Raw genomic sequence first — 108,831 nt, 5'->3', positions numbered from 1 at the left:
TCAGTTCCTTAGCCTTTCTTTGTCTGTCATGATGTTGATATTTTTGGATAGGCAAGGTCATCTGTTTCACAGAACATCCCTTAGTGAACTGGGCTGCAGTTTCCTCGTGACCAGGTTCAGGCTCTGTATCTTTGGCAAGAACTGCCAAAGAAGTGATGCTGGTACTCTTCCGTGGGTTGTATCAGGAGGCACCTGATATGAGTCCTCAACACTGGTCTTGTTAGATTTTGATCGCTTGAATGAAGCTGGTCCAGTTTCTCTACTGTAAATGTACCATTCTCTTCCCATCCCCTCTTGTAATGAGTAAATATCAATATCATGTGGGGAGATATATTGAGCTGTGTGACTATCCCGATGCCTGTCAAACTATCACCACTATTTGGAGCATTTATTGGTGATTGCCTCTGATGATTTTTTTTAATTGAGATAAAATTCCCTTACATAAAATTACTTACCATTTTAAAGTGTACAGTTCAGTGGCATTTAGTGCAACCACCAGCTCTACCTAGTCTCATCACATTTTCATCAACCCTAAAGAAAATGTTGTCCCCGTCAGCAGTCACTCTTCATCTGTCCCTGGCAGCCATTAATGTGTTTCTGTCTCCATGGATGTACCTTGTTCTGAATGTTTCACATCTATGGAATCATACAGCATGTGGTCTTTTATGTCTGACTTTTTCCACTGGGTATAATATTTTAGAGGTTCATCCATTTTGTAGCATGTGTCAGTTCTTCATTCCTTTTTATGGCTGAGTAACATCCCATTGAAGAAGGCAATGGCACCCCACTCCAGTATTCTTGCCTGGAAAATCCTATGGATGGAGGAGCCTGGTGGGCTGCAGTCCATGGAGTCGCTAAGAGTCGGACACGACTGAGCGACTTCACTTTCACTTTTTACTTTCATGCATTGGAGGGGGGAATGGCAACCCACTCCAGCGTTCTTGCCTGGAGAATCCCAGGGACAGAGGAGCCTAATGGGCTGCGGTCTATGGGGTTGCACAGAGTCGGACACGACTTAAGTGACTTAGCAGCAACATTCCATTGGAGATATAAAAAATGCAGCTTCCATCCCTGGGTTGGGAAGATCCCCTGGAGAAGGGAATGGCAACCCACTCCAGAATTCTTGCCTGGAGAGTCCCAGGGACAGAGGAGCCTCTTGGGCTACGGTCCAAAGGGTTGCAAAGAGTCGGACACGACTGAAGCGACTTAGCACGCAGGCACGACATTCCATTGATTGGCTACACCACATTTTACTGATCCATTCCTCTGTTTATCTGGGATGATTTTCATAATTATTTATTTTTGGCTGCACCGAGTTTTCATTGCTGCGTGAAGGCTCTCTCTTGTTGGAGCAAGCAGGGGCTTCTCTTCGTTGCCGTGCGTGGGCTTCTCCTGTTGGTGGCTTCTCTTGTTGCAGAGCATGGGCTCTAGGTGGGTGAGCTTCAGTAACTGCAGCACATGGGCTCAGTAGTTGCAGCTCTTGGGCTTAGTTGCTCCATGGCATGTGGAATTTTCCCAGACCAGGGATCGAATGTGAGTCCCCTGCCTTGGCAGGTGGATTCCTATCCACTGTACCACTGTGGAAGTCCCCTTGGATGATATTAAAACACTGGAAGAGGAAGAGGTGGTAGAGGCAGAGAAGTACCATTAGAGAGAAAGAAGAATGAAAAGCCAAGGGTGAAAGTTGAACAATTGACCAGGGCCCAACACAGGAGATGATCTCCAGCCCTGCTGAGGGTGGCAGAGAGTCAAGCACCAGGGGACAGGAACTGAGGGTGTCCCAGCCTCTCAGCTTATGAGTGCAACCTCCATCTGGGAGGGGAGCTATTCACCCATCTTACGGGGTCAACCCTCATGGGGGTGGGTCTCTGCCCATCTTATGATGATTTGCTGGAGGCTTTCTAGAGGAAGAGCTGAGATTTGAACCCAGTAACTCCGGGCCACATGGAATGAGAGGGAGGGGTGGGGTGGGGTTGGGGTGGGGACTGGGAAGAGAAAAAGACAAAAGTTGCATAATCAGAAGGGGCACAGCTGACTCACTGTGAGTGTGCTGAGTCAACAGGCCCATGGGGATGAGGGAAGGCACAGCTTAAGTCCTTCTCATACCCATCACCCTGGGAGGAAATCCAAGCCCCTCAGCCCTGCTTTCAGAGCCTTCAGACACTCCCCAGCCCCTCCTGTTCCCTTCATCATCACACTGAGTCACCCAGTAGGCTCTGCACTCTCACAGCCTTTGCTCAGGTTCTTCTTTCTGCCTGGGACATCCAGCTAGTTAGAAGGACCCTTTTGCTTCCTCCCCAAGCATGAACTCATAGTAGATGTGTTCTTTTTAAAAATGCATTTCCTGGGGCTTCCCTGGTGGTCCAGTGGTTAAGAATCTGCCTTGTAATTCAGGGGACACAGTTTGATCTCTGGTCCCGGAAGATTCTACATGCCACAGGGCAACTGAGCCCATGTGCCGCAACTACCAAAGCCTGCTGGCTCTAGAGCCTGTGCAATGCAACAAGAGAAGCCACCACAAGAAGAAATCTGTGCATCATGATGAAGAGTAGTCCCCTCTCGCTGCAACCAGAGGAAGCCAGTGCACAGTGATGAAGACCCAGCACAGCCAAAAATAAAGATAAATAAATGTATTTCCTGGGAGTTCCCTGGTGGCCTAGGGCTAAGGATTCCAGGCTTTCACTTCTGCGGCCCTGGGTTCAGTCCCTGGTTAGGGAACTGAGATCCTACAAGCTGCACGGTGCAGCCAAAGTACATAAATAAATAAAAATTTTAAAATGCATTTCCTTCTAGCTATAGGGAATGCTGTACTATTTCCTGCACATGTCGTGGCTTTGCGCGTGCTGGTCCCTCCTTCTAGCATGCCTATTCACCTCCATTCCTGTACCCGGTAAATTCCTATTCTTTAAGATTTCAGCTCCAGGAAGTCCTCTCTGCTCCCCACCCCTGGCTTTCCTAGCATACTTTCACCCTACCACTTGGCTTGTCCTCAAGGGGCTGGGAGTGTCTGTATCCTGCCTTTATCCCCTCTTCTATAATGGGGGCTCACCAGTGGCCAGACATCACACAACATGAGGTGGGCACTGAGGGGGTAACGTGGGAGGGAACTGGCTGAAGGAGTTGGCATGCTCAGTCCAAAGGAGCCACCACTGGGGGCCCAGACGACTATCCTCAGTAACTTCTAGGTATCTGGGGGTCCTGAAAAGGGTCAAGTGGCCCAGGGGACAAAGGTAGAGACTTCAGTGCCTCCCCTGACCCCCCTGAGAAAGGATTTTCTGCTGCAATAGATGCCCTAATGGGTGCTGAGCTCCCCATCACAAGGAGCAACCAAGAACCTGGACACACATTTTGCTAGGCAGGAAGTCCAAAGTCTCCTACTCTGTTGACCCAATGATCCCTGGCCTGTGGCAGACAGAGACAGAGAGGAAGCAGTAATGATGAAAAAACAGGCTGAGTATAGCACAAGGGGAGTGAGAACAAAAAGAAGATACGTTTACAGAGCCCCTACTGTGCATCCTTCTCTTTTTCCCTTCCAATTATTTATTTACTTTCTTTTTGGCCGCCCTGGGTCTTCATTGCTGCATGCAGGCTTTCTCTAGTTGCGGTGCTCAGACTTCTCATTGTGGTGGCATCTCTCGCTGTGGAGCACGGGCTTTACAGCATGCAGGCTTCAGTAGTTTCAGCACACAGGCTCAGTAATTGCAGCTCATGGACTCTAGAGCTCAGGCTCAGTCGTGGTGGTGCACAAGCTTAGCTGCCCCGCGGCACGTGGGATCTTTCCAGACCATGGATCGAACCAGCGTCCCCTGCGTTGCAAACAGGATTCTTAAGCACTGAGCCACCAGGGAAGCCCTGTCAGTCCCTTTCTGAAGCCCCCAAATTCTGAGGACACCAACTCAGCAAGGCAGAAAGTGAGGGTCCCCGCTCCGGTTTTCCTCTGCCCTCCAGTCACAGTGGCAGGAATAGCCCAAGGTGTCCAGATCCCTGGGGGTCAGGACAGTCAGAGCAATTATTCCCATGGCTTTGCAGCAGGCAGACACCCAGTTCCCAACATGGTGGGGGTAGGGGTGGGTTTGAGCCGTCTCCCTTGCCCCTGCTGGTTGCCTTGGCCAGGGACTGCATTTCTCCTCAATGAGCTCAGTCCCCAGGGATGCAGGACCTGGGGCCAGGCCAAGACACAGCTGCTGGGCCCCGGCCCGCTGACTGGGAACCTGAGAATGTGCCCTTCGCTTATCCTCTTGGGACCACAGTCCTGTCCTCTGCATATGAAAACTGGGGCTAGGCCCTTACACCCAGGCTGTGGGAGCCTAACAAGAACCAGCAGGAGTGAGGGCCGCTGGGTTATGGGGCCTGGGCAATGGGGGGAAGGGATGGACCCCAGGGGTTGTGGGCTGCAGACCCAGCCAGCGATCCTGACCACTGCCTCCCTGGAGCCCTCTCATGCTCAAACCCTTCATGGCTTCCCATTGCCCAGAACGACATCTTCCTCACCAGTTTCTCTTCCCTGTTTCCCAGTCCTAGCTTTTTTTCTGGCTGTGTGCTGGGGCCTTGGCTGCTGTGCAGGGTTTTCTCTAGTTGCAGCGTGCTGGCTTCTCATTGCAGTGGCTTCTCTTGTTGCGGAGCACACGCTCTAGGGCACTCGGGCTTCAGTTGTTGTGGTCCGTGTGCTTAGCAGTCGTGGCTCCCGGGCTCCAGAGCACAGGCTCTGCAGTTGTGGTGCACAGGCTTAGTTGCCCAGTGGCACATGAGATCTTTTGGTACCAGGGATTGAACCCATCTCCGTTGTATTAGCTGGTGGATTCTTTACCATGGAGCCACCAGGGAAGCCCTCAGCCTTTCCAGTTTTCACAATGGCTGTACCCACTGCCTGGAACACCTTACTCCAACTTGGGAGACTCCTGTCACCTGACAGCTCACTCTGGCCCTCCAGCTCTCCTCACCTTCGTTCAGTCATTTGACAAACACACACTGAGCAACTACTTCATGCCTGACCCTATTACAGGTAGAGGTGATGAAGACCGAGCAGGTTCCTGCCCTGATAGGGGAGACAGATAAGAAACAAGGAGGTAAACAAATAAGAAGCCTAGAATGGGACATGAGAGGTGAAGAGATTTCAGTGTAGGTGATGGAGATGGGAGTTGCTAACAAGGGAACATTAGAACTAAGACATGGGACTTCTCTTGTGGTCCAGTGGCTAACACCCCAAGCTCCCGATGCAGGGGGCCTGGATTCCATCCCTGATCAGGGAACTATGAATAGATCCCACATGCCACAGCTAAGGAGTTTGCATGCCACAACTAAGAGTTCGAATGCCACGATGAAGATCGAAGATCCTATGTACCGCAACTAAGACCAGCCAAATAAATAAATAAATAAAAATATTTAGGGACTTCCCTGGAGGTCCAGTGGTAGAAACACTGTGCTTCCACTGCAGGGGGTGCGGATTCCATCCCTGGTCGGGCAAATAAGATCCCATGTGTTGCAGTGAGGCCAAAAAAATAAATGAATAAATATATTTATGTTATGTTCAGTTGCTCAGTCGTATCCAACTCTGCAACCCCATGGACTGCAGCATGCCAGGCTTCCCTGTCTTTCACCATCTCCTGGAGTTTGCTCAAACTCATTGAGTTGGTGATTCCATCCAACCATCTCATCCTCTGTCACCCCCTTCTCCTCCTGCCCTCAATCTTTCCCAGCATCAGGGTCTTTTCCAATGAGTCGGCTTTTCACATCACGTGGCCTAAGTACTGGAGCTTCAGCTCCAGCATTAGTCCTTCCAATGACTATTCAGGGTTGATTTCCTTTAGGATAGACTGGTTTGAGCTAAAAGAACTGTGATCTGAAAGGAGGAGCTTTTCAGACTGTAAGCTGTAAGCCAGAGAGGCAAACAGTCTGGTAGCATGTTCCAGGTGGAAGGAAAAGAAAGTGCAAAGGCCCAGAGGAGAGAGGGGTGGGTGGCTAAGAGGAACAGCAAGGAGGCCAGGGTACTGGGTGCAGAGTGAGCAAGGGGTAGGTGCTCAGGGAAACTGATGGGGGCCGAGTTCCAAGGGGCCAAAGATCTGGGTTTAAATGAAAAGCACAGTGGACACCACTGGAGGGGTTAGGCCGAGGGAAGCTGACCTGATCAAGGTTGGAAACGAAAAAAAAAAAGAAGAAAAAAAAAAGGTTGGAAACAATAACACCACCATTTCCTTTTTTTTTTTTAAATTTTTTTATTTGGCTGTGCTGGGTCTTGGTTGCGTCAGGTGGCATCTTCATTTCTGCGTGTGGGATCTTCAGTTGCGTCATGATGGATCTAGTTCCCTGACCAGGGATTGAATCCAGGCCCCCTGCATTGGGAGCGTGGGGTCTTTAAGCACTGGATCACCAGGGAAGTTCCAACACTGCTATTTCTTCTCCCAGGGATCCTTCCTTGCAGTTTCCCATGGGCTCTGCTGGCTCCCATGGCCTCTCTCAGTTCCACTCTGACCCTTCCCTGTGATCCTACCTGGCTCTCACAGCATTCTGAGCTCTGTGGGCCTCTGGCTTGCTCACTGCTGAATCCCTGATGTCTAGTATAGAGCCTGACACACAGTAGGTGAAATAACGGTCAGCTGAATGAATGAATGAATATACCCAGCACGTGTCAGAGGAACAGCAGGACCCAGGTGCTGGGACTTGAACCTGCTCGAAACCAGTCCCTATCTGGACATGGACATGTCTGGCCTCAGTTAGACCAGGGCTCAGTCAGAGGAGGGCTGATAGGGCCTCCTGAAGGAGGAGTGGGTGGGAAGGCTTAAAGTGGAAGAAAGGGGAGTGAAAAGAAAGGAACTCACTTCCATCAAGCACCTACTGGCTCAACAGCTCTGGGCAGGGGAAGAAGGGAAGCCATACTCCCACCCTTGGTGGGGGATGGGCAGGCAGTGGTTTCCCTGCCTTAAGACCCTCCACTGGGTAGGACATCCCAATGGATGTCTTGGCCTCACAGGCTGTGTGGTCAGACCACTCCAACCTTCCTTGCCCAGGGCCTCACCCAGGACCCCATCTTTTCCAGCTCACCTCTGAACTAAGACACTCTGTGTGTGTGCGTGCGTGCATTTTTTAAGTTGCTTCAGTCATGTAAGACTTTGTGCGACCCTAGGGATCCTAGCCTGCCAGGCTCCTCTGTTCATGGGATTCTCCAGGCAAAGAATACTGGAGTGGGTTGCCATGCCCTCCTCCGGGAGATCTTCCCCACCCAGGGATCAAACCCGTGTCTATTATGCCTCCTACATTGACAAGCAGGTTCTTTATGACTAGCATCACCTGGGAAGCCCCAAACACTCTGACACCCTTTATTACTTCCTTGCTGCCCCAGCTCCTGAAACTTGTCTTCCTTCTCCCCTGCAGGTGTGGCACTTGTCCCCCACCCATGCACTTTTCCTCTTGCTTCAGAGAAGGGGAGCATTCCCCCCACCTTGGCTTTTCATTACCTCTTTCTTTGGCCATAGGCTGAGGTCTCTTCTGTGACAAAGTGAAGTGTTAGTTGCTCAGTCGTACCCGAATCCTTGAGACCCTATGGACTGTAGCCCACCAGGCTCTTTTGTCCATGGGATTCTCCAGGCAAGGATACTAGAGGGGGTTGCCATTTCCTACTCCAGGGGATCAAACTCGCATCTCCCGAGTCTCATCATCGAAGGCAGATTCTTTACCATCTGAGCCACCAGGGATTCTATGATAAAGTGAAACCTGCAGCAAACGCTCATTTCACATGCACACCCCTTCCCTGAGCTCATCTCTCTCCCCTGCATCTCTCCCCACTGCTTGCTCCATTCTTCCCCTTCTCCATTCTGCTCTACGCCCCAAGAGGCTGACCTCTACAGACTGTATCAATGGACATCCTTGTCCTCTGGCTTCCAAGTGGGTTTGGCCAATAGGAGGCACTGGCGGAGGATGAAGCGGTGGGGCAGGGGTTAGGGGGAGGGAGGAGGAGAAAACAGGATATTAATTCACTTGTATCTTTCCTGGTAGGGTCACCACTTCAGCTGACTGTATCACTGGACCAAAGGTCCTGTCCATACAATCCACAGGGTATTAAAGAGCAGAGAAATCATTTGGCCAACAAAGGTCTGTATAGTCAAAGCTATGGTTTTTCCAGTAGTCGTGTATGGATGTGAGAGTTGGTCCATAAGGACGGCTAAGTGCTGAAGAATTGATGCTTTTGAACTGTGGTGTGGAGAAGACTCTTGAGAGTCCCTTGGACAGCAAGGAGATCAAACCAGTCAGTCCTAAAGGAAATCAATCCTGAATATTCATTGGAAGGACTGATGCTGAAGCTGAATCTCCAATACTTTGGCCACCTGATGTGAAAAGCTGACTCACTGGAAAAGACCCTGATGCTGGGAAAGACCCTGTCCCCTGGGAAACAAGGGGGCAACAGAGGGTGAGATGGTTAGATAGCATCACCAACTCAATGGACATGAATCTGAGCAAACACCAGGAGATAGTGAAGAACAGAGAGCCAGATGTGCTGCAGTCCATGGGGTCGCAAATAGTCAGACACAACTTAGCGACTGAACGACAAACAACACTGAAACAACAAACCTCTCTCTGGGCTCTGCTAACATCCTTCCTTCCCCCTTCCTAGGCAGGGGGATCCGGAAGTGGTCATGCCTCTTCAGGGGTGCTCACTGGGGTTTGCTGCACTAACCCCTGTTGGTTTCCTCAAACCCTGCCCACTGTATATGGTCCCTATAGCAAATCTGTCTCAAATTGCTCCATTTGAATGTCAGTTGTTCCCTCCAGGCTCCCGACTGGGGTCCCCACTCTTCCCTCCCATCTCCACTTAACTGCATTCAGAGCATCCAAGTCTACTGTCCTCAGCCTGAATTCTCAGGTTTTCTCCCTCACAATCTGCATGGCTCAATCCTCCAAATCTCTCAGTAGCTTTTGATACCATGGGCTGTGCATGCCTCTCTTCCTTGACCTCCTCCCCCACCATTTCTGGGGCATCACCCTTGCCTACTTCCTCTGCTGCCTAACCCTAACCCCTCCTCCTTTGCCTGTCTCTTAGATGCTGGGGGCTCCCAAGTCTTGTTTGTTCTCCACTCTGTTCTGGGGAGGCTTCATTCTCTCTCCCAGCTTCAGTGCCCTTTTGCCTCACCAAACATGGATGCTTGCTGGATTATCTTTGAGTGAGTTATGTCGCTCAGTCATGTCCAACTCTTTGCAACCCCGTGGACTGTAGCCCACCAGGCTCCTCCGCCCATGGGATTCTCCAGGCAAGAATACTGGAGTGGGTTGCCATTCCCTTCTCCAGGGGATCTTCCCGACCCAGGGATCGAACCCAGGTCTCCCACATTGCAGGCAGATGCTTTAACTTCTGAGCCACCAGGGAAGCCCATTATCTTTAAGGATAAGCCCAGGGATTATCTTTATCTTTAACCTATTAGATGCTTCCAGGTTCCTGCCTCAGGGGTCCCGCTCCCTCAGGTTGAATATGCCGCAAACGTGCTTCTGGTCTTCTCTGGGATTCTACTCCTCCTTCGAGTGCCTGGACTTCATCCTCTATTGCCTGGACCACACCCATTCTCCTTCCAGGCCTCCCCACCTTCAGTCTTCCCCCTCTGGTCCTGCCCCCTTACCAGCTCCCAAGTAATATTCCAGACATGCAGATCTGTCTGGGACCCTTCCCTGTGGCCCTGGTCGTACTGGAGATGTGGCTCCTGGCCTCGTGTTGGAATCATTTTGCATTCCCACGTCTTCCCATCCCAAACCTTCCTCCCAGTCCCACAGAAATGCTAAATGACTTGTGCACGGGAGGTTTCTGTGGACTGGAGCACATTCCAGCAGGATTCAGCTCTAAGGCCGCCTCCTCCAGGTAGGTGCCCATCCCATCCCCTCGCCCCTAGTCCCTCATTCCACTGGGGTCTGACCACATAGGGCTGGGAGAGTCTGCCCGGCTGTATCTCCCCTGTCCGTCCACTGGTGCAGGACCACGTATTACAGTTGGTAGCAAGGACATGTTGGAGAAGGCAATGGCACCCCACTCTAGTACTCTTGCCTGGCAAATCCCATGGACGGAGGAGCCTGGTGGGCTGCAGTCCATGAGGTCGCGAAGAGTCGGACACGACTGAGCGACTTCACTTTCACTTTCATGCATTGGAGAAGGAAATGGCAACACACTCCAGTGTTCTTGCCTGGAGAATCCCAGGGATGGGGGAGCCTGGTGGGCTGCCATCTATGGGGTCACACAGAGTCGGACACGACTTAAGTGACTTAGCAGCAGCAGCAGCAACGACATGTACACGAGTGGGTGAGCGAATGAATGAGTGAATGATAAGTGAGTAAACGATGGAAGGTGATCTGGAGACGGGAGTCCGGAGCAGGAAGAGGGTGACTCGGTGTCTGGGAGGGGCCTCAGTCAGAGTCCAAAACCTCAGGGTGTCGGCTCCTCCTCAGCTCTAAGAAAGACGCTCCCGGATTGGCTCAGGCTGAGAGAGGCGGGTTTTGGCCAAGCCTCTAGTTGCTATTGGCTCACTTGCCAGGACTCTGCCCAATCAACCCGATCGCCTCTCCCCTCTGCCCACCACACCGCCTTTCGCCCGCCAGCAGCCGCGGAGGCGTAAGACGGCGCCTTCTCGTTACCCTGACAACCGTCTGCGGACCCCCCTCCCCCGTCGCCCTGGCAACTGTTCCAGGCCTCTCGTCAGCCTTCTCCTGGGCCCCTCTGGTCACCCAGACAACCTCTACCCGTTCCGGTTAACCATCAGCCCTTTCCCCGTCACCCTAGCAACGGTCACCAGACCCACGGCCAACCCTGCCCACCCCCCGCCCCCGCGACACACCGTCTTCATCCTGCACACAGGCTTCCTCGACCTAAACCTTAACTAAGGTCCCGGGCTCCCTCTTCCTCTCGTTCATCTTCCTGGCCCCTCGATTGCGGCGAGGAAGAGTAGAGGGAGGAGGTGGAATGGGTGGGGTCTGGGGGTCCCGGCTCAGATGGGGCTAACAGACCATCTGGTTCTGAGGCTGTGCGCGGCTCTGGGCCTATCTCCTCGCTCTCACTCTTGCGTGAGAAGTTCAGCCGCCACAGGGAGCTTCTCAAAATGCAAACCATGTCCCTCCCCTGCTGAAAACCCTCCCTGGCTCCCCTTGAGAATCAGATCCGAACTCTTTGAAGCCCCTGGCGGTGTGGCTGTGGCCTCTTCCTCGAGCCTGCCCCCTCGCTCCACCCTAGCAGGCACTAATCTCCACACTGTTTGCTACTCCAGTAGCCCAAGCATACCCCAGCCTCTGACCTTCCTGTTACTGCTTCCCACTCCCTGAAACGAAAACCTTTCCTGGGACCGGTCACACACCCACGTTGCTCTTTCTGCCTCTTCTCTGTTAACTCCAGAAGGGGGCCTGTGTCCTTGAATACACTCTATCCTCAGGGCCTAGAACAGCTCCTGACACATATGATGAGTGAAAGGATTTTTATGCAGGGGACAAAGGAGGACAGAGCGGATAACCAGCAGGCAGGCTTTGGCTAGGCAGGCCCATCCCGGAGATAAAAGTGAAAAAGTAAAAAGTGTTAGTCGCTCAGTCATGTCCAAGTCTTTGTGACCCCATAGACTGTAACCCACTAGGCTCTCTGTCCAGGAGATTCTCCAGGTAAAAACACTGGAGTGGGTTGCCATGCCCTTCTCCAGGGGATCATCCCCAACCAGGGATCAAATCCGGGTCTCCTGCATTGCAGGCAGATTCTTTACCATCTGAGCCACCAGAGAAACCCCTGGAGATAAGAGAAAGGTATTAATATTTCTGAGACCCTCAGACTGATTCATCACACTGCTGCAAGTCCTGACAGTGTTCCCAGAGGCCAGGACAAGGCCTAGGGAGATAAAAGTTAATGCTGTGACCGGCTTGGGGCTGGATAGTTCACCTTTGATGTGTATGATCTTCACTTGGAGGCTGGAGCCAAGAGTCCCCAGGAAGAATCAGCAGAAACTCTGGTTAATTTGGAGCAGAAGAGTCCAGGAACTGGGGAGGCAGGCCAGACACCCCAGATGGCTATTTAGGGAGCTGGTCCCTTCCTGTGCTGAGTCCACAATCTTACTTATCCTAACAGAGCCAAGAGCTGTTTTCCCATAGATCTGAGACAGAGATCCCAGGGATCTTTCCCAGGCTGGGGCGGGAGAATTTGACCTCATAAGGCCAGGAGTCATGACCGGGAGGGAGATCATAGGAGTTTACCCAGGGCCTGGCTGGAGAGGAGGACCTCCACCTGCCTGTGTGAGTGAGGAACTAAATTTTTCATCTTTATTTAATTTTAATTAACTTGCATTAAAATGGAAGTAGCCAGACGTGGCTACAAGTACTGTATTGGACAGAGCAGCATTTAGCTGAGGACTCCAGACTGGCGGTGGAAGCCAGGGACAGAAAGGTCATAGTTCATGGTCAACGCAGCTCTGGGCTTTGACTTTGGCAAGATGGGTGGGGCCTCATGGAAAGGAGAAGTAGGACACTCGTATCTAGCTCCCCAGAGAGGCACACCTGGTTCCCAGGGGTCAAAGTGCTTGCTCACACGTGCATACATGCCTGCCTGTATGTGAGCATATGAGGGTGGTGTGCCTGAGGGTATCCACAGAAGCACTTGTGTGCAGTCTAGGAATTCCATCCGTGTGCATCAAGAGTCCATCCGTATATATACAACCTGGGACCATGCAAGCCAGTGTGAGAACTCCTGGGTGCATGCAAGCCAGTGAGCTAGGGCCATCAGTCCAGCAGATCTTGCAAGAAGGCCCACATATACTGGTGCATTTCCACAGGGTTGGTCTGGGGGATCCAGTGCCCCATGCCTGGCAGGATGTGGGCTTCGAGCCGGCCTGGCACAAAACGGCTGCTGATGGCCTCTACTAGCCCTTGCTCAAAATAGGGGTCCTTCTCCCCCCATAGCAGCAGTGTGGGTGTGGCCAGCTCCTGGGGCTCCAGGGGGAAGGTCCTATGATCAAGACAGACAGACAGACAGGCAGAAGGATGGCTGCCCCACCCCAACCCCCATGCCCACAACTTTCCTGAGCCTGTCAGGCCCTGGGTCCTCACCTGAAGATGTTTCGATAGTAGTTGAGGGGCCCGGTGAGGCCACCAGGCTGTGAGAAGTCATAAAGGAAGGCTTCAAGTTCACTGGGGGTCAACTGTGGAATGCCCCTCTTGCGGTGGGTGAGGGTGGTCTTCAGGATCTGGGCATAACAACAGGACGCCGGCTTCAGTCCCAGCCCACGACCTTCCACCCAGCCCTGGGCCTTCACCCTACTGCACCTGGAAGTCAGACATGGATAGCAGCTTCTCGGGCAGCCAGGGAAGCTGGAATAGGAACACGTAGTTGGAACGGAAGAACTGGCCGATGTGGTGCAAAGAGTAGTCTAGGGTAGGGAGAGGGAGGCAGGTGTGAGGCCTGGGTTTCTGCGGGCCCCACACCTCTGCACTTGACACACACCCAGATCGTGCACACAGATATGCCAAGACTCAGGAATACCATGGCTGCCTGCCTGAGCCTGTGGGGACACTCAATGGTTCTCTTGGCCAGGGAATAAGCTTGTCTCTCTCCTAAGTGGCCACTGTACCCACAGAATGGGGGCACTTTCCTCCACAGTCCCCAGGAGCTCCCTGAGCCACTGGCGTGCTCCCCCTGCCATGTCTGAATGCGTTTCTCCTGCCTCATTCAGCTAACATTTATTGACCACCTACTGGCCCTGTTCTAGACTCTGGAGATATAGCAGTGAATGGAACAGACAAAACCCTCTTGCCCTCAGGAAGCTGGAGATGGAGACAGATAAGAAACAACAAAAAAAGAAAGAGAGATAATACAGCTCTGACTACAATTCTGGGATTTAAAATTAGGTGATGTGATGGACACTTGGTGGCCAGAGAAATGACATCTCAAATGTTATTGTAGTTGCTTCTGTTTCCCCAACTGGACCATGGGATAATAACATTTTCATAAGCCCAGGAGGCTTGTGTAGGTTACTCTATGCAGGCTCCTTGTCAAAGCAATTGTAGGGCCTTTCCTGGTGGTCCAGTGGTTAAGAATGCACCCTGCAATGCAGGGGGACATGGGTTCAATTCCTGGTCTGGGAAGATCTCACATGCTGTGGAATAACAAAGCCCGTGTACCACAGCTATTGAGCCTGTGCTCCAGAGCCTGGGAGCCACAACTCCCAGGTGCTACCAGGGCAGCACCTCTGCATGACGCCCACATGTGACAACTACTGAAGCCCACACACCTAGAACCCATGCTCTGCAACAAGAAAAGCCACCACAATGGGGAGCCTATGCACCACAACAAAGAGCAGTCCTTGCTCATGGCAACTAGAGAAAGCCCACGTGCAGAAACGATGACCCATCACAGCCAAAAATAAAATAAATAAATAGTAGATCTTGGGGGGAAAAAAAGCAATTGTAACCTGTAAGTGCTCACAAAAATGTGGATTACTCCTTGGTGTACTGTCATGGATTATAGATTGACAGCACCATGGGGGAAGGAAGCCAGGTTTACCGTTGTGCCCCCAGCCCCTGGAGTGGTGACTAGGATGGATGGACATAGAAGTGCTGACACAGACATACACACCCCTTCACACAAGCACACTCCAGCATCCAGGACTCCCCGACACACCTTGGTACACTGACATGGGGGCAGCACTGACCACTACCATTCGCTCCACCAGGGATGGGTAGTAGATGGAGAAATTCCAGGCTAGGAGTGCACCCCAGTCATGGGCCACGAGGATACACTTGGAATAACCTGGCAGGGAAGTCAGAGGAAACTGTGTAAGTGAGATGTCAGGTAGAGGTGAAGCAGGGGTGAGGGGGGCCAGGGCTGGGACGGGGGCACCTCCCTACCCAGGCCCAGAATGACATCCTGGATATCTGCCATCAGTAGGTCTATGGTGTAACAATCCACATCCTTTGGCGCATCGGAGGGGCCGTATCCCCGCAGGTCCACAGCCACCACGTGGAAGCGGCTCTGAAACTCCCGGAGCTGGTAGCGCCAGGAGAACCTGTTAGGCGGGCCAGGGAGGGAGGGTGAGTCAGGGTACCAGGGCAGCACCTCTGCATGATGCCCAGCAGGGACCCTGGGGTGACCCCCACTTTCCTGCCCAGGACTTCGCAGAAGGGAGGATGGGGAACCACAGCAGGTCAGCTGCGCCCTGGATTCTGGACAGCCTCAACATGGATATTTCTTCGTCCCATCCCTTCAGGGCCTTCTGTCTCCATCTATCTCCGTTTGGACTCCTGTCCTCCAGTCTAGGCCCGATATACTTTGCCTTAGGGGCTCCCAGTCTACCCAGCCCTTGTCTCCGTCTCCTCAGTGCTCTAGTGGTCCAAGCTCCACACCTCCCGCCCCACCCCACCCCTCCCGCCCGCCCGACCCCACCCCTTCCTCGCGCATCCGGTCCTGTGCGTCCCAGGACCCTGGGCCTCCGACATACCAGTTCTCAGGGAAGCCATGCAGAAACAGCATGAGGGGCCCTTTGCCGCGTCCAGCGGAGACATAGTGCAGGCGCAAGCCCGAGCTCTGGGGGAGGGCACAGTCTGAGACCTGGGAAACCCCTCTTCCCCGGGCTTGAACACCTCCCTTCTCCCAGGTCACATGCGTACTCAGACTTGGATTCAACCATTTGCCATTCCGCACCAATCCAACACGGGCCGGCCTTCCAGGATCCTTGAACCTCGAAAGCCCGGTGACGGCGCCCCCTTCCGCACCCCCGTCATGCTCACCCTGAGAATAAGGAAGCAGTGCTCTCCCAGCGTGGGGTCGCTCAAGCAGACCGGTGGGGTGTGCCGGGGGCGCCCCAAAAAACCGCGTCGCGGCCGGCACATCACGTGTGTGAGCGCGATGCAGCCATAGACAGCTGCAGCCACCAGCGCCGCCGAGAACACGAGGCTCCACATAAAGGCACGAAGCAGCTTCAGAGTGAGGCGCGAGGGCGCCAGTAGCGCCGTCACCACCAGCTCGGGCATGGCTCCGCGTCCCGGGACTACCGCGTTGCCGTCTGGGGTATGGGCGAGGGGTGCGGGCTGCAGCAGCGAGGCGGGATCTGGGCTGGCGAGCCCGCCGCCTTTGGTTTGGAGCCCCTCCGTGTCGTCGGGCTTTGCTGAACGCACCGAGAGAAGAGGCGGGCGGCTCAGACCGAAACTGCCATGGCTTACAACTCAACCAAGTGCTAGATAAACACCTGGGCGCGACAGTGGCAGGGAGCAAGGCTCGAGGTGCGGGGGAGGAGGCTGCGAGGACGAGACTCAGGTGGTTGGGGTGGAACCTTGGGGAGAAGGGATGCTAAAGACTCGGGCTGTGGGAGGGATCTAGAAAGGCTTAGGCGAGTCTTAAGGGGCGGGGGTCTAGTAGGACGACGGAGTTGGCTGGGTGATCGGGTGAGGGGGGCCCGATCTAGAGGGAGACTGGGGTCTGGCCTGAACAGAAGACAGCAGGCGCTGTGGGTGAAATGGGCGGGGTCTGGGGCAAAGGAGCGGGGCAATGCAGGGTAAGTGCAACCTACTAGCTGGAAATGTGGGCCCCAACTAGGCCTAAGAACCTTATATGGGCTAGGGGCGCGGCTTAGGAGGCCGGGAATGAGGATGGAGCCTAGAGAAGGCGGGCCCTAAGTTGGGCGGAGAAGCCCCGAGGCAGGGTCTGGATGGTTTCGGTGAGAGGGATGGACCAATGAGCTGGGAGTCGGCCTGGTTACGGGCCAATGAGGCGGGCCGGGATCGGAACCTAATATGGCGGGTCAGGCGGGCCCGGAAGCGGAAGAAGGGGGATAGGCAGTGCCATGGCGAAGGTTAGGAGGGAATCGCGGGCTGTCGCCGCGGCCCAAGGAGGCCTCGGGAGCTCCTGCCGCTACCCTCATCTCCCAGGAGCTCCCCTCCCTGGAGCGCGCGATCCTCCCCTCAGTCTGACTCCAAGGGACCTGGCAGTACCTACACTAAGCTCTGGTTCCAACGGTGGTCCAGCCGCCCAGACCCCGCGCCGGCTCCAGTTGGTCCAGCGGATCCGTTGGCCCTCCCTGCACGCCTGTGATTGGATAGCGGCGGTTATTGACGTGCAGGCTACAGGTCCAGCCCCGGAGCCAATCCGCAGTTGTTGAGACCGGGACTCAGCCAGTGAAGACCAGAGCTTAACTCCTAGAGGGCAGGCCCGGCCCGGGCCCTGGAGAACCGGACTGGTCGAATCACTGGGACTCTGGTCAAAAGAGGAAACAGAGCAGGGAGGGTTGGACGAGAAGCCCGGCAGGGTAGCTTCTTCCTCCTCCAGTTTTGCAATCTTCCTCCCAAGATCCTAAACATTTCAAAGTTACTCATTACTTAACCGTGATAATAATCCTATTAAGTGTAGATACTATCACCTTCCCATATTATAAACCAAGAGCCTGAAATTCGAGTATTAAGTCATTTGCCTGAAGCCTAACAGCTGACTCAACAGCAATCAAGGACTTGAGAAAAACAGCAGTCTTGGGCTCCACCTCTTCCTCCAACCAGAGGCAGCCTTTGGGATGACTTTCGATATTTATTAATAGCTCTCTCTAAATGTGTTTATGTGGTTTTATCTTTTGATTACCAGTTTGGGGCATTGACTATCATTGTCACCACCACTGCAGGAGCTGTATCCATGTTTAGTTTTCCTACTGGTTTCCTCTAACTTTACCCCATTTTGTCACCTCTCATCTTTCCTCACAAGGACTTTTGTGGTGACTTAGTGGCAAAATCTGCCTGCCAATGCAGGAGATGCAGGTTTGACTCCTGGGTCGGGAAGATGCCCTGGAGAAGGAAATGGCAACCCACTCCAATGTTCTTGCCTGGGAAATCCCATGGGCAGAGGAGCCTGTTGGGCTACAGTACCCAGGATCACAAGAGTCAGACACGACTTAGCTACTGAACACCATCATCAAATCTCCCATCTACCAGTTAACCTTGCCTTTGTATTGTCAAAGCTGCTCAACATTATATTTGTCCTGGCACCATATTAAGTTCATAGGTCCCTATTTTTTTTAATCAAATACTGCAGTAGTGATTTAATCAGTATAAAATTTTAAGAGCTTTAGATCTGTAATAAAAAATCCAAATTTGGGGAAGGAAGGGCAAACTTTAAAACAGCAGCCAGTAGAGAAGGGCTGGGGATGGTGTGGGCGAGTGAACAGGCACCTCAGAGCTGTGGGGACGTGTTATCGACCACTGTCAAACTAGTTTCCTGGTTTCTCATGGAAAACATTTTATACACCTGGTTTTTTCCTTTTATACTTAAGGTCAATCAGTGTTCAGATAGGCCCATTCCTTGTTTTTCTTGCTGATATTACCACACAGGTGCCTATTTAAGGGAAATCTGGTTTATGTGGTTCTGCAGAGGAGCCTGGTAGGTTGCAGTCCATGGGGTCGCTAAGAGTCGGACTCGACTGAGGGACTTCACTTTCACGCATTGGAGAAGGAAATGGCAACCCACTCCAGTGTTCTTGCCTGGAGAATCCCAGGGACGGGGGAGCCTGGTGGGCTGCCGTCTATGGGGTCACACAGAGTCGGACACAACTGAAGTGACTTAGCAGCAGCAGCTTCAGTAAACAGTTCATTTCAGGGCCCAACAGAGATCTATGATTACATTGCGTATCAATGTACAAACAGTTGTTCACCTCACATTTATCACCTACCTTTTCTTGCACAGTTAGCCTGTATCATGGCTTTGGTTTCACTTACATTTCCCATCAAATCAATTTTCCAACCACTTGATCCAGGAATCCCTCCTCCTGAGGCCTCTAACCTGGCTGCTGCACACACCAACCAGTCATGGCTGGGGGGTGTTTGTGGATCTCCCTTCTGCAGAACACTGACTCCTACATTCCCCCTACCCACACCCATCCCCAAGCTCTACCCTTAGACAAAAAGACAGCAGTAGTCACAGGATGATAATTTTATATTCAGTACAAATGTTTATTTTTGCAATGAGAACTGCACAAAAAAAAAAAAAAAAAAAACTTTTAGTATATAAGTGAAAAGTCTACGAATTCCCTTCTACAAATGTCTAAAGTGTTTAATACAAGTCTCAGATTCACTGACATAATTATTGGCCAAGCGATCCGTGCATACAGTACAGTATGGGCTCGTACACACCTCTTACTCTTGTATAGAACTAAGATTTCTAGTACTGTGGGAGGGGTTGGGAAGTGGCCAGAGAAATTAAATAGTAGATCCAAGTTCTAATAACAACCCAGTTAGAGAAACACCCTTCAGGGAGGTGTGGAGAGGGCCATGGCAGAGTTAAATCTTTAGAAGGAAGGTGCAGACAAACCGTTTCTCCAGCTAAACAGACTTGGCCTGGGGAAGTTTCTGAACAAAACACCGAACAAAAAATGAGAGTGGGATGAGAAGGAAGAAACCCCATGGAACCAAAATATAAGTCACACTTGAACCAGCACAGTGGTTTGTTTATAAGGAAGTGCTGTGGGAGGGGGAAGAGGGTAGGGAGGAGTGTGGAGCAGGAGTGGGGCAGGTCTCTGGCTAAATGCCTGAACTACATATACCATCAATTGGGATGTTTGGCAGATCCCAAACCCAAGATACAGGGCCTTTCTGCTTGAAAAAAAGGAGAGTGTGGGTTAATAAACAGTGCTGGAAATGTTTCAACCACTGTGTCTTTGCATACGTGTAAGTGATAAACTTTCATCTCACATACTGGGGGCTGCTCTTGAGTACTGCCCTTGCCCTGTGGCTGGGGCATGTGTGTACAGATGGGTGCACAGGCAGGCCCAGCAGGGTGTCCACCCAGCAGGCTTGGGGGTGGAGTGGGGTGAGGATCCTATCTGGGGAGATGTACATTATCTAAGTATCTTGTTAACCCTGAGCTTAAATGAAAGGAGTTCGGCAGAGGCAGGCAAGGTGGGAGACGTGGCTCAAGTCCTTTGGGCGAGTGGGAGATCAGGATGGAGGAAGGGCAAAGGGAAAGAATACTGTCTGGACTTTGGCCAGGTTCTGCTGGAGCATGTCACCAACTTCGAGTCCACAGGGAGAAGGGATACCTGGGCTCCCAGTTAACAGCTTCAGTCTAGAGGGGGCAGCTCCTGCCCAGGGACAGGCCAGGTGGTCCCAGGCGGTAGTTCTTGTACCAAGGTGGTGCGTGCGTGCGTGTGTGTGTGTGTATGTTGGGCGGGGGGGGGGGGGGGGGGGGAGACTTAGCCTAGGCAACAACAGGTGGTTCACAAAGAAATATCAGGGAGACGCCAGCATTAAAAAAGAGAGATGTGTTTATTCCATGATCAGTACAGACCAAATGCATATTCACCGTATGAAAGTCAAACCAGTCAATGACTCCAGAGTTTGGCCAACACTGAGGCGCCAGCGTCATGGTGTAGAGTGGGTTCTCATGGCACGCGTAACCTCACCAAGGGCTCCAATTATAAAATTAAAAAAAAAAGTCGGGAAGGGGCAGCCGGTTGGTAGGGCCAAGCGCCAGGCAGGGAGTCTCTGCCTCAGTCTGTGGCTAATGGCCCCTTGTGCCCACCTCACCCCCTGGCCCTTCCTCTCCTGGTTTAAAAAAAAAAAAAAAACTCAAAAAACTCAAAAACAAACAAAAAAAAAAACCCCAACAGATTTTACATTAAAAATAAAAAGAAGCCAACAAATGGGGGGAGGAAAAAAGAATAAGAAAACGCAGTTTTCTGGTTTTATAATTAAAAACAGACTAGTAAAAGTTTGAAACTGAGTAAAATGTAGGCAGTTTTTTTTGTGTGTTTTGTATTTTGTGTGTGTGTGGGTTTTTCTTTTTTTTTTTTTGAGTTTTTTTTACACCAGTTTGGTGGAGTCACCAACAAACTTCAAACAAAGATATGCCAACTATGTTTCACTACACAGTACAGCCACGGTCACACACTACCCACAGCGCGGTGGCAGCCGCCGCTCAATGAGGAGACGATCACACCATTTCAGAGATAAGCAGTGCCATTGTGTCTGGAGGAGAAGAGAGAATTAAAAATAAAATAGAATTCAACAAAAAATATATATATAGAAAAAAACAAAACAAAACAAAACCAGAAACACAGGTGGGAAGGAACTGACTTTGGTTGGTGGCCTCACTCGCCAGGCGAGGCCGGCCCACACACACGCGTGTGACAGTCACCTCGCTCCAGATTGCCATGGACACACACACACCTCCACGGCACTATTCCCTTTTGCACAAGCGAACACTTACAGAGAGCGGCTCTCAATTAAAGGCTTGTGGGGGGAGGGGAAGGGAGGGGTGGGGTCTGTTCAAGGCAAAGTCAGTGCCAGCAAGGGGGTGGGCCAGCGCCCTTGCCACCTCCAGCTCTTGCAAGCCTGCCCTGGTCTCCTGGGTGTGGGCAGCGGCAGCTGGGGTGTGGGAAAGGACTCCCGGTGGGCAGGACGTCACGAACGTCACGCTCTTGGGGACAGTAAACCAGTCACGGTGGCGGCAGCAACGATGTCCTGTGTATACTGTGTAGACATTTGGCAGAGAGAAGGGCCTCTGCCCCACACGCGGGGACTCGGGGCTTGGGTCTAGCCGGCACTTGCTCATGGCGAGGCGTGCCCTGTGCCGATGTCCTGTGGGGGTGGCAGGACGTGCGGCTGGCTGTAAGGCAGACAGGCTCTGCGATCCTCAGCTGCCCACCAGGCCTGCCCCAGGCATAGCATGCAGGAGAGCCAGGCCTGAAGACACCCCCTCGCCGCTGCTACTGCCTCCGTTGCTGCCCCTAACACTATGGAGAGTCAACGTTTTGCCAGGAAATCAAAGTCAGAAGTCACCCAGGTGCTCTCAGAAAAGATTTTCTTCAAATATTGACAACAGATCACTCTGAAAATTCATGTCAATGGTAGCTGCCATCTGGAGGAGAGAGGAGGGTAAGAGGAAGTGAAATTTCATGCTCTGCCCTTGCTCCCAGAATCCCCGCCCTGCCCTCCATCGACGGCTCTCCCCACAAGCCCACACTGTAGTACTTCCTGAATCAGGCCTGAGCACCCTGGAGGCCCAGAGGGCCAGCACAGCACAAACAAGGAGAGCTCGGCCCCCGCCACCTCCTGGACCTCAGGGTCCCCTTTCTCAACTCCCCCAGGGGTGGATCTCTTCCCAGCAGTGCCCAAAGCCCCCCGGCTCACCGCTTCCCGGCGCCTTCGCTCCTGCTCCTGCTTCCGGGCCAGCTCTCGCTGCTGGTCCAGCATGGACTGGGGCTGGGAGCTCCGGGCCTGGGGGGCGGCGGCGGCAGCTACAGCAGCTGCCTGTTGCTGCTGCTGCTGCTGTTCCTGGCGCTGCTGCTGCTGCTGCTCCTGGCGCCGCCGTGCCTCCTCATGGGCTCGCCGGGCCTGCTCCAGCGCATCCTCATCCTCCCGGCTCCTGAGCAGGGCAGGGCTCTGTGTCAGCATCCACATGGGGACAGGTTTGAGCCCAGGGAGCCCCACGCCCCACCCAGATCCCACGCCCACCTCATGCGCTCCTGCCGCAGCCGCTCCTTCTCCTTCTCTGCGTGCTCAGCCTGCGCCTTCAAGGCCTTCTCGCGCTCCTCCTTCTCTCGGGCTGCGCGGCGGAACTGCTCGAAGCTGTCGCTTGAGGACTTTGCTGTGGAGGATGGGGTGGTGGGATGCTTCTGCACCAGGCTAGCCCAGGAGCCCATGTTCTTGATTTTTAGGTCCTGTGAGACAGATAGACCACGGGGCTGGTGAGGCACTCTGCTGTGCCTGGACTCCTCAAGAGGCCTGAAGTCTGAGGATGCACCCACCCAGGCAGCTCCCTGAGTGCCCTGGGTGGGGTGGGAGTGAAGGGCATTCATGGCTCCAACTGCTCCTACCTTTTTGGGTGCAACTGGCGTCTTCGGCTCCTGTTTCTGTTTGTCCTTGTCTGGGGCCCCTGGTGGGGGTGCATTCTGCTCAGGGGGCCGAATGACAGGCCTCCCGACATCCACAGGCTTCATCTCAGGCCCTGGAACACAAACAGCCCATGGGCCTGGGCCCTACCCACCTCAGCAGGGCATGGCTGACCGGCCCACAGAAAGTTCACACCCAGTGCAGGCTCCCGGAGACCCTCAACCTCTGCAGGGGTTGGAGAGGGCACTCACGCTGGGGCAAGTGGACAGGGGCCTTGATGCTCTCCGGGTGCTTGGGGGGCTCCGGCCGCAGTGAGGGGCTGAAAGGCTCACTGCGGATGATGGGTGAGTGGATCTTCTCCTCCTTCACCACCACCAGAGGCTGGGGCTGGACCACAGAGGCCGCTCGGAGCTCCTGGGACAGCACAGGCATGGCAGCTGGTGAGGCAGACAGCCACCTCTGGTCCCGCCTGTCCCCACCCCTGGGGGCTGATGCCCAGCCCTGTCCTTTACCTGCTTCTTAGGCTGGACATTTTGCTGGGGTGGCGACTGGTGGGTCAGGCTCTGGAACTGTGGTATCTGGGGGGAATGTATCATAAGCGGGGAGGGGGCTTCACGGAGGTGACCTAAGAGAAGGAACAAGGAGCTTATCAGCCAATCTGGTGTGGTAGTCACAGGCCCTGAGCCCAGCCAGGGAAGCCCCACAACAGCTCAGCCCCTGGCACCTCGGGCCCTCTGCTCACTGTGCTGTGCTTAGTGGCTCAGTTGTGTCTGACTCTGCAACCCCATGGACTATAGCCCACCAAGCTTCTCTGTCCATAAGAATTCTCCAAGCAAGAATACTGGAATGGGTAAATTCCTTCTCCAGGGGAACTTCCCAACCCAGGAATCAAACCAGGGTCTCCTGCATTGCAGGCGGATTCCTCACCAGCTGAGCTCATTATGTTCACTGCGCTCACTGTAAAACAGGGCTCTACGGAGCCATGAACTCAATTCTGGTTGTTGATAGCACTGTGTGTCAGGAAAAACAGCCTTCATTAAGAAACTTTAAGAAGTACAGATACATCTGGGCCTACGTGGGGTCTGGACTTATGTCCTTTTTAAAAGTTCTTCCGGTGGTCCGATGGTACGATCTGGGTCAAACACGACGGATGTCAGTAACCCCACAGAGCAGGCAGCCTCGGTGCCCAGCTGTCCCCATGTGACTAGGCCAGTCTGCCTGGACAGCTGCTTCGGGTCTAAGGCCGGACCCCCAGGAACCTCCCCAACACAACTCAACCTGCAAGGCCCACAGAGTAGGGAGAAGGGCCCGGCACACCCACCTTCATCCAAGCCAATGCTGGGGGTACCCAAGCAGCCTTGGCCCAGGCCTGCCAGAAATCCACAAACACACAAGTACAACAAGCCCCCCCCCCGGGGGGGGGTCGCTCCCTTGGGAGCCCCTTCTGAGGAGGATCTAGCTGATGGCTCCCAGGCCTGTGACATGGAGGCATCTCCTGCCTCCTGGTGGCTCACTGAGCAGGACCTAAAGGGGAGCCGAGCAGCCTGGGGCAATGCCTGCAAGTTGGCCTTCCCCAGAGTTGCTTGCCAAGCCTCCTTGGCCTCCAAAAACTTGGCCTTTGACCCAGAGCCCCCAGCTGGACTCCAACACACATCACTCCCTGTGACCCAGTCTAGGCCACAGAACTCAAGCGGAAATGGGCCCAGGGACTGTAAGCACAGGCAGCCAGAGGGAACCTGCCCTGCTCCAGATGCTGACTCTTCCAAAGGTATCTCATCACCAGACGAGCCCTGGTCTCAGACTCGAGGAAACCCCCAGCCATCTGCAAGCTGCTGGGACCGTTACTGGTCTTCCCGAGAAACGACGGCCAGCTGCTCTCAGCTCAGGGTGCACAGCGAGCCACTTGGCACCTACAACTTTTACCAGGTTTAGGAAAAATCACAGCCTTAAGCCAACAGCTTTATTCAATTTGTTGGCAGCACCCACAGCACCCCTCAGGTCAGGCTGCACAGTCTATGTGCCAAGCCCAGGACCCTCAGCTCTGACCCTCACATGTCACCACACCATGAGGCATCAACAAGAATACTGCCAGACTGTTTTGGTCAGAGACACCTAGAAAACAAGTATTCAGGAAAGGCAGGAGGGCTTGGCCTGCCCGATGCTGTTGACTGAAAATGGGCAGCGGAGGTCAGGCTAGAGACTGGGAGCAGAAGACACGAGTGGTTTCCCAGAAAGTTGTGCGCTACCTTTGGGCTTCAGCCCAATTCTCCCTGACATGTTTCCAGCTCCACCAGGGGGGCCTCCTGACACCAAAAGCAGAGCACCTTTTCAGGCAGGTATCCAGAGAGCCACTGCTGCCCAGATTTGCTCCTGGCTCAGCCTGGACCTTATACCCCACTGTTTGTTAAACCAGCTCCTGCTCATTCTAGTCACCTCCAGGAAGCCTGCCCCAACCCCCAGAGGCAGAGGAGGTACCTTCCTTGGGCTCTCAGCTCCCCTTCCTACAGGAATCACCATGCACTGTAATGCTATCTTGACTGTGAGTTCCAAAAAACTGACCAACTGAGGGCTTAATCTGTCACCTTGGCTTGAAAGCAAGATGCACACCTGATTAAAACACTGTATCACTGCCTCTTTTCAGCTGTGTCTCTCCAACCAACCCAGAGCCTCCGAGACTTAGCTCTGAGCTCACGTCAGCCTGCTGTGCCCAACTGACCCACCTGGCTCCTCGGGGATGAGATTCTGGGCCTGGAGCCAGCCTCCCCAAAGCCCGGGGGCAGGGTGGGGACACTTACCAGTGGAGTAGGGGTCTGACTTGTGGTGCCGGGGTGAAGGGTGGTGCTGGATGACTTGTTGAGGCTTGGCAGGCTGCGGCGGGGGTGGCTGCTGGCCTGTGGGTGGGTGGGGTGGCTGCTGGCCAGGGGGCGGCGGGGGCTGCTGGATGTGAGCGGGGAACTGCATGGGCTGCATGTGCACAGGCCGTGGGGGGGCTGGTGCTGCTGCTGGGGTGGGGGCTGGGGTTGGGGTGGGGGTGGGGGTGGCGGCTGCTGCTGCTGCTGCTGCAGCTGCTGCACGGAGGGATGGGGAGGCGGGGGCAGGGGGGGCGGGGGCTGCGACTGCACCTTCACGGAAGGGAGTAGTGGCGTGGGGGGCTGCACCTTCTGCAGCTGCTGCAGGTAGAGCTGCATCTGCATGGAGGTGAGGGGCGGGGCAGGCGGCTCTTCGTCCTCCTGCAGCAGCACTTGGGGGGGCTGAGCCATGGGGGGCTGCGGGAGGAGGGGTGGCTGGGCCAGGGCGGGCGACACAGTGGGGGGACGGGAAGCCTTGGGGGGCAAGGCGGCAGCTCGGTTACTGGGCCGTGATGGCTGCTGAGGCAGCGCGTTGTGCAAAGCTGCAAGGACGGGAGCCAGGTGGTGAGGCTCACACACTGTGCGGCCCCCGGCCCAGCCTTTCTCCTCCATCCCGCCCTCTGACTTGTCTCCCTTCAACTGGCAACCTCTCCCCACCCTCCTTGGCTTCCCCAGAACTCGAGAGTCAGGATGGCATCCAGGGAGGGCTACAGGAAGAAGCCCCCCCCCGCCCCACCCCCCCACCAGCATCATCCTGCCCTGTGCTCTGTGCCCCTAACTTTCCTCCCTCCCCTCCAACCGTTCCACTCACCCTCCAGGTCTTTCGTCATCCCCACATCCCTTGCAGGATGAGAGTTCATGCCCTCCCACCCCTGACTGGGAGCCACAGAGTAGTCCCATCCTTTCCCACCTCGCACTGCGAGGCCTGGCCCACCAGACCTGGATCAGTATCTTCTGCACCAAAGCACGGTCTCTCCTCGCAAGGCCTGTCCTGTCCACACTTCTGGCATCATTTCCAGAATGGGCCCAAGGAGCGGCTAATCGACCCCGAGCAACCAGACAGCTGAGGCTAAGAGGGATTCTACCCGTGGCTCAGAGGAGCCCGTCACCGTACTAAGACCCGAGTGGGCACGGTCACCGCTCACCTGGAGGAGAGACCACCGAGTGCTGGTTGAGATGAGGCGGAGTGCTGTGCTCAGGAGGCTGGGGCAGGTGAGGGGGTAGCTCGGGCTGTGGCAGGTGCAGGATGGGCTGGGTGAAGTGGCCGATGGGGTCGAAGACACTGCCTGGAAGCTGGGGCTCCAGCACAGGCACCTGGGCGGCGATGAAGGGTGGAGGCGAGGACTTCATCGCGGGGGCCGCCTGCTGTGGCATGGAGGGGGGCGGGGGCGGGGCCGGGGGCTGCTGCGGAGGCTGCTGCTGGGGTGGCGGCGGCGGCGGCGGGGGCTGCTGGGGCGGCGGCGGCGGCGGGGGCTGGGGCATGGGGGCCGGGGCCTGCTGCATCTGCTGATGGTGGTGGTGGTGGTGCTGCAGACAGACAGGACAGGCTGACATGAGGTAGGCCACAGTGTCTGGGCCAAGCACAGGACCCCTCCCCGCCAGGGCCCACACAAGCAGGCAGCCACTGCCCACCTGCTCAAAGACACCCCTGAAACCACCTACCTTCTTCTGCTCCCTCCCAGGGTGCCCCTTCTTTTTTGACTTCGGAGCCATCTCTGTGGAGGTAAAGAGAAGGCGGTGAGGCTCTAAGGGAGAAGACTGGGAGCGGGCCTTCCACGCAGAGTGAGGAGAAAACAGAGGGTGAGTTCAGGAGAAGGGCCAAGTGACAGTGAGAGGGAGGGTGGCCGGGTTCCGTCTGGGAGGGGTCACAGGGGAGGGAAAGATGTGTGGGTGTCACCTACCCATTTGCCTGCGGCTTTTTTTCCTAGCAGGGACCATGCCTAGCTTCCCCACCAAACTCCAGACCATCAGCTTCATGACAAGAGCACACCCGAACGTGTGGGGGACTGAACTACGAGGGACCTCCTGGCTCAACCGTCTCCCCTTCTTGGCTAATCAGAGGCCTCCACAGGGATCTGAGCATCTGCACCCCAACCTGCTTCACCCTGGGACCACCACGGTGCTTGAAATGATCTTATCCATTTAAGAAACTAGTAAAGTAAGGCTCAGAGAAGTTGAGGGACTTGCCCCAGCCACACAGCCCAAAAGTAACAACTCAGCGGCCTCCAGCTGCACTGCCCTCTGACACTTGCGCCTTCCCATTGTCCCAGGAGAAGCAGAAATGTACAGGTGGTGACAGGGACCACTGGTGCCAGCACGGGCCAAGGCCCTGGCCACAGAGCCGTGGGACAGGCGAGGAGAGCGCTGCCAAGCGGGAAGTGCTGACAAGCTTGTGCATTTTGTGGAGGGAGAGAAGCCAGCCAGCCAGCCTCTCTGGACGACCCAGGAACCAATGAGGGAGGCACTCGATGCTGTGGCCAGCAGAGGCGGCGGCCACTGGCCAGACTCCTCTTCCTCTCAGGAGACCAGCCTCAGAGAAGTCCCTGTGTTGGGACATGGTTCATGTGCTGTAGGGAGACAAAGTATGTGTCCTGGCTTCTCAGGAGCCCATGGCTTGTTGCTGCCACTGTGTGGGCACATCTGGGGTGTGCCCGTCTCTGTGAGGAGTGTGCAAGAGCCACCCTGAGCCCCTCTACCCCGCCTCTATAGAGCTTCATGCTAAGGAACTTTGGCCCACAGGATTCCCCTCGCCAAACACCGCTGGGTGCACATCCTGGAGCGGGAGACAGGGAGGGTAAGCCTGGCCAGGGCTCGAAGGCTGGGAAGGGAAGCCACCGACCACCAGGTGGGAGCTGGGATCTCGTCGCTTCGCGTGGCCTCCCCTGCGCTCCTCACCAGGGTACCGGCTCTTGCCGCTGGTGCTGGAGGACACATGCTTTTTGCCCAAAGTGGGGCTAGCTCCGCTGGTAGCTGCTTCACGGAGGGCAGTGCTAAGGAAGCTTTGGAGAGGCGTACGGCCTTGGTGTAGTGTGCCACTTAGAGGGGTGAGGGAGACCTCGTGCCCTGCCAGAACTCACCATTCCATGCAAGAGGTAAGACAGTGACACAGAACTCTGCGGCTACAGACACGTTTTTACCTGAGTGGCAGTGACTAGGGACACCTGGGGTGGGGGAACTGCAGGCCCAGCCCCAAACCCAGATACTAGAGATGCCAGGATACAGGGCTCAGGACTCTACAGGTCACGTATGAGACCTGGTAGAAAGGACACTCGAGTCACAACGTATGAAGGGAGCAGTTTGGGTAATTTGCAGGATTGGGCCACGAGCCGGGTGTCTGGGACCTCGGGGTGAAGGAACGCTGGGCCACACAGAAGATGGAAGCCCAGGGCTGAGGGGACCCTACACACACAAGGCTGGAGCATGGCACACAGGAGGAAGAGGACGGGGCGTTCTCCCAGGCCGGGCTCCCCTCCCAGGGTAGATGCCAGCAACAGAAATTGCAGCTCAAGGGAGGCTGGGGGCAGGAAGGCGGTCAGTGCATTAAGTATGACCTGGATAGGACACTGTGTCGCAGGGAAAAGGTTGGATGGGGTTGAGATGGCCTTTCATCTCATGGCCTTGGTGGGGAAAACACTTTTTTCCAACACAGAAGAGGGACAAGTGGCTTTGAGCCCTCACCACCTCCCTGCAGCCATGAGCAAGAGAGGCCCACTGGGGGAACTAGAGGGGACAAAGTGCAATGGGGCCCTTAAGGATCCAGGGAGTGGGTATCAGCTGCCTTAGAAAGGTCACCAGGAGTATCACCCCCAAGCTGCACAGAAGTGCGGGGTAGGGCTGGCCTAGAGCGGGAGAGAAGGTGGGAGGCACCCAGCAGACCACCAGGACCAGAGGACTCAAGGCGCTGGCGGCAGGGACCAAGGGGTGCTGGAGCCTATTTGGGGCTGTCACAGCTGGCTCACATGCACCACTCGCCTCGTGGTAGGAAGACAAGACAGGAAGTGTACAACTTCACCACACACCAGCCCCAAGACACCCCCCACACAAAACTCTCTAGAAAGGGTTACATGAAGATGGCCTCAAGTACTGTGTGATCTTTATTCCATGAACATCTTGAACTCAACACAAATTTCAGCTTTACATAAGATGGTAATTGTACAAAGAATTAAAACGTTTTTGTAAAATCTGATTAAAACACTGATTCCTCCCCACTCCCCCACAACTCAAGGGAAGGAGACAGGACGGAAGGCAAGGGCAGAGGTGCAGAGCCCCTCAACTGAACAGACTGGAAGCCTCCGCACCAGCAGACACCCGGCCTCCCACCCTTCCCTAGAGCAACTTCTCAGGCCCGGCTGGCACCAGCCAGCGCCCGCACACTGGAGGCTGCCGAAAGGGTGGGCAGGCTTCTGCTCGCTCTGCTCTTCCTGGGGCATCGGTGCCAGCCCGAATCGAACGATCAAGTTCTCTGTCAGACGGAAGCACCATGGGCAAGGACAGGACCCCTGAACAGAGAAGATGCAAGGATCACATAGGAAGAGCTGGCCTGGGGCTACAGCCTCTGTGCCCACGAGCGGGAAGGGGTGGGGTGGCACACAGGCTGACGCCATGGGAATCTAGCCTGCCATTTGCTCCAAGACGGCAGAATCTTCCCAGAAAGACAATGCCAGCAGCTTCCCAACTGTCCTGTGGGAATCTCTGGGCATGAAGCCCCCGGACCCAAGCCAGGCCAAGCAGTACTGGAAACATCAGGAACAGGCCAAAGGGCAGCTCAAAATAGTCTGTTTGGCAAACGAGCTCAACTGGAAGCTGACCGGCTGGAGGATCCGGGAGCAGCTGAGGAACTCCCAAGTATCACTGCAGGGCCCGAGGGGCTCCGGGGAGGCTGAGAGCAGAACCCAAGGCCAAGAGCAGCCTGGGGCTGTTACAACTGCTTGGGCTCAAGGTCCCAAGGAGCTGGGGAGGGGGCCAGGGCTTCCACACAGGCGCTGGCCAACTGCACCTCCTCAAGCCCACTCCAAGGTGCAGGAGGAGGCTGATCCCAAAATGCCAGGAGACGGTCAGGCCTCGAAGTACACACCAACTACATTTAAAACAAACGCTATTCCTTAGGGGACTTTACACGCCAGGCAGTTTTCTGCTGAGATGCTGGATTCATGACTAAAAAAGGGCTGATGTTTATTTTTAGAGCCAAAAAAAAAAAAAGCCTATCCAGTGCCTCTCAGAGGGCTTGGATGATGTGGCCCACCCGGCGGCTCCCATCACTCTTGGGGGCTGAACTGGGGGGAGTACCTGCATGGGCACGAAGAGGGCCCAAAGGCTCCAATGCCCTCACCACTGATTGGTCCAGCCCTCTCGTGCTACTAGCCCAGGTCTCGACCCCCAGCGGGGGCAAGGACTGTGGGCTGCAGGAGTCAGGTCAGCCGGCGGCACGGCCACGTTTCCCCAGATGTCCCTCACTCCCGGCCTGCCCGGCAGCTCCTGCGGTCTGCGTCTATGTACCTGGGAAGAGAGGGGCAAGGAGGCCGCCTAGGAGGTACTTTCCCTGTGCGACTTTAGGAGAAGAGGCCAAAGAAATTGGGAAGATGCCCAACAGACAACAGTGGGAACGATGAAAACAGAGAGAGGACTCCAGGGGGCTGTGGGTCAGCTGTGGCTGGTGGGCGCCTCTGGCCAACAGAGCAGCGTGGGCCACCAGAGAAGGCAGGCTGAGGGACAGCCCCAGGGAGCCGTGGGCCCAGCTGGCCTCGCCTCTAAAGCCTCGCTCCTCACTTGGGGAAACTCTAGATGTCACAATGTTCTTCCTGAGGCTGAGTTGAGTGAGATCTTTCCTGGGCTAACATCATTGGAAGGTCCAGGAGGGAAGCAGTTAGGATCCAGAGTCCCCCCAAAAGAGGGAGGGGTGGAGACAGAAAACGCATCTGTGACGGGCGGGGCCTTGCACACGGAGCAGCACCGCATGAATGTGTGTGCAGGGGGATTGTCATCACCCTCTGGGAGATGCCACCCACTCAGAGGACCCCAGACGACCAGGGAGGCTGGGCAGAACAGCCAGGCAGTCTTTACACAGGAGGCCCGGGCGGGCGGGCAGCCAGGCAGGCAGCCTTCCCGGAGGCGGGACTAGGTGTGAGCTGCTGGACATGACTAATCCACCCCGGGGGACAGGCCCAGGGCTCTGAGGAATTCCATAACTTGATGGAGTCCTGTCCCTTTCACGGAAGAAAATGGACTTAAGCTATAGCTTGCTGGGAAGGAATCTGGAACTGAAGACCGTTTTATTAAGAGTCCGTGTCCAATGATTAGGCAGGACCTACGTAGAGGGAGAGAGAAACCAGTGTGAGAGAAATGGTGTGGAATGTACCGTTCAAGTCATAAAGAACAGAAGAACTGCAGACCAAGCCAGCCTCCGGTGCCCCGCCTGCTGTCAGGGCACGAGAAGACAGCGCCGCAACTGGGAGTTCCACCCCTGCCTGGCCAGCTGCGGGTGGGGACAGGCCCACCTTCCCCTGAAAAGGGCCTCAGATCAGGCACGCACAGATATCTCCAGAACCGCCTGAGCCCGCTCATGCCTCTAGACAGAATGGCTTCCAGTAACGAGCTCCATGTGTGTGCACTGCGTGCTGGGGTCTCCTTTGCTGGGCTCTGCGGCTGAGAGATTACCCCGCCTGTCCTCTCCTTGCCTCACTTCTGAAGTCCCGCGTGGTGTGCCACACCCACTGGGCACCCACGGATTCTGTCCTTACCCTCCAGGGTCCACTTTTCTGCACCCTATCTCAGCAAGGTAATGCTGACCCTGCCTTGGGGCTCAGCTGGAAGGAGGGAATGCCCCTAAGAAAGGAGCTCTGGAGTGCAGGACCTCTAGCTAACAGCCTCTGCATTCCTCTGAACTCCAAGAAACAAGCAAAACTATAAAAAAGAGGAGCCAGTGACATACACTGTTAAGGAAGAGAACAAATTAAAAATAAAAACAAGTTGAGGAAGAAAGTTGTCCTTTCTTTTTTCCCAGGCATCGAATGCAGCTTCCTTTGACTGGGGAGAGGGGCTGGGGCTCTTTCCCACCCACAGAGCAGAGCAGATGCTTCTGTTAGAATCACGGATGCAACCAACACTGCACTCCCATGGTCCCCAAGTGTGTGTGTGTGTGTGTGTGGGAAAAACCCGCCCACCGGCTGCTCTCTCATTCAAGGCACATTCCACAAGGCGCGCCCTCGCCCGGGAAGCCCTTGCATCCCTCCCTGCATGTGTGTGGGTGTGAGGGGTCGCCTGGCACTGCAGGCAGATTGGCTATAGCCCCATCCTCCAGATCTCTTCCTACCCCCACCCCCGCCAGGGACTCAGCCCTTCCCCAAGAGCAAGCATCACACCCTTGGAGTGGGCAGCAGCAGGCCTCAAGACGGGACAGGAACCGAGTCATTCCAAGACCCAGGGTCGCGGAAGTTGAGGTTGGTTGTCTAGGAAGAATGCCCCACGGCCTCTGTCTGCACTTTCCAGCTCAAATCTTTCCAAAACATAAAGCATTCCTTTTCCCCCTGGAGCTATTAAGAAACACCCACATGCTCCAATCCTGGGAAAAGGAAACCAGGAGACTAAAATAGCTGGTGCATGCTCTCTCTGCAACTAGAAGACCAAAACCAAGTCCAGGAGAATGCTCTGAACTCCTATCCTAGCCTAGGCTAGGGATGCTCCTGAGAGGGACAGGAGGTGGTGTCCAGCCCTGTGTGCCCATAAAACCTGTGGGTAGCACTGGGGAGGAGCCAGACATCAATCAGCAATGGGATGGGGTGAAAGTTTACGCTGGCTCAGGGGTAGTGGGAGGGTGGCCCTTGTACCACTGTCTTTGTCCCAATACTAAACCTCTCAAGCAAATTCAGAGTTTAAGCACAATCAAAGCTCAATGGAAGACTATGACTCAGGTAACAGTTGGGTTCTAAAGATGTGGTGGGTCTGGCCAACAGTGCTGCCTGCTGCTCACGGGAGGAGGAGCACATGGTGCCTGGGGCGCAAAGACCCCCCTCCTTCTGACCCCAGTCTGTGGATGCACTGCATCCCTGAACAGTAGCCCTGTCCCAACAGCCAGCCCCCCTGTCCTGAGCAGTTGGCAGCATCCTTGTCTATGGACAGTGGCCAGAGATGAGACCACGTACCACTGCCCTAGCCCCAATTTAGTGCCTCTGGTCAGTTTCTTTTGGTGATTTGAGTCCTGGGGCTGTGTTGGCAGAACTGACAAATACAGGCCCTTCAGGAATTTCGGCTCTAATCCAAATGGAAACACAAGAACAAGAAGGGCGAAACAGTTAAGCCCCCAGAGACCAAGAGAAATCCCCCCAGTGCCCCCCACCAGGCCCCCACACCCCTCCCTGCCAAGGCAGAACCACCTGTACCTAGTCACAGCAATCTACCCAGCTCCATGGACCCCACACGAGGAACCACCCAGCAAGTAAGCAGTTTCCTGTGCGGGAGGGTGGTGGCAGACAGCCCATCCCCTGGAACCAGGACACGGGCTCCCACTTGGAGCCTGGAACACCTGAGGTGCAGGGCACAAACCTACAGGGTTGGTCCCTCCCGAGAGCAGAAGCTCTCAGTCGGTCCCCGGAGCACACAGATGGCAAAGGAAAAGGCAGAACCACAAAGACAAAGAACGGCCTCGCAAAACTCAAGGTGGGGAGGGCGCCTGGGGAGAAGAAGGAGCTGAGGCAGCCGAGGGAGCCGCCAGGGCTGGACTGCTGGAGCCTGGGAGCCTGCAGGCTGGCGGCTCCAAGACTGTAAATCTTGCCCTCTTTCCCGCCAGGACAGCTGTTCCCAGGACTCTCAGATTACTTGTTGCACAATCTTTCCACTTTCTTTAAAGGAGGGAAAAATGTGAAGGAAAAAAAAAAATCTCGGCAGCAGCAGAGAGCTGCTGGAAATGCCGTCATGGTTACTCCACAGGAGGCGGCATCAGGCGGGGTGCAGGGCACTCAGAAGCTCAGGAGTCAGGGACAAAGGCCACAGTCCGAACTCAGGACTGGGACACCAGGGTGTGATGGTCACGATGCCGTAAGGCGCCACGCTGGGTGGGGCCTGGTCGCGCGGGTTTTAGCCCTCAGGTCCTCTGCCAATTTGAATCTCTGGGGTTTTCTCTGGTTGCTCAGATCCTTAGGGGAAAAGGCTGCAAAACCCCTAGTAGGAGAAGCCTGCTAGAAAACACAGGAGGTACAAAACCCCAGAAGCAAAGGCAAACCTGAGGTTTGGCTGGAACTGAGAGTGAGAGGTCAGCAGCCACCTGGAATGCTAATTAGGCCCAAGAATACAGCCATTCACCCTGGCCAGTGCACTGGGCCCTGACCCAAGGCCCCACTCTGCCTCAGCAAGCACGGGGTGTGGCTCCCCCTACTGGCCAGCAGATTTTAAAAACACACTGGAAGAGGGAGCTGGTTAGGAAGAAAGGAAAAAGGGTAAAGGATAGAGACATGACCAGCAAACTACCCACAGCAGTCTCTGCATACAACAGGAGCTCAATAAATACAGAATATCCTCAATGGATTTCACATCACTTGGGCCCACTGAAAGGAGGTAGTCCAGAGCACTGGTGTCCTAGAGAAGGCTCCCCTCCCCCCTCCCCTGGGAAACCTAGAGTCCTTACAAGGGGAAAGGAACAGTGACAAGGTCCAGGGGACCCCTGCCCCACAAGACCCACACACCTCAGAGCAGCACCACTCTTCAACTACTGCAAATAATCCTCATACCTCCTCGGCACCACCGGATCACATTATCTATCTATGTGAACTAAGTGGAGCTTGTCATTTCCCTCCAGTTACAGTAAAGTACCAGAGACAGGATTAGGCATACGGAAGAATACGCCAGGAGCCTTGCTGCCCACTGTGAGGTGCACACTGCAGCCTGCCTGGAGGGACCGGCCCAAGGCAGGCTCGTGGGCGGTCTGCAGACTGCCGACTCAGCCGATGAAGACACCTGCCTGCCCACCAACAACCCTATTCACCCAGACACAGAAGTCAGCTCCACCTCAGAGGAGCCTAGTCACCAGGCTTCTTCTCAGCCTCTCCTCTGGGCCAGTCTGAGCATCAGCTCCCAAGAATAACCAGAAATGCTTGTGTCTGGAGGAAAGGTCCCCTGCCCCACCACCGGCACAGCTCTCAGCATCTCCACCGGCCCCCGCCTCCCACGTCAAGGCTGCTGCTTAGCCGCACCAGGGGGCACACGTGCACGCCCGTGGAGCATGGAGAGAACGAACTGTTAAGAAATACAGGACACGCATGTCCAAGTGCGTGCAGTTAGGAGCAGCCAATGCAGCAGCGAGCAAACTCCGGGGAGAATGGCAGTGCTCTAAGCCCCGGGAACAGCGGGGCCAAAAGCAGGCTGCTCCACCCCTGCCGAAGCACATCACTGGAAAGGGCCGAGCTGCATGCAACAGTGCTGCCGGGGGACTCTGAGGCTGGGCAGGGTCACGCCAAGATCAATTCCATCATCTGCCCCTATTCCTCCTTTCCCAGGGCTCTGCAGTGTTAATACCACTGGCCACTGGTCTCCGCCCCCAGCCCAGGTCAGGGGTGGGGTGGAGGTAGGTGCTGGGATACCCACCACCCCAGGTAGAGGTCAACATGGTGACCAGGAAGATGGACAGACGGGAGGGCCCAGCAGGTTCTTATGACTGCCGTCTCTGCTCTCTGGTAGCCTGGACACAGGGTGGAACACAGGCAGGAGTGTGGTGAGACAACATCAAAGACACCTAACCTGTTTCAGAGTCTTCGCTGTCAGAGGAGCTGGACTCGCTGGTGCTCTCCGACTCTGAGGATGAGAAGCCCTTCATCTTGGAGGAGCCAGCAATGACATCAACTTTCTCAGCTGCAATAAAGCAACGGGGACAACAGAGTCAGGCAGGGCCCAGAGCCCCATGAGCCAGAGGGCTGCTCCCAAAGACCGGCTGCTGTCCTTCCAGACCCCGGCCCAACCCACACTTCCCAAGGGTGCAGCTAGCCTGGCACCACCCATGCCAGCCAAAATCCTGGCTTATACTCAACTTTCAAGGCCCCTTCAATCTCTCAAAATTCCCTCTCACAGGATTCACTGAGGATCAGGAGACCAGGACAGGAGGGGACTCCCTAACAAGGCACTGCTGGGAGTATGCTCCCTCAGCTACTTTTCTGGCAGTGGGGAGAAGACCTAAAGGGGACACAACAACCAGAGACACAGCAAGACAAGGAAAAGGCCCCAGGGGACCTCCCAGCACCTCAGTGTGCAGAGTGAGGTTCGGTGTCACTGTGTGACACCCTGAACAGAGGGGAGGGAGTACCAAGGACCCCAAGTCAGTCTGGGCTGGAATGAAGGCTGTGTGCAAAACCCTGACTCAGATCCTAAATTCTACTGGTCCTGAGACAAAACTATGAGCCAAGACAAGGCACTGATAACACCAAAGAGCCACTTCAAAGACTCGCAGAGTGGGTCACAAGGAACTAGAGAAGACAGCAGGCAGGTGCAGTGCCAATCTAATGCTTTTCTCCTAGCCATGTCCCCCACCCCAGAGACCCCAAAGAGGTGTGTGTGGGGGGGTGCCTTCTGGGGAAGACTCAGAAGTGGCAACTGAGGATGAAGGCTGCTGCTGGTCAGAGCAAGGCTTAAGACCCCAAGGGCCATCTGCCAGAGAGGTCAAGAAAGGTGCCCCACAGCCTAGGGTCGAGTTTGATGTCACAACCCTCCAGAGGCTTCTATGTCGAGGACACAGACTTCATAATCAGAAATTTAAATAGCCTGCAGAGGGAGAGGGCCGGGATTGCAAGGCCAAGTTAACTAAAGGTACCAATGGGGTCTGGCTAATAGGGGTGCAAGGGCAGCGCCTGGCCCCACCTGCCAGCCCTCTCCCTCACCCGGGACTGGGAACGCCCCAGCCCCACCCCAGAGGGCCAAAGGGCACCTTGAGGTTTCCTCTTCTTCCGCAAACAGGAGGTGACGTAGCGCTCCAGTTCACGCAGGGTGGATGGCTTCAGGGTCTCGAAGTCAATCTCGATCTCGTCGGGGTTGGAGTTCTTGAGGGAGGGCTCCCTCGACTGAATGATGTGCACCACGCGGCCCAGCTTCTCGCCAGGCAGTTTGTTGATGTCCAGGCTCAGCTGCCGCTTTTCCTCATATGACATGGGCTTGCATTTGTCCTCTTCCTCCGACTCATAGGCGGGAGGGGGCTTGCTCTTCAAGGGTGCTGGCTCCTTCTTGCTACGAAGGGGTGATGCAGATACCGTTAGGAATGGGTCTCTGCAGGAAAGTGGGGCACCCATCCCTTCGTTTAGGGCTTGGGGAGGCTTCTACACCCCCTCCCAGTGGTCTTCACAGGGGACAGGGGACGCTGGCAACACCCTTCTGTGAGTGCGGAGCTGTGGCTGAGACCAAGACCGGTGAGCTGGGGGCATCTCGCTGCCCACCACGCCCTACCATCCTCCCCTCAAGGCCCGTCCCAGGGAGGGGGCATTTGTCAGGCGGGGCGGCCACAGACCTCGTGCTGCTGTTACTGCTGTTATTTTTCTTGGTCTTTTTGGGAGGAAGTTCCTTGGCTTTGCTTTTCTTATTCTCCTCCACTTCCTCTTTCTTTTTGTGCTTTTCTTTTTTCTTTTCCTTTTTGTCTTTCTCCTTTTTCTTTGGTTTGTTCTGCTGGGGCTGTGAAAGCGCTGCAAGCTGCTCGTGCACGGCTTTGAGCTGTGGTGCAGACAAGCAAGACACACACTTGTCATGACCTGCCATCTCACCAGCTATCCGCGGGGCACAGGCCCACCCAGACCCTTGAACCCCCAAGGCAGACCAGTGTCCTCCTTGTCAGAGGAGCTGACACTCAAGCCCCATGACCATCCTTGGTCCCAGGAAGAGGATCCCTAAAGTGGCTCGGCAAGTGTATAGACACGTGTGGGCTCTAAAGGCCAAATTGTAGGGAGATGACCATCCAGAAGGCCCCAGGAGACGGACAAACTGGCTCAACCACCTCCTTCCAGACACCAGAAGTTCCAGAAGCCTGACTTCTGCCCAGAGAACGGCCACATCAGCCCACATCCATACCCACAGTGTACATATAAGTATGAACAATATGCACTTGACTAGGCACAAGGGGACCTGCTGGCATGCAAAGCCAAGGGCATCATGCGGACACCTCCCTCTAGCAGGGCTGCCCGGGCCATGGACTGGCAAGGCCAGAGGTGGGAGCTGGATGGAGAACGGGGCTGCCTCTGCCCTCACCTGCTCCTGGAGCTCGGCCAGCCGCTGGGCTCGCTCCTCCTCGGAGTCGTCAGTGGAGCTGTCACTGTCTGAGGAGCTGTCGCTGCTGCTGTCACTGGAGGAGGGCGGGGCAGCAACCTTGGTGGGAGGCGGCACCACTGGGGAGGACACGGCCACTGCAGGCTCCTCGGGCTCATCTGGCATCTTGGCAAAGCGCATCTCGAACACATCCTGGAGGTGGGGGAGGGAGGGGAAGCCGTGCCCATGAGGGCTGCTAGGTGCCCGGGGCGGGCACCTGGACTGTGGCCCCACACCAAGCCATTCCTGGCTGGGAGAGCTGACTCGACAGGAAGCAGAGGGCTGGGTCAGCGGTGACCCCCTTCTTGCCACTAAGCTGAAGCGTGTGCAAGGGCTCCCAGTAGTTCTTCCAAAACTCCTCTCTCAAATCTCACTTGGAGGTGAAAGGCACTCCCAACATGGCCTGATGCCCACTCCCTGAGAGATGTGGCCTAAGGACCCACCTCACAGTAGATGGCTGGCCCAATGAGGACATCAGGCTGGGCACCCCTGACAGCTGCAGACCTGGACAGACTCACAGAGAAAGTGCTCTGAGGCTCCTGACAGCTTGGTGCTCAGTGAGGACCCCCCAGGGGAGCCTGCCAGATGCTGGGCTGGGCAGCAGGACACAATACTGAACAGAACAGGAGGCTCTCTCACGGGTCACATCCCCACAGGCAGCAGACACGGCCTGCAGGTTTAGAGTTCCAGAGGGAGTGAAGGCCCCAAGGTGGGAGTGTGCCCCACATAGAGCCCACAGCCTGCAGTGATCGGGTCCTCACTGGCGATGGCATCTCCAGGACACAATAGAAATACGAGAAAAGTACAGAAAAGGTGTGGAGCACTGCAGACCGGCTATGGGAGAGGACTGGCTTTGTGAGGCGAAAGCTACCTGAGCAGAGACCCTGGGTGGACTGAGCACCAGATCCTACCCCAGGAGATCCCAAGACCTTTCAACTCTGAGATTCAGAAATCTGATGGAATTGCATGGGTCACAGAACCCAGCGGGGCAGCAATCCTTCCTGGGCTCCAGGGGTTCAACTGTGTGTTGCCTCGCCTGCCAGCTGGCCATTCCCTCTCTACCCAAGGGACTTTGTCACCAGAAATCCAATGACGACTCAGAACTGATAGTGGTGGAAGGAACAGAGCTGTTTCCCTAGCAGGATGTTGAGACCTGTTTTAAGCCCAGTTTAATACAGCAACTCACACAACAGAAGCAGGGGGACCTTTCTCAAGCGCGACCTGATACTTGAGAGAACAGCAGGGCCCAGAAGGGCCACAGGGTCAAACTCCAAGGCTGCTATTTCAAACTGGGGTGTGTTTGACAGGGCGCAACCTAGGAGACTCTCTCGATGCTCTAGAGACACATCTTCAGGTTTCCCCATCCAGAGAGCTGGGGAAGCATGATCTGGGCAGCAGACTGTGGGACTGTTCCCTCTGCTCCAGATTACTCAGTTTGACCTCCTCCAAGGCAGTTTCTCCTCTCAAACAAGGTGCCTGCCTGAACTCTGCTGAGTGGGTTTGAGGTTAAGAAGGGCAATATCTTTCTGTATTTATTCAGAAATAAATCCTGGAGCATATCCAAGGGCAATGAAGAAGAAAAACAGGAGAGATGACCAGACACTATCATTGTTCAGATTGCCAGGTGCAAGACCTGTGGGCAAGCCCATCTCTGCCCACAGGGCCCTGAATGTGGGCAGGGGCCCACGACTGCCCCCCACAAGCATCTAGAAGAACCGGGCCCACACTTGGAGAAGTGTGTTTAAGAAGGCGGTGGAGCAGCTGGACCCCAAGACAGGACAGTTGCAAGCACCTGGTGCTGCTGGGAGGTGATCCTTTACCAAGTAGAAGCTACGTGTGTCACTAGTTTGTGAACCAGCCCCCATGCCAGCCGTCAGAGAGCTCTACCTTACCACAAGGGCACCCCTGTTCTTGCCCCACAGGTTACAGCTGCTGTGGAAATGAAGCCCCCTTCCACTCCCTGGCTGCTTCTGGCCCTTGACCTACCAAGGCCCCAAAACCAAACAGCAAGGAGCATGGAACAGAAGGCCAAATGGGCCGCCAGCCTCCTGGGCTGTGCCCAGCTGAACGATCCATCATCCCCGTGTCTGCTCCAGCCCTAGGGGGGACACCCCGGGAACACACTTGGGCCTGTGTGCCAGTGAGCTAAGGGCTGCTGCAGAAAACCTTCCCAAGTGACCCAGACAAACATGCACCTGCTGCTGCTGCTGCTGCTAAGTCGCTTCACTCGTGTCCGACTCTGTGCGACCCCATAGACGGCAGCCCACCAGGCTTCCCCATCCCTGGGATTCTCCAAGCAAGAACACTGGAGTGGGGTGCCATTTCCTTCTCCAATGCATGAAAGTAAAAAGTGAAAGTGAAGTCGCTCAGTCGTTCCCGACTCTTAGCGACCCCATGGACTGCAGCCTACCAGGCTCCTCTGTCCATGGATTTTCCAGGCAAGAGTACTGGAGTAGGGTGACATTGCCTTCTCCGAACATGCACCTGCTCTGTGGTAAACAAGACAGATGTGCTCCTTGTCCTCAAGGGGCAAACACAGATTGTTATAATGTGTCCTAAGCGCTAAGGCAGAAACAGCAAGAGTTGGCCAAGAGCCTGTGGAGGAACCTGAGACCTAAGAATGAGAAGAGGGTAACAAAGGCTGCAGACACACAGGATGGTACAAATGAGAGAAAGGTCCAAGTGGCGTGGGGTCAGGCAAGAGACAGTAAAACCCAATGAGCTGCACCCAGGGCAAGTGTCTCAGAAGGGGGGAGTGACAGGAAGGAGCAGTGATCAGCAGCACACACCAGGGGAGCAGGGCTCAGGCCTTCTGTGCTAGGACGCTAGTGTCTTGAGGTGTACCCATCTACTCTGCCTAGTATGACATGACCTCCACCCCACTCCAAGGACCTGGGCCACATCGCAATTCTCAACATCAGAGAGAACCCTGGCTTCCGAGAGCAAGCATCTCTTCTCACTATAGTGTTGACCAGGGCCATCTACTCTGGACTGTATCAGACTCATGGAGGAAGCTCCCTACCCTCTTTAGTGACAGAGATGCTCAGGTGCTGGGAGGCGGTGGTGTCCAAAGACTCCCGGCAAACCAGCCTTCAGCTGAGCACAGCTGGAGACCAAAGGGGAGGTGCTGTCCAGTCAGCCCGTCTTTGCCCCACCTGGATACTGCTTTCGGGCTTAGCCATACCTGGGCATACCAGGCTCAGGGGCTGGGGACATGCAAGTGAGAAGTAGAATTCAGGCCATGGAGGCCCACTTGGCCCCAGGTGCTGGAGACGCAGCCATGAGGGGACACTCAAGACACACACACGCACACACACAACCATACATACACTGGAGGTACATTGGGGCCTTGGCTATGTATGTACCTTCCTCAGTTTAATGTTTTTCCCTTGCTGTAAAACAACTGTGTACCACCATGAATTTGCACTTTCTGCTAAAATAAAACTCTGGTAATCCACGTAAGCACAAAACTTCCTAAATTACCCCTCCCTTCACAGCAGAACAGAGAGCAATGAACAGTACCAGCAGCAGCTCTGGGCCCAGAAGCTAGGCTAGCAACCCTCAGCTCAAGTCAACTGCAGGTTCCCAAGGACACTGTGAACCCAAGGGTTCCTAGCTATCTTTGTGACCATAGCTGCCAGGAGGTGGGATGTGGGCTTTCTAAAGATCCAGCATTTGGAGGCTGGACAAAAAACATAAAGTGGATCCTTTCCAGTAAAACTTTCTGGGTCAACCTCAGCCCCTGGGCACAGCAGGTCTCAACTCTTCTTACTGACACACACAAGGGCCAGAATTTTTTTGCTCCTCTTCCCCAGTAGGCAATCTAGCCCCCTAAACCATGCTGATCCTGGAGAACTTTGAAAGAAAGAAGAAAAACAAACCTCTAAATGCTACAAAATATAGGAAGTGCGTTCTAGAAATGCCCACAAGGGACCTGCCACGTCAACTCTGCCGAAGCAGACACCCCAACCTGCTTCCAGGCGTTTTACTTTCAGTAGCATGGAGACCCACCCTGTGAAGGGCAAAGCAAGCTGGGGGCAGAGGCAGCCCTGCACTGAGTCGCCCACTGGGCACTGCCCTCTGCCTCCCACCTAAGTGGACCCTCCTCGAGGGCAAGGACCTTGTCCCATTCCAGCCTTGTATCTGGAACCAACATTTAGAAAAGAGCTGCCATGTGGCAAACACCTCGGTGTCCGTGCTATGAGTAGATCCCATGTTTGGGCATGCTCATGGCACCTCCAGAACAAGAAAAATGCTGTGTGTGTGTGGCTCTGAGGGAACCACTGCCACCTGGTGGTGATGTCTGAGAACTGCAGTACAGGTATGACGCCTGAGCAGCTAGGATGGCAAATGTTAAAAGTAAATAGTAGAAAAGGCAACCTTGTGAGGAAAGCAGACAACACAGCACCAAACTGAAGAGAGTGCCCCTTCCAAAAACAGAAAACCTCAAATAAAGTAGTACACAGTCAGCAGAAATCAGAACCTTCAAGTCTGAGTGCATGTTTAATTAACAATAACCAGGTTCATACCAGTCAGGTGTTCTTTTCTTTTTAAATACCTAGAGTTTCAGGACACCAAAGGCTGACCCAGACAAGCCCAAGTGAAAGAACATCTTGGCTCCAAGACGATGACACAGGAGACAACATGCTGGTGAGTGTGGGACAGTGTGTGAAGCTAGCGGAGCCAGGAGACAGGTGGACAGCAGAGCCGGAGTGGTCTCCGACAGACACCGACTCAAGGCCATCAAAGGCCCTGTGCAAGTCCTCGCTTCTGGAAGCATTCCACAGCTGACAGAGAAAAGCCTGGGGTGAGGAAGCCCCACCAGGACCCCAGGAGAGCCTGTCGCAGGATGTGTGACTTGGACCGTGTGACAACGGGTGGTCCAGGCTGCTCTGACCCTGAAAGCAGAAGTGCAACCTGGGGTCTTGGGGAGAAGAGGCTGGGAATTTTCATTATATGTGATTTCAAAAAATTATAATAATGAAAACAGGTAACAGTACTAAATGTTGACTTTATTCTCCATAATTTTTAACTCCTGATCTTTTTACTCAAAAGACATGTCTCTGCTGAAATTTGGGCATAGTTGTTCCTTGTTTCTTTTTAAAAACAAAAAAACAAAAAAAGAAAAGTGGAGCTAGTTCACGCGTTTCTTTTGTAATCTGCCCCCTCGCCCCCACCCACGTGTGCACTCCACAGCACACACCACCTAGAATCAACCTGAAGGGGCCAGAATCCCACCCCACTAGGGCTCCGTAGCCACACAGAACGTCTAGAGGCAGCCGCGCTGCAGCGGGAAGGCACGCATCATGGCTCTCAAGGCTCCAGTGAATGCCCGCAAATGAGCAGCTACTTCAGCTCACAGCTGGGACAAAGTGTCTACCTGGCAAGAGTGTCCCTCGCCGACTTGAGACAGGTCTGTTTTGGAGAAGAGTTGGGCCATGCACAGGATGCGCACTCTTCCGGCCAAGGGGAATCGAATGCAGGGGGGTGGGGGTGGGGGGTTGGGGGGGCTTTCAGTGGAACACCCCAAAACCCAAAATGCCCAAGACCAAAACCAACCACCCTACCTTAATCAAAAGGAAATAATCCCAATGTAAAATATATGTATTATTCTGACTTTAGTCCACTCTTCCAAAGCAACATGGCATTATACCAAAGCAAGCGACAAAAGTAAAACCTGCTGAGGCCCACAGAGGCCTGGCCCACCCAGGACCCCAGCCTGCTCTGCTGCAGGACGCCACACCCGGAGCTGCCCCAGAGCCTCACCTGGAGCTTGCGGGCCATGGCCACCACCTCATGGTCAGGAGGGTTATACTTGTAGCAGTTAGAGAACATCAATCGGACATCGGCACCAAATTCCTGAGCATCACGGTACTCACGGGCCTCCAGTTTAGACTAAAAAGACAGGACGGGTCCTGGTTAGTCATGGCTGCCTATGCTCCAAGAAGGGCTGTCTGCAGGAGCAAGTCAACTTCTCAATGGCTCGGAGTTTAACCCAGACCTCAATGGGGAGAAGTTATTACCTCAGTCCTCAGCATCAAGCGGACACAGAGATACTCTAACAGCAAGTCTCAAGGCCAGGAGATGCCCTGCTAGTGTCTAACCCACTGTGCCTGGCAAGAGTACACAGGATCCAGAGAGACGAAGCTTAAGCTACAACTAACTGTAAAGAGAGGGCTGGCTCTAGTTCTGGCCTGGCCTGTATTTGTCCTGTTGACGTCAGACAGGACACCAATCAAAAGGAACACAGCAATGTCCTCTGCTCTGCCCAAGTTTGGACAGGTTTATTCCACTCCCACATGGAAAAAATGCCAAAGGCTTAAAATAAACAAAATCAAAAATGCCAAGAAAATGCCAGCACTTGGGACTTCCCCTGGTGGTCTAGTGGCTCAGATTCAGAGCTCCCAATGTAGGGGGCCCTGGTTCAACCCCTGGTCAAGGAACTGGCTCCTGCATGCTGCAACTAAAGACCCCATGTGCTGCAACTAAGACCCAGCACAGCCAAAGAAAAAAACATATATGTATATATATATTTAAAATGCCAGCACTCACGTGCCTCTCAAGAGCCTGTCAAAGTCACCACTGTCCAAACCCTCCTGTGCCTGCCACGCAAAGGTGTCTATGGGCACTGGGCCTCGGGACCACAGATGGCTGGCCTCAGATGGGGGCAGGGGCAGCACTGCTGTCCGCGACCAGCAGGGTCCCAGGATCTCGGGGGCTGCACGCCTCCACAACCCCCAGCAGGGGGCACTAGGCCACTCTGGGTTGGTGAGGAGATTTAGACAGCTCCTGAGACTGTCTCCTCCTGGACAGGCCTCAGAGGTGCTGGCCTTTCCTGTCCTGAACGCATCCACTCACCTTGATTGTGCTCATGTCCATGGGGTGCTTGATGATGTCACAGTAGTCATGCAGACCCAGCGCCTCCACGTCCACGGGCTTGTAGAAGGGCCAGGCGTAGGCCGCGTGCTTCTTGGCGAACATCTCCTTAAGGATGCCATTGCAGCACTTGAGCTGCTCTGAGACCTTGCTGCTCTTATCTGGCGCCGGGTGCTGCTGCGAGTCAGGCACGTCCTTCTTCGGGGGTTTAACAGGCCGGCTGCTCTCCCGCCGGGGGCCCAGCTTGGCAGTCTTAGGCTCCGGGGGCAGTGAGGGCGGCTCATGAATGGGGTCAATGGTGGTAGGGGTGGTGGTATCTGCTTTCCTCTTAACCCCCTTCTTTGTCTGCCAAGAGCACAGGCGCAACAGGCATGGTCAGAGGCAGTGGCTGGCACAGCGGGCCCTCAGGGTCACTCCTGAAGCCAAGTCCTTTCTAGGGTCTCAATTCTCAACAGGGAACAGGGCCCAAAGGTGAAGGACTGAAAACAGGGAGACCCTGTCCCACCACTCTGTTCTGCAGCTGGGACAGGACCCTGCCAGTGGCAGGAGAAAGCACATAACCGAGTGTGGGATCTGCTCACCAGAGGCCAAAGAGACTTCTGAGAGCAATTTCCCACAGGCCAGGGACCTCTCCCAGAGCCCACCCCTGTCACTGGCCACCCACGGAAGGCACACTCAGAGACTATTTAGACGGCATCTGCAAACACACAGTCTACATTAGAACCGGGAAGGGGGCAGCAACCACCTGGAAGGTGTTACTCAATTATGGGATCTCTGGGTCAACAGCTTTCGGGGTGTGCTGATTTAAACACAGCTTGATGCCCCCTTGAAATACCCACAAGTGCCCTGGGAGCCAGAAGCATTGGTAAGGATGGGTGACTGTCTCCTGTAAGCCTCACTGCAACGGGGGGGGGGTGGGAAAGGGGTTCTTTTAGCTGACGTGGCGGGACCTACAGAGTGGCCAGGCTGGGCCACACATACACAGGAGGCTCACCTTCACAGGCTGTGGGGTGGCTGCAATGATGGGCGGGTGGCTCTGCACGGGCTGGGGGGCTGGCGCAGGTGGGGGCAGTGGCTGGGGGGGCACTGGCGGGGGCGTCTGCAGCGGCTGGGCAGGTACCACTGTCATGACAGGGGTCTGGACGATGAGGTCTGGGGTGACGGCAGGGAAGGGGTGAGGTGTGGCCTGCACAGATGGAGGATTCTGCTGAGGGGTCTGGGTCTGCGGAGGAGTCGACGCTTGCGTTGTGTTTGGTACCGTAGAGACGCCAGGTTTTGCTGTCCCTATCAATCATAAAAGGGACAGGTGGTTAGATGCCAGGCCTGCACGCTGGCTGACCTTGTGGGGACACTGCCATACGTGGTGAGCACACAGTGCCATGGGCATGGCACACACAGTCACCAGAACAATTTGTCTAAGAGACGGAACAGCCCAAACACCCTGGCCCTCAGACAGATCTGTCCACCTGTCCTAGGAGGCTCCAAGAGCAGTGGCACACCACATGCCACACTTCCTGGGGTGTCCTGGCTGCAAGTCCTCACTCAGGCACAGAGACCCCTTCATGAGCATGAAGGCATGAGCCAAAGGAACAGGAAACTCATGCTGAGACTTAGCACCATGACAGTGATAGCAAAAAAATATTCCTTGGCACTTTCAGGCAGAGCTGTCCTCATTCCCAGAAACGCTGCCTTCTGAGTAAGCATTTCTGGCAGGAGGCCAGGATCAGCAGCCCGAGCCAAGGTTTCTGGAAACTGGCAGCCCACTATCCCTCTGAATCACAGGGGCAGGATGGACAGCTGCTGCCCTTCAGGACTGGCTCACACTGCCTCCCTGCAGCAGTGTGGGTGAGCCAAAACACACAAGGTCCCACAACTACCCAGGTGAATGAAGCCCAAACCCCTCCCAGCAGGGAGGCTGCGGCTCCTTGGTTCTGAGTATACTGGACACCTGTGGGCAGGTTCCACAGCCAAGGGGTGACCCTCAAGACCAGCTCTCCTTGGCTACCCCTCAGCACTGCAACGGAGATAGCCAACCCCCTTCACTCCCATGAAATTACCCCTTCCAAGCAAGACAGGAAGTCAGGTGAAAGCTTGCTCCTTAGAGCAAACAACTCACAGCACAGGCCACCTTGCAAGCATCATCTTTCTGCAACTTGGGTGCTGCAGATGGCAAGATGCAGAAGGCAGCTGTGAAAACTTCCTGTACAGAAACATTTCACGAGTAGGCTACTCCCTACCAACTGGCCTTCAGAATGGTATGTCAGGCTGGGGGGCAGGGGCGGGGTGGGAGCTAAGACAGAGAGAGTTTGACTTCAGAAGACTATCCAGTAGCAGGTATGACTCGGACACAAGTGGATTAAGATAACTCAAGTGACAAACCTTAAGGCTCTAGGATTAATTAAGACTAAGACTGCCCTTGATCAGATCAATTTTACCCAAAATGAAAAAGACGGTCTATGGCATCGGTGGGATGAAGAACTCAAATTGTGAAATACTTAAAAAAAAAAAAAAAAGTTACACTTTCTTTTTAACTGAAGTCCATCGAGAAAGGCAAGGCCCAATGTTTTCTACTCTGCTGGAGGGTCAAATGACCCTCTGAGCTGGCTCCCCTGATGAACCTGGCTCCACCATATCCAAAACAGCAACAACACAGGTAGCAAATAATATAGCCGTCTTCCCACCACTCTAGTCTCCCAATGAACTCGGAGAAGGCTAGCCAACTGGGGAGAGAGAAAGCCAATTTTCTTGCTGTTTCAATGTGAAGCTAAGAGTGCCAGGGCCACTGAAGGTACCCTACCTGCTTCTTTCCTCCCACGTCCTCTTCCTTTTGCCTGGACTATCACGATCTCAGTTTCTTCAGTGGGCAGTTCGTTGATTTTTTGCAAGAAGAGCTTCTCCAGAGCTTCTGCCATTAAGACTATGTCATCTCCAGGCTAAAAGAGGAGACACACACAGTGAGGGTTGGCAAGCCCTCCCCACCTTTCTAGACAGAACAAGAGCTCCCCATCCTAGGTCCCAAAGTGTGGAGCATCGTATTCAGAGTCCTCCAATCTGAACTCCAAAGGGCCACAACACAGCTATACTACCTGGCACTGCAGAGGCTGCCTAGGCCTGCAGGTCTGCTGCCTCTCCAGCCTTTTAACTTCTGGCCTGAGAAATCATCCTAATGCCTGCAGTATTTATCGAGCACTGCCAACCACAGACTGGGGTCCCTCCCTTGACACGATGCAACTTCACCAGAATTACTTGGATTGCACAGGATACATGAGCAGGGCTCCAATAACGTTCCCCAGGGTGTTGCCAAAGCAGCTCACTGAGGCCTGGGGAAATGTCCATTCCTTACTGCCTCATGGGTTCCACTCTGTCACCTCACCTGTAACATCCCTCAACCCACTCAGCTCTAAATGGAGAACTCTAACTGTACATATTTCCCTTAAACCTAGCGATGAGAGCTGAGACTTTAAACAAATGATCTGGCTTCATGGCATAGCAAAGATGAATGGCTTGGCTATTGGGTTAAGATGTGATCTTTAGGCCTACAGGTAAGACCCTACAAGGGGATACTTGATTCTCCGGCCACAGGCTATTATTGATGGTCATGTCCACAGTTGCAAATGCAGCAGGCCCCACACTGTACCCTCTCTCACATGTAGGTTTCTGTCTGAGCACATCTTTCTTTACAACTGGGCTTCCCTGGTGGCTCAGCTGGTAAACAATCCGCCTGCAATGCAGGAGATATGTTTTGTTTAATCCCTGGGTTGGGAAGATCCCCTGGAGAACTGAACGGCTACCCACGCCAGTATATTGGCCTGGACAATTTCATGGACTGTATAGCCCATGGGGTCGAAAAGAGTCGGACACAACTAAGCAGCTTTCACTTTCTTTACATTTTCTCTACATTTCAGTAGATTCCTTCCTGACAATTTGAGTCTCCTAACAAACTTTTTAGTGATTCACTACTGTCCTTTTCACATCTTCTCTACTAGACATGCTCAAGAACCAAAGTCCCAAGGGCATCAGAAGCACATGCTTCCAGAAGCACATGCTAACGAGGACGGCTGAGAAACACAGCCAGAAGGCTACTGGCCTCAAAAGACACATACCCAGTTCACACGCAAAACCAACGGCCCCACCTACCTCTGCTGCCAGCGGTCTCCTCTGGCCAGACCCCACTCTACCTGCACCCCGCACCCCTGCCCATGGGTTCCAGACGTGCCCACCACCTCCTCTACCTTCTGCTTCTCCACCAGCCCCCACGTCTCACCTTGTTGTAGATGTAACAATTTGTAAACATAGTGTTGAAGTCCTGGATACATTCCTGAGCATTCCAGTAATAGTTGTTTTCCAAGCGCTTCTTTATTGTTCCCATATCCATAGGTGTTTTAATGATCTTATAGTAATCCTGCAGAGGAGAGAGAGCAAAAAGGCCAATGTCACCTCCGCAGCCAGGCAGCACTCACGGGTGGGGCGCGGATCTCACCCAGCCTCACGCCACAGACATGCAGACCTAAGCTCTGCCACCGCATCAGTGAGCCATCTCATGGATGGACTCCAAGATAAAGTGGTTCACAGAAGAGTTGCTAAAAGCTGAGTGGCAATTTAGAATAAGTAACAGGCAAAGTCACTCAACCTTTAAAAAAGTGGTTCTTATCTGGTAAAATAACCCACGGGAGTTTCTACTTTCTCCCCACCATGTGAAATTATCCACATCCATAAAATATATTCAAGCCTCAACAACTGGACCCCTTGCTTCCTGTCACACTGAAGCACCATGGACCAAAAGCCTCTATCTTCAGTTCATCTCACTTCCATTCCTTTTACCTACATATAGTCTATCACTAAGGATCCAGTAGTATCTGGAAACAGTTCAACAACTAACCAGGTTAAGTGCCAGATGAGGAATCAAATGGAGAGTCCTCACTATTCTTAGTTTAAAAAAAAAAAAAAATTCCAAAATTCCAGCAGACCCACTCCTCAAACCTCTGGATCTTATTCTACAAGTGCTGAACAGAAGACATCAGACAGCAGGTGTAGATGTGGCAAAAGCCCTTCCAATCAAACTCTCTTCTACCATTATACCTTTCCCAAAATCTAAACCTATCTTACAAGCAAATGCTTATGATCAGACAGGGCCTGGGTTTCCAGGAGGAAGGACCACAGAGGGGCAGGCGAGAAGGTGCACCTGCACACAGCTCGCCGCCCCATTAAGGTCCACTCTCTCCAAGGCTCCCACAGTCAGGCCCAGGTGAAGTACCAGAACCGCATCACATCCCAGGGGCAGCCTGACGGCAGCGGGGCAAGTCGGTGCTCTGGCAAGCATCGAGGTCCTGCCCAAGAACAGAGGCGAGCAATGCTGAAAAAGTAAGCCAAGGGTGTGAGGTTCTGAGTTGCTCTGACACCCACGAGAAAGGAACAGAAGTCGCTGGCATACACCTGAGAGCTGGCACAGCTCACACCCCTGCCCCAAATGGGGCTGCGGCACAGGCCTAGGTACCCTGGCGAACAGGCCTCAAGAGGAGACTGAACCAGACTTTCTACACTGTATTTGCTCTGACCACCTTTCCCAAGAGAACGAAGTCCAAATATATCTGCCCTGGGGGAAACTCAGATTTTATTCCATGGCCCAAGATCGTGGGGTCACCACCTCAGACTGGTGTCAGGCGCTTGAACCGGCCGTGGGGTGCCGACAGTGGTATGAGGCCCAACAAGACAGTAGCTGAGGACAGAGCAGGAGGAGGAGGTGAGACAGCGACAGGTGAGGGTGGGGGGACTGAAAGGGAGGCAGGGGCTTAAGGGGCAAGACGACCACCCATCTGCATACATGTATGGAATGACAGAAGCAGGCATTCCAATAAGGCCAGCAGGGACCAGAGGCCGAGACACAGGTAAAGATCTGGAAGGGATCAGAAAATAGAAAAAGAATAAACTCTTTCCTGAGATGGCCCTATTCCCATTTCCTGGGGAGGGGGCTGTCCCTGGAAACTGGGCTTCAGTATGACACTGTTCCCAGTCAAAGAGCCCTGCCCCAGCCCTCTGGGTTAGCCCCTAGCTCGGCCACCTCTGTGAAGGCACCAGATCAGTGCCACCACCCCCAGCTTCTTCTTCCTCCATTGGAGCTGCTGAGGGTGACACCAAGTCACACTGGGACCCCAGAGGAGCTTGGCCTCCACTTCAGAGAATGACCTCAAACTCCCAAACCCCTTAGCCTGCCAGCCCATGCACACCCTTGTCTGTCCCACTGGCTGGCAGGCCGCCTTCTCAGGATCTCCGGTCCCCCGACCCCCTTTCTGCTCAGTCTTCACCGTCTTAGCTCTCCGTGCCTCTGCTCCCTCCGCATTCACCTGAACAAACCAACCCCTCCCTCCTCCACCTGGCCCTGCCACAGTTTCCCTTCAAAGCCAAATTTCTTGAACCGGTGGCTTCACATCCTCACCTTCTTGTCCACACTGCTGGGAATCTGGTTTCTACTTCTGCGCCACAGCTTCCTAAGGTCACCAATGCCCTCCTAAAGGCCAACAGGAGGGTCAGGGTGGAATCCTCAGCTCTCTGACCTTCCTGTAGTCTCTGATGTGGACACCTGAGAGGCTGCTCTCTGTTGGTGACCCTCCTAGCCTCCTGCTCCCTCCAGTGCTATAAAAGCTGTGGGCCCCATTGGATTCCAACTACAGTGCCTTCTCTCCCCATTCTTTGCATGTGCTCTAGGAAGGTCACCTCACCTGTGGATCCTGCACAGCCCACTCTTTAGTCTAGCTAGAAGCTGGTACCGCAAGCTCTCCCAAGAGCCTCCTTCCTTCCAGTGATGGGCTCAATGCCTCTGTGGTCAATGAGGAGAGCGACCTTTGGAGCCCAGATTCCATGAGGACCCTTCTTTTGTTCCCATCGGCTTTCCTCCACCAGTTCATGACCTGAGCCTGCAGCACCCCCACCTGACTCTCCTCCTGAGTGCACACGATGGGTATTCAACGGACAGACAGTACTGGACAGCTGTCAGAGATACAGCGACCGTCAAGCAAGGAAGGTCGCACTGATGGGTCCCTCCTCCTTGAGACCAAGTGCCTGGCAGAGGCTGGGGTCCTGCACCAGTGCAGTTCTGCCTCGCAGATTCACATCTGGGTCAGCTGCAACAATCATCTAATTCCAACGCCCTTGTCCAGGTGTGTGTGGGATTTGGCAAACAACAGAAGACAATTTAAAGACAATTAGTCCTTGATGCTTTGAAGAAAGAAAAAATTAACACGTTATCCTGTTTCCTCCCCGAGGTTCAGTTAAAGGCAGAAGTTGAGTTTCCAGAGCCATTTGCTAGCAATGTGGGCAAACAGAGAACTCACAAAGCAAAAAGGAGAGGAACAGGGGCACAAAAGAATAACAGCAGATGTAACATGGCCACAACACACCCCTCTTCAATCCAGGCCACCTCCGTGTACCTGGCTCCATCCTGCCACCTTTCCCTGCCCATGCTCTGGGTGACAACGAGGATGCCAGTACCAGAACAGGTACTGCAGCAAGCCAATTCTTCTCAGAATCTGACCAACCACGTCTGCTGAACCTACTGGGTCGGTCTGGCCAACCAAGTCTGTGGAGGGAGGGCCTGGACCACCAAGTGACCCCACTTCAAGTCCCCCGAAGCAAGGGCAAACTGCAAGCAACCCTCCACTTCTATTTCAATCTCGTCACACAACATGTCCCAGAATCGTAGCATCAAAGAAACCAGTTACTATTTAATTCAGTCAGCACTTCTCTCTTTCCCCACTTCCATTCATCAGGACTGCTAAAACCCCTCACTCAAGGATACTGGAGTTTGGCTCCACCCTCCCATCAATCCATCCTTACAGGAGCAACACAGGAGGAGACCTGGAGGAAGGCAGCCCTGGACCCTGCCCAGATTACTCACAGGGAGGTTTAGCTTGACGGCATCCACAGGCTGCTGGAAAGGCCACGCAAACTGGTGTTTCCATAGTGTCTTGAGCACCACTTTGAGCAGATATTGCAGTTGGTTGGTCTGCCTCTTGGGCTTGTTGGGGTTGGAAGTCTCCGGAGGAGGGGGGTTGGTGCTGGCTGTGTTGGCTTGCTGGGGTTGGGCCTGGGCCTGCGTTGTAGACATCTGGGTAGTTTCTAGTCCATCCCCCATTACTGGCAGATTTCTCAATCTCGTCCCAGGGCCACTCTCCGCAGACATGCTACTGATCCCATCACATTCTTCACTGGGCAATCTACAAAGGAAAAGCCACTGTCAGAGATGAGGCAGTAGAGCGGAGCCATTCACAATGACACAGCCCCGAGGGCTGTGGCCTACAAAGGCCGAGCCCCTCTGATGAAGACCGACTGGGTCGGCTGGAGAGACACTCCAGGCACTGACTAAAAGGGCCCCACTGTCTGCTCCCCTCAAAGATTCATCATCCAGTAGGAAAGAGAACCAGGAATCAACTTTGAGGGCCAGGCCATGGAGTCTCAAGTCAGCCAGGGGCTGAAAGGGGCTGTGGGAGCTAAGGAGTTCAGGGGAAGGTGGATATAATAAACAACAAACCAAGTTTTCACCTCTGAGTTTTTAGTGGACACTGTGAGAGAGGATGATTTGCAAGCCTCAAATTATCTCTTCATTAATATTTTTGTTTATATTTGTGGCTCATGAAACATTTAGCCACGTCGGTAATTGTACTTGGTGAGTGGGGGCCAAGCAGGAAGGCCAGACTGCCTGAACCTTTTTTAGCCCACACAGTCCGCTGCTGAGTGCTCACACTTACGAAAAATATTTTCTTGGTAACTTACATAATGTAGGTTTGGAGATTAAAGAGATACCACACGGTAACTGCTGATAACATAAAAATGAATCCATACTTGACCTACTGTTTTATTAACCAGCTTTTCAAAGTTTGTTTATAAAGGGATAGAGGGGCACTTCCTGTGATTCTTTGGGGGCTTGGGGTGGGGGACAGTACATGTGACCTGCCCCCACCCCAATCAGTGCCTTATTAGCACTCTGTCCATGCACTGCCCCCAACAACCCCTGCTTCAAGCCATACTATGGACATTCTTGCAACGGTGGCTTTGTGCACCTGTCCAGTTATTCTATAGGACAACCACAGGGAAGTGGGTTCATGTTTTTAATGTCAAACGGCCCCTCAGAAAACACACTAACCCACCCCTTACTTTTCATTCTTTTAATGAGAAGAAACATCTGCTTAAAAGCGTACTGATCATTTGCACTCTTGTGCAGTACTTTTCTGACACTTTACTACTAGCAAGAAGGAACAATCAGAAAGTGAGGCAGGAGCTGCTTCCATGTAACGAGCAACTCCAGTAATAAATCCAGGAGTTCAGTGAGGGTAAGAAAACCTCCGTAGCTGAGGAAGTCAGGCAAGGGCTTAGGCAAAGAGGGACGACAGGACTCTGGCAGGCAGAGGGGACAAGAAAAAATGGGGCAAGCTGGCTCGCTTTGTCCCAGCTTTCTTTCTGGAAGACGCTCAGCACATACTAGGCATTCTGGTTCAGTCCAAGTGTAATTTAAAACAAGGTTTTCACAATGGTTTCCATAAATGCAGTTCTGGCAAAATGTTACTGTTGTTGTTCTGTCACTAAGTCATGTCTCTCTGTGACCCCACGGACTACAGCAAGCCAGGCTCCTCTGTCCTCCAGTATCTCCCGAATTTGCTCAAATTCAAGTTTACTGAGTCGGTGATGCTATCTAACCATCTCATCCTCTGCTGCCCCCTTCTCATTTTGCCTTCACTCTTTCCCAGCAAGAAGGTATTTTCCAATAAGTCAGCTTTTCACATCAGATGGCCAAAGTATTGCAGCTTTAGCTTCAGCATCAGTCCTTCCAAGGAAGGACTGGAAAATCACTGAATTTTTAAATGCACAAGGTGAGAACTCACTACATAAAAGCAACTCAGTAGTGAAGTCCGTCATGGCGTGGAGGGGGTGGAGAGCTGAACCTCTTGGTCTGAGGCCTGACAAAGCCAACACGGCCAGGGAGACCGCTTTCCTTCCAGGGTGCTCTGGCTGACTACAGACCTAGCTATCAAGTGGCTAGACAACCCAAGAAGAGAGCGCTGCTCCGAAGAAAAGGCTGATGCGGGGGCAGGAACACACATGGGGAGCCCATGGCCATCACATGGCAGACTGTGGATCCTAGGGATCTGAATCCTTGTTTGCTTTAAGAGGAAGCATTGTTCTCTACCCCCTTTCACCATATAGATATAAAACTTAAGAGTGAAAGTGAATGTGAAGTCGCTCAGTCGTGTCCGACTCTTCGTGACCCCATGGACTGTAGCCCACCAGGCTCCTCCGTCCATGGGATTCTCCAGGCAAGAGTACTGGAGTGGGTTGCCATTTCCTTTTCCGGGTGAATCTTCTCGATCCAGGGATCAAACCCAGGTCTCCCGCACTGCAGGCAGATGCTTTAACCTCTGAACCACCAGGAAAGAGTGCCATTTGCCTATTCTGAGATGGGATACCAATCACTCAAACAAACAAAAACCCATCACTCTGAATAAGTGATTCATCATTTAACTCACAGGAAAGGTCAATACTGTCAATGCTAGAGAAAGGGTGTGTTACAGCAGTGCCAGTTAGGTGTCTAGAGGTGGTCATGCATCTATTCAATGATGTCCAGCTGCTCCCAATATGCTAGTAAGACTTTAAGGTTTATGCCCTCCAGGTAACTCCCAAGACCCAAGAAGGAAGGGACAGCTCCTACAGCAACCTCTAAGCTCTCTACAAGGAGAACACCAACCCAGTTCTAACAATGCCTACAGGAAAAGGGGTTTTGCACGTGCAAAGCTGATTCCTGGTACCTCTCCTGCACATATGGTGCTGGAGATGAAGAAGGGGCACCCAGAGTTAAAACCAGACAGGTGTCCGGCATAAAAGTGTGATGGAGACTGATGGGCCAGCAACCTGCGGAAAGCATCCTCCAAGCCATGACAGCAGTGTGCTAGGAGCTGAGGACCACGAACGGGCATTTCCAGAAGCAACTTAATCTGCTGGTGGGCCAGTGAATATTGCAATAGCACAACAAGCTCTCAGGACCACAACTACTGAAATACAATAGTTTTCAAAGGCAGACGTGACAGGATAGGTCTGCCTCAGGCTCTGAGGATACAAGGCACTTTCCTTTCTCCACCAAGGGGACTTCTGGTACAAGTATGGCCAGAACTAAGGGCCATGTGGTCCTGAAAACGTGTCATGCAATGAGCTGTGGTGGGACAGTGGGGATGGAGGTGCTCCTAATGGGAGGGAGGTACATAAAGCACACCGGGCTGGGAGCCTGGAGAGGACGGGGTGGACACTGGAGCCTTAAGGTGAGTAAACACACCCCAGTGAAAGGAGGAAGGAGGTCACATACAGATTCAGGGAGGGGAAGCCTCCAAAGGCTGGGTGGGATAAGGTGTGGAGTCATCAGAAAGAGTGCTCAGAGAACAGAGGTGGAGAGGACGAGGGCTTAAGCTGAATCACCCAACACTGAGTGTGACTCAGGAGGAAGGGAGGAATCTGGCTGAGAGCATGTCACTGCTGACCTCAGGTGAAGCAGGATGTGGAGGGCGGCCCCCTGGAAGCTGCATTTGGCCGCACGTGGAACCTTGCACACAAAAAGCATGCCTTCACTCCTGAAGTGAGTGACAAGGAAGAGAAGAAATTTCTCTAGTTCTGAGGTTTAGCTGATAAAAGAACGGGACCTCAATCTCACAGAAGCTAGGTCTTACAGCCACCCGCAGAGTAATAAGGCATGGCAAAGTTCAGGCAGGCGAGTTCACAGAACTGCGTCCCTGACGGCAGCAGGCGAGTGCAGACCACCTTTAGGTAGCTGCCATTTAATTACTTATTCCCCTCTTCATTTCTTTTTATTCTTACCCCAGCATTGATTGCTAAGAAAAGCTCCTGTTTGTACCAGTGTTAAAGGTTGTACTTAGAGGTGTCAGCAGGCAATAATACTATTTTCTGGATGAAATTTAACAACACTGTTTTGCTCTCATGGTTTCTAATGTAACTGAATATCCACGCGTGACTCCTGATTTAGTTTCCTTTCAAAATAAAGGTACTATAAACAAAACAGTAAACTGATTAAAAAAACAACACAGTAAAGGATACAAGTATCAAGATAGGACATGACAAAAATAAAGTAGGAGTTGTAAGGGCAACCTGGTCTTGCCCTGTGATCCTCTTCAGAGGGGAGCCAGGCGAGACCTACTGCCAGGTTGCCGGTGGGGAAGCCAGTGAAAGTCGCTCAGTCGTATCCGACTCTTTGCGACCCAATGGACTATACAGTCCATGGAGTTCTCCAGGCCAGAATACTGGAATGTGTACATGTTCCCTTTTCCAGGGGATCTTCCCAACCCAGGGATCAAACTCAGGTCTCTGGCATTGCAGGTGGATTCTCTACCAGCTGAACCACCTGGGAAGCTCAAGAACACTGGAGTGGGTAGCCCATCCATTCTCCAGCGGATATCTTCCCAATCCAGGAATTGAATTGGGGGTCTCCTGCATTGCAGGCAGATTCTTTACCAGCTGAGCTACTAGGGAAGCCCAGGGAAGCCAGTAGGCTAGGAAAATGTGCAGGAAACTGCTGGAAGAGGGAGGGAAGATGGAGAGGCATCCCCAAGACGGCGGAGACTATGCAGCGTTCCCTTGAAGCCCTCCACAGGTAAGTGAATGGAGGTAATCACTTACTGGGCAGAAACAGAAACTGGGGTTTTGGGCCAATACGAGGGAGACAGAAGGACAAATGACACAGGCAACACACCAGCTGGCCAGGAGCCTTGAGTTTGGTGGCCATGAGCAAGATACACAGAGATATAAGATATGCTGAGTGCGGGACATAAGCGTTGACAGAGGGGCAGCACACAGAGAAGGAAATATGTCAGTGGGATCTAAGAACACATGGAGAATAAATTTATTTAAAAAAAAAAAAGAGCACGTGGAGTTGGCTGGGGGAGGGTTTCTATGCAGCAGGACCAACATGTCCAGAGGAGCACAAGGGGACTAATGTTAACTGTGACCCATGATGAAGGGAGGAATTAAGCTATGAGGATACAGATTGATGCACAGTCTGGTTTCTCCTTAGATCTCTCCCAGAAAGAAGCTCTAGAATTACACAGCCAAGCCCGAGCCAGGTGAGTTACAGCAAGCAAGGGACAGGAGCCACCCCACCCTGAAGGAGACAGTCTGGCTCTAGGGCAGTGGAGCTCTATGGGCTACAAGAATGCAAGCCGCCAGAGGGTGGAGCCAAGCACATCCCACCAGGAGGAATCAGCCCCATGTTTTCCATTAAGTAATGACATTCTGGAAATCTTCAAGCAGTGTCCCCAAGGCAAGAGGGAGTCAAAGTAAATGACTTCTAAAGCTTCAGGGCTGGGCTGTGCCTTTTCTCTTTTCAAGTGGACTCTCAGCAAAGTCAAAGGACGGTGGACTCTGGACACAACCATTTTCCTTCACCTTCAAGGCAGGCCCACAGGGGCCTTTGGGCCAAGGAAGTTAAATTTTCTGCTCAAAAAAATGAATACTTTTTCTACAGAAAATCTGACCCTTTAACTTTGCTTCATCTCTATTTTAAACCAGTACGTCTATGACAGAAACCAAAACATCCTTTCAAGCCTGTAAGAACTGGGCAAGTAAACTCCTTAGAAAACTTTGAGAAGCCATTCATTCATACTGTGGCAAGAACACCAGGGAAACCAAGAATCTCTAATCTGTTATGGGCCAAGAAAGAGAGGCACTGGTGAGCAGCGCTGTGTGAGAGCCAGGATGCCTTTTCTAAGGTACAGATCCAACTGGGTTGCCATCTCAAGTACATTGGTCCCACAGTAGTCACCCCTAGCCTGCACTGTCCCAGCGCCTAGGATCAATACTCCGAACAACACGGTGGCCACAACGGGCCCCTTCTCTTGTCACCTTCACGACCTTCATTTGCTGTATCTGGTGCTTCCCTGATCTGTCTCATGGTTTTGATGGTCAGCCTCCCCTATACATGCAGCTGGGAGCCCTAGGGCCATCTTTACTTCACTCTTGTCCTCCTAACACACAGGTGTTTACTGAATGACTCAAGTACCGAAGTCACCCTACACTGACCACACACAATGGTCAGTTACTCTGGGGCTTCTAGTTCAATTTCAAAACTCTGGAAAAGGAAACCAGCTAGCATTCTCACAAGGAAAATGTGACTCCTATAGTCTCACTTGCTCAGCCAATGCATCCCATCTGAGTTACAAGCCACGCTTGGGGACTCTGTAGTCCACATGATGTCCTCCAAGTGATTAAGCAACACTTGGGCGAGTACTGTGAAAAAGAATGGCAGGGTTGCTGTGACCACTGACACTGAGGAAGGGCACGCCTGTGGTGGGGAATGTGGAGACAGACAAGACTTGTGATGGCCTGGGGAAGGTGCCACTGACGCAGTAACACAGGCACGGGCCTGGAGGCAGGAGAGACACCAGTGCACGTGCAGAGCCGAGAGGAGGACACACAGGAGCATGTGGCCACGCTGGCCTCGTGTCCTCCCTAAGTCCCTGACTGCGGGGCAGGGAAGACAGTGAAAGGGGCAAGGGGGGTGGAAGAGGCACTGAGGTCTGATTCTAGGGACACCAGGAGGTAAAGACTATAAAGAATCTCATTCCTGCCTGGAATATAGTTTCATCCTCAACTATACCTGCACACCACAGCATGCTGTTTACAGATGCAGAAGATGGGATGCGCAGGGACACGGTAAATCACGAGTGTGAACACAGGGTGGCTCTCTGTCTGCCCCTGAGTCCTACAGGAAATGAACAGCTCTCAGCACCAGAGCTCTCTTTAGAGAGAGGAGGCTGAAAAGTCAAACTTATCAATCTGCAGATATGGAGGAATTTATTAATTCTCATGACAAAGTATAAATGGCCTTCAACTAATTCAACCAAAGTTTTACAGCTGAAAGATTCAAAAATGCTGTCCCCTGTTTCCACACTCACCTGTGGCTGAGAGGCAGGAGCCACCAGGTATTGAGCTGAGACAGGGGAAGGTCAAGGGACAGGAAGAGGATTTCACTTATTGTTTTCAACCCAAAGAAGGCTCAAAGACCCCACAGGGTGTCCAATTCTGGATCTACTCCCAACAGTTATCTTACAGCATGTTCCCAGTTTAGAGGAAGAAGAAAAAGATGAAGAAAACCTGGATGGTCAGTGTCCTGGTTCAAAGACTGACTGTTGAGGCACCACAGAGTGTCACAGTGGGAACTATCAGTGCAAGGTAATTGATAATGTTACACCCTACTATATTCAACAATGTCCCATCTTCCAAAGCCTGCATTCAGCAGTTACTGTCATAAAAAGCAAATACAGCTGGTCCTTCTTATCTGCAGATTCCACCAACAGCAGATCAACAATATGGGGGGGGGGATATTCTAGAAAGTTCTAAAAAGCAAAATTTGAACTGGTATGCACTGGCAACACAGAATTTACACTGTCTAAATTACTTTCATAATGTTTACTTGCATTAGCTATAAATAACCTAGAGATGATTTAAAGTATAGGACAGGACGCGCAGTTGGTTATATGCAAACACTATGCCATCAAATTTTGTTTCTTTATTGGAGTCTAGCTAATTTACAATGTTGTGTTAGTTTCTGTTGTACAACAAAGTGAATCAGTTCCATTTATACGTATACCAACTCTTTCTTAATACTGATTTCTTGGCTGTGTTGGGTCTTAGTTGCAGGACACAGATCTTCCATCTTCACTGCAGCATGTGGGATCTTTAGTTGCAACATGCAAACTCCCAGCTGAGGCATGTGGGATCTAGTCCCCTGATTAGGGAACGAACCTGAGCTCCCTGCATTGGCAGTGCAGAGTCCAAGCCACTGGACCACCAGGAAGTCCCTGACGCTGCTTTAGACTCTTTGCCTGTAAAGGTCATTACAGAGTACTGAGTAGAGCTCTGTGTGTTGCACAGTGGGTCCTTAAAAGTTCTCTATCTTATATAGACCAGTGCGTATGTCATTCCAAATCTTCCAATCTAACCCTCCCCCCTCTGCTAACAGTGTTTTCTACATCTATGATTTGATTTGTTTTATAACTAAGTTCACTTGTATCAATTTTTTTGGATTGCACATACAAGAGAAATGATATGTGCAATGATCATATGATATTCGTTTTTTTTCTGACTTACTTCACTCAGCATGATAATCTCTAATCTATCCATGTTGCTGCAATGTAAGAGACTCGAGCACCTCTGGATGTGGGTGCCTGGCAGTGGGTGTGATTGTGTGGCCGTGTGTCCTAAAACGGAATCCTCAACGGATACCAAGGGACGGCTGTACCATGTAAAATTCAACACAGGATACAAAACGTGGGTGACAGATGTCTTAAGGTTGTAGTTCTAAGGTTTAAGGAGTTGTGCTGTAGCCAACAGGCACACATATTCCATAAGCAACTGGCTGTAGTAATGCAAGAATATAATATTTTTTCCTTTCAATTCATGTGTTTTCTTCAAACAGGTGTAAACTGTTGTTGGGATATTAGTACTTACTTTGTTGTTTGTACCTAACTATCCATTAAACAAGCTTGTTAGGTATTCCCTGTGGCCTAATATCATTATTAAAAAAAGTGATATGCTACTTTTGCCGTGAACTAAAGTATGGGAACCTCTGGGTTGACTAATAGAAGTTAAAATGTCACTTCTATTTATTTTTGTCTGCACTGGGTCTTCATTGCTGCTCGCAGGCTTTCTCTAGTGGCGAGAGGGGGCTAACTCTCGAGTTCTGGTGTGCAGGCTTTGCGCTGCAGTGGCTTCTCTCACTGCAGAGCGCAGGCTCTAGGGCACACAGGCTTAGCTGCCTGGCAGCATGTGGAATCTTCTGGACCAGTGACTGAACCCTTGTCCCCTACACAGTGGCAGCTGTATTCTTAACCAGTAAACCACCAGGGAAGTCCAAAATGCCAGTTCTTTTCCTATGTTTACAGTCCCCTGATTAATTACTCCTGCTGTGAAGAATATTGCTTGCTATCATTCCAACTCATCTAAGGACACTGTTTAGCAGACAATACAACTGTAATGTTTTTCAAATTTCAACAGAAATATTTTCTTTCCTGGAGATTAGTAGGAGGCGAGACAGACACGGGAGAGGCTTGGGTCTAGGCTTCTGTAAGTAACTGAGAGAGGACAAGAGAAAGACTTGATTCCTGGAGATTTAGTCCCAGCTCTGTCTCTGGAGAGAGGCTGACAGTTACACTTTGTATTTGCAGTTCCACCTTAACTCCTGACCTCCCAGAGGGCCCACAAACCCAGTGACCCCACCTTGACTCCTTCCCGTCCATTCACTCGCCTCTGAATTAAAGTGACAAAGCACATAGGCAGTAAGATGCCAGAGAAGGTAGGAGCAGTGCAGGTTAACTGGGAAGCCTTACAAACTCTCCTGTGAGATACAGTGACAATACTCAACATCTGTGCTGGGACCTAGAAAAGCCTGTCAGCAGATAACTGCTGCTTCCTGGGCTGATGCCCTGTACTGAACACTCACTTAATCCTCAAGGCAAGCATACAAGGGAGGTGGTGGCATTACCACTTTCATCGTCCTGGCAACAAAGCAGCATAATGGGTGGTGGTCTGGTCAGCAGGAGGTCAGCCAGGGCTGTGTGTCTCTTGAGTGCTCTGTTTCACAGCTGCTTCTGTTCATGAAGCCCAGGGGCAAAGGCCCAGTCAACTGCTGGGCCCAGAGCGTGTGGTTTGGCTGAGGGCACCCCACTTCCATATCCTGGTATGTTATTTCTTAAAAAATTTATTTGAGCTGTGCTGGCCCTTCGTTGCTGCATGGGCTTTCTCTAGCTGAGGCAAGCAGGGGCTCCTCTCCGGCTGTGCTGTGCGGGCCTCTCACTGCAGCGGCTTCTCGTTGCAGCTCCCAGGCTCTAGAGCACTGGCTCTATAGTGGTGCCACAGGGGCTTGGTTGCTCTGCAGCATGTGGCATCTTTCCAGATCAGCGATTGAACCTGTGTCTCTTGCACTGGAAGGTGAATTCTTTAGCACTGAGCCACCAAGGAAGCCCTTGGCATGTATCTTAATCAACAGACTTGCTCTCTCTGCAGAAGCAGCTGAATGTCACATGACCCTCAAGTAAATGAGGTTAGCTTCTGAAGAATTAAACCCCTGCAAATGTACCAAAGTCAAGGTAACTCTCACAGCACCTGGCCATCTGTGACTTGGACAACATCATAGGTGAAATCAGCAGCACACTCCCCTGCTGATGCCATGGGGAGCAGGGTCAAGGGGAGCGGAGACCAAATTATTTATGCTTCCCAAGCAGTAAAGGGCTGGAGGGGCTGTGGCTTTAACTGGTTTCATGCCAAGAAAAAAAGCTGGCCAATGCCAGATGACCCCAGCATCTCTTGAAAGTATAAGCTGACAGGAGCATGCACCCTTCAGACAAAGGAGATCCCCTCCTCACTACTACAAGGTTCTTCTATAAGAAGGAGACACAGAAGGCGATAGGGGACCTTGATTCTGGTTAAAAAAAAAAACAAAACAAAAAAACCTGGCAATTTTTCAATACTAGTTAATGTGCAGCAAATCGTAGCCTGTCCTAGGAACATCTTTGTTGAAATGTTAGTTACAATGGTTACGGAACACCAATATCAGAAAGCATGTTCCTCCTGGTCCCAGAGGAGAAGCTGCTTCCCGTTCACAGTGAAGGCCCATTTCACTGTGCAATCTGTGTCGGTGGGGAAGCACAAACAGGATTACTCTTCCATCTGACCGGCTCAGACGGCTGGTGAGAACAGCAATCATGTCATCAGCCAGACTGAGGTGTCTGGAGGCTGGCCAGTGCTTGTGCACTGAGGAAGCTCTCAGAAGCCTTAATCCTCCTCCCTGCAGCTTGAACATGCCCTGACCCCTGGACTTGCCAAACAGGGCCCCATCACCTCAGAATCAAGCTGGCAGCTGCCTTGAGCCCAGCAGCTCCAGGTGGAAATGAGTCAGCCATGCTGCTAAGCATGCACAGACTCACTCATGCTCTCTGTCTCCCAATGGAGGGAACCAGGCCCATGAGGACCCTGCAGCCGGAAGACCAGGACCCAGAAGGCTGGGCAGGCCACAACCCCGCCAATCAGAAATCCACTCGCTCTGCTTTAGAAACCAATCAGCAGGAACATTACATTAGGGGCAGTGAAAAATGTGTACCATCTTTAGCTTCCCTATGAAAGCTGCCAGCAGCTGGAGGTCCAATAAAAGGCTCCATTGTTACATACGGCTTACATCATGGTGTTGATGGTTAAATCTGGACAGATGATTTGTGAATTTAAAGTGTTCCTGAGATGGGCAGGCAGTTAAAAAGAAAACAAAACTTTGATGTGGACAAGACTAAAACTACTAAAACATACATCAGCAGGGGGAGGCTAATTTTTCCCAGAGAGTAAATACAGTCAGCTATGCAGGATAAACAGTCTTTGTAACACTTCATTCTGCTGTTGCTGTATCATGAAAGCAGCCTGCTGACAATCCTGGGACGAGGAACGGTGGCTGTGTGTCAGTAAAATTCAGGCTAGTCGGCAGGCCTTAGTTTGCAACCCGTTTCATAGATTTCTAGACTTTGTGTCAAAATGAAGGAACTCTTAAGTAACATGAGTGCTATGTTAGAAAAGCAGAATACACAATTACAGATGAAATTAGGTAAAGACAGACAACTGGGTGCGTACATGAAACCATAAAATGGAAGTGAGACATGGTGGCAGCTCTGTGGGTGACTATACCTACTGCTGCTGCTAAGTCGCTTCAGTCGTGTCCGACTCTGTGTGACCCCACAGACGACGGCAGCCCACCAGGCTCCTCTGTCCCTGGGATTCTCCAGGCAAGAACACTGGAGTGGGTTGCCATTTCCTTCTCCAATGCATGAAAGTGAAAAGTGAAAGTGAAGTCACTCAGTCGTGTCCGACTCTTAGCGACCCCATGGACTGCAGCCCACCAGGCTCCTCCATCCATGGGATTTTCCAGGCTAGAGTACTGGAGTGGGGTGCCATTGCCTTCTCCATGACTATACCTACTTACATTTAAAAACCAACCAACCAACAATATGCCCCCCCCCACAAATCCCCACTGACCTCTGCTGAGGTGGTTTTTTGATCTGTCTACCTCTTTACCTGGTGAGCTGGCCTCCAGACACTGCTTCTCAAAGCAGCCTTGACCTGCCCAAGTCTGTAAATCAGAGGCTGGAAGACTGACAGAAACACAATCTGCCATTAATTCAAACTCTCCATTCCCACAGACCTAGGTCTAAGGTTGTGCCCTTCATAGGTTAAGGTAAGAGTGATACTTTCTTCTGGTTGCCTCTTTTAAAGTTATTACTACTACTATTCTATCTGCCTTTACTTTTAAACCTTTTATTTTTAGTGATTTTATTTTCCAAAAGAGCTGTTCTGATGTATGTAACACTAAGATTAACCCACTCTACAACACGTAATGCCAACAGAACAGACTGTTGTTTCATGCAGAAAATTCCTGCTCGCTTTGAGAGGTGGACTCCAATATGGCCAGAGACATGCAGATCGCAAAGCCAAGGCAGGCAGAGAGGCCAGGCACTTCCTCTGCCTAGATGAGAGTTTCCCAGTAGAAAGGAAGCATAGGGAACAATGCAGAATTGAATAATCTGCAAGGCAGCAAGAATGAGAGATGGTGTTCATTTCACAACACCGAGAAAGTACTGAAATGAGGAAAATGTCTGAGAAGTGAGAAACTAGGATTAGCCAAACGAGGCTGACGTAGTGTTACGGGTGACCTGCATGTAGACCATAAAGCTTCTGAGGGTGATGCTACACTGGTTCTCTGTAACTGTCACACTGATTCTCTATAACCCTCCCATTTCCAACAAAAAGATAAAACGTAAGTTCATGATCCTCATGAACAAAATTTAAAACTAAAACTAGTACAAGAAAGACAACTGTGGTATTTCTAGAACACCAAACACCAGGAAAACACGTTAGTGTTAACCTTCAAGCTAGTGGTCAAAGTCGAGCTGTTTGGGAATTTGGGAGGCCAAGAGGAAGGTATGAAGTGCAGATGATGAACCACCTGCAACAGGCAACAGGAAGCACCACACGGGGGAGAGGCAGTCTACTGTCTGTGGCTGAAATGTTCCAGAACATGCCAGCTCACAGGCACACAGGTCTGCTTTGTTTAAGTGGCAACAGCAACATCCCAACCAACTTTCCCATAAAGTCATTCCCTGAAATGAGAAGCAGCCTCCGCAAGAAGGCCAAGCTAACAAGGTGGGAGATATCCCACAAAAGCCTATCATGGCTCTAAGCTTCTCTCCAAAGCAGCAGAATGGAAGCTGAGAGGGAGACTCAAAACCACACTTAACTCGGACTTCCCTAGTGGTCCAGTTATGACGATGCTCCCAACACAGAGGACCCAGGTCTGATCCCTAGTCAGGGAGCTAGATCCCACATGCCACAACTAAAGAGTTCACATGCTACAGCTAGAGACCCTGAGTGCTGCTAAATAAATATTTTTTAAAACTACACTTACTGGGGACAAATGGGGCTCAGGAAGAGGGCTAACACAAGAGCTTCCCAAGACACCATGACCCCAACATCTTCAGCCATGACCACCAAGGAGGCAGGAACAGATGTATCAATCAAGGACAAGGGCACACACTGACTTGGGCTTTAGCGAAGCAGGAGAGCCTGTTTACCTTGATGAAGAGCCAACGCTTATGGGTGACCTCTTCTTTAATGATACTACCCTTTGACCTTCACTGTGAAGCTGAACTTTAAAAGAAAAATCTCAGAAAAAGGAATTATCTGTCATTAGCAGGCACTCTCAAGAAGAGGATCCAGCTAGGATGACCTGTTCCCCTCACCTTTCACCAGGTACAGAACTCAAATAATAGCGAGAGCTGACAGTGTCTGAACTAGACATCCACTGCCAAGGCTACAGGAAAAGGCTGGTGCTCTGAGAGTCAAGCTGCCCCAGGCAAATAGGCCGAGGGGCCCTGGCCTCCAAAATGCACTGATTTTCAGACAGGTGCTTCTCTCAGGCAAGGGCAAGCCACCTCCATGCACTGCAAGGAGGTCTCTACCCTCAGGAAACATTCAGTGTTGACTTTTGCCCTCACAATCTCACCACGTCAGCTTGAGAAGGACGTGTGGATTTAAACAACCAACCTCCTCTAGATCTCAGTAACTTTCGGAGTACAAAGCCAATCAAGGACAAAACTCAACACTGCTTCAGATGAGAACAGCAAGGGAAGCAAAAAAAATAAAAGGTGACAGGGATGTTTCTTTGTAAAAACTGATGTTTTTGTTTGTCATTAATTCCACCTAACTTCCACCAAAAGCTGATTCACAGAAGTCAAGTACCCCAACTCTGACAGACAGGAAGGTGGATACAGGTGCTGGAGAGAAAAAGGTCAAACCTCACCAGGCACATATGATCTCTTCAGCCACTGTGCTTTGGGCAGGGGGGTCTTGTCACAGGCAGTGCTCTGCCCTGGGGAACCTCAGCTGCAGCAGAATCTCACAGGCTCAGATCTTGTTGCACAACCCAAGTTTACTCCCTGCTAGACACAATCAGGTCAGCTTGTCCCCAGTGTCCACTTGGGAAAGTAAGGGTTGCTCACTGGTGAGGAGCTCTCAGCCCATCAGAAGCCAAAACCCCTGCCCCAGTGCATAGACTACCACACTCCCAACGAACCCACGGTATTTCCTGGAACTCTCTGCCACTTTTCTATTAATATCAGGAAAAATATTTAAGGATGTGGAACTAACATACACCCCACATGAAGCTTCAAACCAAGGTCCAGTGCACAGAATGACTGAATAAAAAAAATGTGTGCACACACGTCTCTGGCTGGGAATGCCAACTGCCTTCACTGGATTTAGTAACTGGTTTTCCCAGTGCATGGGGAAAGCTGGAGACCCACATGCTGGGCAGATTGAGGCCCGTGGCCCTTCCCCATCTCTCCACATAACTCTCTGGAATTCTGAGTTCTTCTAGACTCCATGCCAGGTACATCTCACCCAGAAGAGAGCAAAGCTGAACAGGGCCAGTGACCCCACTATCTTCTCCGGGGTCTCAGTGCGCTCCCATCAACGATCCCCAAACTTTGTGCAGCTTCAGACCTGGGGCCAAGAGCTAGACAGAAGAGGAGCAAAGAAGTGTTCTCCACCCGTTTAACCAGGAACACAGATGGGCTGCCATGTAATTCCCATCCCCCACACGCCTTACACAGATGAGATGTGGCTGGGCCCCTTCCCTCCACCAGTCTAACACTCAGTGGAGAAGCAAAGGCTTCAAGAGGTGTGCCCAGGGCTTAGGTGCTCCCAGGCCTTATTAAGACAGGACAGAAGTGAGAAAGAGAATCCAGCTGAGAATTCACCAAAAAAAAAAACAGCAGGGCCCAAAAGTTTTCAGGAGTCTTCAGAAGTCAGAGAAGGACCTGGTAGAAGATGGTAGTGCAGGCTGCCGCACAGAGGAAAAGATTCTTCACTCCTACATCCTATCTACATGTGTCTGACAGAAATACCTGTGACCATTCAAGCACCTTCATTTTCTTGTAGCCAGATTATAATGCTAAAAGGTGAAGTTAACAGTATATTTCGTGGAACCCAATATACTCAAAATTCCATTTCAATGTGTAACCATAAGAGAAACTGAGACATTTTACATTTTTCATACTAAATGTCTTAAATTGGTGTGTACTCCACACCTTCAGCACATCTCAATTCAGGAGCTAAATTTTCATTCAAAATATTTGATCTGTGTGTACATTTTATAAAGTTTGATGTTTAAAGCAGATTCACGGACTTCCCTGGAGGTCCAGTGGTTAGGGCTCCAACCTTTTCATTGCACAGGGCATGGGTTCGATCCCTGGTCGGGGAACTAAGATCTTGCATACCATGCTGCATGGCCAAAGAAAGAAAAAAATAGATGCACGTGCCCAAGATGTTCCAAACATACTTAAAAAGTTCTCCAAAACTAAATGGTGGCACCAGTTTTAAATTTTTAATTAGAATTCATTAAAAATTTAAAATTCAGTTCCTCAGTCGCAGTACCACATTTTGATGAGGCCTAAAAGCCTGATGAGGTTAGTACTGACCTTGACTGTAAAGATGTAGAAGATTCCTCCTGTAGAAGCTAGGCAGGCTGGGGCAGTCATGTTAGAAACTCAGCTCTGGGGCCAAAGAGCCCAGATCACTATACACATTTGACCCTAGCGATTTCAAACCCATTCACCTGCACATTACATCAACTTGCTTTTTATAAATTTAAATATATTTATTTAAAATAAAATGCTAACATATCACATGTGATGTGTCAACCTATTTGAATGGGAGACAGACATTTTTTGAGACAACATGGGAATTCTTAATATGGAATGCCAATTATTGTTGATTTTCCATAATATTTACTGTGGTTTAATAGGACAATGCCCTTATTTTAAAAAAAATAATAAAAACTTCAGTAGCCTTTTATATTATTTATCCTTTTATTGTGGCAAAATACACATAACATGAAATTTACCATTACAACCATTTGCAAGGTGGCTCAGTGGGTAAGGAATCCACCTGCAACGCGGGAGACACAGGAGACACTGGTTCAATCCCTGGGCTGGGAAGCTCCCCTGGAGGAGGGCATGGCAGCCCACCCCAGGATTCCTGCCTGGAGAATCCCAGGGACAGAGGAGCCTGGCGGGCTGCAGCCCGTGGGGGTCACAAACAGCCGGCCATGACTGGAGCGTCTGAGCACGCACGCAAGCACACAGGTGAGTGGCCCTAAGCACAACCACACAGTTGGCCAACTATAGCCACTGTCCAACTCAAGAACGCTTTTCATCTTGCAAAATCGAAACTCCACGCCCATTAAACACTAACTCTCCATTTCCTCCACCCTCCAGCTCCTAGTAATCACCATTCTACTTTCCGTCTCTATGAAACCAACTACTCTCACTACCTAATGTAAGTGGAATCACAAAGCATTTGTCCTTCTGTAACTGGCTTCTTTTTCTTAACATAATGTCCTCAAGGTTCATACATGTAGCATGTATCAGAATTTCCTTCCTTTTATGGCTGAATAATATTCCATCATGTGGATAGACTGTATTTTTCATTCATCCCTCCATGGAAACTTGGGTTGCTTCCATCTTTTGGCCATTATTTTGGCCATTATGACCAATACGTCTATGAACACGGATACACAAATATCTGCTGGGAGTCCCTGCTTTCACGAAAACACCTTTATTCTGAAAGAGATGCTTGCTGAAGTACATGAGGTAAAATATCACATCTGCAACCTACTTTCAACGACTGGGGTGGGAGGAAACCTGTGCACTGAAAAATAAAACAAACGTGGCAAAATATTAACTGGTGAATCTACTTTTTGAAGCTATGAAAATTTTCAAAAATAAAAGAAAAAGTCATTAACTTAAAAACAAGCACCAGCTGCTATGAAGAGAAAGTCCGTGTAAAAAGAAGGACAATGAAAGCAATGTTGGCATGACTACTGGCCCAAGATTCTCACTGGCATTGGAAGTGCACCAAGGGAGATTAACAACAGCTGACACTTTTTCCTCAAAGTGAACAGAAGCACTGTGGGAGACTGAAAATGTAACTGCGCCCCTCTCTCATGAGGACTGCTAGCCCTGGCACTCGCCAAAGTCATTCCACTTAGGGGTTAGGCATCCCACAATTTGGGAACACTACCGAGGGGTTGGAGAGCAAATTTATCATGGAGGCTACTGCAGGAACAAAGCACCAAGGCGGGGCAGGGCAGGGCAGATGCATGCGGAGGATGGGGTCAGACCCAAAGATAATTTAAGGGGACAAATGCCAGCCATTGAGGCCCAAAGGAAGACCAGAATTAACTGATGAGCCATCATACGACAAACTTGCATCTGGCTATAGGAGCAGAGCACAGCACAGCAGAGTAGCCAGGCTGAGTGAGGCCATTCAGGACACTGTGCCCAGAGATGCTGCTGCTGCTAAGTCGCTTCAGTCGTGTCCGACTCTGTGCGACCCCACAGACGGCAGCCCACCAGGCTCCCCCATCCCTGGGATTCTCCAGGCAAGAACACTGCAGTGGGGTGCCATTGCCTTCTCCGGCCCAGAGATGAGAGTGCCCCAAATTGAAATCCCTGCCAGGGAGGTAGACAGAGGCACTGGAATCAGCAGCCTCCTGAATGGCGACACCACAGAAACAGGTTAGAGGCAGTAGGTTTGGGTCACGGTCTCAGGCATCACAGCTGCTCCTGGGTTTTCAATGAGGCGGTTGGCAACCTGGGGTGAGGGTAGGGGGACTCAAACCATACAATTTTGTCCTCCCAAAGTTGAATAATGGGTGTGAAAGGGGAGGGAGTAGAAAATACGTCAGAAAACATTAAATGTGAGATACACAAAGGCTTTTAAAGCATCAAGACACCAAAGGAGAGTTTTAGATCAAGGCAAAAAACCCAGAAGAAAATAAATTTCAAAGAAGATTCCAGAGCCTGGGCTATGATCCTGCAGGGCCCCCACGGTCCTCATAACTAGAGGGAGGGGACTAGAACACAAGTTTTAGTTATAAACTCAGCTCCTTCCCAGAGGCTGTTTTGTGAGACACAGGCAGAATTCAGCCAGAACTACTGACCCTGCCCTGAGCCCTCCACAAACTCGGGTGGCTCCTCCCACTAATATAAAGGAGCGCGGAGCCATTCTGTATTTCCCTTGTTCTGGCCTCAGCAGCTGGTGCTACGCAGGATCGTGTGCTGCAGCAGGCGGATGTGAGGAAGTCAGCCCGTGAGGGTGGCTTCAGAATAGGGTGGAGGGCACCGACCCAGGCAGATGGAGGAAGGCAGAGCTCCGAGTCCACCCTCAACGAATGGCATGAATGAGCTCTTTCACTGGGAAAGGAGAGCGTGCAGCAGTGCCATCTGCTATGAGGAGAGAAAGGTCAGAGAACAGGCACTGCGTCCTCAGCCCTCCAGAGTCGGGTGAAAATCACCACCTGGCTCTCCACCCTGCCAAGGCTGCTGGAGCAGGCAAGGCCTGAACATGAGAAGCTGCAACATGTGAGCTACAGTCTCTGCAACAAGTGGGGGAAACCAAAGTGCAGAACCATCTCAGGATAGCTTCATAACTTCCACCTCTGGCTGCCCTGTTCAACTCCACGTCCCCAACTCACCCTCCACCCCACCCCCATTTCTCAGCTTAGACATTAGCACCCAGAGCCAGCGAGGGTAGAGATGCTTCACCAAGATGCCTCCAGCAGAGAGCTAGGCTTCTTACCAACTTAAAATCAGAAAATAGGCGAGCATTTCCCCAATCCCAAACTGCTAACAGGATAGCTCAAGCTGATGAAATCAAGAGAATGGAAGCTGGGAAAGGTGTGGTTTGTGGAGGCCACTGCTCTCTCCATATGCCACCACCACCTCAGCAAGGGGTTCAGGTCAAGGAAGGCTTCCTGAGGAAGGTATTCACATTTTTATTTTGTCTCTTGAAGAGGCAAGATAAGTTAAAATCACCTATCTCCAGGCTCAGGCTGGGGTAGAGAGTTACATGCTTGAACACAAGAATCCCCAATGACAGAAGCCTCTAAACAAAGTTTTGAAACCCAGAGAATGGACATTTTACCGAAGACCCATTTTGGATTAAAAATAAGCTTCCATCAACACCCCCACCACCCACCCAAATGACATTTAAAACCAGACTAACTTGACTGCCATGCAGATGGATTATTGGAAGTGGACTCAAATGAAGTCAATGTTGAAAATTTGGTGCTGGACCATTTAAATTCTCTTCAAACTGCAACAAACTTATAATGGTATTTTCGATGTGCCTTCACTAATCCTGTTACCATGTTAAAGCACAAAAATAGAATCTGTTCCCTTGGAGTTCACTGGTTGCCATAGGAATGGCATCAAAATGTATTATACTTTCAGGTGTAGAAATGCACCATAGGTGCTTAAGAAGAAAAACCCTTATCAAACCCAGTTCAAACTCAAATCCCTTTAAAAATAAATGGGTACAAGTATACCAAGAACATGACTCAAACCGATGTGCTCCAGGTCTGGGGAAGAAAGGGAAATTTCACTCAACACAAACATAGAACACCAGGCCTGTGAAAGACCCTCCCATGAAATACAGCCAATCTGGCCCGACTATCCTCCTGACCAGGACCCTCCACACCCTGCCCCCAGCCTGGGCACACGTACCAGAGACAACAGAGCTCATGCACACACATTCCCACTCCAAGCCCAGTCTTCTATTATTCCTGATTTATTCCATTTTTATATGGACCCATATTTGAAAGCATAAGCTTTAACTCCCAGTGGATTCAACTTCCCTAGTGAGTTAGGCTCACTTCCTCTAGTGAGTAAGGACAGAAATATAAGCTATTATGGATCTGACTTCAACCCAAGGTATGATTTGAAACATTTTAAAAAGTGTTCTTTAAAAAGAGAAAAGCCTACTGCATTACAGAGGTTAACGGTCCCCAGCAAACCTAGATGAAGAGACAGGCACAATGGTACTCCAGACCCCGCAGAACCCCAAATCAAGGGGTTCCAAAAAGAGCTGAGCTTGCTCCTCTTTCTTGTTAACTTGCTCCTGTGATCCAACTACTGCTCTCCTCACTAACCAGTATCTATCTGTCCTGTCCTGCTTCTTACTTTTGCTTCCTTCACTACACAGATATATGCTAATATAACACGTATTTGTGTTGTGTGAGTATGTAAGGAGATGATGTTGAAGATTAAGAACAAGCTGAAAACCAACTGGTCCAGTCTGGCCAAGCAGCAGAGGCCTGGGGATGACTGGGTATGACACTGTCATTTGAGGTGTTCCTAGTTTAGGTGAAAACTTTGGATTTGCTATAGTTTTCAACAAACACCTTACTGTGTATCTCTTAATTCTACAGGCTCTTAGGATTCAGTATGAAGACACCTACCCTCATGGGCTTACATTCTGGCCGAGAGGTGGGGCAATGGAGACAGACAGGCAACCAAGAACTAAAATAACAACTAAAATTATGTGATGTATATCGAAAAAAGGAATGATAGGGGGCATATGGCATTGGAGCTTTTAAAAGTAACTACTCCTTGGGACTTTCACAAAAAGCAAGACAGTGGTTTCTGAGCTCTCCCCATTTCATCTATATGATGTATTCAAGGAATCTAGCTGACAAATTTTCTCCATTAAAATATCTAATTCATGTGCAAATTACTCTAAAGATGGTTTCCCAGGTCTATCTACTTTGAACTCAGGGGCTTGTGGCTTACTTAAAACCGCAGCTTTCATCCCATGACAGGCTCACCTTTAAAGATACTGAAAAAGGACAGAATTCATTTACCTTACAGAATTTACATATAAGACAAAAGAACTCATTAAGCCAGTTCATACTACAAATTCACTTTCTGCCTACACATTTATTGCATGCACGCACGCTGAACCACTTCAGTTGTGTCCAACTCTTTGTGATCCTATGTACTGCAGCCTGCTAGGCTCCTCTGTCCATGGAATTCTCCAGGCAGAAACACTGCAGTGGGTCGCCATGCCCTCCTCCAGGGGATCTTTCCAACCCAGGGATTGAACCCGAGTGTCTCTAATGTCTCCTGCATTGGCAAGCAGGATCTTTACCACTAAGGCCACCTGGGAAGCCCATTCACATTTATTACACAGCATATTTTCCTGCAAAGAGTCATGTCTGAGAGGCAAGTCATCCTTGATTCCACCCCTCAGGCAGGATACAAAGACAGCAAATCCTAGGTTTACCTTGTTACAGCCAGAAGAATACAGTTCCTTCTGGTACACCAGTTACTTGGGTGGCAATAACAAAATTATGGGTTTCCCTGGTGGCTCAGCAGTAAAGAAACCGTTTGCAATGCAGGAGACGCAGGTTCAATCCCTGGGTCAGGAAAATCCCCAGCAGAAGGAAATGGCAACCCACTCCAGTATTCTTTCCTGGGAAATCCCATGGATAGAGGAGCCTGGCAGGCCACAGACTATGCAGTGCAACAGGACTTAGTAACTAAAAACAAAATGATTCCCTAAATAAATGTCACAGTTGTAAGCCTTGCCGAATGACAACTTCTCAGTTGATCAAAGCCTGATTTTTCATTTCACAAACATATTCCACCTTTAATTAGGAAAGCAGGTCAAAGAGAGTACCCTAGTAATAACTGGGGTATTACTGTTACACATTCCCTATCCTAATCACCTACTCAGAATCCTCAGAAGTTTCACAGCTCCCATGTGCCAAAGGCAAAGTGTGCCTTCACCTGGAGAGGTGCCTTCACAACCCCTATCCATGACTGCTGACTCGGGGAATTTAATCTACACCCTAAGGGTCTCCTCTTTGCTGCTGGAAAGTCCTTGTCATTATTTGGACTGAGCAATGGGCTGTGAAGAAACCTGCCAAATACAGCACTGTGAGCACATGAGAAAAGCACAAAGACCCCAACCTAAAGCGGCCCAGGCCTTGGGTTTCAGTCTTCAGGCCGCAGAGGATCCCAGCAAAGGAAGGCGAGCACATCTGTCCTCCTCACCAGGCAGGGCGGAGGGTGAGCACCTCCTTTTGGATTTCAGTGCCCCTGCAAGGGCTGGTTCATGCAAGACCACCATGCCAGTGCACACCCGGGGGTCCTGACAACAGCCATCTACCATCGATGCCAGCAGCTCAAGGGGGCCAAGAGAAGCAGCACTCGAGTCAGTAACACCCAGATGGAAAAAAATCCATGAATAATAAAGTCACCTTTAACTCAAAACAAGATTAGCTGAACCTCAGATAACAGTGTAAAACCTAAGCTGGGAAAACCGTGAAACCCAACAACCACAGCGGCTATTTGGAAGAGGGGGGTGGTTCTGGCCACTTGAAGGCCCAGAAGGGTGTCATCGGGTAAGGCTACCACAAAGCCCAACACCACTAAGAAGACAAGCTTATCTCCATTCCCAGGACACCAGATTAGAAGCAGCCCACTGAAAGCAGAGAGGAGCAGTTGAAGGCACAGGAGGAAGCAACAGCTGGCAATGCGATAGCAGACAAGGAGACAATTACGCCGGTTTACTAAATGAAAAAAGAGCCAACGATTTAACTGCCACCATGGCAGAGAAGAACAGCCTTAGGCAACCCGTGCAGACCAGAAGCCATTAGTCTGCAGTGAATATGATCAATATACAGCTAGTCACCTGGAAGAGGTAAGGTACACGCATTTTTTTTTTAATTGTGGTAAAATATACATAAGGTTTACAATTTTAAAGTGTAAAGTTCCATAGCATGAGGTACATTCACACTGTTATTCAACCACCACTACCATCCATTTCCAGAACTTTTTCATCTTTCTAAACATGAACTCTGTCCCCATTAAACAAGAACTCCCCCTCCCCTCCCTCCCCCAACTCCTGGCAACCAGTGTTCCGTTTCCTGTCTCTACGAATAAGGCTGCCGCAGGTATCTCACCTAAGTGAGATCACACAGCGTCTGTCCTGGGCCTGGCTTCTCCAACTTGGCAGGGTCTTTAAGGTTTGTCCGTGTTGTAACCAAATGTCCGAACTTCCTTCCTTCCGCAGTTGACTAATGCTCCATTGTATGGAGATGCCACACTTTGTTCAACCATTCATCAAGTGGACATTTGCATTGCTCCTAGCTTTTTACTACTGTGAGGAGTGGCGGTATGAGCACTGGTGAGGGCCCAGCTCTCTGCCTCAGGACAGAGATGCTGGTAATTCTGTTCAGAGCGTGGTCCATCTCCAACTGACTGGCAGAAATGGCTTCAACACTTCAGTCAGTCAGGGGCCTGCATTCCAGATTTTAACAAGGCCCAAATATAGCCCAAATAGTTAACTGGGCTTTAATAATAAACCAGACCACCATTCCCTCTGTCCTCACACTAAGAAGGTGCTCTACAACGAAGATAGCAAGGGAAAAATCCAGTGCCAGATTTAAACCAGTGACTTTAAGCCAAGCATGCCCAGAAGAGTCTGTGACTTGCCCAGTGTACGTCTCTCTTCACAAGACTGTGCAGCTTCCAGATTCTCAATACTCAGTACTCGACTTGGGGTGATATCTGGGTAAACAATAATTTACAGACCTGTACAGTTGGCAGCATCTGGAAAATATTTTTAAAAAGGAAAGAAAATAAAGACGCCTGGGCCCCTCCTCAGAGAGCCCAGTGACAAGTCTTGGGTAAGGGCCAAGTATTAGGAGTCTCACGTGCTCCCAAGGGGATTCTGAACAGTCAAGGCGAGACTGACCCACTGTACAAACCAAGAGCTGGGGTGCCAACGCTAGGACACACCAGTGGTCTGGAGTGCTCACAAATGTACTTCACAACAACTTTCTCAAACTATATGCTGAGTAAAACACAAATGAAAACACCAAAATCTAAGGTTCTCCTTCCCCCTGCATTTCTTCAGCTGTAACTGATAAAATAAAGGTCTGAAGGTGCAAGTTCACAGAGGAAGAGAAAGACATGCTGGCCTCTACAAATACATCTATCAGACCATCTGTGATCTCCGCCAACTAGGAGGAAAACCACCTTGTGCAGATTTCCTGGGTCCTCGTTTCCTTTCCAATCCAGAAGCCAAGGGGACAGGAAGAGGAATAAGATTCCACTGCCAGCACTGAATACAACTGAAACTTGACTATAATTCCAGGGCCAGTTTCTGGGTGTGGAACTTCCCTCTTTCCACTGTTTTTTCCCAGAAAAGTTTTCTCAGTATACCCCAGCAACCTAGGGCAGGCTCCTGTTCCAAAGGTTCATCAAGTCAGCTCTTGGGATGTCTCTGCTGGGTTCCCAGGGAAAAGTGCTGTAAAAGATGGCTGGATGCCAGGACTAATCCAAAGTGAACAGGCTGATTTCCTTGGAGCCTAGGGCTCTAATATCTGGCTGACATCCAAGATTCATTCCCAGGATGCAGCGAGTCAGTGTGACGCAAAGCCTGGAGTTTAGGCCCTGTGTGGTGAAGTGGCAAAGCAGTCATGGATACAGTTAAGGCTAATGAATGGTGGGGCAGGCTGTCCCAGACCCGAGGCCAGAGAACAAAGAACTAACACATCTGTTTTTAAAAAGAGAAAAGATAAGATTATTCTTCAGTTATGATCGTTTCCCCAATTGTCTCAACACTTAATACCATACTACTTCATCTTGTTTAGAATTTCAGAATCAGGTCCCGACTGGAGGTGCCACGAATAGGGCCAGTGGCCCAGGGAACAAGCCACAGAGTTGAAGCCGAACCTTGGTAGAGTCTGCCCACACTAGAGAACCAGCATGCTGAAGGAAGCTGCACCACAACTAAACTCCTCCTGCAGTCTGCAGGTATTGTCCCTGGCATCTCCATGACAGAAGCCCAAGGATTCTCGCCAAAATCCTCCTCCTAGTCCCCATCTTTCTCAAAAAGATGCTTGCTGCTACTCACATATGTACCATTCTAACACATCTGACTTCTTCTTTTCACTATACTAGGCCTTCCCTGTCTAAAAACACCCTGCTCTCCACAGCTCCCCATCCTAGCACACCACTCTCCTTCAAGAAGCCTTTGCTGAGTCCCCACCCGCTGCCCACCCCAAGTGTGCCTCAGGGGGCTTTCCCAAGAGTTCCTGTGGCCAGATTTTGTCTTATCACAATCACAGGATCTACTTCCTACTGAGAAACTAGACACTTTCTCCTTAAGATCTTGGACCAAGGCAAGGATGTCCTTTTTTTTCTTTCAGTATTTATTATTATTTATTTATTGACTGCACTGGGTCTTAGTTGTGGCACTCAACACCTTCGATCTTTGTTGTGGTATGTAGGATCTTTAGTTGAAACATGAGAACTCTTAGTTGTGACATGTGGAATCTAGTTCCCTGACCAGGGATAGAACCTGGGCCCTCTGCACTGGAAGGGCAGAGTCCTAGCCACTGAACCACCAGGAAGTCCAAGGATGTCCTTTCTCACCAATCCTTCAACACTGTACTGTAAGTCCTAACAAATGCATTAAGAAAAGGAAATAAAAAGAATACAGACTGGGAAGAAACAAGACTGTCTTTATTTGAAAACGGCATGATTGCATCTACAGAGAATCTGAAAGAACCAAAAAAACCACCTGGAACTAAGAAGCAATTAGAGCAAAGTTGTAGGATATAGGGTTAATGTACAAAAGCCAACCACTTTCCTATATATCAGCAATGAACAATCGGAAATATAACCACAGCACACACAGATCTGCGATCATGTTTGTTCTCCTTCTCCAAGTTCATATTGCCACAGACAACATCAAGTCAGTGTCTGACAGGTTGAAAGGTCTCAATAAAAGTTCGAAGAAAGCTAGAAACCAACCACAGTTGCCAGTTATGCAAAGCCCAAAGCCTGGGACAGAGGCCTCCCAACCCCAGAGAGAGAGGGCAGGATGTCTGCAGACAAGTCAGTGTGTCTTCAGACCGTCGTAATGCAGAGTATGACATGTCAGCCAAGGTGAACAGGGAACCTAGAGGATCAGTGTCGGGGGTGGATCATCAACAATGATAATCACTGATCATCAAGGTGGCCCCACAATATGCAGTGTGAGTGCGTGCATGCTAAGTCACTTCAGTTGTGTCCAACTCTTTTCAACCCTGTACACTGCAGCCTGCCAGGCTCCTCTGTCCATGGGATTCCCCAGGCAAGAATACTGGAGTGGGTTGCCATGACTCCTCCAAGGGATCTTCCTGACCCAGGGATCAAACCTTTTGTCTCCTGGATTGGGAGGCAGTTTCTTTACCACTAGCGCCACCTGGCAAGCCCAATGTGCAGTGTACTGACCTCCTAAACACACTGAGCTTCTGAAGCAGCACTTCACCCAAGGACAGAGCTTTAAATTTGAGTTTGGGAAATCCAGACGCCTAATGCTTTTGAACTATGGTGTTGGAGAAAACTCTTGAGAGTCCCTTGGACTGCAAGGAGATCAAACCAGTCAATCCTGAAGGAAATCAATCCTGAATATTCAATGCAAGGACTGATGCTGAAGCTCCAATACTCTGGCCACGTGATACGAAGAGCCGATTCATTAGAAAAGACCCTAATTCTGGGAAAGATTGAAGGCAGGAGGAGAAAGGGACGACAGAAGACAAGATGGTTGGACAGCATCACCGACTCAATGGACGTGAGTTTGAGCAAGCTCTGGGAGATGGTGATGGACAGGGAGGCCTGAGCGACTAAACAACAAAGGGGAGACAAACCAACTGACTCTCAATCTTCTGAAAATCCACTTAACAAATGAGATGTGTGGAAAAGGCACCTCTAATTTGGTTCTCTAAGCACATAACTCCCTTTGCCTCCCTTTCCTGGGGGATTGGTCTCTGATGGTGGTGATTCCCCCAGGTGAAAGACTTATCAGTACTTCAAAGCCAGGAAGACCTTGGTTCAGATACTGCCTTCGTGACCCTAGGCAGGCACCTTAGCCAGGGGCCTTCTTCTGCTGGGATTTTGTCTTATCTTCTTGTGTTCTTCTGAAAACTAAAAAGGATAAGAAGTTAGTACAGCTCCCAGCAAAAGATTAAAGAAAAAAAAAAGTTCCTTCCCCTCTCACACACAAATAGGTAATAACAAGTTGTGAAACACTAGTAGCCCTCAGTTACAAGTGTCATAATCCTCAGGAAAAACATAGCATGGAATTCCCCTGGTGCTACAGTGAATAGGAGACTGATTGCCAATGCAGGGGATATAGGTTCAATCCCTGATCCAGGAAGATTCCACATGCCAGGAACATTCCACGACTGCTGAGCCTGTGCACCTAGAGCCTGTGCTCTGCAACAAAAGAAACCACTGCAACGAGAAACCCACGCACCTCAATGAAGAGTAGCTCCCACTTGCTGCAACTAGAGAAAGCCCTTACACAGCATGAAGCCCCAGTGCAACCAAAAATTAATTTAAAAAAGAAGAATGGTTGCTTCTTTTTTAAAAAAAAAGGGAGGGGGACACAGCATGGCAACCAGGTCTGGCATCACTGCATTACGTCACTTTCAAATGTCAGAAAGGCCAGGGTATCCTGCCACCCTCCTGCTGACCAGGCCACACAAACTGGAGGACTTTCCAAACTGTTCTTCACAGTTCTAAATTTAATGAGAGCTTTTTCTCTTTTCGGTCTCTAAGAAAAGGTCGGGTAGAATATGTTACCCCCTTATTGTCACAAACAAGCAATGCACAAACAAGACAGAGAAATATTTAGAGCCCCAGACCTATCTTCACTAAGTGTGTAAATCTCTGGATGGCTTCAGCTGCTTCTCAAATCTTCTACTTACCAAAGCCTGACACCCTCCCATACCCTCCTTTGTTCTATTGGACAAGTGCAAGAAACTTTCTATTTGCATAGTTAATAAGCCTCCTTCAGGCTTCCCTGGTGGCTCAGACGGTGAAGAATTTGCCTGCAACGTGGGAGACCTGGGTTCAATCCCTGGGTCAGGAAGATCCCCTGGAGGAGTCATAGCAACGCACTCCAGTATTCTTGCCTGGGAAAGTCCATGAACTGAGGAGCCTGGCAGGTTCCTGGCTACAGTCCATAGGGGTGGCAAAGAGTCAGACATGACTGAGAGACTAACAATTTCACTTTTAACCCTCCTTCAGGGGCTTGTTGACATTTCATCAGCTTTTGTTGCTGTTGCTCAGTCACCCAGTCGTGTCCGACTCTTTGCGACCCCATGGACGGCAGCATGCCAGGGCTCCCTGTCCCTCACAATTTCCCAGAGTTTGCCCAACTTCGTGTCCATTGCATCGGTGATGCCATTCACACATCTCATCCTCTGATGCCCTCTTCTCCTTCTGCCCTCAATCTTTCCCAGCATCAGGGACTTCCCCAATCAAGTCAGCTGTTCACATCAGATGACCGAAACACTGGAACTTCAGCTTCAGCATTATTCCTTCAAACCCTGAGTATTCAGGGTTAATTTCCCTTAAGACTGACTGGTTTGATCTCCTTGCTGTCCAAGGGACCTTCAGAAATCTCCTCCAGCACCACAGTTCAAAGGCATCAGTTCTTTGGCACTCTGCCTTCTTTACAGTACAGCTCTCACAACCATACATGACCACTGGGAAGACCACAGTCTTGACTATACGGATCTTTGTGGACAGAGTAATGTTAACTTTTCTGCTTTTCAACCTGCAGAGTCTAGGTTTGTCATAGTTTTCCTGCTAAGGAACAATAGTCATCTGATTTCAAGGCTTCAGTCATCAGGTTTTAGATTTATCTTTATAAGGGGCTCAGGTCTAGTGGGAGATGCCCGACTTGCTGATAAAGGGAAAACAGAGGTAGGCTCCATCTAGGAGAGTCCTCATTTTCTCTTATCTGAGGTGGCAAAAGGCAGAAAGCAGCTGGTTCACTTGGAAATTGAAAATGGAAACAGCAGCATAGATGGGCCAAGCCCATAAAGCAAACACCCTCACAGCAGGAAGGAAGAGGTGATGTCTGCACGTCCTCGTTCCCAATCTCGGGCATTTTTGCAATTTCATCTTCGAGGTGAAGGTATTAACAACAGGGAGTTGTTACAACCAGCAATGTCCCCAGATGGGAGAACCACTATGAGCCACAGCACAACAGGCGGCCAGACACCAGGTATGCAGCAGCTAACTGTGATAAAGGTTCCTCTGAGCCTATTCTACAAAGGCAATGGGGCACACAGCAGGCGCAAAGACTCACAACCCAACTGGGACTTGATTCTTAAACTGGTTTTTTTCGTGGGCTCTGCAAAAACACACAAACATGGATAAAATTCCACAAACAGAAATATTTACTGTAAGTACTGCTGGGATATTTGGTTTCTTTTCGCCCAAATCTTGCCTAAGTCTATACAAGACGGTGGTTAACTCCAATGGTAGTTGAGAAAAGAATCACAAAATGCTTTCCTTGCATACTTAATATAAAAGCTTGCAGTCACATCATTCCTCTCCTCACTCCATCCCTGAAAAAGGGATGAAACTACACTTCTCTACAGCCTCCCTAACACTTGTGAACTAGACCAAATTACAACAATCTATTTCCTACAATCAGAAAATTGGCGTAAAAAAAAGAAAGCCAAATTGTTTATCCCGACTAGAATACAAAGTCAATCCAACTCTACCCGAGGCCTCGAGAAAGAAGATCAGTGCCACATTGAGAGCTCCCAAAGCAGTCCAGGCTACCTCCTGGGACTCCAGCACTTGGGTTACCGCTGACACTTCATGCCGTCACTTCTGTATGTTGTGCCTCTGGCACCGTCGCCAACAGCCCTCTTCTGCTGGGACAGAGCCGGGCACTATAAACACCTGCGGATACAGACGCTCCTTGGGGAGCAGACATGCTTAGCTACCTCCAACTGCCCACCTGAATGCCTTAGGCTTTACACTGGCTCCGCTCACACTTGTGACCCATGTGACTATCTCACAGCAGAAGGACCCAGCATTTCACTAGAAGGGGACCATCATGCATGGAATGGGTAGAGCAGCCCTTCTTGCCATTAAAAAATAAAATCCTCTCCTTAGAATTTTGCTATTTTCACACAATTCTTTCTTTGTGCTCCATAGGCACAGTAACCAACTCAAGAGTCCCTGGGTGTGGGGGAGAGGGGTGGGGGCAAGGATGAAGGGACAGGATAGGACCTGGGGCATCCAAACCATGGCCAATATCAGCTAAGAAGCAGTTTACTCTGTGATTCCAGGCAAGAGAGGCCTTCGCCTCAGGCAGAACTCCCAATATGGACAAATGCAGAGAGGCACACAAGAGGGACACACTTTTACAGCTTTCAGCACGAGTGCACGCTGTGGCATCATGTTCAAGCTTCCTCCTCCCTCCCCAGGTAAGGCAGCGACAACAGCAGGCAGGCAGCCACCACTCAGAACAAGGCCCGATATTCCAGGGCTCTCTCTTCTTACAGCAACTGGTCACCTCCTTCTGCATCTTACCCACCAGGCTCACAGGCAAAATCATGACATAACTGCCGCTCCGGAGAGAGCTCATAAGGTGGTGGTACTCATCTCTGGCTGCACAGAGAATTGTTTAGGGATCTTGCTTTAAACCCTCATGTGTACAGCTGGGGACAGGAGGAAGGGCTGACTGCAAAGAAGCACAAAAGGAGTTTGGGGGAATGCTGGAAACACTCTATCTTGACTGCAGTGGTGTATTTGTCAGAGTGAATTTTATAGCATATATTTCTATACCCATATAGAAAATGGATAAACAAACAAATCATGTCTGTGCCCCCACCTACTTCAGATTTGACGCTGTGCAGGGAACGTGGAGACAGACCTGCAGATGAAGAACAAAAGCAGGCTGGCCTGAGCCTTGTCAACCTCCAGAGCTAATCTCTGAAACTTTTAGCCACAGACACTGTCATTAGACCTGTGACTCCTCATCTGTGAATCAGAGTGGCTAACAGGGCCCATCCTTAGGACCGTCTCAAGTTTCAAAGGCTTACAAACAGTGCCTGCCTTATGTGCAGTGCCCAGTGCTGTTCAATCACAGCTTTTGGAGGGCGGCGGGGCTGAGAAAGACCCAAACTGCTCTACTTTCTGGGAATGATCCATCCACCTTGTGCAAACTGGAAACACCTCCAAGATGAGAGTAGCTACTGAAGCACTGCTTAACAACTGTTATGAAGTGCTTTTCTGAAAGGAAAGTTTAAGATAAAGAATAGGTTCTATGACTTGTGGTTTACATTTAAGACAGCAAAACAGCGAGACTAACAATCTTAAAGGAGTAACAAAAAAATCCTTGTGGGCTGCACAACCACAACATTTCCTGCACTCACATCAGTGCAGACATGAGGCTACTCCTAGCTCAGAAAGTTGATACCCAGCTGTTCAAGAGGTTTAATGTACAAGAAAGTTTATTAATCTTTTGAGAAAATTAACTTACCCTTATAGAACAAAGCTATTCTGCAGAGCAATTTTTCATAGTAAATATTTCCTTGAGGACCTTAGTCCAATTTTACAATTTTGGTTAAATCTCAAAACTAGTAAAGATTTGCTGCTGCAGGGCTGAGAGTGGGACTCCCAGACAGCAAGTGCCAGAGAACCAAGCAACGGCCTACTAGCCCTGACAAAAGAATACCTTCCAGTTCAGCGGGAACAAGCAATGTTAAAACAAACAGGGTAATTCTGCCCTATATTTTTAGAGCTCTTGATTAAAACATTTAGCTGTTATTATAACAAAATGTAACAAAGCCACAAGTAGGGGAAAGGTCACCCTAAAGCATGAACACCTATTTTCACATTGGTAAACTCACAGGGTCACTTACAATCAATGCTCTGGCATTGATGGGACACGTGTACAGACCCTGCCTATCACCTTTACACGGGACCTGAGAGCCACTCCAAAGGGCAAAGTTTACTACTCCTCAGCACTTTTACACTGGGACATCTCCAGTTTTTCAAGTGTGGACATTATATGATTGGGAAGGCTCAACAAATGTTTGATGGCTTAATATTAGCTGCTCAGCTCAGTGGTCTCCTCCGTGAAAGGTGTTATGACAAGCCCCTGATCAAAATGGCAGCAGGAACGCTGAAGAGTGAAACCAGAAACGGCTCAAGAGAGACCAGTAACCACCATAATAGACTCCATGAGCAATGCTTGAAATCCATGCCTTCAGTCTCCTCTGACAGCTGATCTCCCAGAACACATGGAAAAATGTCCACCCATCCTTCACTGTCATTACTCTCCTCCAGAGGAAAAAGCAAAGCCTCTTTGATCACAGGGATCTCTAACTGTACTTCACACAATCCCAGCCCATTCTCTCCACGAGTCAGAGAAAGCATACTGTGACACAAATGCCAAACATCACCAGATCCCCAGCCTTCCGTTTGCTCACAGGACCTGCTCACTGGATGTCTGCACATGTGGTCACCGGCAGTCACTTAAGCTCCTTTCAAGGACCACAGCTCCTGGTTAGAATGTCCAAACTCAACTCTGTAACTGTATGGGGGAGTTAGGAAGCAGTCACTTCTACAATGCATCAGATCTACACCAATAAGCTCTAAGATCGCGCACCTGCCCGCACCAGGCACGTCTGCAAGCTGCTAAACATTCTGCAAGCCACCAGTGCCCTGCCGGGGGATTTGCTGAGCAGTCAAACCCAGCCTGGCTGCGATGGCTGTAGCAGTTGGCAGGCAATGTACTAGCAACAACTTTCCCAGTTAAGTGCCAACTTTCCCTGAGTGTCCACATGCTTAGAGAATGCAGCTGGACTCAGAACAAGGAGCAATTACTGAATGCTTACTGAGGCTTGCTGTCTGACCTCACAAGAACCCTGCACACAGTAGGGATTAGAATCTCACTGTGTAGCCAAGGACACTGATGTAGAAGAAATCAGTCATTTACATGAGGCCACCAAGCCAGCAAGGAATTCAGAGGCTGCATGATTCTTCACCCTATACCTCCAAATCATTTCCTGATGGACGAAAGGCAAAACCCGATCAATTTTAGAAGATGGTGGCCCAGTGGCTAAGAATCTACCTTGCAATGCAGGGTATGTGGGTTTAATCCCTGGTCAAGGAAATAAGATCCCACCTGCCTGGAACAATTAAGCCTGTATCCCGCAAGTACACTGGACAGACTGAGCGCCCCAGCAAAAGATTCTGTGTGGCACAACTAAACACTGATACAGTCAAATAGTAAATATTTTTTTTTAAAAGATACTAAAAAGTGTGTGTACGTGGTGGTGGTGGTAGAGATACCAAACTACGAGGAAATATTTGTAAAATGTACTATCCACAAAGATCTGGTACTCAAATATAAAGAACTGCTGCAAATCAATTTTAAAAGATAAACAAGCTAAAGGAAAATGAGCAAAAGTCAGAAACAGGTATTTCAAACAGGTACAATAAACAAACATGAGAAGATACTCAGAGCTGAGTTAACTTGCAAATATAAGAAGTCTGTTAATGTCAAAATGTTGGTGAAAACACGGTTCAACATTTTCCGATGTGGGAAGGTAAACAGATGCAACTGCTTCTTTTTTTTTTAAGTAACCTGGCATTAAGGTATCCCCCATGGCCTAGCAATCCCACTCCCGGGGCACTTACTTGAGACACCTGCACACCCCTTGGATGCACGCAAGCACGCAGAAGAATGCTAGAGCAAGAATGCTTATTAACAGCGCCTCTTCCACCCTCCTTTCCCTGTTCAATAAAAGCAAATCTACTGACCTAAACGTCCACCAACAGGAATAAATTTTGATACACTCAAACTTAGGTGAAAATAAATAAGGTAACCATAGACAGCTACCACAACATGGATGAACTTTAAATGAAGAAGTGGCAGAAGTCTGCAAATGGTATGCAGCATTGATAACAAAGCTGCAAAACAAGACTGAACAACATACCGTTCAGCAAATACACTCAAACTTAGGTGAAAATAAATAAGGTAACCATAGACAGCTACCACAACATGGATGAACTTTAAATGAAGAAGTGGCAGAAGTCTGCAAATGGTATGCAGCATTGATAACAAAGCTGCAAAACAAGACTGAACAACATACCGTTCAGCAATACAAGCAACTGAGACAAAAGTATCAGATGGTCTCCTCAAAATTCAGGATGGGGCAAGAAAATGTGTAGGAAAAGGAACACACGCAAACCAGAAATGAATGAGGTAGTCCCAGGTCCCCTCGAGTTGGGAAACAAATTAGAATCATTCAAATTTAAAGTGGAAAAAAAAAAAAAAAAAAAAAAATTTAAAGTGAAAACCATTGCAGCTTTAATCAGAATGACTACAGTATCTTCTGTGCAATCAGACCACCCCAGAGTAGGCAGAAGCAATGCTCTGCTGCCCCCGATTCTCCTAACAGTAGGGCTACTTGACCCCAGACAAATCTTCACCATCTCCAGGCAGGTGGAGTGCTTCTATCATCCTATTTTACTGATAGGGGAACAGAGGTTAAGCAGTCTTTGCCAGATCACTGCCAAAAGCCGTTGAGTCCATTTTCGGCATCAATACCATCAGTCACAGCTCATCTGCTCACCTCCTCAGGTAGTACATTCCATTTTCAGCATGCTCTAATGGTCAGCATAAAACACACTGGAGGTACAGAGAACTTCAGCTAAGCATAAACACTTAGTGACTAGCTCACTCCCTTCCCAGGACAAGAAAATGACACTGGCAGTTTAACAGTTAAAAAAAGTGACTTCAAAGTTACAGCTGGCTTCAAAACTTGATGCACAGTCTGCATAAGATCCTTATGAATCAAGTCTGCATCCTCTGGCTTCAACTAGAAGCTGTTTGGCAACACGTACGACAGGATGGATTCTGAAACACATCTTTATATTTAGATGCACATGTGTGCCTAGGACTAAAAACCGGGAAGGAGAGTGTGGATTGGAACGCTCACCCCAAGATTCCAACACTGTATTATCTAAAAAACAAATCAAGACACTACTAGACTAAAAGTTTACAGAAAGTGAGTCCATTAAACACTTAAAATTCAACCTCTCTAAAACATCCCGCATCTAGGTGCTTCACATGCATTCCCAGTCACCTTGTAACTTGTGTGTCACATGACACAAGGCTCATCTGGGTGGAAGCAGCCTTCAAGAACACTGAGAAAACAAAGAATCCTGCAATCCCTGGTCAACTCACAGAACAGAAGGAAGTTTCAAAAAAAAAAAAAAGGACAAAAGCTGAAAACTACTTAACTTCTGCTAGGTTTAAAAAGCTACAAACAAAAAATTATTCTTAAGTGCCAGAAAGGATATGGGGTTTTGCAGTCCTCATACAGTGTTGATGGAAATGTAAAATGGGGCAGCAACTTCCGACAACAGTCCAGCAGCTCCTCAAAAGTACATATGATGCAGAAATACTACTGTAGATATAAAGCCAAGAGAAAGAAAAACACAAAACTTGCAAATGAATGTTCACAGCAGCATTATTCCCAAAAGCCAAAAGGTAGAAACTGAAATGTTCATGAACTGATGAATGGATCGTCCTATTCATAAGGATACAATAGATTTTCTGAAAATGGGGGGGGGGGATCTAAGCTGCTTCCTTTTGGGGGAGCAAACTGTCTAGCTTATTGCACTCCCCTTTGAAGGAGATGCCTGGTACTCAGGAGGCACAGGGATGCAGGATGAAGCAATTAAAGTTACCCAGGCTTGGGATTTCCCTGGTGGTCCAGTGGTCCATCTTCCAAAACAGGGGAAATGGGTTCCATCCCTGTAAGATCCCACATGCCATCGGGTAACTGAGCCCCCAGGTCACAACTACTGAGCCACATGCCATAAGAAGAGAGAAGCCTATGAGCCGCAAGGAAGATCCTGTGTGCTTCAACTAAGACCCAACACAGTCAAAAATAAATTTAAAAATTACTAAAGTTGTCCAGGCTTAAGACACAGAACACTGAATGCAGAGACGTGGTCTGCTGAGACTGGTGCTATAGGCTCCTCTCAACTCTGATATGTCTGCTCATGAGTTGGTAAGGGCCCTCCCACTTACAGGATTTAAAAAGTAAGCTGCTCTGGTCACATTTTGAGGCAATGCATGGAGAAATGTTCAATTACAATAATTCTGTGAGTCTTTTTAGGGTTCGACTGGTTGAAATCAAGACACAAGTCACGAAGAATATAGCCAATATTTTATAAGAACTATAAATGGAATATAACCTTTTGAAAGTGTGAATTATGTTGTACACCTGAAACATATAATAATGTGTATCAACTATACCACAATTGAAAAAAAGACATGTCAAACCAATTGCTACGGAAAAGGCTGTCTTGGTACTTTGGGGGTTGAGAAGCCAGGGCTGTGGGGTAACTGACAGACCCTGAGAAACCAAGACGGGGTGGGATCCATTTCAATTTTAACCAGTCACTTCTTTTAGGATGCCCTGAAAGACAGCTGGCTGAATACCACAGTGCCACCGCTTGAACCATATCCTATACCTTTTGACCATCTTTCATAGCTGCCTGATAAAAATCCCCTAACCACAAATCAGTTTCAGAGCAAAATTAGAACATGAAAAGTTTACAGTCCTCTGCAAGCTTGTTTCAAGTTCTTATTTTCAAAATTGCCAGGACTTCCCTCGTGGTCTAGTGGTTAAGAATACACCTTGCAATGCAGGGGACACAGGCTGGATCCCTGGATGGGGAACTAAACCCAGGCACCACAACCAGCCAGAGACCGTATGCCTCAAGCATGGAGCCCGCCAGCCGCAATGAAGATCCCACGTGATGCAACAAATACGCAACAGATAAATAAATAGCCAAGTATTTAAAATAGCCAAGAGGTGAAAGCAATTTAAATGTCCATCAACAAACGGATGGATGGATAAAGAAAATAGGTATGTGTATATACAATGGATTAGTAATCAGCCTTTTAAAAAGTAAGGAAATGCTGGCATTTATGACATGGATGAACCTGTATGACATTATGCACAGTCAAACAAGTCAGTCATAAAAAGACAAATACTGCATAACTCCACTGTACGAAGTATCTGAAACAGTCAAACTCTTAAAAACAGAAAGTAGAATGTAGTTGCCAATGGCTAGGTAGAGAGGAAAGGGGAGAGTTTTCAGTGGCTATAGTTTCAGTTTTGCAAGATGAAAAAGTTCTCAGGATCTACTGCACAACAATGTACACATAGTTAACACTATCGTACACTTGAATGTTAAGATGGCAAAATTGTCTTATGCATTTTTGACCAGAAAACATAGGTAGATGGTGTCACTGCAGCTTCCTCAACTCTAAAATAGAAATATGGCCCTTACAATGCCTGTGTAAGAGCCAAATGAGATGCAACAGAAATTGCTCGATAAACACTATTAACTCTGAAAATATTCACATTTCATGAGCTGTAAACCACGAAACATGTAAAACCAAAGGCAGCCCACTAGCAACAGCTCAGTGGGCAGGTTTCTGCCCACCTTGCTCAGTTGATTCACTCCAGGTGGACTCACCACCGGCACCTTCTAGTCAGCTCAGTCTTCAGTCTCTGCTTGAACCTTAGTTCACATTCTCCACACAGGTAATGGGGCCAAATGACCCAGCCCTGCCCCTAAAGGTCACAAAAATGAGAGTGGAAGGGAAGATGACAGATAAAGCAAATTCCAAAGAGGGGTGGGGGATTTTCTAGGCTATAAAGACAGGCAGAGACTAGAGATCATCTTTTCCAGATAACTCCAGGATGAATAGTTTCCGAAGTCAAAGACCTCACCCTGCTGCTGCTGCTAAGTCACTTCAGTCGTGTCCAACTCTGTGCGACCCCAAAGACAGCAGCCCACCAGGCTCCCCCGTCCCTGGGATTCTCCAGGCAAGAACACTGGAGTGGGTTGCCATTTCCTTCTCCAATGCAGGAAAGTGAAGTCGCTCAGTCGTGCCCGACCCTCCGAGACCCCATGGACTGCAAACTTCCAGGCTCCTCCATCCATGGGAGTTTCCGATGAGGGCTAATTCTCTGAGTTCTCATTCGGCACAGGCTTGGCTCTCAAGTCCAGGTCCTTTCTGTGATTCCTCTTCCAACCTCCTAGGGGTGGGAGAGAGGAATAGAGGAGAAACCTGCCTATCCATAAATCAGGATTCAGTCCCCACTATCTTCTCATCTAAATGCTGGCCCCAGGTCCCTCATTTCTACCCCCACAGCCCCAGGGAGACTTCTCTCACCTTCCTGACAATTGCCCAAAGTCTCCAAGTCTGGCAAACCCTCCCCTGAATTCTAGAACTGCACAGCCACCTGCCCACAGGCCAATGTTAACATAGATACCTGAAAGTACCATGGGACGAAAATGAGTCCAGCTTCTCTAAAATCTGTCAAACCGAGCAGTGTTAGTCTTCCAGCCACTTTCAAGGCCTTATGTGCCACATGAGTGTAGTGTTAACACACTAAATAACCCAGAAAACAAATGTTTCTATGACTGTAGAAAGCTCCACTGGAGACCACTGCTTTGAGTGGGTAACCTTTCCCTTCTCCAGGAGATCCTCCCAACCCAGGATGGAACCCAGGTCTCCCGTATTGTAGGTGGATTCTTTACCAGCTGAGCCACAAGGGAAACCCTAGGAACTGGGCAGATCACTGTAAAATAAGAATGCTCCAAACTGGACCCTAAAATATGGAGGGAGTACAGAAGCAGCAAAGAATCAAGACATGGAATTGGGCGATGGTCTTGTGACAAAAGCCAGGAGCTCACAGTACCACAGGATGGGAATTTCAATTTTATCCTATATGCAATTTTAGAATTTTAGAGCAACAGAATTATGCAGCAATAAATCTATTATATTTTGATAATGTACTGAGTTGGGAAAAAAATTCCTTCGGTTTTTAAAGTAAAACTAAAAGACATTATCCATTTTCACTAAGAACTTTATTGAACAATGTATTTGCCATTTTGTTCTACTACCTTTTCCCACTTTCCAGGCAACTTTGTAATTCCATCTTCCCAAAACTTACCTTTTTTGAGCAAAGAACTGTTTCAGGTGTCTTTTACAGTCTATCAGGGAATTAATTTTTTTCCATTAAGAGAATTTATAAAGACCAAAATAAATGGACATCCAAAGGTCCAATGTGTGGTGAATACAGCAGACAAACCAGAACTTCCCAGACACGCTGTAACAATTTTTGCCTAATCACCAAAGAAACATGTGGTCTTGCATTATCCTGATGGAAGATTATGCATTTTCTGTTGACTAACTCCAGATGCTTTTCATCAAGTGCTGCCTTCAGCTAGTCTAACTGGGGGCAGTACTGGTTAGAAATAATTGTTTCATTTTCCAGAAGGAGATTGTAATAAAATGACTTCCTTCCAATCCTACCATAGACACATCACCTTCTTTGGATGAAGACTGGCCTTTGGTGTGGTTGGTAGTGGTTCATTTCGTTTGCTCCACAATCTTTCATTTCATATTACTGTACAGTATCCACTTTTCATCGTCTATCACAATTTGTTTTAAAAAACAGAACATTTTTGTTACATTTCAGTAGAGAAATCGTAGGCGGAAATACTGTCAGGAAGGTTTTTTTCTGCTTCAGTTATGTGGAACCCAAACATCAAAGTGATCAACATAACCAAGGTGGTACAAAAGATTTTCAATGCTTGATTTGGATATTTTGAGTATATCAGCTATCTCCCAAGTGGTGTAACATTGATTGTTATTCTCCACTAATGTTTCAATTTGACTGCCAGCAACTTCAACTGGTCTACCCAACTATGGTACACGGTGCAGTGAGAAATTTCCATCGCAAAGCTTCGAAAAACACTTCTGACACATTCAATCAGTCACAGCACCTTCTCCATACACTGCACAAATCTTTTTGCTTTTCAGTTGCATTTTTGCCTTTCTTGAAACAATAAAGAATATGCTGAAAATGTTGCTTTTTATTTCATCTTCTTTTTAAAGACGACTACACAAAAATTCACCAATTTCGTTAAGTTTTTTTTTAAATGCATGCTGATATGACCGCCATCACCATACAATCTAACAAAGTTGTTTCGGATGACATTAAAGACAGCTAACCACTACCACAGCTATCTTATGGAAAAAAAACAAATGAACCTTTTGGCCAACCCAATACTTTCCAACTAGCTTACTAGTCAAGTTTTGCAGGGAATTTGTTTAACATCTACCATTTTCTCTTGACTGGATATTTTTTTCACATATACTCGAACCAAACCTTTAATGAGATCATTTGTCATTTTACAAATTGAAAGAAAAGTTTTAAAAGTAAAATGAAACATCTATTTCTTCAAGGCACACTTCTTAAATGAATTACCACCGTTCTAACACTGGGTTGCTGCTCACCACTGAAGATAGAAAGATCTCTGAAACACCTGTCTCACTCCCCCAAGCCCCAATCACGTTTTAAATGTACTAGGCATACAAACATGGGAGACACTTTTACTCATCACTGAATCCTCACTGCACACAAAGAATACTGAACACAGTATCTGATTACGTAAAAGTCCCACGCGCACACGATGAAGGAATCATCCAAGTCGACAAGTTTGCTTCCGGCAGGAAATTCCTTGTAAATAAGAGTCCCTAAGTGGGAAATAAGCGCCCAAGAGCTGGAATTCAATTTCACCCTACAAAAAGCAGAGCTTAGAGACTGTGCGGCTCACAGTAATCGTAAGAGATCATCCAGCTCACACCAATTTAACAAGCCCGGGTGGAGTTGCCTGGGCAAAAGATGACACTCCAGCTTACTACTCCCCCAAAATTCTTCTTCTGTACTCATAATACTTCCACTGGAGTATCAAGGGGAAAATGGAGGTGAAACCAAATCAAAGCACTGGTGGAAACCTTTTCAGGGTGCAGCTTAATTCCACTTGTTTGAATTTCCTCATAAGACTCTTCAGGAGAGTGGCACAGAATTCTGGATGAAAAGATCTATCCAGTGAAAGCAATGACTCTCCTCTGATAATTCTCTGCCATGCGGACTACCTCCAAAGGACAGGTGTTTGCTTGCAGCACTATCCAGGTCTCCTCCAAGCCTCAGCTATCCTCACTGACAGACCAGCCTAAACATCAGTTCTTTTCCAATGTTCACAGCTGGATGGACTCTTCCTTCCAGGAGTGCCTGGCCTGCACCTCTCAGAGAGTACTTCCAAGATCTACCTTATGCTATTAGGTACCATTCCAACCATCTGCATGCATTACATTCCTTCCTCCCTAGTCATGAACACTTGGGGTCTAGAGCCAGGCCTTGACACTTAACAGCAACCCTGTCCAAGTGACTGAGCTCTCCAGACATCAAATTTCTTATCCTTAAGACAGAAATGATACCAGTACCTATCTTCAGAGGACTTTAGGAATACAGAAGGTCTTAGAAGTTCAACAAACAGTACACCTGGCACCCAGTAATCACTCAAATATTCACTAAAATGGAGTGATCATAAATGGATGCACAAGCTCCATCTGTGCAGGGGAATAGAGTGGAGAAAGGGAAGTGATTCACACTGCAGCTCCATACATGAAGGCTGACTCAGACAGCAAGCAGAGTGACTTCTGTGCAAATCTACCACTTCAGAATAGGCCAGCAGTAAGAAACAGACTGCAACCATGAAATTAAAAGACGCTTGATCCTTGGAAGGAAAGCTATGATCAACCTAGACAGCATTTTAAAAAGCAGAGACATTACTTTGCCAACAAAGGTCCGTCTAGTCAAAGCTATGCTATGGTTTTTCCAGTAGTCATGTGGTTTTTCCAGTAGTCATTTTTCCAGTATGGATGTGAGAGTTGGACTATGATGAAAGCTGAGCGCCGAAGAACTGATGCTTTTGAACTGTAGTGTTGGAAAAGACTCTTGAGAGTCGCTTGGACCGCAAGAAGATCCAACCACTGTATCCTAAAGGAAACTAGTCCTGAATGTTCATTGGAAGGACTGATGCTGAAGTTGAAACTCCAATACTTTGGCCACCTGATGCGAAGAATGGACTCGCTAGAAAAGACTCTGATGCTGGAAAAGATTGAAGGCAGGAGGAGAAGGGGCCAACAGAGGATGAGATGGTTGGATGGCATCACTGACTCGATGGACACGAGTTTGAGTACGATCTGGGAGTTGGTGATGGACAAGGAAGCCTGGCATGCTGCCGTCCATGGGGTCGCAAAGAGTCAGACATGACTGAACTGAAGAAACAAAAAAAAGGCAACCCACTCCATTATTTTTGCCTGGAAAACCCCACGGACAGAGGAGCCTGGTGGGCTACAGTCTATTGGGTCGCAAGAGTTGGACACGACTTGGTAACTAAACAACAAGAAACAAAAAAGGACCTATTCAGAAAAGGTATTTCTACCCTTTGAAGGGAAATCTGTTCATAGGCAACTACTTGCTAGAAATCCTTTTCACAAAGAGTCAATGATCAAAGACAAGCAACTGTCTCAAGGTGAACAATTGGGGGGCGGGGGTGTTTAAAGAGGCACAGGCCAAAGGAGGAACCCAGCTCTCCCAAGTGTAAGGGAAGGGTACTCAGATGGGCTCCCAGAGCAAAGAGGCCCACAGGCGTCCTGAGAAATGACACTGAGGACAGGCAAGCTAAGATGCAGGCTATCAGCTCCAATGTGAAGAACTCAAAACTGCACTCCTGGGATTACAAATATATGCGAGCTATTATCTTGAAACAGACGAACATGAAGGTGGACGAACATGAAGGTGGTGTTATTTCCAAACAACTCATCTGTGAGCTCAATAGTTTCCTGGAATCAAAAGGAAAATGAAGACACAAATATGCAAACTTCACTACTTAGCCATTTTTTTTTAATATATATAACTGAAAGCATTTCAAAGCTAAATAACTTTAAATGAAGATTATGAATGAAAACAACCTACACATGGATGATACTACCTCTTATAAAACTCCTTCATATAAGTTATGTTTATTTCTTTTATTTACAGAATAAAAAGAGCAACCTGTTTAAGCAACAAAGCCATGTGTGTACAATACATAAGACTGTAACTCAACTGGGCAGAGCAAAGGAATGCATTATAGCCAAAGACCAGCAGAAAATGAACGGGGGAAATATCCATTAGCACATATAAATTTAATTCAAACTTTAGAGATTAGGGGAGAGCAAAGAGGTTTTGATATTGTTAAAAATAGGACAACAGGCCCAAAATGAGCCCCATGTCAACAAACCACAGGTTAATTCATTTCAGCTCTCCCAGAAATGGAATCTTAAAACCAGTCAATCAGGAATCACCTGGTCAGCACTAGTGAGGTAATCTGCCTGACAGACCCCTGCCATCCCTAAAAAGAAAGTGACCTTGCCACAAGCAATCTGTTTTTTGACAGCTTAGTTTCCCCCACCGCACTCTGTCTTTCCTCTGTACAGCTCCGTGTATCTGCTAGATAGAATGCTGTTCCATTCACAAATCACTGAAGAAAGTCACTAAGATCTTAAAATTTACTCCACTGAATTTTTAAAACAACATGCACTATTCCTAGAAGTAATACAAGTTATTTTCCATCCTTTGACAACTCTGCCCCAATTACAAAGCATGAATTATTCAAGTTAATAACACTGAGTTTCCCCTTCCTTGTACCAGACAAAGGATTTGGAAGAGAGAAGAATGGTATCATGCACACCACCTGTGCAGCATGCTTCAATCCCTAAGCACAAACATATCACGCTGAAGAATGGTTATTTTCTCATCCCACAAGTTCTCCCTCAGTCTGAAGGTTCAAATGCAAGCATGGAAAAAAGGTCTCACAGCTAAGAGCAAGCACTAAGACACAGAAGGGACCACAGCCACGAGTCTTTCTAAGTCTATCCATACGCAGCACGACCAAATGATCAGGCTAGCTAGCAGGCCACTGGATTCCCTTCTGCAGCAAAGCCTCCAAGCCAACACCAAATCCTGGAAAACAGTTTTATGAACAGCAGAAGTTGCTTCAGCGAAGAGCCCTAGAACAAAAACCTTCCTTCATCTGCAGCCACTGCAATAGGCCCAGTCTGGCATTTTGAGACATTCCTCATACCCAACAAAGAGAGCAAGTTGAAAAAGAGGGGTGTAGAAGGCTCCTGGGCAGATCTGCACCAAAGCTGACACAGGTTGACAGCTCTGAGAAAGTCTCTGGAGGGTTTTCCACAAGGATAAACCAAAATGGGTGCTCCACATTGTTTCCTAGGGTCATAAAAATTGCAAATGTTTGGAAAAGCAGGATACATGCAAAAACAAAAGTCTTCAAAATCATCAAGGGTCATTTAATAACATAATAATTTCTCATTCTCAAAGTAAACTCCAGGAAATTCATTTTAGTACATGCTTCTTGGATGGGCTCTAGGGTTCTAAGAAATGCCTCTACCCCTAACTATTCAATGTTCACACATACGCATTTTTCTGGAGAAAGGATCCACAGCTTTGTCACCTTTTCAAAGGGACCTCCAACCTCCCCTTAAGTTAAGAACTGATGCTCTAATGAGAAGCAGAGCTGATCTATCTTTGGCCACTGGATCCTCAATTATTTTGAGTTCCTTAAAGAACTGAATAAATCCAACAGAAAGAACTGTAGGAAGATGATTACTCTAGCAATGTTTAACACTTGTTTTTGATTATGGAAATCTGAGTAAGCTTTCTGTAATACTAGAGGAATGCCAAGCAGCAGACTTTACAAGAATTTAAGTATAGAAACAGCTTAACAAATGGCAAAATTACAAATGTAGTTTTTGTGTGGACAAAGATGATCCAGTCTACTGAAATATTCTCCATTACAATTTCATTCATGAATGCATATGCTGATGTTTACCTACCTGGTCTATTAACCCAGTCTTCCCCTGCACTTCCTTCCATGTTATAAGCCTATCTCACCCCTGTGCTTTCTGAGGGCTGTTTACTGATCAAATTAGGCTCTATCACCAGCGGCTGGAGTCTTCTTGCCCACCCAAGAGACTACTGAGACTTGGCTTGACTCCTCCCTGAGTCCCCATAGCAAATTCCTCTGTACCTGAACCTGGTATAAATCATGTCTTTCATTTAATTCTGGACCAAGGATTTGGAATACCCACATCCTTAACTATCTTCACTTTATCCTTTTTCTTGAGTAACTCGTTATAAGCTAATTGCAGCTAATTCTGGTTTTTTATTACCAAGTATGGAAAATTAACTTCCCTTCAGCCAACCAAAATTTATTGCTTCAAAATAGGGGATACACTCTACTTCAAACATAAAATGTAGACTGTTCAAGAAAAATATCCCATCTAGCATGGCTCACAATGAGGAGCAAGATGCTGCTGGGGTCACCACTGGAGGTAAGCAAGTGGAGGGCAGAGATGAATCAATGTGTTATGTTAGAGTGAGGTGGCTTGGCATTCCCACTCTGAACATGGTCAGGGATGGGCAATGATCCAAGCCAGTGTCTTCTGTCATCAGAGCACTACTGGGGAAGAATCATTCTTGACCTTGAAGTCAGGATATTAGAGATAAAAAACAGCTCTGATGTCCCTATTTGAGTCCCTGATTTCAGCTGTGCCTGAGGTCCACTCTAGACCTACTACATCAACCAGCAAATTCCATTTTGTTTCAACAAATCCCCTTTTGTTTCATGTTTGTTATTGATACCATAAGTAAGTAACCAATATAGCCATTTCCTTTAGAACTAACATCTTTCTTGATTAAAAAGTTGGGAGGACACTATCTCAAGAGCAAAAATAACTTGCCCCCCCCAACACATACACAAAATACTCTTTACATACTTACTGTTTTGCTTGTTGCAATCTGCTGACAGCCTTCCCCACATGCTTCCTCCTCAACTTCCCCATCCCACTCTACCCTCCAAAGAGCTTCTAGCAGGCACAGCACAAGGAAGAAAAGAAACTAAAGATCAATGCAGTTCACATGCTACTAGAAAGCATATCCAGAATAATCACCTTGGGCAAATGATAAAGAAATAGATTGTAAAATAACCACCAAAAAAAGAAAGAAAAAAAAATTCAAGGTACCCACAGTTAACAATAAGTGGTATCTAAAACAAGGCTATTTCATACTAGTCTGAAAAGATTCACAATAGGAAACAGATTTCGCCGTGTACACAATACACAGAATCACAGCAAATGTTTTATGAAATACCCTTGAATGTGTAACACCCTTTGACATTTCCTTTTTCTCCCCCCTTAAACAATGATTGCAACCTACTAAATTCATTTCATAATCCAGAGTTTGAAAAACAAGACCCGAAACAAGAATTACTTTCTCTTAAAACCTAGACTGTGGTCAAAGTTCACTGGAGCCCAAATCTATTACCTCATTTTACATATGAGGTATTGTTTTTACATTGTGAGCTATGGTTTTTCCAGTGGTCATGTATGGATGTGAGAGTTGGACAATAAAGAAAGCTGAGCACCAAAGAATTGATGCTTTTGAACTGTGGTGTTGGAGAAAACTCGAGTGTCCCTTGGACTGCAAGGAGATCCAACCAGTCCATCCTAAAGGAAATGAGTCCTGAATATTCATTGGAAGGACTGATGCTGAAGTTGAAACTCAATACTTTGGCCACCTGATGCAAAGAACTGATTCATCTGAAAAGACCGTCTTGCCAGGAAAGACTGAAGATGAGAGAAGGGGACGACAGAGGATGAGATGGCTGGATGGCATCACTGACTCAATGGACATGGGTTTGAGTGAGCTCTGGGAGTTGGTGATGGACAGGGAGGCCTGGCGTGCTGCAGTCCATGGGGTCGCAAAGAGGTGGACACAACTGAGCTGAACTGAACATATGAGAAACTGAGGCCTGGAAGGATATGCAACTTGTCCAAGGGAGGCACACAGCAGATCCAGAGTCCAGGCCAGCTCCTTCCTTCTCTCCCTCTTGTGCGCGGAAGCGCCGGCACATGCTCGCACAACGTGCACTGGCAGGTTCACACTCTATGCAGTCCTCTGGTTTCAACCTTCAGAATTTGCTCACCTGAAATGTATGTCTCCTCAAACATAGTGGGAAATGTTTTAAGTGTAAAATCCCCCAATTTATCTTACTCTCTCTCTTTTACACAAAATAATCTCAAAGGCCAACTCGCCTGTAGGCATGTATGTGTTACTGCCTGGGGTATGACAACTGGGGATGTTAGCCACACACAAAGACACAGAAACTACTAATTCCTGTTTCTAGAAATTGCATAATACCAAACCCAACACCTCTTCCTGGCAGTGCTTCCACAATGTGCCAGTGTCTCTTGGCATGACAGCAACTAGAAACAAATAGTTTCAGCCTTAAGCGCACACCAAGACAAGAGAAGTGACCACAGGCACAGTGAGGCCTGCTCAGCTATTCTTGAACCCCTTCGGCAAAGCAAAAGCAGCACTCTCCCCCACCCCAAACAAATATAGTACAAGTCAGAGACCCCCTTCCCTTCCCCATCTTAATACAACCCAGATGCCAGGCACCCCCATCTTTTGTCTACCCAGTCAATGCTTAAACATACACACCCCATTTTACCAGTAAGGAAACTGAGGTGTAGGGAGATTATGTAACTTGCCTGAGGCTGAGGTCAAGGTCAGAAGGAGGTGGGGCTGATCCCCCGACATGGACTCCTCAGTTCTCCCTTTTCAGTACGCAGCTCCACCCAAGCCCAACTCTGCTAGCCATAGCCCAAAGTCCTGAAACTTCCTACATTGAGAACAGGCCAACACTTGTCAAGGAACAGATCACAGAATAACCTATACCTAGGATGACCTTTAAAAAGCCTTTATTTGTAAGTATGTCACAGATCAAAAAGAAGAAATGCATATTCACTTAGGTGCTCTGAATTTTCAGTTAAATGCTCATATCTGATCAATATCTGAAAAAAACAGACTCTTCAATTGGGTTTCACAGACATACACAAAACGCATTCCACATGGAACTGGATCCTGACAGCCCCTAGTAAAAGTGACTGGCATTGACTGGTTTTCTTCTGGTCAATAGGCCCAGAGTCCATCAGCAGGGATTTAGCCTCCCAGCCAGGAACTCCACTTTCCTGGCCCACCATACAACTGCCTGCCTCCTTTCCAAGGAGTCCCTGACTTGTGATACAAACCTTCCTGGAGACAAGAATCCTTTCACCGAGTCCAAATGTCAACATACTTTAGAGTCAAAATAGGCAGGGAAGATATAGAAAGATGCTGTGCTTGTGCTTTGGAAAAACTTCCTCGACCAGCAACTTTGGACGACTGTTGCCATTGTTCACATAACCAGGTTTTAAGGAAATGGTTAAGTTTCATCTTAGGACTGAGAATACACTGGACCACCTTCCCCAGCTGGATCATTTCTCCAAAACTATGCAGCCACCAATAGCCCAAGGTGGGCACCCCCAGAGCTTGCTGAATTTCCATTAATCCCATTACCCTCCACTTTTAATCTCATTATCAGCTAAAGACAAATTCTCACTTAAAAAACCCAATCCACACTTTAAATCACCTCCCCCACTGAGCTCTACTCAAGAGTTCACTCGAAGGAAGACACAGCACAAAGGGGGATCTGAAAGGCACCTCGCTGATCTTGGTGTCACCTGATGACACAGTGTCCAGGCATGTCAGCTGGCACATCTTCCGAACCCTCAGCTGCTCCACTTTCTAATACCTGGCTGCCTCTCCCCACTTCTGTTCTTCACCCTGGGTAATGACAGCAAATAACCTTGAGAGAGCACCACCTCACTTTACCCTTAACTGAAAGATGGACAAGTGAAGTTTGGGGAAGGTTGAGTGACAGGCTGAAGGTCACACAGCAGGCAAGAGGGCCAGGATTCAAACTGGGGTCTAACAGTGCCACCCTGGCAGTATCAGTCCTTGGAGAAGGTCAGCAAAAATGAGACAGGACTGGATGCCAAGAGGCTGTTCAAGCCTTTCCCAGAGCATTCATATTACACTGGACTTCTATCACGGAGTCAGGAATTCTGAGACCTGATTTCAGGAAGCAAAGTCCAACTCTGGGCAGGAGAGAAGAAAGGTCAAAGGGCAAGATCTCGGAGACACTTCTGCTTCTCAGAACGCTTCACAGAACACAAAGACCACACTTGGGTTTTACCTAATTGCTATTTGTTGGGGGTTGGGGAACTGTTAAAAGCCTCATCCTTATAAACAAGACACTGTAAAGTTTGACTGGATAAAAGGAGAGTCATAGAACTTTTCCAGAAAACTAAATTGTACCAAGTTTCCAAAAACACACCCCCTCTGGTCTGGTAATTTCATTTCTAGATATGAAAAAAGGGGAAAACTTGAAAATCATGACCAGAAACAGCAGAATTATGGTATGTTCACATAATAGAATTTTAGACACCGACTTAAAATAGAGCATTTTGGAAATGTTCACAGTGCAATATTTTTTGAAAAGTTAAGCACAAAATACCCTTACAATCTCTTTTGCAGATGATGTGGACCAACCAGTGCTATTACAGGACAGATGGACAGATGGCTACTTTGCCCTAACTTTGAGACTGAACTCACTCTTCATCTATTTCTTTAGAATGGAATACATCCCATGATTTACACTGGGAGACGTGCATGCAGTTTAATCAAGTTTAATCAGTTGTAGCCTGTTTGGACTGGGGGAAAAAAACAACCCTAAGTGTTTTTAAACACTTTACAGCAACGGCACAAGTCTGGAGTGCATCTTCCTGACTGTTCTCTATGCCTCATCAGCACTTCGCGCTGTTCTCTAACAATTACAATTAAGAAATCAAATGGGGATCAAACCATACAGACTGTACCACATGTCAACACGCTGACATCCTTGTACTTCCATTCCCCATTCTTTTAGATGGCTACACCACATTCTATTAAGGTTTTTCTTTTTTAACCCCTCCATGAAAGTACTAGAAAAATCACTGCAATAAAGTCATTGAGCACGGTTAAGTACCATGACCTAACAATTCCACTCCTAGCTATCCACCCAACAGAAATTAATACAAAATGTCCACACAAAAATTTGTACGTGAATGTTTGGAGCAGCACCATTCACCATAGTTCAAAAAAGTGGAAACCCAAATACCCATCAACTGAAGAACAGAGAAATAAAATGTGACATATGCATATAAGGAAACAGTATTCACTCATAAAAGAAATGAAGTACTGATTCCTGCTGCACCATGTAAAACCTTGAAAACATTACACCAAGTAACAGAAGCCAGACACAAAAGGTTGTATATATTGTACAATTTCTGGAATATCCAGAATAGGCAAATTTATAGACACACAGAGTACATTAGTAGTTGCCATGGATTGAAGGGATGGAGAGTGCCTGCTAATGAATAGGGATCTCTTTTTGGAGGGATGAAAATGTTCTAAAATTGGTTGTGGTGGTGGCTGCACCATTCTGAATATACTAAAAAACCACTGAATTGTACACTGTAAATTGGTGAACTATCATTTGTGAATTATATCTCAATAAAGCTATTACAAAATGACTAAAAACAAAACAGGAAGATTTTACAATAGTATAATGCTCAAAATATACATAATTTATATTCAATAAATGTTTGGGGGTAGATACATTAAAATTATATAAGCCATAAAAAAATCATCGTACAAATATCTTTTTGTCTTCCTTTATACATAGTAGAAGCTCAAAAAATCATTGATGAAATAGATTGGTCAATCACATGAAATCAGGGCTCGATGTTTTTTTTAAATTTTTTTACTGACAAAATGAGATTCACATTAAGAAATGCTACCCATACTTAACATTACCCACTTCATCTCCCTCTTAAAATACTTTTCCCAGGTCAGGACTGAACCACAACCCAAACCCACTCACCACATTTCAAAGTGCAAAGCGGGAAATGTACCGTAGACAGGGCACAGAGGCAACTGCATGCCATGCTGCTTTGACTATTAATAAGTTTACCATAATTAGAGACCTTAACGTTACCTTAGTTAAAATTCACATTCCCTGAAAGTCACTACTAATTATGCCCACTGTTACTATTTTATTGATTTAAGAAAAATTATTTGCATGTTATTATGGGCATACCAAATTCTTCTTCAATTATCTCTCCAGTTTATTCACTCAAAGAATATTACAGCTGCTCTTCAAAGGTGCTGAGGATACACTAAAGAATAAAAATAGGCAAAGACTGGCAAACAAAACCCTACCCTCATAGAACTCACATTCCAGTTTTGTTTTTAAAGTATGACTTAAAGAAATTTTATTTATTTTTAACAAACTCATGTCTTATGAAATAAATGTCAGCATCAGCAAAGAATCCCAATTCTCACCTTGCAAATGTTCAGTCTTTTCTAAACACTAAAAATCACGAAGATTAAACATCAGCAGCAGTTTTCAATGACAAGCCCTTTTTCCCCCGTTTTACAGATGTGCCTGGAACATAAAGACAAACGTGTCTAACTTACAATTTTATTCAAAATCAGAATCTGAAACGTTGATATAGACAACGTCTATTGATACAGACGACAGTGGGCTCTCAGAGCAGATTTAACAGCCCAAGGTTTTCAAATCATGGATACCAAATGGTTTTTACTGAAAATTTAAATAAAAAGACTCCAATCTCCCTCTAAAATTCATAACCTCAAGTCATTCAATAACCTGAATTGTGTAACACGAAAATATTGCATCCCCTCCAGCTCCAAAAGCAAAAGTGCAATTTAGCTCCAAGATCACAACAACTGGCTCCAAAGGGTAACTTTTGGAAACAAAGTCTAAATTCCATTAAACAATTCAATAATTTAGTGGAAATTTTACAAAGTGGCCAATGATTCTCTTGCACTTCTTAAGTAATATTTTTTCTCATCACCCTCTCAACCAGGAAGAGTAGCCTTAAAGACACCTCAAACAGCCAACCCATCCTTAAAATGCAGTCACTTTTGCGTTCTAACTTTTCATCTGTTGGCAAAATTTCTTATCTTCAGCAATTTGGTTGGGGCTGAATTCTAGCAAGATGCACACATGTGGGTTCACGTCCTCAGATAAGACAAACTAAAACCACCTTAAGAGACTCACTCCACAGCTTGAGCCCTTAAACACTGTTTCCTACTAAGGTTAAGTGGGTATGGCAGGTAACAGGGAGCAATGCATTTGTTTCAGATCACACTTTTCTCGATTTGGTTGAGGGAAATCATCGGAGAAGTTTATCTTTCCCAGGTTGAAGACTGGGGGGAGAACAGGTCAGTTACCTAAAACCTTGGTGGAAAGATAAACCCCATCCAAATTCAACAGAAAGTAATGTTTTATCATATTACTGGCAAGGTCATAAAACAGACTGTGCCATCCAAAAACTTCTTGAAACTGGTAACATACTCATAAATCCTATTGGGAATTCCTTTCTTTACAACCTCCAAGAACTAAATCCCAAGAACCAACAATTTAAGGAACCTGACAGCCCCATTCATAGAAATCTCCCAAACATTAGTACAGCACCTAAGAGCCACTGGCTTAGAGGTACTCTGATGGTCTTTGTAAACAACGGGCAGGGAAAACCCTCTTGAAGGTAAGCAAAGGCACTTTAATTCTCATGAGGCGCAGACTCCAAGAGCTTACTTCTTGCATCCAGCACACACATAAAAAGTAACCCAAGGGCCAAGACCATACATAGGACCAGGTTGCACAAAACGTTAAATGAGTAAACAAAAATAACACTTCAAAATACAGTGCGTGATCCTGAGTAAAAGAGAGGTCAGCCACACAGTAAAAGCACATGACTCATCCACAGGCCTAAACACAAGTATCTGTACAGTCCACTACACCAGAGTGGGATTTCCCATCCTCATCCAAGCCTGGGCCTTACGGGTATCTCAGTCGGGAGAAGTTGTGCTATTTCCGTTTTGGAGGGGAGGGTCATTTTATTTCGCTGAATCACAACTCCCCCATATCCCCACCCCAAACCACCACCACGCACAATACTGCAAATAGACGAGACGGTGGCAAGGACGCCAGCGAGCACCGACCGAACAAAACAAAGCACCCAGTGAGGGGCTGCCGGGCCGGGAGTGGGTGGGTAAAGGGGGCCAGGCTCGCCCCTCGGAGCACGGCTCCCGCCCCCAACGGCCTCTCTCCGGGTAGGTGTACGGCGGCAGCCTCCTCCCTCCACCTGGGGACCAGCTCCGTTCTCCGCAGAGCTCCGAGGGACAGTCCGGAAGGTGAGGAAATGAGGGCGGGGGCGCGCTGCCCCGGCCTGAGCCAGAGGACCAAAGCTCCAGAGGGAGGGCGCGTCGGGCCGCCCCACGTGAACACCGGGGCCGAGGCCGCCCCGGGGACCGCGGCCGGAAACAGCGGCGCTCGTGACCACCACGCCGGGCCCGGACTTACCCGGGCCTGGCGCACCGCGGACTCCGCGGCGGCCGCTTCCTCCTCCCTCCTCCTCCTCCTCCTCCTCACTTGACAAAATGGCGGCGACAGGAAGTGCCGGGCGCCTCGGCCCGCCCCCTGCCCGCCCCCGGCCACCCGCCCCGCCGCTGCGCCCGCGCCCCCCGCCCGCGCCCCTGCCCGGCCGCCCAGCCAGAGCCGGGGCGCGCTGGCGCCAACGGCGGGGCGCTCGCGAGCCGCCCTGCCGCCCCGACGCCAACGGCGCAAGCGGCCCTAGCCCGGCGCGAGCGGCGCGGGGACGCGGGAGGCCCGCAGGCCGGAGCCCGCGTCGCCCCGGCCTCCCCGCCCCCGCGCCGCGCCGATGGCGTAGCTCCTGGCGCACCAGCCCCATTACGCAATGCAGGTTACGCGGATCGCGCCGCGGGCCCCAGAAGGCTGCCCCACGCCGTCTGCTGCCCCGAAGGGCACCGGTCCTCACCTGAGACGCTAGGCCGCACGCCGCCCCCGCCGGCCGCCCGCCGCCGCCCCCTCCTCTTCGGGCTGCCTGCGCGGCGCCGGGGCCCGCCCGCCGCTCCGCCGCGCTCACAGGCCCAGCTCGGCCGCGGGCACTGCCGGCAGCCGCCGCCGCCGCCGCAGCCCCCGCTTCGGCTCCTCGGCTGCGGGAGAGCAGAACAAACAGCCGTGCCGCCGCTACCGCCGCCGCCGCCAGCGCACTGACGTCACCGCGCACGCTGCGGGCGCGGTCACGCGCTGCCGCCGCCCGGCGTGCGCGCCCCAAACCGTGACCAGCGGGAGCGAGCTTAAGCGAGCTGAAGCGAGCTGGTGGCTGGGCGGTGAGTGGGGAAAGCAGGTGCTCGCGGCCCGCGGAGAGATGAGATTTCCACCCCCCCCAACCCTCCCACACCCCACACCAGACCAAGGGTGAGTGCTGACGAGAGATTTTGCACACCTGAGGTAGGGGACCGCTTCCTCGGAGGGAAGGAGCCCCGCAGAACGAGGGAGGAGTAATCTCAGACCGGGAGAGAGGACCTCGCAGACCGAGAGGGGAGATACTTCAGACCTAGAGGGGACCCCCCCCCCAGACCGTGAGGGGACCCCGAAGACCGAAAAGGATACACCTCAGACTGAGAGGGGACCTCACAGACCGAGAGTTGGGATCCTGAAGACGGAGAGGAAACACTTGAGAGCGAGCGAGGAGACATGCAGGCTGAGAAAGGGGATCCCTTGGACTGAGGGAGGGAATAGTCGGAGGGAAGGCTGAAAGTTGAGCCTGAGGGGAAACATCTGAAAACAGAGGGAGACGTCCAAAAATTTAAAAAGGGATTGATGACAGGCCCTCAAAGAGAGGGAAGACAGTGAGGATAGGCTCCACAGAGTGATGGCAGAGGCCGGGAGAGACACCTGCCTGAGGGAGGCCGCGCTGCAGGGGAGGTTGAAGGGTGTTGGAGGAGGCTGGAGTAGGATGGGGCTTGAACGTTAAGGGA

General features: G+C 50.0%; 2 protein-coding genes across 8 annotated transcripts; both read right to left on the bottom strand.

The window, feature by feature from the left end:
* Nucleotides 1-3,280: 3,280 nt before the first annotated feature.
* EPHX3 (epoxide hydrolase 3) lies at nucleotides 3,281-17,008 on the bottom strand. 7 transcript variants are annotated; one of them, XM_005208527.5, is made up of 8 exons: nucleotides 16,921-17,008; nucleotides 15,721-16,097; nucleotides 15,432-15,517; nucleotides 14,842-14,999; nucleotides 14,615-14,743; nucleotides 13,261-13,364; nucleotides 13,045-13,181; nucleotides 11,422-12,943 (listed from the first exon to the last, which is right to left on the bottom strand). In XM_005208527.5, exons 2-8 carry the CDS (start codon nucleotides 15,961-15,963, stop codon nucleotides 12,718-12,720), a joined length of 1,083 nt encoding a protein of 360 aa, XP_005208584.1. In that variant the 5' UTR covers nucleotides 15,964-16,097; nucleotides 16,921-17,008; the 3' UTR covers nucleotides 11,422-12,717. The 7 variants fall into 7 exon arrangements, with proteins under 7 accessions (XP_059744389.1, XP_059744390.1, XP_005208584.1 ...); XM_005208526.5 differs by having other exon boundaries at nucleotides 16,925-17,008; XM_024994630.2 differs by having other exon boundaries at nucleotides 11,422-11,734; nucleotides 16,925-17,008.
* A 3,202-nt stretch (nucleotides 17,009-20,210) lies between these two features.
* BRD4 (bromodomain containing 4) lies at nucleotides 20,211-108,024 on the bottom strand. The gene is given in 21 exon segments (XM_059888518.1): nucleotides 20,211-21,823; nucleotides 22,096-22,330; nucleotides 22,420-22,625; nucleotides 22,782-22,912; nucleotides 23,049-23,211; nucleotides 23,310-23,422; nucleotides 25,593-25,787; nucleotides 25,790-26,188; nucleotides 26,792-27,173; nucleotides 27,309-27,361; nucleotides 36,372-36,482; nucleotides 37,549-37,844; nucleotides 38,122-38,321; nucleotides 38,853-39,068; nucleotides 44,682-44,804; nucleotides 45,768-46,130; nucleotides 46,780-47,069; nucleotides 48,583-48,718; nucleotides 50,050-50,187; nucleotides 53,677-53,995; nucleotides 107,826-108,024. Coding segments are annotated over 20 exon segments (4,104 nt in total). The 5' UTR covers nucleotides 53,962-53,995; nucleotides 107,826-108,024; the 3' UTR covers nucleotides 20,211-21,754.
* Between the last annotated feature and the right edge of the window lie 807 nt (nucleotides 108,025-108,831).

Source organism: Bos taurus, chromosome 7, assembly GCF_002263795.3.
Source record: "Bos taurus isolate L1 Dominette 01449 registration number 42190680 breed Hereford chromosome 7, ARS-UCD2.0, whole genome shotgun sequence".
In the NCBI taxonomy this organism is placed as follows: domain Eukaryota; kingdom Metazoa; phylum Chordata; class Mammalia; order Artiodactyla; family Bovidae; genus Bos; species Bos taurus.
Note: the sequence above shows the minus strand (reverse complement) of the source record. Positions and strands in the feature narration are given on the sequence as shown.

Coding starts and splice junctions, on each gene's coding strand:
- EPHX3 (XM_005208527.5), bottom strand. CDS start 15,963: ATGCCCGAGCTGGTGGTGACGGCGCTACTGGCGCCCTCGCGCCTCACT. Junction 15,518..15,720: donor ACTGCTTCCTTATTCTCAGG/GTGAGCATGACG, acceptor GCCCTCCCCCAG/AGCTCGGGCTTGCGCCTGCA. Junction 13,365..14,614: donor CCCCATGTCAGTGTACCAAG/GTGTGTCGGGGA, acceptor TCCCTACCCTAG/ACTACTCTTTGCACCACATC.